Raw genomic sequence first — 144,179 nt, 5'->3', positions numbered from 1 at the left:
CCTTATTTTGTAAATATTGTAATTTGTAAATAAACTTTGATTAATTGTAAATATTTTACTTCCATAATTTGTAAATAACCAAAATTAGTTAAAAATATTTTGTTTCCTAATTTTGTGAATATTAATTGTAGATATTTTGTTTCCAAATATTTTGAATAAAGCATATTAATTTTAGATATTGTGAATAAGCATATTAATTATAGATATTGTGTATACTAATCATAAATATTTTGTTTCCTTATTTTTTGTTTCCAAATTTTTTTTTGAATAAACATATTAATTGCATATATTGTGTTTCCTTATCTTTTGAATATATGTATTAATGGTAGATATCTTGTTTCCATATCGTTTATAGCATGTGAATAAATGTGGGGATAGCGGGATTAGGTTAAAATTAAATTCACACACTCTCACGCTCTATACCCGAGCTTTCCTTACTAGGATTAGATAGGAGTGTAATAGCGTTTGTCCCCACGTGACAGGGCTTGTGGGGACCCGCGAACCACTCCGCTCAATTTAAACTTTGTCCAAACCCCTTTTGGGTGAGGATGGAGGGTAGATTGGGAACCTTTGTATATAGGGATTAGAGCTTACCCACACATACTTGTCTATAGTCTTCCCTAACTAGGATAGAGCCATGAAGAACCCTGTATATATATACCTGCCCTGGGTTGGGACAGGAGCCACATCCTACTCCACGTATAGTATGTTGTATATATGTTGTGAGGTACTTTGTATTATATCATTCATTTTGCATCCACTTTAGATATACATACTACTTAGCCAATATTCTGAAAAAAAAAAACCCAATAATGAGACCATGGCCCATCCTTTCAAAAAAAACGAAGCACTTGGCCCAAACATTTTAAAAATATGGGTCGGCCCAACCCTTTTCAAATAACTCGAGCCCAATTTTTTAAAAGCAAACTTGGGCCCGACTTTTTTCTAAGCAAAAACTTGGCCCATGCCTTATTTTCAAAAAAGGGTCAAACCTAGATTTCAAAAGAGGACTTCAACCCCATTGCCTAAAAATTCGGGCCAACATTTTTTCAAGTAATCCAAGCCCAATTCCTTTTCAACTAGCGCCTCAGCCCATCATGAAATATGGGTCGGCCCAACCCTTTTCAAATAAATCGGGCCTAATTCTTTAAAAACAAACCTATGCCCGACATTTTCCTAAGTAAAAACTTGGCCCAGACATGATTTCCAAAGAGGGTCAAACCCAGATTTCCAAAAATGGGCTTCAGCCCTATCACCTAAAAATTCGGGCCAACATTTTTTCAAGTAATCCAAACCCAATTCCTTTTTCAACTAGGGCCTTAGCCCATCAAGAAATAGGTCGAGGCCCATATTTTAAAATACTTGAGGTCCAAGTGCACACTAAAGTCCACAAGTCCACATTGAATGAATCCAATGGGTTGACTAGCCTGGGTCAACCCCAACCTCAGAACATAATTTGACTCTTTATAGAATCTGAGATACATGGACCATCATCAAGGAAATGAATGGGTAAGGGAGAAATTGAATTGAAATCGTGGCCCATCAATGGTCATGTTAATCTTGACCCGTTTCATTAGTGGGATTTTTCTAGAATTCTAGCTAAGTAGTAATTTAGCACATCATATTCATGCATTTCATTTCATACATAGTCATGCACGATAGGCTATATGCATGTTATTATATCTTTGTTTGTATATATAAGTGCACTAGTTGCATCCAAGCATAAACACCCATTGCATACCCTAATCACGCATCAAAACACTTTCACTCATGCAGTACATAATTGTGCATTCATGGTTCTAAAAAAGGAAATTTTTTGGTTTTCAGTTCCTACTCAAAGAGGTGGTTTAAGTAATATAAAGCAATAATTGAGACCACCACGCATCTGTACAATACCAGGCGAAGAGCGAGAGAAATGAGTGAACAATTGGAAAATAGAGTCCTGGGTCTAGAACAAGGACAAGAAGAGATAAATGACAAGATAAGTAAGGTTCTGGAGTTACTGATGAACAAGGGAAAGGCAGTGCATGTTGATCCCGAAGTAGATGTGGACCCCGCTCATCCCCCAGGATTCACCCCTGATCATGGACAAACATCAATTCCACCGTCTGGTGTCATGGGGGGTCCACCGCCAAATATGCCTCCTTTCATCCCTGCTATGCCAGCACAAGGGTTCCCAGTGGTAGGAACTTCACCGTTAGTACCGTCTGATATGGGAATAAGCAAATCTGAGGCTGAGCGTCGCTGTGACGTATTAGAAGATCGCTTAAAAGCAATGGAAGGTTCTAATACTTTCGATTCAGTTAATCCAAATGACCTTTGCTTGGTGCCTAAAGTCACCCTGCCACCAAAGTTCAAAATGCCAGACTTTGAAAAGTTTGACGGGACCCGGTGCCCTCGAACACATCTAGTGATGTACTGCCAAGCAATGGCCGCTTACTCGGACGATGAAAAACTAATGATGCATTGCTTTCAAAGCAGTTTGACTGGATCCGCTATCCGTTGGTACATTCAACAAGATAAGGCTCGGGTCCGCACTTGGAAGGACTTGGCTAGTGCCTTTATCACTCACTACCGCCATGTGACGGAAATGGCGCCTGATCGCATGACTCTACAAGAGATGGAGAAAAAACCCACCGAAACATTCAGAGAATATGCTTATAGGTGGAGGGATATGTCAATCCAAGTGGACCCCCCGGTGAGTGACCGAGAGGCCATCTCCTTGTTCGTGAGCACATTAAAAGACCCCTACCGTACGCACCTTCAGGGAGCAACTCCCCATGATTTTATGGACATTGTGGCTGCGGGAGGAAGAATTGAAGGTGATATCAAGGCAGGCCTAGTCAAGGATAGCGGCACAGAAACTGGTTTAGGCAAAAGGTGGACTAATAGGAAGAAGGAGGAAGAGGCACAAATGATACAGGGGCAGTTTAATTGGAAGAATCAGTACAACAGAGGTGGGAACCAATGGCCCAAAAGAAACTTTGGTTTTGAGCCCACGGTAAACCAAATGGCGCATACAGGAACAAGGCCCCAGATTGTTCACTTTGGTCCATCGAATCAACAAGCACAAGATAGGAATGTGACTAGAAACTTCCGAAAGGTGGACCCCATTCCCATGACATATGCTGAATTATTTCCGCAGCTGCGAGAAAGGGGGATGGTATCTGCAATCCCTGGGACACCTGTTGCGAACCCTCCTCCACAGTGGTATGATCCTGGGGTTCGTTGTGAGTACCATGCTAACTCTCCCGGCCATACTATTGACAGATGTTGGGCCTTCAAGCATAAGGTGCAATCATTAAGAGATGCTGGATGGTTAGCATTCGACGACAAGCAACCAGGAGTCCAGGGGAATCCTTTGCCCAAACACGAGGAAGGAAGTAGTTGACATATCAGGGAGCTTCCCAAAATCAATGGTTTCAGTCATTATCCGCCGAGGCTAAAGTGATGGAGTACCGAACTTTTGACTATCTAATCCTTTTCAATTGATGTTCTTTTGTTTTCCATTGTCATTTGCTTTTTGTAATCCGTGGACGCTTGTGTCTCGGAATAGTTTCTATATTCAATAAATATGCAGTTCGTTATCTCACTTTTATCATGAGTCCAATTGCCAAATTCTGTTTGCTTATGTTTCATGCCGGAATAGGGAAAGTAATATTGCCAGTGTTCATGAGCTAGAAAGAGATGTTAAAGGATGAAACAATCATTGAATTCAGAGGTTATGAAGAAGTTTTTTTACTTTCCAAGGAATTCAACAAGGTGGCTGCACTGTTTTTATCAATTAATCACTCATGTTTTGATCAAATGATGGATGGCCCTCTTTGGCCGACCAATTATCCCTAAAAAGAACCCAAACAATGATTTACCATTTATCAACCAAATTGAGCCTCAATGTTAAACCATCTTTTTCTTAAAAGTCAGATCACCAAAAATCCAACCTGGGTTTGGGTCCCTTAATGTTTGGAAAATCGTTTGAGACAATAGTCATTACCAAAATGATGGCAGGCCATTTTTCTGCTATGCAAAAGAAAGTAAAAGAAGAAATCCCTTGACAACCCTTTTGAGCCTGAAAAATTCATTCCTTGATTAACCCGTCAAAGGATCACACCCCACACTGGGGCAGTTTTTAAAAGATTGGTCCCAATTGAAGTTCAAATGAAAATGAAGTCAAGATTCCTCCATAAAAGAAAAAGTGAAAGTTGTAGTAAAAGAAGGAAAAAGAGATTAAAAGGGAAAGAAAAAAAAAAGCAGGAGGAATAAGAAATAAAATAAGGGACTTACTACATATGTGATCTTTGACCAGATTACCCTTAATGAAATTGGTGATTTTGAGCCTTATGTAACTCCTTTCTTCTTTAACCAATATCCTTGGCCTATATTACGGTCCAAATGAAAGTCCTGACCAGATTGGTATACATTGTTGTCTTAAATGATTTGTCAGACTCAATGCTGAGTCTGAACTACGTAATGACCTGATCCTGAAAAGGTACGTAGGCAGCTTGTTTAAATAACAAGTTCGGTCAACATCTTGCAAAAACGCCTTAACTCGAACTGGGGGCATAACACATTATTTGGGGTGGTATTTTTGAGCCTTAGTTTTCCTTTTATTCTGAAATCCTACATCCTTAAGCCTACGTTTCGTCCCGAGTCTTAAAGACCATCTTGAGATCAAAGCATGAGTTGATAAAACAGGGGCAGTTGAAGAGAAGGACAATCATCTAGGCTGGAAAATCAATGTTATACGACTTTTGAATACTGGTATAAAGTTTTCCCTATAATAGCATTGAAACATGGCAAAACATTTATTTTGGGCAGATGGCCTTTGATTTAGCAAGTTGACGTCATAGTTGCATAATCATTCCTCGTTCCTTAAAAAAAAAAAAAAGGAACCCTTCTTATTCTTTAGAGCATTAAAAGAGGATGGATAGTCAAAGAGTTTCAGAATCACCAAAGATTTCTATAAAGAAGATCCTTGTGGAGAAAGAGCAGCAAATGTTATGTCAAGTTCAAAAAGAATCCAACAATAGAGTCAAGATCAGTGGCGGATGAATTTAACTGGGGCAAATTCCGAGTTGAGTCTCAGTAGGTCCCATTCAAACACTTTCTTATCGAATTGGAATAGGAAATCAGAGTCAAGATCAGTTGTAGGTCCATTCAAATGGGGCAGATTTTGCGATTTTTGAGCTGAATCGATCACTTTCATGACTGGATGAATAAAGAAGATTAAGCCAAGATCAGTTACAGATCCATTCAAATATGGCGAGTTTCATGTGGAGACCAAAGATGAGGTCATTGATCACAAGCGCATTGGGAGAAAAGATTCATGCATTGTCAGGCATTACCCCGAATTTCACGCATTGTCATACATTTCATACATTACCTAAATTTCATACGTTGCCATGCATTCCATGCATTACCATACATCTCATGCATTGCCATATGTTTCATGCATCACCTAAATTTCATGCATTGCCTTGCATTCTATGCGTTACCATACATCTCATGCATTGTCATGCATTTCATGTATTACCATGCATCTCATGCATTGTCATGCATTTCACACATTGTCATGTATTTCATGCATCACCTAAATTTCATGCATTGCCATACATTCCATGCATTACCATACCTCTCATACATTGCCATGCAATTCATAAATTGCCTGCATTTCATGCATTGAAATTCATTGCATGCATTACCTACATTTCATGTATTACCATACATCTTATGCATTGCCATGCATTTTATGTATTACCATATATTTTATGCATCGCCTTGCATTTCACGCATTGCCATACATCTTATGCATTTCATATTTTAGCATCACAAAAATAAAAAAATAAAAATGCATACATATAATCACAAGTTAGCAACATGCATACCTATAGCTGCATATCATTGCATTTTAGCATCACAAGCAGTAATATAGCACCCTTCACACTTGTCTTGAGCTTTTGAATGATTATTTGACATCCTTGATGGAGAGATTCCTGTTGTGTTTAATTATAAGCTGTGGTAACCGACCCCAAGCGCACATTGATTTACTTGGAAAACTGGGGAAGGTTGAGCCCAGACACACATTGATTTATTTTGAACTAGGGCAATAGATCCCAAAGACAAAGGGGATTCATTCATTGACATTCGGACTTTACCCCAAGTGCATTTTCCAAATAGAGTAACAACTTTCCCGACTTTGCATTCACATCTTGTTACTAGTTGAGATGGCTGGATCATCATATCTCTGCGGCTCGGATTCTTACATTCGAAGCAAGCCATCGTTGTGTTCCATGGCTGGATCATCGTGTCCCTACGGCTCGAATTCTTACATTCGAAGCAAGCCATCATTGTCTCCTACGGCTGGATCATCGTGTCCCTACGGCTCGGATTCTTACATTCGAAGCAAGCCATCATTGTATCCCATGGCTGGACCATCGTGTCCCTACGGCTCGGATTCTTACATTCGAAGCAAGCCATCATTGTGTCCCATGGCTGGATCATCGTGTCCCTACGGCTCGGATTCTTACATTCGAAGCAAGCCATCATTGTGTCCCATGGCTGGATCATCGTGTCCCTACGGCTCGGATTCTTACATTCGAAGCAAGCCATCATTGTGTCCCATGGCTGGATCATCGTGTCCCTACGGCTCGGATTCTTACATTCGAAGCAAGCCATCATTGTGTCTTATGGCTGGATCATCGTGTCCCTACGGCTCGGATTCTTACATTCGAAGCAAGCCATCATTGTGTCCCATGGCTGGATCATCGTGTCCCTACGGCTCGGATTCTTACATTCGAAGCAAGCCATCATTGTGTCCCATGGCTGGATCATCGTGTCCCTACGGCTCGGATTCTTACATTCGAAGCAAGCCATCATTGTGTCCCATGGCTGGATCATCGTGTCCCTACGGCTCGGATTCTTACATTCGAAGCAAGCCATCATTGTGTCCCATGGCTGGATCATCGTGTCCCTACGGCTCGGATTCTTACATTCGAAGCAAGCCATCATTGTGTCCCATGGCTGGATCATCGTGTCCCTACGGCTCGGATTCTTACATTCGAAGCAAGCCATCATTGTGTCCCATGGCTGGATCATCGTGTCCCTACGGCTCGGATTCTTACATTCGAAGCAAGCCATCATTGTGTCCCATGGCTGGATCATCGTATCCCTACGGCTCGGATTCTTACATTCGCAGCAAGCCATCCCTGTGTACCTTAACCTGGATTCTTACATTCAGTGCAGATCGTCTCTGGTTGGCAGAAATAAACAACTCTTGATTAACCTGAAAAGCCATAGAGAGTTGAATGGCTTGGCTAAAATAGGTGTCTTTTATCTTTGCAGGCTTGTTGCTACAAAAACGCAGGAGAGTTCCTACCGTTACATTGAAGCAACTAAGCCAAGAAAGAGGGGCAGCTGTAGACACCCTATTTTTGCCCTAGCCAAATAAAACAAGGGGTCCCCTCTTATTTTCTTATTATTATTATTATTATTATTATTATTATTATTTTCCTATATTATTAGTACTTTACTATTATTTTGTTAGTATTTTTATTATCATTATTATTATTAGTATTTTTCATTTTTATTTATTATTACTAGTACGTTTATTTTATTTTAACTTTCCTATAATTACTTTTATTTTTCATTTATTTTATTATTTTTGATATATTATTTATTTATTTATTACTATTATTATTATTATTATTAGTATTATTATTATTATTTATTATTATTACTACTATTGTTTTTATTATTTTTGGTAATGTTATCATTATTATTATTATTATTATTTATTACTTTTAATAATAGTATTTTATTTTTATTAATATTATTGTTATTATTATTTTTATTCATCATTTTTATTTTTACTTTTATTTTTATTATTTTTATTTTTATTTTTATTTTTATTTTATTTTTATTTATTTTATTACTATAATTATTTATTATTTACTAGTAGTATTATTATCATTATTATTATTTATTACTATTATTACCTTATTGATGTTATTACTATAATTATTATTATTATTATTATTATTATTATTATTATTATTATTATTTCTATATGTATTATTACCATAAGAATAAGAGCAAAAAAAAAAGAGAAAAAGAAAAATAAAATCCAAAAAGGAAATATTTTTAGGGTTTTTCAAATTTTTTTTATAAGAAGAGGGAGCAAGCAAGAGCGCAAGGGGAGAGGCCAAAGACAAAAAAAAAAATACTCCTTCATTCTTCTTCTTCTTCATCTTCACCAGCTCCGGAGAGCCCCATCACTCTCGGCCTCCTATGCTCCAGCCAGCTACACACAACCTCACTCCAACCATCAGCCCCATCGCCGCTGCCACGCTCTTCCATCTCCGCCTCCCATCATCTTGACGCCTCCCCACCGGCAACCGCACCACCATCTCCGCACCATCATTGCAACACAGATCGTAACTCCGAATACGTGCCCCGACGACAGAGCCACCTTTCTCACGATCAGCCTCACTCCAACCGTCAGCCCCATCGCCGCCGCTGCGCTCTTCCATCTCCGCCTCCCGTCGCCGCAACGACCCACTGCTCCGACCACCGCTGCATCTCCGGCCACCTAGCCACGGCTCCTTGGGCTCCGACAACAAGACCCCGACCACCGTTCGCCTCCTCCAGGCTCAGCAACACCACCGTGACAACCCACCGACACGAGCAGCACCGGCGACCTTCCTCTGCAACACCATCTCCAGCCACCACGGACTTCTGCAACTGCTGCTGCTGCCCCTCTCCACACCAGCTTCTCATATCGTCGCATAGGTATGTATTGTTTCATGTTTATATATGTATACATATATATATATATATATATATGTATGAATGGTCTGTTAATATTATATAATTCATAGATATGTATGATTTATTACTTTAATATTATCATGTAAACAATGTATTATTTTAGTTTTTTTTTATTATTATTATTACAAATTATTTAGGCCGTTCATATTAGTGTGTTTATTGTTTAAATATTATTTAGAATTTTTGATTTATGTAGGATATTTATCCTGTCTATTGTTTATATGGTATTTGGGGATTTTGATTATTATTGTTTAGTATTTAGGAGTGTATTATTTGTGCAGTCCAGGTTTGTTCTTTTTATTATTTACATTATTTTCATTGTATTATCAGCAGTTATAGATATTATTGTTTGTATGTTACTATTATTATTGTTATGTGTAGCATTATTATTATTATTATTACACTTATTGGATGGTAGTTTTCTTTCTTTAATAATTGTTATTTATTGTTATGAATTACCCTTATTATGGTTATCTTGTAGATAATATATATATATATATATATATATATACCCATGTCCATATTTTTAATTGTTTTCATATTTAATACCCATGTCTATATACATATATATATATATATATTTTTATTGTAAATATTAATTGATTTGTTCCCATTTTTGTAGGGTTTCTTTTATTTGTAGAGGCAAGTAGTCTATTGCCTTGTGTCTAAATGTGGTAATATTCATTGGGTGTATATTAATATATTGTTTGTTGTAACATTTAATTAGCTATGTTATTGATTGTGGTATGTTATTTACTTTAGTATATATTGTGTATTTAGGGTTTAAACTATTACGTGTTGTATTTAGGGTTTTAATGGTATATTTAGGGTTTTGTTCATCATATGCTTTATTTAGGGTTCAATTGGTCTCTTATATTGTCATGATATATTAATGGTAAAGTTTCAAAATTATTTCCATAATTATTGTCGCGTGTGTTATTTGTTAATTCTAGGGTTTAAATTGCTTCACATAATATTTGCTTGTGTAATAATTTCCATTATTGTATATATTGCATGCATATTATAGGATTTAATTTGTTTTCACATTGTTATTGTATATTGATGGTAAGATTTCAGTTATTTCCATAACGATTATTGTATATATCGTATATTTATTTTAGGGATTAATTGTTTCCATAATGATTATTGTATATGTCGTATATTTATTTTAGGGATTAATTGTTTCCATATGTGCATACGTTGAGAGTTAAATTAGGGTTTTTATAAGTGAGTATTATTATATTTATAGGATGTTAATATCTTACTATATGCTAGTGTATTATTATTATTATTATTATTACGTATGATATATCATTATTATTATTATTATTATTATAAGTTTAGTATTACATTATTATTCTTATTATTATGTGTATATCATTACTATCTATTAGGTTGGTTTATTATTAGGATATGTTATTAGGTATTATAGTGATTTATCAGTATATAGTATACATGGCATATAGTTGTTGTTATTATTATTATTATGTACTGAATTACTAGGGTATTATTACTACCATTATATTATCGATGTGTTATTATTGTTAAGTTAGGATTATATTATTATTAAGGCAGTGTTATTATGATTATAAGTTATGAGCGCATGTTATATAATTGTTATTTATGTAGTAGTGTTGATATTTATTTTTATTATTTTATAGTATTATTTATTTTCGTGTGTATATTATCCCTATGATTTAATTGCGGGGGGTATGAGCCTTCGGGCTTCACGTACCCTAAGCTCTGAGGGAATATATATATATATATGTATATATTTATTTTTATTTTTTTTCATGTGTGTTTATTAATTCACAAAAAGGAATAATTTAAAGAATTATTAGATTAACTTAGGGATAATTTCAAATTAATTAGGTACCGTTCGTAAGAACGGGCGCGTAGGGGGTGCTCGTACCTTCCCCTCGCGTAACCGAACTCCCGGCCCCAACTCTGGTAATGTAGACCGATTCTACCCCTAACGGGGTAGTAATCATGTGTTCTAACCGCACTAAAGGTTAGTGGCGACTCCGACACTTTCTTCTTTTTAATTGAAAATTCAAATTGATTTTAATTTCGCCGCCCGGGGCACACGCGCTCCCGGGGACGTCGCGACAACCAGGTTTACCGCACCGATAACAGACCCCTAATCTGATTCAACACTCTCCCCCATGTAATTTGTTGCATTTTGGACAAGGGGTGCCTTGTGCATTGTTTGGGTTTCTCGCTGTTTACCCTCACCCCACATTGCTACTACTGCTATTGTTATTGTTGTTGTTGTTGTTGTTGCTCCTTTTCCCAGGTCCTTGATTTCTACCAGAGTGAAACCCTTGTGGCATGGGCCTCTTTCTCTGCTCAGATATCTCCGCACTCCTTTGTAGACTTTCTTCTGCCATCGTTGCTTTGTTTACCAACTTAGAGAAGTCTTCGAACTCGAATATTGTTACCATCTCATAAATCCTTGAGTTTAAGCCTTCTTCAAAATTTTGGGCCTTCTTTGATTCATCCAGAACCAAATATGGTGCAAACTGGGATAATTCAATGAATTTTGCTGCATATTGTTGTACGTTCATATATCCCTATTTTAACTCCAAAAACTCCCTCGCCTTTGCATCTTTGGTGGTTTTGGGGAAAATTTGTTCAAAGAATACTTCCTTAAAACGCTCCCACGTAAGGACGGTTGGATTTGGTCCTTCCTCTAGGAGTAACTTTTTCGAGTTCCACCAGCGTTTGGCCTCACCAATCATTTTATAAGTAGCATATTGCACCTTCTGTTCGTTCGTACAATGAAGGACTCGTAATATTTCTTCCATTGCTTGCATCCAATCTTCTGCAGCAATTGGATCAGCTTTTCCCTCAAAAGTCGGAGGGCTCATTCGATTGAACTGTTCAACCGTACAACCTTCATGGGTTGGTGGATCATTTTGATCCTTAGAGTTCCGCAGAAATTCCTTCATGACTTGTGCCACATCACGCAACACTGTAATAGCATTGATGTCTTCTCCATTGCAAGTACTTGTATTATTTTCGTTTCTATTCAAAACTAAATAAATAAATATTTTTAACACAAAAATTGTGTGACATGAGTTTATTTTTACGTTGCATGTATTTATGAAAATATGAGTAAATATGAGATTTTCATACTATTATTTTAAATTGCATAAATTATAATAAAATGATTTTAAAACCCCTTATGACAACAAAAGTTCAAAGTTACAGATGCTCGGTATCACAGCTTAAAGTTTAAACGGATTAGAGTGCACCCACACTGTTTACAGAGTGGTTATTTATGCCAGTGGATTTTTCCTGAGTGCACACCTGGTTTCGGACCAAGACTTAATAAGGAAAATCTTACTTAAAGTTTACGTACATTGATTTAGTTTGGTCGGCCAGCCAGCTAAGTCCAGTCTTCGGACCGCACAACCCAGTCATGGGGTAAACATGACTTACGGCAAATAGGCCTAAGGGTGGTTTTTACAATATATGTTTATACATATTTAATTACGTGTACAAAGTTACGGATAATTTGAAAGAAAAGTGTAAGTTTACATGGACATGATCATTCTGGTACTTAAATGACGATCTAAGGAAAATGTATAAGGAAAAGTATATGTATGTTTATCATTAAATATTTTTTTCAGTTTTAAAGTTAAAAGTTTAATTTAACTGTTATAATATATGATTATAAAATTGTACTGTTGTAATTGATGGTAAAAGTTTTATGTAGAAATTTTTAAATTTATATTTATTCTAGAAGCAGTTTTGAAGTTGTAGTATTAAATATTGTTTTACGAAATTTTTAAAAAGCTCATTTTGGCCACACACTAATAATAATCTTATTTACTTACTGAGCGTCGTCTCACTCCAATCATATTTTTATTTCAGATAACTCTGAAGAGCATGTCGGAAATCAAGCTTAGCAAGTATGCAGGTGGGGATAGAAAAATAAAGATTGTTTAGAAATATTAGTATGATGTCAGATATTTATGCTTGTATAATTTTTCTTCTTTTGAAAAAAATGATTGTAATATGGATAATTAGCGCTATGGTTTAATAATAATTGAGTTTATTTGCTTCCGCTGTAAATCAATAGTAAAAAGTAAATATCCCAGACCCTTCGGGATATTAAACCAGAGCGCTAATTATCCATATTACAATCATTTATTTCAAAAGAAGAAAAATTACACAAGTATAAATATCTAGCAACATACTAATATTTCTAAACAATCTTTATTTTTCTATCCCCACCCGCATACTTGCTAAGCCTGATTTCCGACATGTTTTTTAGAGTTATTTGAAATAAAAATATGATTGTAGTGAGACGACGCTCAGTAAGTAAATAAGATTATTATTAGTGTGTAGCCAAAATGAGCTTTTTAAAAATTTCGTAAAACAATGTTTAATACTACAACATCAAAACTGCTTTTAGAATAAATATAAATTTAAAAATTTAATGATAAACATACACATACTTTTCCTTATATGTTTTTCTTAGATTATCATTTAAACACTAGAATGATCATTTTCATGTAAACTTACATTTTTCCATCAAATCATCAATAACTTTGTACACGTAATTAAATATATATAAACATATATAGTAAAAACCACCCGAGCATCTCTAACTTTGAACTTTCATTGCCATAAGGTGTTTTAAAATTATCTTATTATAATTTATGCAATTTAAAATAATAGCATGAAAATCTCATATTTACTCATATTTTCATAAATACATGCAACGTAGAAATAAACTCATGCCACACAATTTTTGTGTTAAAAATATTTATTTATTTAGTTTTGAATAGAAAGAAATGTTGAAAATTACCCGAGTGGATTAGAATATTTCTTAACCCAAAAATAAATGCAAGAATATTAAAATTAAAACTGGTATAATTAAATATGCGTAAAAAATAAACTCATGGAAATTTTATGGAACTAACTAACATAATTGAAATTTACTTACAAAATAAACTCGGGTATAAATTTTAAATAAAAAAAAAACTAACATAATCAAATTTACTTACTTCTTCTTTTATTTTATGCTACGAACACTATAACTATCTCTAAGAAATGAGATCGGAAAGAGTGGGTGAGTGAGAACTTACTCAAAAATTCTCTCTCCACCACAAATTCTTTCACTCACTAATCCTTCTCTTCCTTGGAAAAATGATTGTGAAAAATGAAGATTGAGAGCTCCCTATTTATAGGAAAATTTTGGGGAAGAAATGGAATTTATAAAAGTGTGGGGAGATGGGTGAAATTATAATTTTTTTAAAATTAAAGAATGAGCAAGGGATGGGCAAGATATGAGTTGAGTATGGGATGGAGATGGAGACCATGTGGGAGTGCTTGCCACCATTTAAAAAAATTTCTAATTACTTACTTAATTAATTAATTAATTAGTTAATTAGTTATTTTATTATTATTTTTATCATTGTTATCATTATTATTATCATTGTTATTACTTTTAAACTATTTTTAGTATTTATTTATTTTATTTTTTATTTTTGAAAAAGAATAAATTTTGAATTTTGAAAACTCACGTGGACCCCGCATGGTCTTGTGGGCCCCACACAACTTCGAGATCCAAATGGATCCTACGTAACTCCAATAATCCTCATACAATTTTTTGAGCCCTATATAGCTTCGAGACTCATGTAAACCTCCACATAACTTCGGGACTCATGTGGGCCCCACACAGTCTTGTGGGCCCAGCATAGGATACTTATATTATTATTATTTTATCATATATTTCTGCAAATTATGTCAGTCAAAACATTATTTTATATACTTATTTACGTGTACAAACAGTGTCTATCATATTTATCCTATGAAATTCCATTTTGACCAAGCTGACCTCCAGGGAGTGACTGAGCCGCAATGGTCTCTGAGCACTCGCTAAGACAAGGTCTTTCTTAGGCATCAAGCATGGAATCAATGATCCTACAGAAAAACACTTCTGTATTGATATTAACTTAATGACCATTTTTATTATTTTATTATTATTGTGCTTTAATCGTATATATATTTTTGGGTCATCACAATATTTGTGATTATACCTTGCTGAGTGTTTGCTTGCACAAAATCACATCACTGAGCTTACAATTTCCTATACTGTTGATATGTGGTTGATTGATTACATTTGATACATATCTCCTTGACTGACAAACATAATCATTGTACCCAGTTTATTATTGTGAAATACTACTGTATTCCAGGCGTGGCCTGAGGGGGCGGTAATCCAGCCCGGTAAGGATTGTATGTAAAGGTTGAGGTTAGCCCTGTGCTAATTGACATGATTGTTTAAGTGCCACTCCACCCGTTAAGTGAGCTTATAGTGTAATCTTTGTGTTGGTGAGCCAAGGCAGGGATGTAGGCAGGATTGACTAAACCCCGATATCATATTTAGTGTCACTTTTACATTTCCTACATTATATTCTATTTTGTGTTTGATTTAATTTCCTTACTGAATATACTGCATATCTGATTGACACTAAATTGTATCTGGTTGAGAAATACTGAAATTGTGGTGCATGTACTAAAAATTGTTTAATATATCGTATCTACAATTTCGTATAACCTTGGACAGCTCCTAGGTTGCATTATACTGTTGCTAGATTAGCTTAACCTAGGAGGAAATTTTTAAATATTCAATTCACCCCCCCCCTCTTAGGATTGCACCAAAGCTAACAATTTGATCTTATAGCATTAAGTTCGAGCTTTTCAACAGACTTTGTCAAGCACTTGTTCTTGATCTGAATTACTTTGAGTCACTTGATCTTGAACACTTAAGTCTTGAATTATCATTTAACCAAATATGTTAAGTTCCTCTGATTTGTTATCATCAAAATAAGATTCTAAGCCTTGTTAGGCCAACATCGTCCTACCACCTTATTCGTTAGAAGAAAAGCATCTGATAAATTTTCATCAACCACTGTAAAACAAATGGGTTATGAACAGGATAGAGTACTTGGTTGGATCCCTAAAAACCGCCATCTTTCATGTGATGATGTGAATGTTCACATGGAGGAAGAGCGTGAATATGCACGTAGGGATGATCCACACCAAGAGGAGCCATCTGCTCAAGCTGGTACAACCAATACTCCTTCTGATTATGCCTCTATCCTAAGAACTCTCAATGATCTTCGTCGGTATATAGATTTTTGATTCGACATATTGCAAAAGGACTTCCACTCCAACTTCGTGACATTCCACTAGAGACTCAAAAGGATTGAAAACAAACAGAGTAGTCCTTCTTCTTCTAAAGGGAAAGCACCCATGGAATCAAGGTCAAGTGAAGTAGAGGATGATGACGACGACGATGATGATGAGGAGGAGGATGAGAGTTCATCCGATGGTGATCTTATTGATGAGGACTAGATAAGAGTACTTATGGGAGAGAGAGAGAGAGAGAGAGATCTTTGAACTTGATTGTACTTGTTTTTGTTTCTTGTTCGATTGAAAATAGCTTAATTATATATCTTTATTGATATCAATGTATATATGTTTCTTTGCAACCATTATGAGCTCTACGTTGAAATGATGACTGTGTATGCATGTTAACTACTGAATGTTGGTTATGATGTAATGTTAAATATTGGTAGACTTCGGCTGATTCATGTATGCTTATCACGTATCGCTAATGATCATATCTTTGCGAACTACATGCTAGTTGTTGGCAAACATATGTTTCCTGTAGTGACTGGGAGAATTTATAATATTTAAATAATAAAAGGAAGGGAGAAAAGGAAAATTAAAAGGGGGTAAACAAGTCAACGTCGATGAACACTTCGCGTTCATCGATGACACGATGTATTGGGCTCGTCGACGAGGGTACTCTTCGTCGACGAGAAAATACCGATAGGGGGGTTTTGGGCATCTCTAAATTTCATCGAAGAATTGCCCATTGACCTCGTCAACGAGGTGACGTGGCTCATTGACGAAGGTCAGTGTATAAATAGGCCAAATCTTCATTTTTGGTCGAAAACTCACCCACAACTCTCATTTTCTCCTCCTCTTCGGTTCTCCTTCCTTCTCTCTCAATTTTTGGGCCATATTTTTGCCGGTTCGGCGATCTGAAGCCACCACGACACTCCTAGGAGAGTTCTCTGCATATCTGCTAGAGTGGATCGTTGGTGGGGCTGAGTTGGAAACCATCCCAAATTTAGGGTAAGACTTTCTACTCAGTATTTGGCCTTACTATAGTTGTAGAAAATGCTATGTACGATGAAATACTGAAGTTTAGTTATGAGAAATATTGTTTTCAGGATGTTGAGCGGGGAACCTTGTGGGTGCAGGGCGGATTATTTTTGGGACTTTTCAGGAATCAGGTAAGGGAATAAACTAAGCCAGTAATTTTATGAAAATGTATGTATAAGCTTGCAATATTTGGTTTCAGGAAAATGAATATATATGTATATTTTATGTTGGGAAATACTGTGATAGATGGCGATTTGTTTAAATATACCTAATACCCATTTTGTGTGGCATGAGTAAGATTTATTGTGAAAATACTGTTTTCTAAGAAAATGTAGAGTTTTATAATGGTAAAACCGGCGTATGGGCCGAGAATATTGTTATATGATATGCTAGTGTACGAGCCGAGCTATTGATTTGATATGCCAGTGTACGGGCCGAGCTATTAAGGTAATTAAGCCAGCGTACGGTCTGAGTCTCTTATTTGTTATGTAATGCGGCGTACGGTCTGTGATTGATAAAATATTAAATGTCGGCGTACGGGCCAATGATTTTTCACTTTGATATGAAATGTGATATGATGATAGTGAATTGACAATTATTACTATAGAATAATGATGATCATGGTTTGGAATATGATATATAGTATCAGAACCTGGTTGGCTTGGTTTAGGCTTACACTAGACACGGTACCGTAGCTATGTGGTCACGTTTATCGTGATATTTGTGTTATTGCTGTCGTACGAGGCAACATGAGGATGGATAGTAGATGTGGTTATTGAAGTGTTGGTGCCCTGGTGTATAGACCAGTTTGGCAGACCCATCGTACTTACAGACATTTATTTTGACTTGACAGTGGTCGGCCAGCCATTGTCAGGTCCCGCATTCGAGCCACACAACCTAATCACGTGGGGGTAATACATGACATTAGCCAGCTAACCTACTAGGGTTGTTTTCGTATTATTATCATTATAAAAGATGGATTATGTTTATGGAAACTCAATATGTTCGGTTATGTTATGATTATACATGTTTTCCCAGAAACAATATTGACAGTTTTACTAAATATGTTTATGTATGCTCTTATGTATAACACGAAATACTCATGTTGCCACACACTGGTATTAGTTTATTTTCCCTTACTAAGAGGTGTCTCATCCCAAATTATTTGATTATTTCAAGAGCCCTAAATACGATAGCAGATAAAGCTCCACTAAGATAGATATTGTCGATCTACCCTTTTCTGAAGGGTAAGTCTTTTGGGTAGGGTCAAATGGATGTTGTGGGAAACGACCCTAGGACTGGTCTTTGGAAATTTTGGGAGTTGTATTATGGATATAGTAAACTCTGGTTTGTATTTAATGATATTCCAGGATATATATGATTTTATGTTTTTCTACTGCCTAGGCTTCAGCATCGTATTGTTGATATGTCCCTAGTACCCACGAGTACAAGTGGATTATGATCTGCAAAAATTTATTAATTTGAAAAAAAAATGATAAAATAGGTAGGTCGTTACAGTTTGGTATTAGAGCCTAGGTTGTTAGGTTCTTTAGACTTTAGAGTGCAGTGGAAACAATAACAGAGTATAGGAAAAAAATTTGAGGTTTTGTTCTATAGTCTTGAGACAGGATTTCCGTGGTAGTTTCTATGTTTTTCCTGGGGCGACGATTTTAGGAAAACCATAGTAAACTATTATCGGGTTGTGTTCCTAGAATGTAGAACTGGATTTAGGAATAGGATGGAGTTATTAAGATAAGGGACTATATAGGGTAAGTAAAATATGGGGAATAGGTATCTAAATCATGTTTATTGTTTTTCAGGATGGACCCTGAAGGAGGTAGTGCCCACGCGAGTGATAGTAATGGAGTAGGGCCCTCAACTGTAGGCAGGGCTAATTCTGATGCAGTTTTACGCAACATGGCTCAATAGGTTATGGCTGAGATCGCTAAGAGCTCTAGAGAGCAGGGAGGTCCATCTGCAAGGCATGGGTGCACTATCGAGAAGTTTTCGAAGATGAATCTTCCGGCCTTTTCAGGAGGAATCGATCCTGCAGCCGCTGAGAACTTGATGCAGGAGACTGAGAAATTCTTGGCTGTGTTGTAATGTACTGAAGAACAGAGGGTCCTCTTTGTCACCTATAGATTGACAGGAGAGGCTGAGAGGTGGTGGACTGCAGTGAAGCTTCTGGAGCAGCAGAGGACGACACTGATAGCTATGACTTGAGACTGGTTTAAAGAGTTATTCTTTGACAGGTATTTCCCAGCCACGATCAGGGAAGCTAAAGCGGAAGAGTTCCTGAATCTAAAACAGAGACAGCTACCGATACAGCAGTATACGGCGCGGTTTATAAAGTTCTCACGATTCGCTCCGTATATTGTTCCTGATGAGATTAAGAAGGCAAGACAGTTTGAGAGAGGCTTGAGGCGAGGTATATTCAAGCAGGTGGTAGTGCTAAAGATATAGGACTTTGTTGAGTTGGTTGATAGAGTAGCTTTGGCTGAGATTAGTGAGCGTATAGACGTAGAGGAGTGGGGACAGAAGAAGTGATCTGCGTCATCAGGCTTTCAACAGGGTCCTAGTTAAGGTCAGTGGAGGAGAGGAAACTATGGTAGAGGACAGAGGTAGGTGGTTGGGGGTCATGAGGTGCAGGCGGTGCAAAATCCTCCTGTCTGTCAGACTTATGGGAGGAGGCACTAAGGAGAGTGTCGACTGGGACGAGTGGTCTGCTATCGTTGCAGTAAACAGGGGCATTTCATGCGTGATTGCTCTACACCACCAGATGGTGCTCTAGCTCCCAGACCATACCAGGGGGGCTATCAGGCACCACGTGGGGGCCAGTAGAGGAACACGGCTCCAGCCAGAGTTTTTACTTTGACGCCGGGTGATGCTGAGATAGCTGGCGATGTAGTGATAGGTATGGTTAACATGTTTTCCTTTAAAGTTATTGCATTATTTGATTATGGGGCTACGCATTCGTTTGTATCCTTGGAGTGCATTAGATTATATGGGGCAGAAACACAATTATTAGATACGGGGTTGTTGGTATCTACACCGATCGGGTTAGCGGTGAGGTGTAGTATGGTGCTTCGAAACTATCCATTTGATATCTAGGGGAAAACTTTGTTTGCTGATTTAATAGTGCTGGACATGCATGGGTTTGATGTCATATTTGGTATGGATTGGCTAGTAGCTAATTTTTCCAGCATAGATTGTCATGCACGAGAAGTGATATTCAGACCTCTGGGGAAAGCGGAATTCAGGTTTGTAGGATCGCAAGTGCAATCCCCGCCTCAGCTAGTTTCAGCTATCTAGGCCAAGAGACTACTGCTGAGTGGTTGTCAAGGGTTTATGGCAGTTGTGAAGGAGATGTCGTAGAATGAATTGAAACTTGCTAGCATGCTAGTGGTAAAAGAGTTTACAGATGTTTTCCCAGATGAGTTACCAGGCTTGCCACCTGATCTTGAGGTAGATTTCCCTATTAATCTATGTTTAGGTACAGCACCGATTTCTAAAGTACCTTATCGGATGACACCAGTGGAATTGGCAGAATTGAAGGATCAGTTGTAAGATATGCTTGATAAAGGCTTTATACGACCCAGTGTATTCGTGGGGAGCTCTAGTTCTATTTGTAAATAAGAAAGATGGGTCGATGAGGATGTGTATAGATTATAGAGAGATTAATAAAGTGACGATCAAGAACAAATATCCTCTATCCCGTATAGACGATTCGTTTAACCAGCTCCAGGGTACACTGTGTATTTGAAGATTGACCTCGGATCTGGCTACCATCAGGTAAAAGTGAAAGCAAAAGATGTCTCGAAGACAGCCTTCAGGACCCAGTACGGGCATTACCATTTTGTCTGACCAATGCTCCTACTATATTTATGGATTTGATAAATAGGATTTTTCATCCATATTTAGATTAGTTTGTTGTTGTGTTTATTGATGATGTACTAGTATATTCGAGGAGCTATAAGGAGCATGAGACACACTTAAGGCAGGTTCTACAGATGCTACGGGAAAGAGGTTGTACGCTAAGTTCAGAAAATGTGACTTTTGGCTTAAGAAAGTTGTGTTTTTGGGGCATATTACTTCTAGAGATGGAATTTCTGTGGATCCCTGTAAAATTGAGACGGTAGTGAATTAGGCTAGACCAAGGAACGTCCAGGAGATCAGGAGTTTCTTAGGGCTAACTAGGTATTACCATCTTTTTGTTAAGGGATTCTTAGCACTATCAGGGCCTCTGACACGACTGACGAGGAAGAATGTCATATTTGAGTGGGACAACAGCTGTGAGCAGAGTTTTCAGGAATTGAAGCAGAAATTAGTCATAACACCAGTATTGATCATCTCGTCAGAGGGTGAGGGTTTTACTATCTACAGTGATGCATCCTTGAAGGGACTTGGTTGTGTATTGATGAAGCATGGCAGGGTGGTGGCATATGCTTCTAGACAGTTGAAGGAGTATGAGAAGAACTACCTTACCCATGATCTTGAATTGACTGCAGTTGTACATGCATTGAAGATTTGGAGGCATTACCTGTATAGAGAGCAGTGTGAGATCTTTTCCGACCACAAGAGCTTAAAGTACTTTTTCACTCAGAAGGAACTGAATATGAGGCAGAGAAGATGGTTGGAACTTATTAAATACTTTGACTACACTATCAATTATCACCCAGGGAAAGCAAACGTGGTAGTTGATGCGTTGAGCAAGAAGTCCAGGGAACCAGTGTTGGCGGCTATGGAGATCCAGTATCCGATCATGATGGATCTGGAGAGACTTGGCATTGAATTAGTTGAGAGTGGTTTTCAGGCTCACATTTCCAGTTTAGTAGTGCAACCTATCATGTAGGAAAGAATTAAAACTGTTCAGAAAGAAGACCCAGAATTAGCAGAGGTGATGGACAGAGTGCAAAGTGGTTAGGGGGAGGAATTCAGTGTTGCAGATGACGGAGCTTTGCGGTTCCATTCCAGATTATGTGTTCCTACCGATGAGGATATTAGGAGGACCATTCTAGAGGAGGCTCATAGATCTTTGTATACAGTTCATCCTGGTAGTACAAAGATGTACAGGGATGTGCGAGAGTCGTACTAGTGGAGTGGTATGAAGAGAGAGATCGTCGAATATGTAGCCTAGTGTTTGACGTGCCAACAGGTAAAAACTGAGCACCAGAGGCTGGCAGGGCAGTTGCAGCCATTATTTATCCCAGAGTGGAAGTGGGATCATATATCTATGGATTTTGTGACAGGACTGCCGATGGCGTTACATGGTCAGAATGCCATCTAGGTGATTGTTGATCGTTTGACTAAGACCGCCCACTTCTTGTCTATCAAGATCAACTACTCCCTCAATCGTTTGGTAGAGATCTTCAATCAGAAGACAGTTCATCCTTATGGGGTGCCAGTATCTATTGTGTCAAATCAAGACTCGCGTTTCACATCACGTTTTTGGAAGAGTCTACGGGAAGCACTAGGGTCTTAGTTGTCTTTTAGCATGACATTCCATCCTCAGTCAAATGGGTAGATTGAGAGGACGATACAGATATTAGAGGATATGCTCCGAGCGTGTGTATTAGATTTTGGGGGTGGTTGGACGCAGTTCATGTCGTTGGTGGAATTTGCGTGTAATAACAGTTATCATACCAGCATTGGCATGACACCATTTGAGGCTCTTTACAGTAGGAGATGTCGTTCTCCTTTATTTTTGGATGAAGTGGGTGAGCGGTGAGTTGTCGGACCAGAATTTGTTCAGCAGACATACGATAAGGTTTGACTCATCAAAGAGAGAATTAGTGCAGTTTAGAGCCGATAGAAAAGTTATACCAATAATCGTCGCATGAATTTGGAGTTCAATGTTGGTGATCATGTATTTTTTAAGGTAGCTCCGTTAAAAGGAGTTATGAGGTTTAGGAAGAAGGGAAAACTTAGCCCTAGGTTTATTGGTCCATTTGAGATTTTAGATAAAGTGGGGCCGGTGGCCTATACGCTAGCTTTGCCACCTACATTATCCAGGATGCACGACATATTCCACGTTGCCATATTGAGGAAGTACGCTCCAGACCCTTCTCATATTATTAGTTATGGAAAGTTGGAGCTTAGCGATTCGCTAGTTTATGAGGAGGTTCCGATACAGATTCTGGATAGGAAAGTGCAGGAGTTATGTAACAAAAACATTCCTCTGGTAAAAGTTTTGTAGAGGAATCATATAGTGGAAGAGGCTTCTTAGGAGTCCGAGGAGCAAATGAAGTAGAAGTATCCGCAATTATTTTAAGAAGCTTGAGCAGTTAGGTAATATTTCTTTTTGCAGGTACTTGTAATAGTGTAATTAGTAAGTGATATTTTAGTTTTGGGAGAATTTTATTTTGTTTATGTAATCTCCCAAGACTCGAAATGTAATCACGGTATTCCTCCGCCATAAGTGAGGGTAGGTAATAAAATAAGTAGACTCTTTTTCTTTTAAAGGATGAAGAGTTACGTGAATAGTAAATTTCGACGAAGAAATTTTATAAGGAGGGGAGAATGTAGTGACCTAGAGAATTTATAATATTTAAATAATAAAAGGAAGGGAGAAAAGGAAAATTAAAAGGGGGTAAACAGGTCTTCGTTGACAAATGCTTCGCATTCATCGACGACGCGATGTATTGGGTTCATCGACGAGGGTACTCTTTGTCGACGAGAAAATACCGAGAGGGGGTTTTGGGAATCTCTGAATTTCATCGATGAGTGAAGGGTTCGTCGACGAATTGCCTATTGACCTCGTCGACGAGGTGACGTGGCTCGTCGATGAAGGCCAGTGTATAAATAGGCCAAATCTTCATTTTTGGACAAAAACTCACGCACAACTCTCATTTTTCTCTTTCCTCTTCGATTCTCCTTCCTTCTCTCTCAATTTCTGGGCCGGATTTTTACCGGTTCGGCGATCTGAAGCCACCACGACACTCCTGGGAGAGTTCTCTGCATATCTACCGGAGTGGATCATCGGTGGGGTTGAGTTGGAAACCATCCCAAATTCAGGGTAAGACTTTCTACTCAGTATTTGACCTTACTATAGTTGTAGGAAATGTTATGTACGATGAAATACTAAAGTTAGTTATGGGAAATATTGTTTTCAAGGTGTTGAGCGGGGAACCCTGCGGGTGCAGGGTGGATTATTTTAGGGGCTTTTTAGGAATCAAGTAAGAGAATAAACTAAGCTAGTAATTTTATGAAAATGTATGTATAAGCTTGCAATATTTGGTTTCAGGAAAATGAATATATATATATATTTTATGTTGGGAAATACTATGATAGATGGCGATGTGTTTAAATATAGCTAATACCCATTTTGTGTGGCATCAGTAAGATTTATTGTGAAAATACTTTTTTCTGAGAAAATGTAGAGTTTTACAATAGTAAAACCGGCTTACAGGCCGAGAATATTTTTATATGATATGCTAGTGTACTGGCCGAGCTACTGATATGATATGCTAGCGTACGAGCCGAGTTATGGAGGTAATTGAGCTGGCATACGATCCGAGTCTCTTATTTGTTATGTAATGCGGCGTACGGGCCGTGATTGATAAAATATGAAATGTCGGCGTACGAGCCGATGATTTTTCACTTTGATATGAAATGTGATATGATGATAGTGAATTGACAATTATTACTATGGAATAATGATGTATCATGGTTTGGAATATGATATATAGTATCAGAACCTGGTTGGCTTGGTTTAGGCTTACACTAGACATGGTACCGTAGCTATGTGGTCACGTTTATCGTGATATTTGTGTTATCGCTGTCGTATGAGGCAGCATGAGGATGTATAGTCGATGTGGTTATTGAAGTGTTGGCGCCTTGGTGTACGGACCAGCATGGTAGACGCATTATACTTACAGACATTTATTTTGACTTGGCAGCGGTTGGCCAACCATTATTAGGTCCCACCTTCGGGCCATACAACCTAGTCACGTGAGGGTAATACATGACATTAGCCAGCTAACCTACCAGGGTTGTTTTTGTATTATTATCATTATAAAAGACAGATTATGTTTATGGAAACTCAGTATGTTCGGTTATGTTATGATTATACATGTTTTCCCAGAAACAATATTGACAGTTTTACTAAATATGTTTATGTATGCTCTTATGTATAACATGAAATACTCATGTTGCCACACACTGGTATTAGTTTATTTTCCCTTACTAAGAGGTGTCTCACCCCAAATTCTTTGATTATTTCAGGAGCCTCGAATAGGAGAGCAGATAAAGCTCCGCTGAGATAGATATCGCTAGTCTACCCTTTTCTAAAGGGTAAGTCTTTTGGGTAGGGTCAAATGGATGTTGTGGGAAATGACCCTAGAACTGGTCTTTGGAGATTTTGGGAGTTGTATTATGGATAAAGTAAACTCTGGTTTGTATTTAATGATATTCCAAGATATATATGATTTTTTGTTTTTCTGCTGCCTAGGCTTCCGCATCGTATTTTTGATATGTCCTTGGTACCCACGAGTACAAATGGATTATGATATGCAAGATTTATTAATTTGAAAAAAAATGATAAAATAGACAAGTCGTTACATTTGCTCTTGTTGTCCATTTGCATGGTTATACTATAATGCTAAATTTTTGTTGAGATTTTTTTGCTGATATCTAAAGGGGGACAATAGTAAGTAAAATGCAAAACGAAATTTCCAAATGATGCAAAATAATACTCTTGATTTCTATGTCAAAAAGAGGAGAAATTTTTTTAGCAAAGTGCAAAAATTATTATAAAATACCTTTTTGAATTCCAAGTAAAAAGGGAGAGATTTTTTTTTTTTTAAAAAGGGGAGAATTTAATCACAATTGAGCTTAAATGAATATTTTTTACATTGCTTATTCTTATGTTTATGCTTATTGTGAGGGGGAGCCTTATTAAGGCTACCTCATTTTACTCCTTGTTTGTCATTATTAAAAAAAGGGAGATTGCTGGCCTAACAAGGCTTAATCTCCTTTTGATAATTATAAACGAAGGCAGTTAATTGTGTTATCAAGTGTATTTACAGGTATAACAGTATAAAAACACAATGCAGGATGCATAATGGAAAGCCATGAAGAACACAAGTAAATAAAAGATTGTTATTGAAGAAAGGCTTGGATGAAAATCAAGCGTAAAAGACCTAAATAGTGTATCATGTGTATTGTAAAATAGGTCTCGTGTAAGTACTTCTCAATTGATTTTTTGTTATGAAACTCTTAGGTTAATTACTTGAACCTAGATACCTTTTAAAGACATGGAAAATATTTTTACAAAGTCCAAATATTAATTCAAAAGGTTAAAAATCATTTTTGGAATCAAAATATAAATAATATTGAATTTCAAGATGTTTAGGCGCCAAAGGCCAATGCTCAGTCAACGAAATGCAGGAGTCTGAACAAACTGGTCTAGCATTAGAGAGTTCAGGCAACCGAACCATAGGTTCAATCGACCGAATGGCTACTGCCATTGTAAAGCTCTAGACACAGTTGAATTTGGGCGACCAAACTTAGAGTTTAGTTGATCGAATGACTACTTCTAGTTTTGAAATTCATAAGTTAACTGGTTCGGGCGATTGAACTGTCAGTTCAGTCGACCGAAGCGTCGTGATAAGTTTCGCAAATGATCTAAAATCTTTTCGATTCTCAAATATATTGTTACCAAAACACGCATAAACGACTATAATTCAAACCTATATATAAATAGTCAACCCTATTCGTGTTAGGGTAAGAAGAACACATCAATTTACTTTGAAAAATCCTGCCTTGCTTCGTTCTTGCAAAAATTATTTTTCTGAGTTATTCTTTCAAGTTCAAAGCTTTTAAAAACCTAGAAAATTAAGCCAATATCTTTGAGCTTCTTAGCAAATATCTTTTGAGAGTGTATTATAGTGCTTATTGTGTATGAATCTGCTTTGGTTAAAGAGTTCTTATTGTACATAGAAGTTCTTGAATTCCTTCTGTAAATTGATGATTCAAGTGTTGAATCTTTGAACAAACGGAAGGATTGTTTTTTCTTGAGAGGTAACTCTACCTAAGTAAAGGAAAAAGGTGACTCTGCCTAGTGAAGAAGTGGGGTTCTTCGCCTAAGAAAAGGAGAGAAGTAACTCCACCTACGTAAAGGAGAGAGGCGACTCCACCCATTGAAGGAGAGTTTGTAAAAGGCATCTCCGCCTACTAAAAGAGAGAGGTTTCTTTGCCTATTAAAGGAGGTATAGTGAATCCTCATAGCGGATTGTTTGAGGTAAGGACATAGGCACGGTTGCCGAACCTTGTAAAAAATCAGGTGTCACTCTCAACCTTATCTCTTTTATATTTCTAAGCATATTTATCTTGAAATATATCTGCTGTAAATGCTGTGAATATTTTACTTGGATTTGTGAATGTTGTGAATGATTTGAATATTCTTATTGATTAGCATCTGCAGTAGTTACTAAAATTATATTGATTTAATTTGTTGGGAATGTTATTGTGATTGGAATATATTTGCCAGTAATGATATTGCGATTGGTATATCACTTATTCAAGACATAACATAAACTATCTCGTGGATTGAGAATATTTTGAGTGATATTAATTTGTTGTAAGAATTGTTAATATTGTGTAGTTTGGTTTAACATTGAAATCTTAGCTTATAAGTTAGAGTACTTATAAATTCATAACATGTAAAATTGATTAAGCTTATGTGCAATAAATTTTAAAATATCTAATTCACCCCCCTCTTGGGATCATACCTTGACTTTAAAAAATAATAGGCTAAAAACATCCTAACCTACCCAATCCTACCCTCATCATGATTCATACCTATACTTTGGTAAAAATTATTTGCTAAAGTTTACAGAATCTATAACCTATGCTTTGATACCACAATTGTCGCGCCCCAAAACTGTAGGTTCTAAGGTGCGACTTCCTATAATAATTGCACAGGTGACATAAGAAATAGTAATAGCGGAAATAAATAAAACCTCATAAACTTCTATACCAGAGTGCTAAATAACCACATTATAGGAGTATTTCCAACATCAAAATTAACATTCTTAAAAATTTCAAAACATAAAAGCATTTATATCAGTGTGTAGCTATGATGAGTTCTACTATACCATAATTCTGTAGCAGTTAACATTTAATATTTTAATTTCAAAATTGCATTTGCAAATTGTAAAACATTTAATACTGTTATCTATAAACTGTAACTGCTTTTTAAAACAGTGAACTGTAATTGTAATACTTATATATATATACTTTCTCTAATACTTGTTCTGTAAAACATCCCTTAGGCATGTAAACTGTGAGTCATGTTTACCCTCATGGTAGGGTTGTGCGGTCCGAAAATTGGACTTAACCAGTGGCCAACCAATCTAAGTCAAATTATAACTATAAGTAAGATTTTTCCTATTAAGTTCTCGTCCGAAACTAGGTGTGCAGTCGGGAGAATCCACTACTTTGAAAACCACTCCGTAGAAAAGTGTGGGTGCACTCTCTATAACTGTAAACTGTAAGCTACGATATCGAGTATCTGTAACTTTGTAATCTCTGAGCCATAAGGGTTTTAAAACATACAAATATATATATATCATGTAATAAAAATAACATCGTAAAAATTTCATCATTGCTCATTGTTTCATTAAATATGTAATGCAATTTAATAAAAATAAGCTCATGTTACACAGTTTTCATGCTGAAAACATTTATTTCCAATAGAACATCATAATGTTATAAACTACTCGAGAGAATTAAAATATTTTCTTTAAAAATAAACTTGGGTATATTTTATAAAAGGCTGACATAATCAAACCCATTACCTTCATCTCCTCTGGAATTGAAAATTTTAAGTAAATCCTTAACCTACCACAGGATAACCAAAAATCCATGATTTAGGAAATGACTTATAATTTCGTTTTGAACCCCCTCAATGGTGTAAATTTAAATTCGATCGTATTTAATAAACCACTATTCAGAAAGATATGAGACTTATCTCGAAATGATCTTCGTTTTATGCTTAGAATTTAGAGACAAATTTTGTATCCATACAATAACGTTTGGTCGCTAAACTTGATTTTTTTTTTTTTGAAATTGACTTTCAGTTATGCTAATTGAACTAGGCATCCCAAAATTCAACACTTAATTTGAAAAAAATAAAAAATCCATCTTATAAAACTTGAAAAATCATATAATTAAATATATTTGTTCCTATATATGTTATATATGAGTCTACTAAATTTCGTGGTTAGATTCAAAGTAGAAGTTATAAAATAAATTTGGAACTTAAGTGTGGTTATAACTCTAATAGCATATTGACAGCATATTGACTATAGTTTCGAAAAATAAAGAACTATATCAAATGGTTTCAAAAAATTCCGAAATTTAATTCTCAAGAATATTGATATATTAACTAGCAGCTCAAGTAATTTTAAAATTTTTGGGCATAACCACGACTACATAGAAATCCTCATCTTTTAGATATTCAATATTCTGACAAGGTTCAAAATATAAATCTTGAAAATCCTAAAGACCATATAAGGATACCTACAAAATTTAGAAATTGAACAATTAAGATAATGTTTATTCCATGATAAAAATCAAAGTAACCAAAATTTGATTTAAAAACATACCCTGATTTAACCCTTCACGCTACAATTTCTCAAAACCCAAAATTCTAATCTTCAAAATTTTGGACTTTTTATTTTCTCTCTTTCTCCCTCTTTTTTTCTCCTTCTCTTTCTCCTTCTGTACCTCTTGCAATTTCTACGTATAGCGCCCATCCCCCCTTCACATAAAATGTGCTAAGGTACATTAGTGAGGGGATGAGACACATTAAAGAGGGAACATGTGTAGAGACCTAGTGAATTATATTAATTAAATAATAGGAGGAGGAGAGAAAAAGAAATTGTAAATTTGGAATTGAATAGGGTCTCGTCGACGAACGCAACATGCTTGATGGGATCGTCGACGTGAACACGCATCTCGTCGACGAGAAGTTACTGAGGGGCTATTTTCAGTTCTAAATTTCGTCGATGAGGAATAAGCGTTCGTTGACAAACTCCCTTCGTGGCCTCGTCGACGAGGTGACGTGTCTCGTCGACGAGTGCAAGTGTATAAATAGCCTGAACTTTGTTTTCACCGCAGAATTCACGTGAAGAACTTCTCTCTCTCTCTCTCCTCTTCGGTTCTCCCTCCTTTTCTCTAAGATTTTGGGTCCGTTTTTTGTTGAATCGACGATCTGAAGTCGCCACGCTACTCCTACGGAAGTTCTTTTCAAGTCTACTAGAGTAGATCGTTGGTGAGGCTAACTTGGAATTCATTCTAGGTTCAGGGTAAGACTTTTTATTGAGTATTTGACATTCCTATAATTGTAGAAAAAAGTAGTATTTGGAGAAATATTGAAGTTTTGTTTATGGCAATGTTGTTTTCAAGGTGTTGAGCGGGGAACCCTGTGGGTGCAAGACTAGTCATTTTAGAGGTTTTCCAGTAGTCAGGTAAGGAAATAAACTAAAATAGTAATTTTTCATAAAAATTATTATTTAATAACAGATTAATTTTCAGAAAGCATGTATTATGTATGAGTATATTTGGGTAAATATATATTTGGGAAAATACTGTTGCTACACAGGAATATGTTTTTAGTGTAAAATGTCAGAAAATGCAATTTTAGAACAGATTTCATGTTTTTATTTAGTTTTTGTAGCATGAATATTATTTCACGTATATTGTATTATGTTAAGTCAGATTTATAAAAAAGACATGTTTACAATTATTTTCAGGAATAACATGGATAATACAGGAATTTATGGTTTCAAAATATATGATAAACAGTACATATGCTCAGTTCAGTATCTATGATATGTTCAGTGCAAGGCCATGATTGATAGTCGGCGTAAGGCCGCAATTATGTATGTTATCTAGCGCAAGGCCGTGATTATTTATGTTATGATAGAATTCAGAAAATGCTATCAATCTATTTATGTTAAAACAGTATATGATTATGTACTATATGTTATTAGAACACGAATGATAGTTTAAATCAGTTTTCATGAGCACGATACCGTAGCTATACAGTTCAATTTAGTTCAGACTTGTGCTAACCGCCCCTGCCAGTAGAGGGGGTGGGAGATGGATGGTCGATGTTGTTTTTAGTGTAAAGATGTAGACGTCCACCTAGTAGTCCGGACTAGGGTGTGGTGGGCCCATTGTACTTACAAACATTTTGACTCAGTAGTGGTCGGCTAGCCATTGTCGGGTCCCACCTTCGGGTTGCACAACCCGTCATAGGGGGTAATACATGACACCAGCTAGCTATTCATCCTAGGTATATTTTAGTACTACTAGTTATATCAGATGATTTTATGAACATTGAGATACAGTATGATTTAGTATAACTATGAAAATGTACGTTTATTCAATTATGATGTTATTAGTGTTTTTAGGCATGTAATATGTACTGTATATTTGTTTTAGCATGCAAATATTAATGTTGTCACACAACTGTATTTAGTTTATTTCCCTTACTGAGAGGCGTCTCGCCCAAGCTTTAAAACATTTTAGGAAACCCAGATAGACAGGCGGACTGAGCTCTGTGCCGTTAGGGACAATTTATACTACCCTGCTAGGAGGGTGAGTTTTGAACTAGGGCCAGTTGGTTTTTGATGTATGATCCTGGTTTTATCTTTTGGTGTCTTTGGGGATTGTATATACACTTTTACAAAAATATTTTGGATTTTGAATAGCTCTGGTTCTGTTATTACGGATGAATTTAATTTTTACCACTACTTAGGTGTCCGCTGTGTATGACAGGTGCGTCCCCATTATCCACGGGTTTGAGTCGACTTCACTATACCACTAATTATTGGTATCAGGGTATTTAATATAATTGATTATGTAGTAAATTAAGCAAGACGTTACACTTTGGTAGCAGAGCCTAGGTTGCTAGGTTCGGTAGACTCCAGAATGCAACAGAAACAATACCAAAGCTTAAGATAAAGGAATTTAAGGTCTCGTTATGTAGTTTAGATGCAATACTTCCGTGATGGTTTAGGTGTCTTTACTGGGGGTGACTATTTTAGGAAAGTCATAGTAAATTATTGTCAGGTTAGGTATTTAGGTTGCAGGATTGAACCTTGAATTAAGATCAGGGATAAGAAATTAGTTAAGGATATAATATACTAGTTAGATGATGTGTTATGGTAATAGGGTCCTAAGCTAAGTTTATTGTCTTTTCAGGATGGACCCTGGAGGTAGTAGCATCCATGCTAGTGGTAATGAGGCTGCTGAGCCCTCAGGTTCAGTTGGTGGCGACTCAGACGCAGTACTACGCAACGTGGCTCAACAAGTCATGGCTGAAATTGCCAGGAACTCCAAGGAGCAGGGAGGTCCATCTGTAGGGCACAATAGTTCGATCGAGAAGTTTATCAAGATGAATCCTCAGCTTTCTCAGGAGGAACAGATCCCGTGGTCGCCAAGAACTGGGTACAGGAAATTGAAAAGGTGCTGGCAGTGCTCCAATGTACAGAGGAACAAAGGGTGCTATTTGTTATGTATAAACTAACTAGAGAGGTCGAGAGATGGTGGATGACAATGAAATTCCAGGAGCAGCAGAGGACAGAGCCTATAGAGATGACATAGGAATGATTTAAGGAGATATTTTTCGACAGATACTTTCCAGCCTCGTCCAGAGAAGCCAATATAGAGGAGTTCCTGAATCTGAAGTAAGGACAGCAGACAGTATAGTAGTACGCGGCAAGGTTCATTGAGTTATCTCGTGTGACGACCTGCTTAATTTCCACATTTTTTTTCAATATATACAATAAATACAATTTCACAAGGCTCAACTTAATAGATCATAATCCACCTAGACCCGTGGGTACAGGGATACATCATAACACATACGGAAGCCTAAGCAGCAGGAAACATACAATCACAATATTATAAATACGAAAACATCCATCAGATTACATAAATACCAGAGTCACTATATCCACTGTATTTCAATATATACATCCCAAAACAAAATCTAGGGACATTTTCCACAAAATCCAACTGTCCCTACTAAAACTTACCCTTCAAAGAGGGCAGACAAACAATACTAGATCAGCAAGACTTTTCCCGCTCTACTATCTGGGGCTCCTGAAAAGTTTATAAAATTTTGGGGTGAGACACCTCTCAGTAAGGGAAATAAACTAATAGTAGTGTGTGGCAACATGAGTATTATGTGTTACACATATACCATACAGAACATATTCGGTAACTATTTTGTCAAATATGGGAAAACGTATATATCATCTAAACATGGCAGAACATAATGCATTTTCATAAACGTATTTCATCTCATATAATAATAATAATACAAAAACATTCCTGGTAGGTTAGCTCGCTGTTGTCATGTATTGCCCCTACATAACTAGGTTGTGTGGCCTGAAAGCGGGACCTGACAATGGTTGGCCGACCACTACCAAGTCAAAAGTAAAGTCTGTAAGTCTGATGGGTCTGCCTGACCTGGTTCGTACACCAGGGGCGCTCACACACTTCTTAAAAACCACATCGACCATCCAATCTCACACCACTCCGTATAGCGGCGTTAACACAGATATCATGATCATGATGACCATGGACACATAGCAACGGTACCGTGCAAGTGCTAGCCTAAACCAAGCCAACCAGGTTCTGATATCGTATAACATATACTGAAACTGTGATACATGGATATTTCATATCATTAAGTATCAAATCATTCATATCATTTTGCATATATACAAATATCATGAAAATCATCGGCCCGTACGCCGGTATTACACATTTTACCATAGCTTGGCCCGTACGCCAACAAATCATATCATAGAACAGCCCGTACGCTGGCAAATCACTTCCATAGCTTGGCCCGTATGCCAGCAAACATATCCATAGCTCAGCCCGTACGCTAGCAAATCATACATATAGCTCGGCTCGTACGCCGACAAATATATCAAAATCTTGACCCATACGCCGGTTTTCCATTATAAAAATCCATATCATAATCACATTTCCAAAAAACAGTATTTCATAACAATTTCTACTCATGTCACACTGAACAGGTTTTTTATATATTCAACATACCATCATTTTCAACAGTATTTTCTCAAATATAAATCATATAAATAGACATATTTACTTTCCTGAAATCAAATGCTATATATACATACATTTTCTTAAAAGAACTAGTTTAGTTTATCCCCTTACCTGATTCTTGAAATGCCCCTAAGAAAATCTGTCTCGCACCCACAGGTTTCCCAACTCAACACCCTGGAAATGAAAACTCCCAGTACTAAACTTCAGTATTTTCACGTGTATATCACTTCCTATAATTGTCAAATAACCAAATGTTGAGTAGAAAGCCTTACCCTGGATTTGGGATGGTTCCCACCTCAGCCCCACCGATGATTCGCTTCGGCAGACTTGCAGAGAACTTTCTTAGGAGCGTCGTGGTGGCTTCAGATCCTCAAACCAGTGAAAATCCGGCTCGAAATCGAAGAGGGAAGGGTGAAGAATCGAAGGATGAGAGAGAGAGGCCGAGTTTTTCATTATTTATAGGGCTGGATTCGTTGACGAGCCATGTCATCTCACTGACGAGTCCTTTAATAATTTCGTCAACGAAACCCACTCCTCGTCTACAAAATTCAGACTGCCCAAAACCTCTCTCGGTATTTTCTCGTCGACGAATCCTATCCTCGTCGACGAGCTCCTGTTATACCCTCGTCGACGAGTCCCCTGTATTCGTCGATGAAGTCAACTGCCTCCTTCTATTTTCAGCTTCCATTTCCTTTTCTTTTAATTATTTAAATACCATTATTCTTCAGGTCGTTACATCTTGCTTCGCCCCATACATTATTCTAGACGAGACGAAGAAGGTAAGATGGTTTGAAAAAGGCCTGAGGAGAGAATTATGTAAGTAAGTCTCGATACTGAAATTGTAAGATTTTGGCGAGCTGGTAGACAGAGCGGCTATGGCAGAAGCCAGAGAGCTGTTGTAGGCTGAAGGGCTGAAATAAAGAGAGAGATCCACGCCTTCTGGTTCCTAGTAGGGGTCCAATCGGGGTTTGTGGAAGAGAGGTGACTACTACAGGGATTAGAGGCAGGAGTCGTGGAGTCGTGGGTTTCAGGGCATGCAGTTTTTTCCAATTTGTCCAACTTATGGGAAGAGACACCCGGGAGAGTGTCGTGCCAGGCGAGGTATCTGCTACTGATGTGGGGAGTCAGGGCATATGATAAGGAATTGTTAGGCTCAAATTGGAGCTGCTCTCGCTCTTAGACCTGCTTCTGGAGGCTATCAGGTGCCTCGTGGAGGTCAGCAAAGGAATACGACTCCAGTAAGAGTTTACACCTTGACGCTTGGTGATGCTGAGACAGCTGGCGACGTGGTGATAGGTATGGTTAGCATGTTTTCATTTAAAGTTATTGTACTGTTTGATTCAGGAGCCATACACTCGTTCGTGTCTATGGAGTGTATTAAATTATGTGGGGCAAAAACACAGTTGTTAGACACCGAATTGTTAGTAACTACACCGACTTGGTCAGTAGTGAGGTGTAGTAGAGTGCTCCGAAGTTGTCTAGTTGATATCTAGGGGAAAGTTTTGTCTACTGATTTGATAATGTTGGACATGCACGAGTTTGATGTAATATTCGACATGGATTGGCTAGCGACTAATTTTGCCAGTATAGATTTCCGGTTGAAAGAAGTGATTTTCAGATCTCCGGGAAGATCAGAATTCAGGTTCATAGGGTCGCGAGTGCAATCCTGACCTCAATTAGTATCAGCCATTCAAGCGAGGAGACTGGTTCTAAGCGGTTGTCAGGGATTCGTAGCTTTTATTAAAGAAATGTCAGGAAATGAATTGAAACTTGTTAACACGTCAGTGGTGAAGGAGTTTTTAGATGTCTTTCTAGATGAGCTACCTGGTTTACCTCTTGATCACGAGGTGGATTTCCCTATCAATCTACTTCGAGGGACAACGTAGATCTCTAAATTTCTTTACAGAATGGTGCCAGCAGAATTGGGAGAGCTTAAAGATCAGTTGCAAGATTTGCTAGATAAGGGATTTATATGACCTAGTGTATCTCCATGGGGATCTCCAGTATTATTTGTAAAGAAGAAAGATAGGACCATGAGGATGTGTATAGATTACAGGGAAATTAATAAGGTAACAATCAATAACAAGTATCCTCTACGCCGTATAGATGATTTATTTGATCAACTTCAGGGTACATGAGTTTACTCCAAGATTGATCTCAGATCAGGTTATCATCAAGTAAAGGTAAGGGCAGAAGACGTATTGAAAACAACCTTTCAGACCATGTATGGGCATTATGAGTTTCTTGTTATGCCTTTTGGTCTGACGAATGCTCCTGTAATTTTCATGGATTTGATGAATAGAATCTTCCACCATAATCAATATGATTGATTATGTAGTAAATTAATAACAGAACCAGAGCTATTCATAATCAATATGATTAATTTTTACTGCTGCTTAGGTGTCCGCTATGTATGGTAAAAATCTTATTTAATGTGATTGATTATGTAGTAAATTAAGTAGGACGTTATAACATGTGTCACCCATCCCTCAACCAAGGGAACCCATATTAAGCTTGTATCAATTATCATATATATATATATATATAGATCATTACAGTGAAATAATGGAGCTTGGGTTGATAAGTATGTAGATGAGGGACATGCAAAGGTGATAAAGATTCATAAAGATGAAATAAAGACAATATGGGGTTGATAGACTTAGTACCAAAGAATCATACACTATTATGCTCGGACATTAATTGGGGTATGTTTTGTGGCTTGGGATTAGGCCCCACACCTTTGAAGCGCAGTGGGGCTACTAAGCAACTAATTTGTGAGCAAATGTGTATGTACAAAGATGGAGGCAAAGATGGTAGTGACAATCCAAAATGAGGTGGAGGCGCACATATAATAGAGAGAAGCTAATGTCGGGCCATAATTAACATAAAGGGAGTCTAAGGTGGTGGTCAAATTAGCTTGTAATGAACAAATAGAGGTTCAAATGCATGCTTTCATGAAGCAAATGTCATTAGGACGAATGTGTTGGGCTTTGTGGAGTCTAGTTTCATTTGATTCGGATGATGATGACCCGACTTGAATTAATGCTGCGTGGTTTTAAATAAGAGATTTCTATCCTAAGGTTTAATCTATGGAGCGAAGGCTTAGGCCGATAAAAATTTTTGGGCCCATTTTGTAGCCCATTTGGAATCCTGTGCGCAGCATATAAAACAATTGTTTTTTGGGTGATTAGGTTAGGTCGTCATTTTGAGAGTGAGAGAGAAAATTATTGTACGACGCACTCTTTGTATTTTTTTTCTTGATAATAGTGAAATCCTATAACTCTGTGGACATAGGCAAAATTGTTGAACCATGTAAATATTGTCTTGTGTGTGTAATTGTTTTCTTTGGCGTGGATTGTTTCTCTATTTTTGTTTCTCACAGGATCTGAGAATTTCATGTTAATTCCCAACAAAATGTCTAAAAGTGAATGTTTTGCCTTGCATTTTTAGTGATACACAATTTATTGGCAGTTCATTTCAATTAATAGAATGAATATATATTTCAATTAGCACTCACAAAGGAAGATTCAAAATTTAGCACAATAGTGCAATAATTAGGTATAGATGCGAATAACATCTACTATTTTGCATGAATTTCAACTCATGCAAAATAGGTGTTTCAAGTCATGTAAAATAGAGTTAAATAGTATAGTTATATAGAGGAATATCATAATTTTTTAAATACCTAGAATGTCTAGATTGAGTTTACCAGACATTTAAAATTTTCTATTATTAGTACTTAATTTACAAGCATACCCAATTCAAAATTTAAGGACTTCTACAAGATGAAATGGTAGAATAGTTTGATTTTATATCATTGTGAATTCATAGATGAAATGTGAAATTGTATATGAATTGTACCTAGATTATTACAAGTTTGCAAAATTTATGGGTTGTCTAAAAAATAGAGGAAATGCTGTCGAAATCTTGATAGCCCATAGCTAACTAAACAATTATAATTTTATTAATGAATGTTTTAATGTCTTTTGGTTGTTATAATTTCATTTTTCTTATGAATAACTCAATTAATATATATTTATAAATAAATTAATCACTTACAAAATTTTGATGCATTTTTTTTTTCGCATGCTTTTGGCAAGTAAGTGGATGTTGGAATATATGAAAGCTTTAGAATTACAACTTTTTGTTCATTTTATTTGTCTCATTTTATGACAAAATCCTATATTGGTTTACTTGAAGTGTGTAAACTTCTTTTAATTAGTATATGGAGTTGAACTTACATTATGTATAGCTTTTATTTTATTAATATATGTTTAATATTTATTACATTAATATTCTTTCATTCAATTCGTATTTACTCACATTGACTTCTTTAATACCTGAATATATATAAACAACAATATAAATAACATTAGATTGTGTAGCATCATAATTTTTTGTAATGGAGAAATAAAATGATTCTTTGCAAAAAGTTAATCCCTTTCTAAAAATTAATGATTCCCTTGCAAAATTGTGATATTAATTGTGTAATAAAAATTCATTTTATGTCTTTGCCGGTGACCATTATCCTTGCCAAATCTTCATTTAACGACAACCAATTCCTTGCAAAAGTTAATAGTAATTAGTTTATTAGTTGGGAATATTAGTAATTACTGTGATTTGTTACCTTTTGCGATGAAAATATCCTCACAGATTGTACGAGTTTTTGAATCGTTTTAACATTTTGTCACAAAAATAGATTTTTTTTTTTGGGATCATTGTTGGTTTCTTTACAAATACAATTAGCCACATTCTTTTTGTGACGAATTTAGGCCAAACCAAGTTTCACCGGACAAGAGATTTCGCCATAAAAGTTTGATTTTTATAAGGAAATTTGTTGCCACAAAATGTGTAATTTCTTGCAATGTTTACTTAATGAAAAAAATAATTCCATGACTTCTATTGAAAAATATATATTGCCATAACACAAATTTATTGTTTAGTAGGTCTTAAAAGGATAGAGGATTGGAATAAAACTTTAATTTATTTATTGAATGATTTTGAAGATCCAGCTTTTATAGGTTAGCAATTTAGGTGCAATAGTTTTTGATTCTAAAAAGATTTTTAGAAATTGTACTTGGACATGGAGAAAATAATTATAAGCTAGGAAGAACTTTACCCATGTATTATTCCTTTTTTTTTTGTTGTTTCTTAGAGATCTATGCATGTGCATTGTTTGGATCTTTGAATTAAAAGTCTTGATAAAGTTGTTGCAAATTACCAAATAGCGGTGAAAGAGGTTATATTTAATATAGGTGATAAGATAGGCTGGGCTTGAGATCTAATATGGAGATAATCAATTGTAAAGTTTGATCTCTCTATTTAATATTTATTTATTTAATTAATGTCCTTGAGTAATAATTAATAACTTTTTAAGGAACATATAAAAATAATTGTAAAAAATGAAAATAATTTAAAATTATTTGTATTTTAAAATTTTCTAGTATTGATCGATGAAAGTTTTGGTTTAAATTTTTAAAGCTTGAAACAAAAAACCCAACAAAAAAAATTAATTTAGGACTAGTTGATGAGCAAATAACTTATTGCCATTTGATATTCTACTTCAAAAAGTTCCAATATACTTAGACACCAATTGAATATTTTGAAGGTAGAGACTACAGTGATTAATTTTAAATGTAACATTATTATATTTGTGTCCTACTATTTATGAATTGTTTTATTTTTTTTACTTTAAAAATTAAGATAGATGCCTGCAAAAAAAAAAAAAAAAAAAAATTGTTGACACTTCTTATATTTCTTGCACATGAAACGATGAATTCATCTTTTTTTTTTTTTGGAATTTTCTTTTAGAAAATTAAGGACTAAAAGTAAAAATTATAGAGTAAAATTACTATTCGACATACTAAAAAAATAAAGATAATCTATAAAGTACTATTATTTTACGTTGAGAGCATGAATTTGTATGTATTTAAATAAATATAAATATAATTTTATATTATATCTTATTCAAATTCAATATAGATCTAAATCCATCTCTTCAAGCATATAAGGTAGCATTTTTAGAGTGTCGGTAGTAATTCTATCATTAATAAGAAAGAAAAGAATCTTATAGCAACATTTTTAAAGAGCTGAACACAGTTGATTAAAAGCTAAATGTGAAATTAATGCATAAAACAAAAACAATGCCTGAGAGGAGCAGCTCATAATTCAGAATCCATTATTTCTTAAACAGGGCATGGTTGTTGGTTAGGCGCATCAAAACCTAGGGGGTCCACACTTGCCCATTAATTCCAAACAAGTCTCATTCCTTCTCCGCGTACTCCATCTCTTTCCTCCATGATTCACTGCTAGTCAAACGAACCCATTTGCACTGCCATCAGTAAAACCCCGTAAACCCCAGCACACCCCCAAAAGGAAGAAATGAAAAAGAAAAATCACTGTAACTAGTATAATTATAATTATGGTAATATTATTAGCTAATCACTGGTCGTCACAGGCTTTGGCGGGACGTCATTTTTTCTATGGTCTCGCCGTATCAGAAACTGATATTTCATCTTACAATCACACCTCCACTTCACCTTATTAATGGCGATAACCCCACAATTACTGCCTCTTTACGCCACCATCGCCACCGCCACCGCCACCGCCACCGCCACTATCAGGTCCGAAAGCTCGAAACCCTCTACTGTCCCCTACTCTTCCCTCTCAAGATTTCCTCATTTCCCTTCCCTCCTAAGCACCTCTGCCCACATCCTCCTTTTGGTACCACATGCCCATTAATTATTTTTTGTTTCTTCTTTCTCTTTTTCTTTGTTTGGGTTAGTTTATTGCCTGCTCTTTCTTCCCATTTATTTATTTATTATTTTGGTTTGGCTTTGAATCTGAGGCTTGAACTTGAAAGTTTTCTATTGAACAGTGGTATCCCTGTTCAGTTCACTGCATTTTGGTGCTTTCTGCAGTAAAATTCGAGTTGGGTTTTGACGTTTTGTTGAATAAAAACAGTGCTTCACCTTTCATCATCTGCCTTTTGAAAACATTTTCCCACATTTGGCTATTCATTAGGTTTCAGATTCTCTTTCCCTTTTTTGTTTTTTCCGCCTGCTCCCCCGCTCCTCCTGTGTCAGCTCTGAGTTTGGGTTCGAGAAATCTCGTGGAGCCTTTTTGTCGGGTTCTATCACAGGTGCTGGGTTCAGTGGCATTGCCTCCGAACTGTTCTCGTTTTGAACGGAATCCAACCCCCCCACCCCCCAAGACTTGGATCCAGGGAGTTCGCAGTAGCATTTGAGATTGATCCTGTGGTTGACACGGTATTTAGCTTCTTTTCTAAACCATTTCTGTTTAGCTTTAGTTTGATAATATTTTGCTGGATTTAGTTTGTTTTCCAAAGCATTTCTGTTTATATTTTGTTTGTCACGTGAATTTGTTGAATTGAGTTTTTTTTTTTTTCCAAATGTAAATTTTGATGTTTTTATAGAGTGACATAAAGATCTATATTGTTTAATGTCCGCATTTAGGGAATGATGCTAGACCTGCCATAATCGGCTGATGTTTATGAATCAGTGTTAGCACCACTTCCATATGGTTTTGAATGCAAGTATGTCGTATCTGGCATCTATGCCAACATGCATGTATTTGCACTTTTTGATATATCGCTCTCTTTTTTGGTGTTTAGTAGTTTGTTTCTAATTTTATGTTCATTGTAATGTAGTGTTTCAAGGTTTTTCCAATAATGTAGCAAGTGCAGTCCTGTATTTTATACCCATAGTTAAAATTCAAGTCTTTAGTTTAGGGTTTCATCTGTTAGAGGGAATGCTGAAGAATGTAAAAAATAAAAAAATAAAAAAATTCTGCTTCTTGTGTTTTTGCTTCAGAATCTTTGCGCCCCCCAACCTAAAATGTGTTCTCATATTGTGTGTCATGATTTCTCTACCTGTTGAATGCTAGGATGGATTTGGCGTTCTGTGAACTATGATGTAATACTCTGTTTGATATCCAGCTTTTACCTTTTGGGTAATTGCATTAAGTATCCACCTCTGTCCCTCTAGTTGCAATTCAAAATATGCTTGGCCTGGCAGTCTTCTGTATGTTGTTTCACACTTTCCAGTTTGAGGGTTGAATATCCAAGAATTATAATATTTTTATTGGTTGATATATTTATGCCTGTAATTATCTAGTTTTGAGTGGAAAAACTTGTAACTCACTTGAAATTGTGATTATTAAGGCTTTACTGATGGGATGTACTCATGAGCACGGGCTGTTTTTCTTTCATCTCTTCCTGCCCAAAAGTTCTTGGTGTAAAATTTAGTGAACCTGTAAAGATCTTCATATATTGTCTGTTCGAGTTTGCCTTAATCATCATGGAAGAGTTTGGGGATATATTTTCTGCAGCATGAATATAATTGTCAATTGTGCTTTTTCTGCGATAGAACTCTGTGCATGATTCTTCTATTTATGAGTATTTAAAGTTTTATTACAAACCATTAGAAAATGGGGCCTGATTAGTGGTATGAGTGATGCCCTGTGATTGCCTTCAACACAATTTTTTTGGGTCTCTTTGTTGATTTATTCAATTTCTATGTTTAGAGAGCATAGCCAATCCCAGAGCTATTGAAAGCATTTATTAAATACACTATCTTTGCAAATTCACAGATATCACTGGACATGTATGCTTCGTGATCTTCCTGCTTGTTCGCTATTTTGGAACTTGTCATGTTTCTGTCCTAGTAAATGCATCAGTTGTCTGTAATTGGTCCTCAAGCAAAACTTATGTTCTATTGAATGGTTTACTGGACTTTCTTTTACATGATGCTGGTGATTCTTGAAATTTTGACTGGGATTTCTTTTACATGATGATTACTGAAACTCTTGCTGGGCTTTAAACTGGTTTCAAGAATTTTATAATGCTTTTATCTTTTTTCTTGAGCTGTTCTGGACAATTCCAGCAACTCTTTTTTGTTAGATTTATCTTCCATGAATTGCTGCTTGTCATTGCCATAGATGGGTTTCTGGGTTGATTTCTAATGAACAAGGAAGTGGACTCCTCCCATTGTCAGCAACCAGTTGATTGAAAATAAAGTAATGTCGAGGATTGCAAAATGGAAGCTTGAAAAGACCAAAGTAAAAGTGGTATTTCGGCTGCAATTCCACGCTACACATGTGAGCTTTCTCTTTCTCTTTCTCTTTCTCTCTGTTTTTTTTTTTTTTTTTTTAAAGGTGTTTTGGTAGGAAATTGCTGTTTTTAAAAAAAAAAAAAAATCCCTTTTTACAATCATGGGCATTTTATTTGTTTAATACAATATTTATTGTTGGTGGATGGATTGAATATGCTGTGTGTTTATGTGTGTCAACCATAACAGAAGTTGTTATGAGAGCAAAATTCTGTCGACACATAAGATGGGTTAAAATTTTATGTTCATATTCTATGAAGTGGCTTGTTATTTTTTATTTTTCCATTAGTTTTCTTTATTATTTTTCAGTTGTTTTTGGATGTTGGTTTTTGATTGGGAAAGAGGGGGGGGGGGGTATTATCATAATCATCAACATATTTGAAGTTTACACTTCATGCCAATTATTGTCAATTTCCAATTTAATCTAGCCTATATCTTGCATGATTAGAAAGAGTGTTTTCTCTTTACACCCGGCTGTTGTGATCTCTGCAAGGAGAAAGTGTAATATTTTTTCTGCATGATTCAGATTCCACAAACTGGATGGGATAAATTGTTTATATCCTTCATTCCTGCCGATTCTGGAAAGGCAACAGCAAAGACGACCAAAGCAAATGTGAGAAATGGTACCTGCAAATGGGCAGATCCAATTTATGAAACTACAAGACTTCTCCAGGATGCCAAAACTAAGAGTTATGATGAAAAGCTTTATAAAATTGTTGTGGCAATGGTAGGATTATTGTTTATGTTTGAGTCTCTCCATTTTTTTCATTGTAAATTAACTGTATTCATATCTTTGATTTCATTCTGGATTTTCTTCTTTAGTCCATTGGTGTCATCAACATTTCTTTCTGGCTATTTTAATCAAAACCGAGACTGACAGTGTGTCTTGTTTGAATCTTATTGGCATCAGGGTTCTTCGCGGTCTAGCTTGCTTGGTGAGGCTAACATTAACCTTGCTGATTATGCTGATGCATTAAAGCCTTTTTCTGTTGCTCTGCCTCTTCATGGAACTGACTCTGGAACTATTTTACATGTGAGAGTTCTCTACTTGAAAATTTGGATTTTCATGATCTTAGGCATTTCCTACTGTTAGATTACTGCTTGGTTGAAATTCTTGAGCAGTTAAGTAATGCTGTAGAATTATTTTAATATCTTCAACATCCCCTTGTGCACAAAAGCCCATTGGGCTTGGAAAGTGGGGGAAGCATAGGCAAAAACATTGTGTTGAAATTTTAATTTGAACTAGGAGAGTGGGTGTGATGAAGGTTGAACTTTTGACCTTTTGGGCAAAGATATCTGTTGCAATGTTGGGCTACCACTTGCCCTAAAACGTTCAGCTATTATGGTTTTAATATCAATATGTACAAAGTTAGTTGGCTGTACGTGGTTTATATAACAAGTAACAAGTCTTCAGTTTTTGTGCATAGTTTATTTTCACTTTTTTCTGATCATTTTGCTTTGCATGTTTACTAACATCCTTTCGGTACCTGTAGTTAAGGATTAATATATCATATAATTTCCTTATAACATATTGATGGGCCTTGTCATTCCATGCCAGGTCACTGTACAGCTGCTAACCTCTAAAACTGGTTTCAGGTATTCCGTCAATTTAGAATATATTATTTTGTCATTTCAACATATTTATTGTGAAGTTATATTTCCTTTCAGAGAGTTTGAGCAACAAAGAGAACTCAGAGAGAGGGGCCTAACAAATACTGATCAAAATAACCACTATGAATCCGCTGAAGGGAAGGTATCATCCTCTGAGGAGACTGTTAGTGATCAGTTGCACAAGGTTTGATCATTTGTTTTCTTTGCATATTTCCATGGTTTTATGTTGTTTGGTTTTCTTTGATCCCAATATGCTAATATACGGTCTCAATGAATTGATTAGTGAATAATTAAGGCCGCCTTTGGGCACATTTTTGCTTTTGAATTTTGCAAAAAAGAAAAATTGCACTTGAGGATTGGAAATTGATATTGTTTTTGAGATTTGAAGTTGAACAATAACAACTGATGCACTTCATTATGCCATTGTTTCTTCAAAGCAACAATTAAATGCATGAAGCAACAAGCACGGATAGATTATCTTGACGTCAGATGAACTTTGGCACTTGTTGTAATAATAGACCTTAGCTATGAATCTTATTTTGTTTTCAAAATTGTTGATTTGACCATATCTTAAACAATAGGAGACTTCTGTGATGATTTTCAATGAATTCCCTCATCTTGTATCAGTGAAGTGAAACTTCTGTTGTGCCAGGCACCCCACTTGTGCCAAACACCAATGCTATAACTATTTCTATTGAATAACAACAACAACAAAACCAAACCTTAATTCCCACTAGGTGGGTTTGGCTATATGAATCCTTTTTCACCAATTTATGCGATCATGGACCATTTTTTTTTGACAGATTCAGGGATATTAAATCCCTACTCACTATCTCCTCCCAAGTTATTTTAAGTCTACCCTGACCCCTTCTATTGCCCCCCCACAGTAATTCACTCTCTCTTCCTCACTGGTGCATTATGTGGCCTACGTTGCAAGTGTCCATACCATCTGAGTCGTCCCTCCCTTATTTTATTTTCTATAGGAGCTACACTTAACTTATTGCGAATATGTACATTCCTTAATTTATTTTTCAATGTTATATTACTTATCCATCTAAGCATTCTCATCTCGACGACTTTTACTTTTTGGATATTATGTTGCTTCGTCGCCCAACATTCCGATCCATATAGCATAGCTGGTCTTATAGATGTCTTATAGAACTTTCCTTTTAATTTTAGGGGTATCCTATGATCACAAAGCACACTTGAAGCACTTCTCCATTTTACCCAACCTGCTTTAACTCTATGCAGTACATCATCTTCAATTTCTCCTTCAGCTTGCATAATGGATCCTAGGTATCGAAATCTACAAGTGCTATTTATTTCTTCATCATCAAGTTTAACTTTGTCTCCAATATTCCTTTTATCATTACTAAAATTACATTTCATATATTCTGTCTTATTTCTGCTTATCCTAAAGCCTCTAGATTCCAAAGCTTCTCTCCGTAATTCTAACTTAACCTCTACTCCGTCCCTAGTTTCATCAATTAATACAATATCATCTACAAACAACATACACCATGGAACCTCCTTTTGAACACTCTTAGTCAGTTGGTCTATCACTAAAGTAAAAAATAATGACTCAAAGCAGATCCTTGATGTACACCTATGGTGATTGGAAATTCTCTAGTTTTTCCATCTATAGTCCTTACATTAGTCATTACTCGATCGTACATGTCCTTAATGACATCAGTATACCTACTACCTACACCTTTTTTCTAAAACCCACCATAAAACTTCCCTAGGTATCCTATCATATGCTTTCTCAAGGTCAATAAAAATCATATGCAAGTCCCTCTTCTTTTCCCTAAACTTTTCCATTAATCTTCTTAAAAGATATATAACTTCCGTGGTAGATCTCCCAGACATAAAACCAAATTGATTTTCTGAGACCTTCGTTTCTAACCTTAATCTTTGTTCAACTACCCTTTCCCCATAGTTTCATCGTATGACTCATAAGTTTAATTCCACGATAGTTATTACAATTTTGAATATCTCCTTTATTTTTGTATATAGGTATTAAAGTGCTTTTCCTCCATTCATTTGACATTTTCTTAGTTTTTATAATTGTATTAAATAAATTAGTTAAGCATATAATTCCGTTATCACCTAAGTATTTCCAAACTTCAATTTGGTCTCATAGCTTTCCCATTTTTCATCTTTTTTAGTGCAAACTTAACTTCATTAACTCTAATTTTGTGAATAAATCTCATATTTTTAGTCTTTTCCTCATTTGACAATTCTAAGTTTAAGCCTTCTATTTGGTTTTCATTAAACAACTTACTAAAGTAACTTTGCCATCTTTCTTTAATGTCTTCGCCCTTAACCAAGACAATATCATCCTCACTTTTTATACATTTTACATTTCCTAAGTCCTTACTCTTCCTTTCTCTAGCTTTAGTAAGTTTAAAAATATCTCTTTCCCCTTCTTTTGTATCTAATCTATCATACAAACTATTAAATGATCTGTATTTAGCTTCACTAACGATATTTTTTGTATCTTTTCTCGTTTCCTTATACTTTTCAAAGTTATCTCCGTTACTACATTTTTGTCACGTTTTATATCAAATTTTTTTTGTCTTTATGACTTTTTGTACATCTTTATCCCACCACCAACTTTCTTTCCTATTCGTGAATCTTCCCCTTGATTCACCTAAAATCTCTTTTGCTATCTTTTTAATAGAGCTAGCTAATTTACTCCAAAGAGTATTTGTATCTATCCCATCCTCTATAGTCCAATCCCCATCTTTGATCATTTTATCTTTAAATTTTATTATATTTTTACCTTTTAGGTCCACTACCTTGTTCTCTTACACTTGTTTATTTTATCTTTTCTTCCATTTTTTAATACATATATCTAACACTAAAACTATGTTGTGTGTTAGGCTTTCGCTTGGAATAACTTTACAATCCTTGTATGATAACCGATCTACCCTCCTAGTTAAAAAAAAATCTATTTGACTTCTATTTTGTCCACTTTTAAAGGTTATTAAGTGTTCTTCTCTCCTTTTAAATCAAATATTCATTATACTAAGATCATATGACATAGCGAAGTCTAAGATCATCTCCCCAAGCTCATTTTTGTCGCCATATCTACATCCTCTATGTATCCTCTCATAATTTTCATTATCCCTTCCAACGTGTCCATTCAAATCTCCTCCTATAAATATTTTCTCAGTCTCTGGTATGCCTTGTATAATCTTGTCCATATCTTCCCAAAATTGTTTCTTTTGATTTTCTGCTAAGCCGCCATGAGGAGCATAAGCACTAACGATATTTATTATCTCTTGTCCTAATACCATTTTGATTTTTATAATTTTATCCCCTACTTTATTTACATCAACAACGCTATCTTTTAAGTTTTTGTCTATGATAATTCTTACTCCATTCTTATGTTTTTCTTTTCCAGTGTACCAAAGTTTAAATCCTGATTTATTAATTTCTCTAACTTTCTCCCCCACCTACTTAGTTTCTTGAAGGCAAATTATATTAATTCTTCTTGTGATCATTGTGTCCACAATTTCTATGCTTTTACCCGTAAGTGTCCCTATATTCCAAGTTGCTAATCTAATCATAGTTTCCTGAACTAACGTCTTTTAACTGCCCACGTCTAGAATGATGCAGGAACCCTCGCATATTTGACACCATACCCGGGCACCGACACGTCGCGTCGCTTCGGGGCGATGACCTAGCCCACCCTCACCCACTTTTCGCTACACCTGGATGGTATAAGGGCAACACGTCGCTTGTAGGGGATGTCCCAACAAATATTCGGTAAGGATTCATATCATAGTGATCTGACAAATTTTACGCCGGTTGTCAGCAACCTAACACAATAATTTATGAGGTTTGGTACAAAATTACCTACGTCCTCAGGTGCCGATGATCAATCCACTACTTCCAGAAAAATTACAACTTGGGCAAATTTCAAATTACCAATAGTAATTAGAAAAACCATAGAGTACAAATACTATTTGTAACTCTACAAATTTGAGGTGTGATTACAAATGGTAAGGGAAACTCTTTATATAGCTTTAACCTAAAGCTTAATAAACATTTCCCACCACTGTGGGACAAAAACCAACAAATTTCCACCTTGATGATAAATTTAACAAAATTTTCAGTCACCAACACTCTCTGGAGTTCTACATCATTGGTGCCTTCTAAAAATATTCAGAGTTGCAGAATTTTAATCAAATTCAAACAATGTTTGAACTTGATTATTGTCACAATCTTGGTCAACATATCTTCGGGATTCTTAGCTATAACAATTTTTTGAAGAAGTATTTTGCCTTCATCAATTATATCCTGCATAAAGTGAAAATGAACGTTGATGTGCTTCGTTCGTGTATGGTAGACTTGGTTCTTTGCCAAATGAATAGCACTCTAGCTATCACAGAACACAGTAATGTGCTTTTGAACAACTTTCAAATTTTCAAGTAAACCCTGCAATAAAATAACTTTCTTAACAACCTCCAAAGTTGCCATGTACTCTGCTTTTGTCGTAAACAAAGCAATAGTAGACTGTAAGGTAGACTTCCAACTCAGTAGATCATTAGCAAATGTAAATACATATCTAGTAGTTGATCGACGTTTATCCAGATCACCTGCAAAATCAGAATCCACATATCTAAGAACACGTTGATCAATAGTATTATTTTTCTCAAATACTATACCATTATCAATAGTATGCATAATGTATTGTAAAATCCATTTCACAGCTTGCCAATGCCCTTTACCTGGATCATGCATATACCTGCTCACCATACTAACAACTTGTGAAATATCAAGTCTTGTACAAATCATTGCATACATTAGACTACCAACTGCACTTGCATATGGAACTTGTGACATATACTTATGTTCCTCATCTGAATTAAGAGATAAAGATGCATTAAGTTTGAAGTGAGGAGAGGCGGAGTGCTAACTGCTTTTGACTGCTCAGACATGCCAAAACTTTGTACTACCTTTTCAAATACATGTTTTTGAGTCAAACTCTTCCTCTCATTTTGTCTCTGCATATCTTTATGCCAAGTATCTTCTTTTGTTTTACCAAGATCTTTCATCTCAAACTCTTGATTTAACTGACTTTTCAGTTTGTTGATTTCTTCCCTATTCTTTGAAGCTATCAACATATCATCAATATACAAGAGTAAATATATAAAAGATCCATTTTGTAGTCTACGAAAATAGACATAATGATCGTGTTTATTTCTAATGTACTTGTGGCCAATCAAAAACTGATGAAATCGTTTGTACCACTGTCTTGGAGACTATTTTAAACCATACAACGATTTTCCCAGTTTGCATACCCAATTTTCTTTTTTAGCAACCTTAAATCCATTTAGATGAGTCATATAGATTTCTTTTTCCCAATCACCATGTAAAAATGTAGTTTTTACATCAAGCTGAACTAGTTAAAGATCAAATTGTGCTATCAAAGCCAATAAAATTCAAATGGAAGAATGTTTAAGAATTGGAGAAAATACCTCATTATAATCAATACCTTCATCTGTGCGTAGCCCTTAGCTACCAATCTAGCTTTGAAGCGAACATTATTTGCATATGAAAATCCTTCTTTCTTTGCATAAACTCATTTGCAACCAATTGCTTTTTTACCCTTGGGCAGTTGGGCTAGCTTTCAAGTCTGATTCTTATGAAGAGACTGCATTTCTTCATTCATCGCTTTTTTTCATTTGTCTGATTTAGAGTTCCTCATTACTTATTTGATAGTGCAAGGAACATCATCATCTACAACTGGAAGCGCATAGGCCACCATGTCAGTATACCGAGTAGGTTTTCGAATTTCTCTTCTTGGCCTATGAGAAACAATTGATTCTTGTTGCTGTGAAGATTCTCGGATTGAAATCTCCTCTTTTTGTACATTGTTCCCCACCATAACTGGAGAGTTGCATCGTGTAGCCTCATTTCTCATTGGATTTCCCAAAATTGTCTCAACCTCCACCTGTTGTTGAGTAATACTGGTATTTTCTTCAACTGGTAACTCCTTACGTATTATTTTTTTTTGTCATCGTAAGTTCATCGAAAGTCACATCCCTGCTTAAAATCATTTTTTTTCTTCTCTAGACACCAAAGACGGTATCTTTGACTCCTGCACTAATCCCGAGAATACTGCTTTCTTGGCTTTAGGATCCAACTTAGATTCTTTAACATGATAATAAACAACAATACCAAATACATGTAAAGAATCATAATCATTTGCAAGTTCTCCAGACCATACCTCATAGGGTGTTTTTCCCCCAATAGCAGATGATGGTAGACGGTTGATGAGATGACACGCATACCTAACAGTCTTAGCCCAAAACCTTTTGTCCAACCTATAATTAGAAAACATACATCGAACTTTCGCCCTGCAAAGTTTGATTCATGCGCTTTGCCATTCCATTATGTTGTGGTGTATTTCTAACTGTAAAGTGTCGAGCAATACCTTCATCTTGACAGACCTTCACAAACGGATCACTCGTGTATTCACCACCATTATCTAATCTATGTCGTTTAATCTTTCTGTTAGTTTGAGTTTCGACCAATTTTTTCCACTTAAGGAAAATATCACACACTTCATTTTTATTCTTTATAGCATACACCCAAGCTTTTCTAGAAAAATCATCAACAAAAGTAACAAAATAATGCATACCACCCAATGAAGTAGTTTTGGTAGGCCCCCATACATCCGTGTGAATGTAGTCTAAAATACCTCCAGTCTAGTGGGTTGTAATGCCAAATTTCACTTTTGCCTGTTTTCCCAGAATACAATGTTTTCAAAACTCAAGCTTACCTACCTTTGCACCCTTCAATAAACTTTGCTTAACCAATTGTTGCAAATATTTTTCACCCGCACGTGCCAATCGCATATGCCATAACCTGGTTGTATCTGAACCTGCATCTTTCTTAGAAATAACAGCTGCTGAGCCAATAACTGTACTACCTTGAAAATAATATAAGTTATTTTTCCTAATACCTTTCATCACCACAAACGCACTTGATTTAACCTTTAAGGTTACATCGTTCAAAGTAATAGTGGATCTTTTAGATTCTAAGGCACCTAATGAGATCAGATTTTTCTTTAAGCTTGGAACATATCTAACATCGGTCAAAATTTTAATGGTTCCATCTTGACATTTCAACTGTATTGAACTTATTCCAGTAGTTTTACACGTATTATCATTTCCTATAAAAACAACCCCACCATCTAATTTTTTAAAATTAGAAAACCATTCCCTATTGGGAAACATGTGATAGGAACAACCAGAATCCAAAATCCTCTCACCACAGTAATGTGTCGAAGGTGTTCCAATAAGAGAAAAACTGACCCGCTTCCATCACGCGTGGCTATATTGGCATTAGAATGTGTTTTGCCCTTATTCTTTTGATGCAATTTAGGGCAATCTTTCATCCAATTTCATTTCTCATGACAAAAGGCACATTTATCTTTAGCAGGTCTCCCTCGAGATTTATTCCTTCTTCCAGGTTTACGACTCTGAAAACATCCCCTTATTGTCAGTGTTTCTGCTATTGTTTTCTTATGGACCCTCTGATCCTTTTTTCTACATTCAGTACTAATTAATGCAGTACAAACATCATTAAAAGTAACTTTATCCTTCCCATATAATAAAGTGGTGGTGAGATGCTCATAATCATCAAGGAGAGAATTCAGTAACAATAAGGCCTTGTCCTCATCTTTGACCTTTTCATCCAAATTCAACAAATCTGCCAAAATTTTATTGAAAGCATTTATGTGGTCATTTATAGAAATTCCTGGTTGATATTGGAAGCAAAAAAATTTCTCTTTCAAATAGAGCCGATTTTTTTAAATGCTTGGTCATAAATGTATCTTCCAATGTCTTCCACAATTTCTTTGCAGATGTGTCCCTTATAACACAATATTTCTAATTTTTAGCGAGACACAAGCGAATTGTACCACATTCCTGACGATTAATATTTTCCCAATCTTTGTCGCCTATGTCCTCTGATTTATCATCCAGAGTAATATCTTATTCTTGCTGGTACAAGATGTCCATCACTTCACATTGCCACATACTAAAATTATTGGTACCATTAGATTTTTCCACCTCAAATCGAGCATTAGCTATCGTCTTTGAAGATGATGACAAAGCTGTTGGGGTTGTAATTTTTGCCATATTCCAAAACTATACCTCCAATAGCAAACCAACAGAACATTAGACCTAGGATGAATAATACTGTACTTATCCCAATTGTGTTTACTCTGTATATCCTATGAAATTCCACTTTGACCAGACCAACCTCCAGGGAGCGACTGGGCCACAATGGTTTCTGAGCATTCGCTTAGACAAGGTCTTTCTTAGACATAAAAAATGGAATCAAAGATCCTAACAGAGAAGAACCTACATATCGACACTATTCAACTTTACTTTGATACCAATTGTTGTGCCAGACACCCCACTTGTGCCAAACATCAATACTACAACTATTGCTATTGAATATATAATCAAAACTAAAGTAATGCAGAAACTAATAATAAAAGACAGCAATAAAGAATAACACAAGAATTTATGAGGTTCGGTACAAAATTACCTACGTCCTTGGGCACTGACGATCAATTTACTACTTCCAGAAAAATTACAACTTGGAAAAATTTCAAATTACCAATAATAATTAGAAATACCCTAGAGTACAAATACTATTTGCAACTCTACAAATTTGAGGCGTGATTACAAATGGTAAGGGAGGCTCTTTATAGCTTTAACCTAAAGTTCAATAAACATTTCCCACCAATGTGGGACAAAAACCAACAACTTCATTTTAAGAGAAGCCAAAGATAGACAGTTTACAATTCACTGGGTTTCCATTGCCTTGAAAAATTTGCTTTGCAATCCATGTTGCAACTTGCAAGAATTTTGGGGCATGTGTTAAAGCTTGATATACGTTGTTAGCCCACAACCTAAGAGCTTAAGATAAAAATGCTCATCTAACATAATATCAGAGCTGGTTAGCTAGAGGTCCTTGTTCTAGTCTCTTTGCCTGCGTTTAAATTATTGTATTCCTTGTTATTTATTGTGTTTTTATCTATCCACATGCACATGTAGGGGAGTGTTCCCAATTGACCTAATTCCACTGGGAGAGAAGGTTGTGTTTGTTTCAATGACTAAGGTTTAGAGGAGTGACTGCATTGAATATAGTGGATTGGATTGATTATGATAGTTATCTTGTCCCATGTTTGGATTGCCTTCTATAAAGGACAAGCTATTCATTCAAAAGACAGCTATCCTTGATGAAATATAGCAAAAAAAAAAAAAAAAAAAAAGAAAAAGAAAAAATGCGGCTTTTCAGTCCTCTATATTGCTTAGCCACGGCTAGCCTATATAGAGGGACTGACCAGCCTTATACCATGTCAATGAGCTTAGACTCTCCCTCTTGGCTAGTCCTATCCTAGACCTTTGTTGCACGGTTGCACCAAACATAGGCCAAGGGTGCTTAGTGTAGCCTAGCCTAACCAACCCTAAAAAGCAAATGCACCTTGAAATCCTAAACATTAGTAACTCAATAATTTATAACAAATACACTTATTAAGGAAAAATTTCTAAACATATCTGACCAGAAATAATGGAGAAGGCCTATTTGTTAGAATGACCCCCACCAATCTCTCTCTCTCTCTCCCCCTCTCCTTCTCCCTCCCTCCAGTATTTGATTTGCTTTGATAGGCTACACCAAAAGGCCCTAGATTCTCGTCAAAGGATCTACCTTAGTGTTGGGAAAGTAACAAGACAACTAGCACAGTGGATAAATCTTTCCCAAAAATTAAATCTGTGACGAGCAAAAATAACCAACCAACAATAATAATAAATCACACACCACAATAGGAACACCACGATTTTTAACGTGGAAAACCCCCTCCAATGTGAAGGGTAAAAACCATCAGGCCTATGAGACCCAATAAAATTTCTACTATAATAGAGGCAAAAATTACAGCAGTACAATCACAAAAAATGCTCACAAACTTAGAGCAAAAAGGATTCCCAAAAGAATCACGATAAAATAAGAATGAGCGGAAAGAAGTCACCTAAACGCAATTACTGTCAGTACTACAAAATCAGGTCCTCCAAAGCTCTGAAACAGATCTCCACCGTCTAGATCGAAGGTTGACAAATCCCGAACTTGCTCTCCAAATTTTAGCAAAATTGAATCACAAAAGACCTTCTGATTGTCAAGTTGATAAAGATGGCCGTGAGTGTTCTTCCCACACGCAGCAGCAACAGCTGCTGTTTTTTTTTTCTCTCTCTCTCTCTTTGGTGCGGCGTAGCACACACTGCCGCCTCCTCCTTTTAGTTGCCCTAATGGGCTTCAAGCACATGGGCCTCTCCTTTTTTATTTTTTTTACTTATGTGGGCTAGACCCAACAAATCTCCCCCTCTAGCCCATAAAAGGAAGGAGACATTCATTAAGATTATCAAACAATTTTGATACCAGCTGCCTCGGCGCACAACTCAAGCTTCACACAAGGCACCACCTTTGTCATCATATCAGCAGCATTCTTATTAGTGTGGATCTTCTCAAGTTGAAGCAACTTAGAATCCAAAACATCTTTAATCCAATGATATCTCACATCAATATGCTTTGATTTACCATGAAAGGTTGAATTCTTACTGAGATGAATAGCACTTTGGTTATCACAAAATAACACATACCTCTTCTGAGTGAATCCAAGTTCACAAACCAATTTCTTCATCCACAATAACTCTTTACATGCTTCAGTAGCTGCAATGAACTTAGCTTCTGTAGTGGACAAAGCAACACATATTTGCAACCTGGATTGCCAAGACACAACTCCCCCTGCAAAAGTAATCAAATAACCTGAAGTAGATTTCCTCGAGTTCGAATCTCCAGCCATGTCTGAATCTGTATAGCTAACCAAAACAAGTTTTTCAGAACCAAAACATAGTTTCAAATTAGCTGTACCACGGAGATGTTTCATAATCCATTTCACAGCATTCCAATGCTCTCTACCTGGATTAGAGAGAAATATACTAACTACACCAATTGCATGAGTTAAATCTGGCCTTGTGCAAACCATGACATACATTAAGCTACCAGCTGTAGATGCATATGGAACACTTTCCATGTCTCTCTTTTCTTCATCATTAGAAGGAGATTGTTTACTACTTAACTCGAAATGTGTAGCAAGAGGAGTACTTACCATTTGGGCTTTCTCCATATGAAACCGTTGAAGTACCTTCTCAATATACTTTTCCTGAGATAGCCATAACTTCTTAGCACTTCTGTCACGTGAGATTCTGATGCCAAGAATCTTTTCGCTGGTCCCAAGTCTTTCATGGCAAAAAACTTACTCAACTTGTGCTTTAACCTGTCAATTCTAGAAGCATCGTGACCAATAATGAACATGTCATCAACAGAAAGCAACAAAATAATGAAATCATCATTAGAGAATTTTTGAACAAATACACAATGGTCTGAAGTCGTCTTCCTATTCCCTTGTTGAACCATGACAGACTCGTACTTCTTATATCACTGTCTAGGAGCTTGTTTCAGGCCATACAAGCTCTTCTTCAATCTGCAAACATAATTCTCCTTACCTTTCACCACAAAACCCTCAGGCTGGTTCATATAAATTTCTTCCTCGAGATGGCCATGAAGGAAAGCAGTTTTCACATACATCTGCTCAACCTCTAAACCAAGACTAGCAGCCAAGCCCAAAACAACGCGGATTGACGACATTTTCACTACCGGTGAGAAAATCTCCCCAAAATCAATCCCCTTTTTCCGACTGAAGTCTTTGACAACTAATCTAGTTTTGTACTGTGGGAGTGAAGAGTTCTCTTCTCGTTTTAATCTACGGACCCACCGATTTTTCAAAGCTCTCTTACCTTTAGGTCATTTTACTAGCTCAAAAGTGTGATTGTCATGCAGAGATTTCATTTCATCTTCCATTGCACTAAACCATTGTTGCTTCTATTCACTTTCAATGGCTTCTTCATAACACTCTAGTTCTCCCTCATCAGTTAGATGAACATACTCATTTATGGGATATCTCGTGGTGGGTTGTCGGTCTCTGGTAGACCTCCTGAGTGAAGCTATAGGTGGTTCAATAGTTGAAGTACCTTCCTTATCAACAGTTTCATGATCTTTCACCACATGATCATTCTGAACATCTGCCTTTGTATCATACTGATTGCCAATCTCAACTATATTAGGAAAATTTTCAGAAGGAATCGGATCCAAGTCAACTGAGCCATCAATATCCTAAAATTGAGAATTTTTTGTCTTGCCAATGTCTTCAATGGTTTGATCCTCCATGAAGACTACATCACGACTTCTCACAAGTTTCTTTTCCATTGGATCATAAAACCTGTAGCCAAACTCATCCTGACCATACCCAATAAAAATGCACTACCTTGCCTTGACATCTAACTTGGACCTTTCATCTTTAGGCACATGAGCAAAGACTTTGTAGCCAAACACACGTAGATGGTCATAGGAAACATCCTTCCTATACCAGATTCTGTTAGGGACATCAGTCTGCAGTGCAACAATGGGAGACAAGTTAATTACATAAGCAACAGTTTATAATGCCTCACCCCAAAATGATCCAGGTAGTTTTGCTTCTGAAAGCAAACATCTGACTTTTTCTACCAGTGTTCTGTTCATCCTTTCTGCCAAACCATTCAACTGAGGAGTCTTAGGAGGCGTCTTCTTATGTCGGATGCCCCGATGTCTACAGTACACATCAAATGGACCACAATACTCACCACCATTATCAGTGCGAATACATTTTATCTTCTTTCCTATTTCTCTCTCAACTAAAGCCTAAAAATCTTTAAACATATCAAGCACCTGATCTTTGGATTTCAAAGCATAAACTCAAAGCTTTCTTGAATGATCATCAATAAAAGTAACAAAATAAAGTGCACCACGAAGTGTCCTTACCTTCATTGGGCCACAAATATCTGAATGAATCAACTCAAGTAACTTTGTTTTTCTGGAAGGAGGATGACTTTTAAATGAAACCCTTTTCTGCTTCTCAGCTAAACAATGAACACATCTTTTTAGTTTTGCACCATTTAAGCCTGACAGTAAATTCTTATTGGCCAAGCAATCGAGTCCTTTCTCACTTATGTGATTGAGTTGCTTTTGCCATAACTCTGATGTGATATCGCTATCAACTGCATTCATATAATTCAAGCAAATAGAAGCATTTATAAAATATAAATTAGAAAATTTGTTACTTCGAGCCGCAATAAAATTTATTCTAGTAAGTCTCCATTGTCCATTACCAAAGAAGTTGCAATATCCATCATCATCAAGTGTTCCAACAGAGATCAAATGCAGATGAACACTAGGAGCATGCTTGACATTATTGAGTATTAATTCTATTCCATTGTTGGTCTTTAAGCAAACAGTTCCAGTGCCATCTATCAGTACCACAACATCGTTTCCCATCTTCAAAACTCCAAAGTCACTAAAAGTATATGAACTGAAGAAATCCTTCCTTGATGTCATGTGAAAAGAGGAACCACTATCAACCACCCAACTAATTTCATTACAGACAACACTAATTACATTGTCGTCATAAGCAAGAACCAAATCATCTCCAACAGTAGTGGCAACACGATCATTATTATCTTGATTATTCTTTTCTTGCTTGTCACTGTTACTTTTATTTTCTCTCTTCCACTTGTAACAATATTTCTTGATATGACCATTTTTACCACAATAATGATACTCAAGATTTTTAAATCTTGACCTTGACTTGCTTCTACTTTTACTTCTACCCTTTTTATTTTTGTATCGGCTTCTCCCCTTATCTTCTGTAACAAGTACCTGAGTATTATCTGTACCCATTTCTTTCCTTCTAATCTCTTCATTAAACAAGCTATTTTTAACAAACGAGAGGGTCAACACACCATTTGGGGCTGAGTTGCTAAGAGATACTACAAGAGTCTCCCAACTATCTAGCAAAGAACTTAATAGCAACAAAGCTTGTAGTTCATCTAAAATTATCTTTATTGTGGTTAATTGGTTTACCAAATTCTGGAAATCGTTCAAATGCTCAGTAACAGATTTTTCTTCTCTAAGCTTCAAATTTTCAAGCTTTCTAATTGCAAATGCTTTGTTGTGAGCAATCTTTCTCTCATAAAGACTCTCCAACTTCTTCCAAAGTATTTGAACATCCGTCTCTTGAGCCACATGATGAAAAACACTATTATCCCTCACTGTTTGTTTTTGCCAACTACTTTCCTATGCATTTTCTTCCAGTCAGCTTCAGTTTGTTTTTCCGGCTTATCGCTGCCCAACTCAATTAGATCAAATAAATCCTTACAATAAAGAATATCCTCCATCTTTGGTTTCCAAATTGAATAATTTGAAGCTATGAGCTTGCACATAATACCTACGTTTTCTTCCATATTTTATATGAACCAAGTTCTGTTACCACTTGTTGGGAAAGTAATGAGACAACTAGCACAGTGGATATATCTTTCCCGAAAATTAAATCTATGATGAGCAAAAATAACCAACTAACAATAATAATAAATCACACACCACAATAGGAACACCACGATTTTAACGTGGAAAAATCCCTCCAATGTGAAGGGTAAAAACCGCGGGGCCTATGAGACCCAATAAAATTTCCACTATAATAGAGGCAAAAATTACAGTAGTACAATCACCAAAATTGCTCACAAACTTAGAGCAAAAAGGATTCCCAAAAGAATCACAATAAAATAAGAATGAGCGGAAAGAAGTCACCCGAACGCAGTTACTGTTAGTACTACAAAATCAGGTCCTCCAAAGCTCTGAAATAGATCTCCTGAAAGAAGAAGCAATTGAATAATTTCTTCATTGATTTGCTCATATGTACATCTCAATATATAATACGATTACCTATTCTAAACAAGGAAACAATTTTGTTACTGAATAATATCAAATCCCCCATATCAACCTACTTCCCTAATTTGTATATTATTTACAATGATACTCGGGATTGAGATTTTAACACTCCCCCTCAAGTTGGATCATAAATATTAATCATCTCCTACTTGCTAATAAGATCATCAAAGCTTTGTCGTTCCAACCCTTTAATGAGAATATCTGCAGTTTGTTCCTTGGTTGGTACATAAGTCATACATATAATTCCTTCTTCAATTTTCTCTTTTATGAAGTGTCTGTCTACTTCCACATGTTTAGTCCTGTCGTGTTGAACTGGATTGAGAGAAATGTTGATAGTTGCCTTATTGTCACTGTAGAGTTTGATAGGAAAGTTCACTGGGACCTGTAATTCCTCCAAGAGTTTTCGTAGCCACAATCCTTCACATATCCCTTGAGCGACTGCCCTGAATTCAGCTTCAGCACTATTACGAGCCACCACATTCTATTTTTTGCTTCTCCAAGTTACTAGATTTTCCCAGACAAATGTACGATAACCTGTGGTGGATCTTCTATCTTCCATTGATCCTGCTCAATCTGCATCTGTAAAGATCTCTACTTCCTTGCTTTCACATTTCTTAAAGAAGAGTCCTGTTCCCGGGGATCCCTTGAGATAACTAAGGATCTTGTATACAACATCTAAGTGAACTTCTTTTGGTGAATGCATGTGTTGACTTACTACACTGACTGCAAATGCAATATTTGGTCTAGTATGTGATTGGTAGATTAGCTTGCCAACCAATCTCTGATACCTCTCCTTTTCTACTGGTTTTCCACAATCTTCAACCCTCTTTACTGTTTCCATCAAGGTTTCACTGGGTTTGCATCCTAGCATGCCAGTTTCAACTAGGAGGTCAGTAACATACTTTCGTTGAGAAACACTAATTCCCTTTTTTGTTCTTGCCACTTCCATGCCCAAGAAATACCGCATCTGTCCCAAGTCTTTAACTTCAAATTCAGCAGCTAGAACCTTCTTCAATCTCTCCATTTCTACAGTATCATCACTAGTAAGGATTATATCATCAACATACACTATTAGAATTGTTCTCTTACCTCCTTCAGACTGTTGGAAGAATAGTGTATGGTTTGATTGTCCTTGTCGATAACCTTGATTCTTTAGTACCTTTGTGAATCTGTCGAACCACGCTCTAAGAGATTGTTTGAGACCATATAAGGATTTCTTGAGTTTACACACTCTGTTTTCCTCACCTATTTCATTGAATCCTGGTGGTATAGTCATGTATACTTCCTCTTCTAATTCTCCATTTAAGAAAGCATTTTTAATATCAAGTTGTTGTAGTGGCCAATCTAAATTGGCTGCCAAGGACAAGAGAACCCGAACTGTATTTAAGTTTGCCACTAGTGCAAATGTTTCAGTATAGTCAATGCCGTAAGTCTGAGTAAAACCTTTTGCAACAAGTTTGGATTTATATCTTTCAACTGTTCCATCAGATTTATATTTCACTGTGAATACCCATTTACAATCCACTGGCTTCTTCCCTTTTGGTAGATTTGTCAACTTCCAAGTTCCATTTTTTTCTAGGGCTCACATTTCTTCCATAACTACCTCTCTCCATTTCGGTATTTCTAGAGCTTCCTGAATGTTCTTTAGCACTTTCATCCTGTCAGGGTTAGAGACAAACGCATGATATCCTGTAGACAAACTTTTATAAGACATGTATTTAGACCAAGGGTATTGGGTACATGACCTGGTTTGTTTTCTGATTGCAATAGGTAAATTGATATCATCGGGTGCAGGGTTATTAGAGGAAGACTCAATTACCAGATCGGGATTGGGCATGGGCACATGGTTATTCGGAGCCATCACCGGTTCCAACGCTCTTGGTGCCTCAGGTATGAGATTCTCTCTTTCCTTTGTTTTCGGCTTTCTTGAGTAAACAAGTATGTTTGCGTTGTTTTGCTCTCCTGTATCTCCCCTTGAGGGTAAGTGTTTTGTTGTATTTGGCAAGTCAGGAAGTAATGCAATGGAAGGCTCGATAGATGGGATAGACGGGTCAGGGAATGGAGAGAATGACGCAGATTCAGTAGCAAAGAGGTCAAAGAACCGATCTTCACTCCATTTCTCCCCCTGAAGAGAGGGCTTTGGGAAATAAGGAGTGGTTTCAAAGAAAGTGACATCAAGACTAACGAACAGTCGTTTTGAGACCGGATCATAGCATTTGTAGCCTTTCTGGGTTGGTAAATAACCAAGGAAGACACATTTAACAGCACGAAGATCCAATTTATCGCGATGGTGTGCATGAACATGAACAACAGCAGTACAACCAAAGAATTTCAGCGGGAGATTGGAGGGGAGTCGAGAGGTAGGAAAGTGTTCCTGGAATTTCTGAAGAGGGGTGACAAATGAAGTGCTCGACTTGGCATTCGATTAATGAGATGTGTGGCTGTCAAGATGACATCGCCCCAAAAATAATGTTTCATGTTGGTAGTAAACATTAATGCCCAGGTTACTTCAAGTATATGTCTATTTTTTCGTTCAGCAACCCCATTTTGTTAAGGGGTATCCACACAAGAACTTTGTTAAACAATCCCATTATCTTGAAGATAAGCTCCCAGGATAGTATTAAAATATTTTGTACCATTATCAGTACGTAAAATCTGAATATGAGTCTGGAACTGTGCATGAATCATGGAATGGAAACTAATGAAAATGGAGCGGACTTCAGTTTTGTCTTTCAGTAAGTAGACCCGACAAAGACGAGTATGGTCATCAATAAAGGTAACAAACCATTTTTTATTGGTGCGATTGAGGGAACGTGAGGGACCCCATACATCACTGTGAAACATAGTAAATGAGCGAGATGGTTTGTATATGGATGATGGGAAAGAAGTACGACGATGTTTGGCAAGCTCACACACTTCACATTGAAATTCAGAAGCCATTTTATTTGAACAAATAGATGGAAACAAACGTTTTAAATATTGAAAACTAGGATGACCCATCCTTGAATGCCATAACAAAAGTTCACTATTTCTAGAAGTAGATGCGGAATCACAAATTGCAGTATTATATAGTTCACTCAAACTTGCCTCCGCAAAGTAGTAGAGTCCCTCATATGCTTTAGTAGTGCCAATCGTCTTCCCCGATGATAGGTCTTGAAAAACACAATGAGAGGAAACAAATTTAGCAGAACAATTTGAGTCTTTTGTTAACTGACTGATGGATAACAGGTTGCAAGATAACTTGGGAACATGTAGGACAGATTGTAAAGTTAGAGAATAAGATATGCGAATACTTCCTTTTCCAGCAATTGGTGAGAGAGAGCCATCTGCAATTTTTACCCTCAAATTCCCGGCATATGGAGAGTAGGATGAAAAACATTGATAAGACCTAGTCATATGATCGGATGCACCTGAATCAATTATCCATGGAGATTTGTAACAGGATGTAGTAGTTAAAGCTGACAAATAATTACGTCGGTGAGCTAGGGAACCAGAGGAAGACTGACGCGATGTTTGAATGGACGAAATCATCTTATATAACTGATCCAATTGTTCAGGATTGAATGCACTACTGGGAGAGGTATTGGTGTTTTCTCCTTGTAATCTTTCAGTTGATCCGTTAGTGCTGGCCTGGTACCCACGATTTTTTTGGTATTGTCTCGGCTTCCAATCTGCCGGTTTTCCATGAATCTCCCAGCAGGTATTTTTTAAATGACTTGTTTTTCGGCAATGTTCGCACCACAATTTACCTTTTTATGGTCGTTGACTAGGTCCCCTTGGACCTTTTGATACAAGGGCTGAAACATCTGGCCCAGTGTGTCCAGCGAGCCCATCTAATTTTTGGGTGGATACGGGTACGGTGAGGTCCAGCCCAGCACATTCATTTTGAGGCCTCAACATCACACGCCTCCTGTTCTCCTCCCTCCTGACTTTTGTGAAGACCTCTCGGGTTGAAGGAAGAGGTCGCCGGCCAAGGATCCTTCCCCTCACGTCCTCGAGCTCTCGATTCAGGCCGACAAGGAACTCGAAGACCCTCTCATTTTCGAGCCTCCTTCGGTATCGTGTGCTGTCGCCGGAGCACTCCCACTCCTCGTCGATGCTCAAATCGAGCTCCTGCCAGAGATGGGTCATCTCCATGAAATACTCGGTAACGCCTCTTTCACCTTGCCTCATCTGCCACAATCGGGTCTTGATGTCGAAGATTTGCGAGTAGTTTTCAACGTCGGAGTATGTCTCACGTACGGCTTCCCAGACTTCCTTCGCCGTTGGCAAGAACAAGTAGACTTTTCCAATTGATGGCTGCATCGAGTTGACGAGCCAAGCTGTGACCATGGAGTTTTTGGACCTCCATCTTTGCAAAGCTACAGCGTCGGTAGGGTCTGGCTTCCTCCTTTCACCGGTAAGATAACCTAGCTTCCCTTTTCCCTCAATCACCAATTTCATGGATTGAGCTCATTCAGGAAAATTTTTTCCGTTTAATTTTTCCAATGAGAGTGGAAAGGCTGTGTTATCCAGCCCATTCAAACCCCCAACGGATGTGGCCTCTGAGTCACCGTTGATATTTGCAGAAGAGGTAGAGCCTCTGCTGTTGGCGGTGCTGTTAGCCATCGTTTAGCTACGGTTGAGAAAACCTAGCTCTGATACCATGAAAGAAGAAGCAATTGAATAATTTCTTCATTGATTTGCTCATATGTACATCCTAATATATAATACGATTACCTATTCTAAACAAGGAAACAATTTCCTTACTGAATAATATCAAATCCCCCATATCAACCTACTTCCCTAATTTGTGTATTATTTACAATGATACTCGGGATTGGGATTTTAACATCTCCACTGTCCAGATCGAAGGTCAACAAATCCCGAACGTGCTCCCCAAATTTTAGCAAAATTGAATCACAAAAGACCTTCTGATCGTCGTGTTGATGAAGATGGCCATGAGTGTTCTTTCCCACACACAGCAGCAACGGCTATGTTTTTTTTTTTCCCTCTCTAGTGCGGCGCAGCACACACTGCTGCCTCCTCCTTTTAGTTGCCCTAATGAGGTTCAAGCACATGGGCCTCTTTTTTTTTTTGTTATTTACTTATGTGGGCTGGACCCAACACTTAGCAGGGGATACATCATGGGTTTTTATGAATGTGTCCAAATTGTATAAAGTTACGGACTTCCTGGAAAACTGGTTTAGGGTTTTCCAGTCTTTGAATTTATCAATGTAATTTTGCCTTTTTTTTTTTATTGGAGAATATTAATTTCTAAGTTTCTATTGTGTAATACTGTTCATATTTTTGAGTGGAAATTTTTTCGCACTGTCTAAATTGTACAAGATGACATATTTAGTGTTCTTAATTGTCATCTAATCAAGTGATACTTTATATTGTTTGTTTTCTTTCCTCAATATAGGTCAATGCAAGAGTTAGATTCAGACCAGGATCTAAAGAACTTCCTGCACTCGAAGAAGAGGCAGGCCTGACTGAGTCCACTGACTCTGCTGTTGGATTTGATGGCTCATCCAATACTTCAGAAAGTTTATATGCTGAAAAGCACGAGATATCCAGTGCACATAATATTGACAGCCTTCAGAATACAGTCTCTGGTGATTTAGGTGGACATTCCCTTAATCAAAGTCCTCAAACAGAGAAAGGTGATCTGTCTGATCATCAGCTTCATGGCTGGGGTTCAGACTATTCCATGGATAATGACTTGGCAAGTGCTTATGAAGAGAACATTAGACTTAAAAGTAGCTTGGAAGTGGCTGAGTCATCTATTTCTGAGCTTAAGCTGGAAGTGGACTCCTTACAAAGTCATACCAATGAAATGGGGATTGAGACACAAAAGTTTGCAGAACAAATGGCTGCTGAGGTTGCTTCAGGAGAAGAACTTGCAAAAGAGGTTTCTTTGCTGAAATCAGAGTATTCAAAGTTCAAAGATGACATTGAGCTGCTTAAGCATTCTAAATTAAGCCCTCTACTTTCTAGCAGCGAAACTATTTCAGCATACCAGGATCACTTATTTCAAGATTTACAATTCAGAGGGCTAAAGGGGCTTCTGATTATTGAGGATAAGTTAAAAGAGCTTCAAGACAAGGCTGGATTTCATCAAGGGGACTTTGGGTTTCTTCATCCAGACTTTGAGGCACTATTTGGTGTTCTGCAGGATCTCAAACAAGGAACTGGACAGACGCTTTCTCTGCTGAAGACGTCACAGTCAGAAAAAGCAAATGGAAAGGAGATCAGCGAAACAGGTTTACATAAAAATGAAAAATTTTTATCAGGAGCTGGATTTGGTACAGACTTGTATGAGCCAGAAGGCATGCTTCATTGCTTTAGCATCCCTGGCCTGGTTTCTCATGAACCTGGTTCCAGAGATGCCAGTGATGCAATGAAGGGCAAAATCTTTGAACTTGTAAGGGAGTTAGATGAGTCCAAAGCTGAAAAGGAAAGCCTGGCTAGAAAAATGGACCAGATGGAGTGCTACTATGAGGCTCTTGTTCAAGAGCTTGAGGAAAATCAGAAGCAAATGCTGGCAGAGTTGCAGAATCTCAGAAATGAGCATTCCACTTGCCTTTACACAATTTCATCTACTAAGGATCAGATGGAAACCATGCACCAAGAAATGAGTGAACATATCTTAAGATATGCTGAGGATAGGCAAGAATTGGAATCTCTCAACAAGGAGCTTGAAACAAGAGCTGTTGCTTCTGAAGCAACACTCAAAAGGGCACGCTTGAATTACTCAATAGCAGTGGATCAGTTACAGAAGGACCTTGAGCTGCTTTCTTTCCAGGTTTTGTCTATGTTTGAGACTAATGAGAGCCTCATTAGACAGACTCACGCAGAAGCTTTACAACCATGCTTTCAAGGGTGCCCAAACATGGCACAGAATCGTAAGATGGATTTAAAGGATTCTGACACTGCTGCACTCTTGAAGTGTCAGAATCAAAATGCAGTGGCAAGGAAACAATCTTTAGGAAGTGATATGCTTTTAGAGGACTTGAAAATGTCCATCCACTTGCAGGAAGAGCTTTACCGGAAAGTTGAAGAAGAATTGTGCGAAATGCATGTGGTGAATGTGCACTTGGATGTGTTCTCAAAGACTCTACAAGGAACTCTGGTTGAAGCTGCAGGTGATATTAGATGTATGAAAGAAAAACTGGATGAACTTACGCAAAAACTGGAGCTCTCATACAAATCTGAGGAGTTGTTGATGCTAAGGCTGCAGAATGCCATGGATGACATTCACTCCTTGAATGAACACCAGGCCAATTGTATTGCTAGGTCCAATGATATAGCTCTCCAAAATCAAAAATTGGAAGCAAAACTAGGAAATGTCACAAGGGAAAATTGTCTTCTTAGACAGAAAATTACAGAATCGGAAGCCTTGATGCAGGCTTGTGCTGCTGACAAAACAGAGTTGGAAAATTTATTGAAACAAGAAAGTCTAAGAAATGGCACTTTTCAAAATGAAATTTCCTCTTTGGAGGAAGAATTGGACACTGTAAAAACTGAATTTGATGACATGGCTTCTGCGAAAGAAAATCTGCAAAAGATTCTCAACTTTTTGCAAGATAAGTTGGAAAATCTCTTGGAATCTTATGACGAAAGGCCAAACAAAGAATCTCTCTGGAGTAAATCCGTGTCTCAGAACTTGGAGTTAATGGACTTCATGGCTGTTGTCTCGCAGTTAGAGGAGCTTCAACAAAGCACCAGAGGAAATATTCTTCAGCTCTTGGATGAGAAGAAAGATCTGGAGATGGAGAGAGACATTGCTCAAGCATCCCTAAGCACTGGAAAATCAGAAATTCTGATCATTAGGCAGACATTTGAGCATGATATGCAGGAGATGATGAATAAATTAAATGCATCCAATGCTCTTGTGCAAAAGTTGCAGTTGGAACTAGAGGCTATGGCTAACAGACTCGAGGTTAGATCTGAAGCTGAAGAAAAATATGTGCATCAGAACACACAGCTTTTCTCTGATCTTGCTTATTTTAAATTTCAGCTGGAACAGGTTACCTCTAAGAACAAAGACCTTGCTCAAGAAATCTCAGCTCTGGAGACTGTAACTGAGGAACTTGGTAGGAGTAAGTTGACAATAGCAGAATTTACACAAGAAAACCAAGTTCTGATGGCATCTTTACAGGATAAAACTGAGGAATCTGTCAAGCTGGCATTGGAAGTTAATAATTTAAAAGAAAGTTTGAGATGTCTGCAGGATGATTTGCATGTTGAGAGAGAAAACAGAGGTAATCTAGAGGGTTTAGTTACAGAATTTACTCACAAGTTGAGTGAGAAACATGATCAGTTGCTCCATTTTGACCAACAGAAAACTGAATTGGTCCGTTTCAAACAAATGGCATCAGATTTAGAAATAGAGAAATCGAGATTCTGTGACCTTTTGAAGCACTATGAGGATCGCCTGCAACAGGTTCATGAAGAATCTTCTTCTATTACTGGTCTGGAAAGTCAGTTATCTGATATGCATGAACTTTTTATAGCTGCTGATGTTCAAATCATCTTCACCATGCTTCAGTATGAGGCCCAGTTTGAGGAGCTTGTTCAGAAATTTCAGTCTTCAAATAGGAACCTCAGGGAGCTTCACAAGCAGCATATTGATGTACAAAATAGACTAAATCTCTGTCTTGTTAGTGAAGAGAGGTACGTTGAAGAAAATACAAGATTGTCTTTGACTCTTGAATCCCTGAGCTCTGATTTAGATGCCTTTTTTACACAGAACAGAGTCCTTCTGGATACGAACAGCCTCATGAAGGCTGAACTTGAGGAGTACAAGAATCAAGCTTCAGCTATGGAGGTCAGATTTTTGGAGGATAAAAATTTACATGCTATTGAGCTTGAGCAACTGAATCACATGCTAAAAAGTTTTCAGGAAGAGATTGACAATCTGACAATCTCCAACGTTGAACTGGAAACTAAAGGTATAGTTCTTGAAGCCAAACTGGATGAACAGCGTGCTCAGTTAACCTCGCAAGAAGAATGTGACAATAAGTTAGTGATGCTGCAGAATCAGTGCAACGAGCTTACCCGCAGGCTCTCCGAACAGATTTTGAAGACGGAAGAGTTTAAGAATTTGTCCATCCATTTAAAGGGGCTTAAGGACAAGTCTGATGCTGAGTGCCTTCAGGCTCGTGAGAGAAGGGAACCTGAAGGTCCATCAGTTGCAATGCAAGACTCCTTAAGAATTGCCTTCATTAAAGAACAGTATGAAACAAAGCTCCAAGAACTGAGACACCAACTTTCTATTTCCAAAAAGCATGGTGAGGAGATGCTGTGGAAATTACAAGATGCCATTAATGAACTTGAGAGCAGAAAGAAATCAGAGGCTTCTCACTTGAAGAAGAATGAAGATCTATCACTAAAGATCTTAGAATTAGAGGCTGAGTTACAGTCAGTGCTTTCTGAGAAGCGTGAAAAAATCAAAGCTTTTGACCAGATAAAGGCTGAATTAGAATGCTTATTGATAAGTCTGGAATGCTGTAAGGAAGAAAAACAGAAGGTTGAAGCTTCTCTGCAAGAATGCAATGATGAAAAGTCTAAAATTACAGTTGAACTTAATTTGATGAAAAAACTGCTGGACCATTCCATGTCTTCTGTGAACGTTCAGAAGGAAGGAAATGATGGATCACAAGAAGTGCAGCTCATGTCTGGTGAACTGTTTACAGGAAAGGGTTATCAGAAAAATCCAGTTGTAAGTACACCTAGCCATGGAATAATAACTATGAATGTGGATTCTGGGAATTGTTTAAAAGGAAGCCCATCTAAGTGCTTGGATCAAGACAGATCAATGAACTGTGAAGAGGTAGATGAGTGCTCAACCGCCAATAGTGAAGATGTACATCCAAACAAGTTCGACAGTATGCAGCCTGTGCAGGTATACTTACCTTTTGTTGGGATTTTTCTTCATCGTCTTCTTCTTTGAGTTGGGTTAATTGATATTGTCTTCCAGTTGGGTTAATTGATATTGTAGGAGTGCATACATGTAGGAAATATGGTGGTGCATAGCATAGTGAAATTCATATGAGCTTAATTACACTGTTATATTGGTTATCTGGAAATGAAAATCTAATATTTGGTATTCCTAGAATACATATTGTATTTTGATAGCTTAAAAAAATAATTAGGGCGCGCTTGTCTATGTATATGCCTGTTTAATTTGTGAGCGTGTAAAACATTCTCATTTCCCTTCCCTAGTTTATTTGGGAATGGGTGGAATTGCTTTTCTGCAGAACGGAGTGGATATCTCTGTGGTATCACCCACCACAATCGCTAGCATGAGCACCACTAATAAACCTGTTTCGTTTGTGGGCATGTGAAACATTCCCACTCCCCTCCACAAGTTTATTTGGGCATGGTTGTGGAATTGCAGTTCTGCAGAATGGAGTGGATATCTCTGTGGTGCCACCCACAATGATCACTAGCATGAGCAACACTAATAGCAGCCTTCGTCACTGCTACCATTTGTTCAACGCTGCCACCAGACCACCATTACTAAATAGCTGCTGCTGTGGCCATGGCTGCCATGACTGCCATATCATCTCTGCTGCCAACATTACTAGTATGAATAAATCCCCACCAGTACTGAACTACAGTCAAGTCAATCACCAAATACCACCCTAACAGCCTCCATGTTGTGATATGGAAGGGATAAATATGAAGCACAGCGGAATAAATAGAACAAGTAAATGAAACACAATCAGAAAATGATAAATAGCAAGAACAACAACAAGATTTACGTGGTTCGGCAAAGCCTACATTCATGGAAGCAATGGCACACGAATTTCACTATGGAAATCTCAAAGTACACAATATACTTCTCAAAATGATCACACACACTCAATACATGCCCATAATGACATATATAACAGTGTTTCAGAAGTTTTCCTCCGATTACCCAACCACCCCAACATTCAAATTCAAAATTTAAAAAACTGCTCGTAGCCCAGAACTTCTCGTCGATGATAATAGGGGATTCGTCGACGAGATCAAGAAGAACACTCGTCAACGAGAATAGGGCATTCGTCGATGAGCCCATTTTCTGCTCTCGGTATCTCAGGATCTCTGAATTTTTCTTTCTCTGGATCTCATCGACGAGTACAGGACACTCGTCGACAAGTCTTTTGCTGCCACTTAGGAACACTTCAAAAATTCACGTTTTTCTTCCTTTGTTTGTGAATCCCACTAAGTATAAGAGCCACACACAAATATAACAATCTCCACCTTGACGATTATACGTCTCTAGGAGAATCCTGAAAAACATATCTAATTGCTCTACCTTGAATTTGAACCGCTCGGTTGGGTTTATTTCCCTACTATCAATTGGAGACATGGAGTAAGTCCAAGTAATACTTGAACTTCTCAGAAGTAACTGATTTAGTCAGAATATCCGCTGTATTTTCAAACGTGTGAACTTTCTTTAACACAAGCTCATCCGAAGCAATCAATTCCCGAATTCTGTGGAATCTCACATCAATGTGCTTGGTTCTAGCATGGTATATCTAATTCTTCGCCAAATAAATGACACTTTGACTATCACAATGCAGCACCACTCCATCTTGTTGTAACCCCAGCTCTTTGACTAAACCAGTAAGCCATAAGGCTTCCTTTGTAGCTTCAGCAGCTGCCATATATTCCGCCTTAGTCGTGGATAATGCTACCAGAGACCGTACTATGGTTCTCCAACATACCGGTCCTCCTACAAGGGTAAACACATATCCCGTTGTAGACCTTCTGTCTTCCATATCTCCAGCATAATCAGCATATACAAATCCCATAACTAAAGGACAACCCTGTTGCTTTCCGAACATGATGCCATATCCTAATGTACTTCGTAAGTATCCGAGTATCTATTTGACGACCTCCCAATACTGCCTTCTTGGATTAGAGAGAAACTTACTTACCACACTCACCGCATGAGCCAAATTTGGCCTCGTACACACCATGGCATACGTTAAACTCCCCACAGCACTAGCATAGGGGACCTTTGTCATGTCCCAGATTTCCTCATCCGCACTTGGGCAACCTGCAGTAGACAACTTAAAATGATTCGCTAAAGGTGTACACACCGGTCTTGCATCAGCCATGCTAAACCTCTCTAACACCTTCTGTACATAACCGCCTTGATATGGCCATAATCTCCCTGCAGTTCTGTCACGGCGAATCTCCATCCCAAGTATTTTCTTGACCGAGCGAAGATCCTTCATGTCAAATTCCTTATACAATAGGTCCTTTAATTGATTCACCTCAGTTAAATCTTTTGTAGTTATCAACATATCATCGACGTACAATAACAAGAAAATAAGAGAATCATCCTCAAGCTTGTTCACATATACGCAACAGTCATACTCACACCTTTTGTAGCCAATCTTGATCATGTAAGAATCAAACCATTTATACCATTGCCTTGGAGACTGTTTCAGCCCATAAAGAGATTTCTTCAACATGCAAACTAAATTTTCTTTTCCCGGTTCAATGGATCGCTCTGGATGTACCATGTAGATTTGTTCCTCCAAGTCACTGTGAAGAAACGCCGTCTTCACATCCATTTGTTCCAAATGAAAATCATAATGGGCTACCAACCCCACCACAATTTTGATAGAAGTATGTCGGACTAGTGGAGGAAAAATCTCATCATAATCTATTCCCTTCTTCCGTGAGTATCCTTTTGCTACTAATCGCGCCTTGAATTTCTCTCCTTCCTTTTCTGGAATTGCCTCATTCTTCCTATATACCCATTTGCAACCTATCGATGTCTTCCCATCTGGAAGCTCCACCAAATCCCAAGTTTGGTTCTTATCTAGTGATTCCATCTCCTCAATCATCGCATCCATCCACCTATCTTTCTCTTGGCCATGCACTGCCTCTTGAAATGTAGTTGGATCGTTGCAACTAGTAACGAAAGCATAAGATACTAACTCTTCAAATCCATACCTTGGTAGAGACTTGATAGTGCGTATGGATCTCCATATAGGAATATCGTTGACTTGTTGGTTTCCCGAGCTAGAGCTCCCTGCAACCATAGGACCATGATGATCATTGTTGTTGCTCTGAGTTTCCAACTCCACTTGTACAACATGTTCATCACTGCTTCAGCTTTCTGGCTCATGTTTCTGTTCATCACACTCTTGAGTATGCTTCACCATGGCCTTCTCATCAAAGACTACATCCCTACTGATCACCACCTTGTTTGCCACTGGGTCCCATAGCTTATACCCCATCACACCCTCTAGATATCCCAAAAAAATGCAACGATGAGACTTTGGGTTAAGCTTAGACCTCTCTTCACTAGATACGTGAACATAGGCTGGACACCCGAATTCCTTCAATCCGGAGTAGTCTACTGCATTTCCCGTCCAAACTTCTTCTACCACTCTACTCTCTAGTGACGCCCTTGGTGATCGGTTTATCAGAAAACAAGCCATACTCACTGTCTCAACCCAGAAGTTCTTCGGTAGTCCTGCATTTAATCTGAGACACCGAGCTCTTTCAGAAAGAGTCTGATTCATCCGGTTTGCCACACCATTTTGCTGAGGTGCCTGACGAACTGTAAAGTGTCTCTTGATGCCCTGCTCTACACAAAACTTCATAAATCGAGAATCAGTGTACTCGATCCCATTATCCGACCTTAAGTATTTGATTCTCCTTCCTGTCAAGTTTTCCACTTCAGCCTTCCAAATCTTAAACTTGGCAAACTTATCTGATTTGTGACGTATGAAGTAAACGCAGACCTTCCGTGAGTAATCATCAATGAAACTCACATATTACACATGTCCACCATTTGATGCAACTCTAACCAAGTCCCAAACATCTGAATGCACATAATCAAGAATACCCTTTGTCTTGTATATAGCTGATTTGAACCTTGCCTTGTTCTATTTTCCAAGAACACAAATCTTGCAAAATTCTAGTTGGCATGATTTTAAGCCCTTCAACAATTTCCTCTTGTGTAGTTCTTTCATGCCGTGTTCCCCCATATGCCCAAGGCGCATATGCCACAAGATGGTCTCATCTGATTCAGCATCTATGGCTGCAACTCGACCTACAATGGTAGTTCCCAGCAATGTGTAGTTATTCCCATCTAGTTTCTGCCATTTCATTACGGTCAGATTACCTTTCCATTTCATCAAAACAACACCTTTGGACTTGTAATTAAAGACATTACATGTAACGACCCGGCTCTTTATACGAACCTAGATTGCTACCACACATACAAAATACCTGTACCTGATAAACATACATAAACAACCCGTCCTAAACAGGGACATACGGGTGTATCTCATACATAACTGTAATTCAAATGTTGCGGAAAAACATAAACATCCATAGGGATTCTATTATACATATACTAGAGTTCTAGCTGTATCTTTAATACATAGGATCCATACTTAAAACATAAGCTATATTACATCCCCAAAAGAAACAAACTAGGTTAACAACCCAGTACTAGTACAAAAACTTACTCCTATCAATCAGATTCTAAGCTCCAAAATCTCACTAGAAGACTAGGATCGATCCCCTGAAGGACCTGAAACAAAGGTTGTAAGATTGGGGTGAGACACTTCTCAGTAAGGTGGAAGATATTACAACAGCACGTGATTACATGAGTTTATTCCAGTTAGAACAGTTGCACAATTCCACATTCACATTGCTGCACCATAGGAGATATACAAATATAATTCAGCATCGTTACAAGCGAGAGTTCCCGAGGTTAGGGTAGAGTACATGCCCATACACCATACGATCCCTCCACACGGTACTCAACCCTGTGACCTTGCCCATTTTAGTTTTTAAATCATGTATATGAATATTTAGAAAAACGACTAGTTTTGAAATGTCATAATATGCCTATTTACCCCGTGGTACGGGTTGTGCACTAATAACTCTGACATGCCCTGTTCGTGTAGGCACTGTCAAGCATTTATTATATAGTCCGACTGCCCCACCTGGTCCATTATTTCACCAGTGCTCCCAATACTCTTGCAAGCCGACTATCTCTGTACCCACACTGATTCACATATGTGGTTGCACTTTACTTTACTAGCAATGGAACTGCACCTTTAGAAACTGGAGTATCTTTCAACTCCTTTAATCTGAAGTATCTTTCAACTCCTTTAGTAACAAGTTGTGGTCCCATTTATCATATATACAATTTACAATGAAAACATAATAACTTGTGCATTTCCAGTATTTTCACAATCTCATTAATGAACTAAACAAGCATTCTTTCTTTCTTTCAAACTAAGGTATCAACCGGCACACGTACTCTCGGTTTACCCTTTTTCACATATAAAGCTCGGTATTTAACCGACACCTATTTTCCACAGTTTCAGATAGTATAATGGAACCGTAGTTCCTATAGTTCATAACTGTATATACCAATGCATTATACGTCCATTTAACAACATATATCACGTTTGTTTCGTCAAAATTGCTTTAAGGAGCAATCGATTCAAAAAGTCATTTAAATGAAAAATGAGGGTTCAAGCATCTCCTACTAGTAGTTTAAAGCAACTAGGTAAGTTTTTAAAACGTTTGGAGATCATATGCAAAATCCCTAAATTTACCAAAATCATAAAAATAATTAAACCGACACTTTTAGCCAGTCGAATTTTGCAAACGAACAGTCATAATATACATAATATTATAGACTACAATTTTACCGGTTTACTTTTCAAAATAATCTGATGTAAATAAATCCCCTTACCTTAAACTTGAAACCGAAATACGAACGAATTGATCCAAAACGACGACTCGGGGTCCCCAAAACCTAAAAACCGAAGAACAATACTTCAATATAATTTCCTATACTACCGATCTACCGAAACGAAACCAAATTCAGACCCTTACCTCGATTTTAGGGAAAATCCCGAAATTCCACAAACGAAGATCCGTTCCACAATAAACGTAGAGATTCTCCTCTTGATCCACGTGGTAACGATGGATTGTAGATTTCGGCAACAGACGTCTTGAAATCCTAGAGAGAGAGAGGGTTGGTTCAAGTTCTAGAGAGAGAGAGAGAGAGAGAATGAGAGTTTATAAAATAAAGCCTAACTTAGCCTTTAAGTAATCAAAATAAATATCTCATCCAAGATATTTATATATAAATATCTCAAAATATTTCCTTTCAAAATATCTTGCCCAATATATCTCTTTATTTATTTATTTATTTTTTGGGTCGGGTTACTACAATCTCTCCTCTCCTTATAAGAATTTCGTCCGCGAAATTCTCCAACCGATACCAAGCATACTTTACCTTACGTTGGAGACCTACAAAAGAGTGGACAGCCACCCACAAAGCAGCTCCGATTTGAATTTATTATCTACCCCCGCTTATGGCGGAGGAATACCGTGGTTACAATGCAATGCTTCAGAAGATTACACACACACACACACACAAACAAAACTCTCCCGAAGACCATACCACCTATACTACTATACATAACTACGTACCATCAGAAAATAACTGCGGGTACTTCTGGCGTATCTCTGACCCTAACTTACTTGAAGCTTCCTCCACTGCATGGTTACGCCAAAATACATTCACTAGCGGTATTTCCCTAGTCTGTAACTGCTGAACTTTCCAATCTAATATCAGTACTGGTACCTCCTCATATGATAAAGTATCATTGATCTCTAGAGGTTCATAACTCAGCACGTGCGAAGGATCCGACACGTACTTGCTCAGAACCGAGACGTGAAACACGTCATGGAATCTAGATAGTGCTGGAGGTAAAGCCACTCGATAAGCAACTGAACCTATCCTTTCCAGGATTTCAAAAGGCCCGATATACCGGGGACTTAATTTCCCCTTCTTCCCAAACCTCATCACCCCTTTCATTGGAGCGATCTTCAGAAACGCCATATCACCTACCTTGAACTCCAGCTCTCGTCGACGAGTATCAGCACAACTCTTTTGCAGACTTTGAGCTGTCCTGATTCTTTCCCTGATCAATTCGACCTTTGTAGAGGCCTGCTGAATTAGTTCCGGACCCAGTATCTGTCGCTCGCCTACCTGATCCCAGTACAACGGAGATCAACACCGACGACCATACAATGCCTCATAAAGTGCCATCTCTATGCTGGCCTAGTAATAGTTGTTATACGCGAACTCGACAAGCGGTAGATACCGTATCCAACTATTACCGAAATCCAATACACAAGCCGGCAACATGTCCTCTAGCGTCTGAATAGTCCTCTCAGACTGTCCATCCGTCTGCAAGTGAAAAGATATACTGAATGTGAGCTACGATCACAAGGCATCCTGTAGACTCTTCCAGAAACGAGACGTAAAACGTGGATCTTGGTCTGAAACAATAGAAATAGGGACATCAAGGAGTTGTACTACCTCCTACACATAAAGCTCAGCCAACCTATTCAGAGAATAGCTGACTCTGATTGGAATGAAGTGTGTAGTCTTTGTTAGTCGGTCCACTACAACCCATATAACATTTTGACCATGCACCACCGCAGGTAACCCAGTTACGAAATCCATCGAAATGTGTTCCCATTTCCACTTGGGGATGTCAAGTGGCTGAAATGGTCCTGCGGATCTTTGATGCTCTGCTTTGACCTGCTGACATGTTAAGACACTGTTCTACAAAACGGGCGATCTCTCTTTTCATGTTGGATCACCAGAAAGATTTCCTCAGGTTTCGGTACATTTTCGTACTTCCAAGATGTACGGTATAAAGCAAACGGTGTGCCTCCTCCAGAATGACCTGTTTAATCTCAACGTCATTTGGTACACATACCTTGTTATAGAATCTCAACATCCCATCACCTAAGATACTGAAATCTGGCTTTAAACCATTATGGACCCCTTCCATAACCTCAACAAGCTCAGAATCCTGCTTCTGCGCTGCACGGATCCTCTCCTATAAGGTCGGCTGTACCACCAAGTTAGCAAGAACAACCCGATGATTTCCTTCCACTACTTCCAAGCCCAACCTTTTCAGGTCCATACAAATCTAGTGCCGAACTTCCACTGCAGAGACCGACGCATCCACAGACTTCCGACTCAGAGCATCAGCTACCACGTTTGCTTTACCCGGGTGATAGCTAATGATACAATCGTTGTCCTTTATCAATTCTAACCATCTATGCTGCCTCATGTTCAGCTCCTTTTGGGTGAAAATGTACTTCAGACTTTTATGATCGGTAAAAATCTCCACCTTTCACCATACAAGTAATGCCTCCAGATTTCAATGCAAACACTACTGCAGCTAGTTCCATATCATGTGTTGGGTAGTTCTTCTCATACTCTTTAAGTTGGCGAGAAGCATAAGCAACCACCCTTCCCTATTGCATTAGAACACAACCGAGACTTTTCTTAGAGGCGTCACTGTAGATAACAAATCCACCATCCCCAGACGGAATGGTAAGAATTGGAGCAGTAACCAGTCGCCGTTTCAGCTCCTAGAAACTAAGCTTGCACTCGTTAGTCCAATAATACCTCACGTTCTTCCTCGTGAGTCGCGTCAAAAGACTACAAACCAACAGTAGTAACCTGCAAGATCTACAAAGCTTCTGACCTCCTAAACATTCCTCGGTCTCGCCCAGTTCACTACTGCCTCTATCTTATTCGGATCTACTGAGACTCCTTTTTGGACACTACATGCCCTAGAAATGCAATCTGTTCCAGTCAGAACTCGCATTTCTTCAATTTAGTAAATAACTTCTTCTCCCTAAGTATATGCAGTACCAGCCTCAAATGAACTTCATGCTTTGCAACGCTCCTAGAATACACTAGGATGTCATCAATAAATACCACTACGAATTGGTCTAAGTATTCGTGAAAGACCTTGTTCATCAGATCCATAAATGCTGCAGGTGCATTAGTCAAACCGAAAGGCATAACCATAAATTTGTAATAGCCGTACTGAGTTCGGAAGGCTGTCTTTGGAACATCCTCCGCCTTCACCTTCAGCTAGTGATACCCAGATCGTAGATCGATTTTGGAGAAGATCTGCGTGCCCTGTAGCTGGTCTAACAGATCATCGATCCTAAGTAATGGGTATTTGTTCTTTATCGTTACCTTATTAAGTTCCTTGTAGTCGATGCATATCTTCATCTACCCGTCCTTTTTCTTCACAAATAGCACAAGTGCTCCCCAAGGAGAAACACTCGGTTGAATGTACCCCTTGTCTAGCAGCTCCTGTGCCAAACTCATGAACGCCTCCATCTTTGCATTCCTAACTATGGCTGGGAAGTACTGTCCAAAGAACAACTCTCTAAAACGGGCCCACGATATCGCCACTGGAATGGGTCGATGCTCCTCAAGCATTCTCACAGACTTCCACCATCTTTCTGCTTCGCTTGACAACTTACAAGTTGCAAAGACCACTTTCTACTTTTTAGTGCAGTTCAAGACGTTCAGTATCTTCTCAATCTCATCGATCCAATTTTCAGCTTGAACTGAGTCTGCACTTCCCATGAAAACAGGAGGCTTCAGCCGGGTGAACTGATCAATAGAACAACCCAGCTTAGCCGCAAGACAATCGTGCCCCCTATTCGTCCGAACCACCTCAGCCATTAGTTGTTGAGCGAAGTCCCGCAGAACATTCGTGGAGCCATTGCCAGCCTTAGGGCCAGCTCCCTCACTGCTAATGCCTCCAACATTGGCAGTATTTTCCCTAGATTCCATCCTGAAAAGCAATTGAGAAACTCATCTTAGTACTTTAATACTCTACATATCGGTTACTATCACAATACTAATAGACTCGTGTTTCCAATTCTACCTTCCCACTCTAACTCAAATTCCGCCCCTCTACTCGGAAACAAAACCGTCAATAGATTGCCGTAGTTTTCTGAACCCTTCGAAAGATCCAAAAAATCACAGAAGTCTGTCAATGTATTCATGTCTTCAAGTATAATAAGAAAACTCAAGGTCTTATCCATCTTCTTTTCTCTGGTATATTCTAGACTACAGAAACTAGCAAATCCTAAGTTCTGCACATATCCCTAACCAGGTAGTATGAATCAAATCACACTTCCGACTGGTTAAGGCTCTGATACCAACTGTAATGACCTGACCCTTTATACGGACCCAGATTGCTACCACACATACAAAATACCTGTACCTGATAAACATACATAAACAACCCGCCCTAAACAGGGACATATGGGTGTATCTCATACATAACTGTAATTCAAATGTTGCGGAAAAACATAAACATCCATAGGGATCCTATTAGACATATACTAGAGTTCTAACTGTATCTTTAATACATAGGATCCATACTTAAAACATAAACTGTATTACATCCCCAAAAGAAACTAACTAGGCTAACAACCCAGTACTAGTACAAAAATTTACTCCTATCAATTAGATTCTAAACTCCAAAGTCTCACTAGAAGACTAGGATCGATGCCCTGAAGGACTTGAAACAAAGTTTGTAAGATTGGGGTGAGACACTTCTCAGTAAGGTGGAAGATATTACAACAGCATGTGATTACATGAGTTTATTCCAGTTAAAACAGTTGTACAATTCCACATTCATATTACTGCACCATAGGAGATATACAAATATAATTCAGCATCGTTACAAGCGAGAGTTCTCGAGGTTAGGGTAGGGTACAGGCCCATACACTGTACGATCCCTCCACACGGTACTCAACCCTGTGACCTTGCCCATTTTAGTTTTTAAATCATGTATATGAATATTTAGAACAACGACTAGCTTTGAAATGTCATAATATGCCTATTTACCCCGTGGCATGGGTTGTGCACTGATAACTCTGCCATGCCCTGTTCGTGCAGGCACTGTCAAGCATCTATTATATAGTCCGACTGCCCCACTTGGTCCATTATTTCACCAGTGCTCCCAATACTCCTGCAAGCTGACTATCTCTGTACCCATACTGATTCACATGTGTGATTGCATTGTACTTTACTAGCAACGGAACCGTGCCTTTAGAAACTGGAGTATCTTTCAACCCCTTTTATTTGAAGTATCTTTCAACTCCTTTAGTAATAAGCTGTGGTCCCATTTATCATATATACAATTTACAATGAAAACATAATAACTTGTGCATTTCCAGTATTTTCACAATCTCATTGATGAACCAAACGAACATTCTTTCTTTCTTTCAAACTGAGGTATCAATCGGCACACATGCTCTCGGTTGACCCCTTTTCACATATAAAGCTCGGTATTTAATCGACACCTGTTTTCCACAATTTCAGATAGTATAATGGAACCTTAGTTCCTATAGTCCATAACTGTATATACCAATGCATTATAAGTCCATTTAACAATATATATCACGTTCATTTCGTCAAAAGTTGCTTTAAGGAGCAATCGATTCAAAAAGTCATTTAAATGAAAAATGAGGGTTCAAGCATCTCCTACTAGTAGTTTAAAGCAACTAGGTAAGTTTTTAAAACGTTTGGAGATCATATGCAAAATCTCTAAATTTACCAAAATCGTAAAAATAATTAAACTGACACTTTTACTCGGTAGACTATAATTTAACCGGTTTACGTTTCAAAATAAGCTGATGTAAACAAATCCCCTTACCTTAAACCTGAAACTGAAATACGAACGAATTGATCCAAAACGACGACTCGGGGTCCCCAAAACCTAAAAATTGAAGAACAATACTTCAATATAATTTCCTATAATATCGATCTACCGAACCGAAATCGAATTCAGATCCTTACTTCGATTTTAGGGAAAATCCCGAAATTCCACAAACGAAGATCCGTTCCACAATAAACATAGAGATTCTCCTCTTGATCCACGTGGTAATGACGAATTGTGGATTCTGGCAACGGACGGTTCGAAATCCTAGAGAGAGAGAGGGTTGGTTCGAGTGTGAGGGGGAGAGAGAGAGAGAGAGAGAGAGAGAGAATGAGAGTTTATAAAATAAAACCTAACTTAGCCTTTAAGTAATCAAAATAAATATCTCCTCCAAGATATTTATATATAAATATCTCAAAATATCTCCTTTCAAAATATTTTCTCCAAAATATCTCCTCCAAAATATCTCTTTATTTATTTATTTATTTATTTTTGGGTCAGGTTACTACATTACAATCCAAAGTTCTAAGTGATATCAAACTCTTCCTCAACTCTGGTGTATGTCTTACACTACACAACGTTTTTACAACACTATCAAACATTTTTATCTTTACATTTCTTATGCGAATGATTTTGCAAGAAGCATCAGTATCCATAAGAATTGATCCAGAATTCACTAACCTGTAAGTGCTGAACCACCCCTTGTTCGGAGTCATGTGATAAGAACATGCCGAGTCAAGTATCCAAGAGTTTGTTAGATTATCTGATCCTGCTAAAACTGATTAAACATCACCCTCACTACACGCTGAACCTCCTTCTTGAACAACATTCACAGATTTTGAAGTACCCTTATGTTTTTCAGATTTTCTCTTCTTCCAATCCGGACACTTCGGTTTCACATGCTCCTTTTTACCGCATTTATAACACCGGATTTCTTTCTTCTTCTTGGATTGATTTTGGGATTTCTGACTTGATCCATATTTAGATTTTCCTTTTCCTCGCTCGTTATTACCCTTTACCACAAGTCCTTCTCCTTCATCACATATTTTCAATCTTTGATGAAAATTTAACAAAACATTTGTTACCTCTTTAAAATTAAGAGTTACTTTTCCCCACGTAAGAGTGGTCACAAGATTTTCATAGGTATGAGTCGAGGGCAAAGAGTTTAACAACATCAAAGCTTTGTCATCCTCATTAAACTTAACATCAACTCTCATCAAATCACTAATAATTTAATTGAAAGCATTAATGTGTTGATCTAAGTTTGATCCTTCAACCATCTTAAGTCAATACAAACGTTGCTTAAGAAAAAGTTTATTATTAAGAGATTTGGACATGTACCGGCTCTCTAACTTTCGCCATATAGCCACTGGAATATCCTTCTCCATCACCCGATAGAGAACTTCGTTGGCCAAACACAAGTGTATTGTAGAAGCGGCCTTTGGTTGCAATTCTCGCCATGTTGCCTCATCCATTCCATCCGGTTGAACACCAAGTAAAGCCTTTCCCATTCCTTGTTGTACAAGAATATCTTTCACTCTCCTCTGCCATAAATCAAAGTTCCCGGTTCCATCAAATTTGATGATGTCAAATCTTGCAGAAGACGATCCCGATGCCATAACAACAATCGCTCTGATACCAATTTGTTGTGATATTGATGGAATAAATATGAAGCACAACGGAATAAATACAACAAGTGAAACACAACCAGAAAATGATAAATAGCAAGAACAACAACAAGATTTATGTGGTTCTGCAAAGCTTACATCCACCGAAGCAATGACACACGAATTTTACTATGAAAATCTCAAAGTACACAATACACTTCTCAAAATGATCACACACACTCAATACATGCCCAGAATGACATATATAGCAGTGTTTCGGAGGTTTCCCTCCGATTACCCAACCATCCTAATGTTCAAATTCAAAATTCAAAAAACTGCTCGTAGGCCAGAACTTCTCGTTAACGAGAACAGGGGATTCGTTGATGAGATCAAGAAGAACACTCGTTGATGAGAACAGGGCATCCGTCGACGAGCCCATTTTCTGCTATGGTATCTCAGGATCTCTGAATTTTTCTTACTCTTTGGATCTCCTTGTCGACGAGTACAGGACACTCGTTGACGAGTCTTCTGTTGCCACTTAGGGACACTTCAAAAACTCATGTTTTTCTTCCTTTCTTTGTGAATCTCACTAAGTATAAGAGCCACACACAAATGTAACACTCCATCCACCAACATTGCCAGGACAAGCCTACAACCACTGTGCACCCATCATTGCACTATTGTAATTGCTTTACTCCTGTCCCCAGCGCTCCACCAGCAACACCACCTCCACTGGCATAGTGTCACTAGTCTACCACTACCATGTGGCCCCAACTTCCACGCCATTGCCACCACATCATTGCTAACAAATGGAGTGATGTTGCTGGACGGATTGGATCAAGGGAAGGATGCAGTAATAAGAGAAAAGAATGTGAAATTAGAAGAGTAAAAATGTAGAAAAAACTCAGTTAGGGCCAAATGCTCATATTTTAATCTGCCCCTTATTGTCACCCATCAAACCTTTAGGCTTCCTCTTAACACTAAATGAGTAAACAATCTATAGGAATTAACATCAGAATCTAACTAATGAAACATAATATCAAATCTGAAAGAATAAAAGGAACACATAAATGTAGACTCTTTAAATCTTAAAGACCCTAGATAATCTACTAGATTATTAGTTTATGAAATCCTACTATACAAGTGCTGCAAAAATAGGATAAGTCCTAAGAATAATGAACTACAAGATTGTCAAACTTCCTAGAAAGCTAAGCATTTCTGTTTCAGGCCTTGAAGCTCATTGCATCAAACGACCATTGTGTTTTAGGGCATTCCTTTGTGTTCCATCTATGAAAGGGACATGATACTACTCTCAGTCCTTATTTTTCAGTCTAATTATGTTCTTCATATTGATTCCTTCACACGTGTATCAAACGGTGAAGGGTTGTGGAACCAATGGACCCACCATTGGTTTTGGTTGTCCTAATAGAAACTTTTAGGTGAATTTGTTTACTTGTTGTGTTGGAAGCATTTTTCTTTCCACATTTTCCCTAATTTATACTATTCTGTTTTCTGTTTGTTAAAGATATTGTGGTAACTTTATCACCCTCCCCCACCTTTCTCTCTCTCTTTGTGGCAGACTATGGTTATATCTTGTTGGTCAGTATTGGTCTTTTGGCCCTACACATGCTTAATTCTGTCTTCAGTATAGACTTTGGTGTTGAATTTTCTTATGCTACACTAATTTAGTGGCCATGAATTTCAAATGGAAAAAGGAAATTGTGGGGCATTTGGTTTTCCATCCAAATTTACTAAGTGTAGAGGCATCTGAGTTTTGTTTATGTTATGCTGGAATGTGTATACATAATAGAATTTGATAGAAATAGAGTATCAAACTTGGAAAATTTTGAAAGTAAGGATTAGGGCACACAGTAAATATATTTAGCGAACAGAGAAGATTAAACATTTTGCTTTGTGTATTCTTTGTGATTTGTTATAGTTTGTAAGTAGTTCCAACATTTCTAAAGAGATCCTTGTTAGGTTCTTTGCTTCTCCAACAATTGGAACACTTCACACATGGGTAGATTTCATAGGAGTTTAAAACCTTCTTTTCGGTGTTGTCCATGTGAACATCACGTTGGCACTGTAGACACAGTGAATGTCACGAGATAGCTGTTTGCTTATAATATTTCAAAAATACAATTTATAGTAAACATTTAGAAAAAGAAGGGAGGAAGAGGTGGGATAGTTGCATGCGTGCATGTACATGTATTATGAAAAGTTGTCCTACTGTCATTTGCAGTCTGCATGACTGCATCACAGCCATGTGCACAAGATTATTGACATTGTTCATTTAATCAAAACAAACCTATTAGGGTTATGTATAGCTTCATGAAATGTCGCCTAGGGGAGGGGGATGGTATCCAAGATAGTGTTGAAGTAATAAACTTGTTTTTGATCAGTCGCACAACATTGGATTTTGCAACTTTAATGAATTTATATCTTTTTTACACTTGTTTGATAGATCCATACCCAGATTAATGCAGGAATTAAGGTGAACATTATTCAAGAGTTGCGGTTTCTCTTCAGTTACTTAGCTGCGGGTGGTTCTCCACAAAATCAGGAGATAAATTGAAATGTCATTGTGGAAATCTTCAATTGTGATTGTGGGAGTTTTCTTGAGTAGTTAATACTCCTTGGTGTATAAATAGGTGTGTGTGTTGTGAATGTAATGTACATCAGAAAAATAGAGTTGAGAGAAGAGAGTGGGAAGTCGGAGAGAGCTGTGAGAGTTAAGAGAGTTTTGAGTGAGTATTTTATCTCCTCCTCCTCCTCCTTCTCTGTATTTTTCGGAAAATACTAGCTATCTCTCCTGTGGACGTAGGCAGAATTTGGCCGAACCACGCATATCTTGGTGTTGTTTTTGTGTGTGTTTTATCTTTGTTTTGTTCAAGTTTCCCAACAAGTGGTATCAGAGCCGTGTTGGAAAGTGTCCGAAAAGTTTTTCCAAAACCTCGATTTGATCGTATCATCGTGTAGTTCGCAACGAGACGGTCGCAACAATGAAAACGGCGTAAAAATCGGACTCTGAACGAAGTCACACTAGCCGTCGCAAGATTCAGGTTCTTAGTTTTTCAGTTTGAACGTATTCCTGCAATTCTATTTTGGCTGAAGGTTGAAGAAGGTGCCACATCACCCCAGCCACATCATTGGCCACGTACCACAGAGGCCCACTGCCATGCCATCGCGGGTCCCACTGACATGTCATCACGGGCCCTACTACCACGTCATCGCTTTTGGTGTGATATATTGTGCTAGTTACGTGTCTAAGGAAAAAATCTGTCTAGCAAAGTGGGACTTAAGCGGTCCATTGTAACCCCCTACTTCCTTGGGAATTTACTTTGTGTAACTTAGTATAATCATCACTAGGTCTCATTGCCACATCATCAACACCAACTCAGCAAACGGGGTCATAAAGGCTAGGGAATATTCCGTGAGTCGGGGAATATTTCGTGACTGAGTCAACTCACTCTAGAACGGGGTTTTTGGGCCGAGTCAGCCCATTTCAGGTCTGTTTTTGACAAGTTCAAGCTTGTTTCTAAGGTTTTGGGCTGTTCCAGACACAATCGTGTAGTCGGTCTTGTGTGATTTCGCTCCGATTATATCGTTTGAGGAAGTGAGAACCAAAAACTCAAGTCTATTCTATGGAGGATTCAGGCGCGACATCAAATTATACTCTTTGGAGACCGAGGATGGAGGATTTCTTGAATTGCAAGGATCTGGTAGATCCATTAGAAAATGAAGGTAAGAGACCCAGCTCAATTTCTGTTCAAGATTGGAGTAAAATGAATAGGAAAATTGTTGGTTTTATTAGACAATGGATAGATCACAGTGCATTCCATCATGTTGCCTAGGAGACTGAAGCTTATACCCTCTGTAAAAAGTTGGAGGATATGTATCAGGCTAAGACGACTAGAAATAAAGTCCTCCTTATGAGATGATTAACAAGCATGAAATTGAAAAGCAGAACCTCCATAGCTGAGCTCACTAGTGAATTTCAAAACTTGCTGAACCAGCTCGTCAACGTAGAGTTGAAGCTTGATGATGAAGTTCAAGCCTTATTACTGCTTAGTTCTTTGCTAGACAATTGGGAGACATTGGTTGTATTCCTAGGGAATTCAGCTCCTGGAGGCAATCTTACCTTGTCATTGCTTAAGGATGCTTTACTCAGTGAAGAAGCCAGACAAAAGGAAGCAGGCATGGATCAAACACATGCCCTTGTCACCGAAAACAGAGGAAGACCTTAAGCAAATGCGAGAGGTAGGAGTAGAGGCAAAAGTAGAGGACGGTCTCAGATACGTGATGGCAAAAATCAACAAGGTAAATATGTTTGTTTTTATTGTGGATTGTAGGACATGTTAAAAGGAATTCCCGCAAATTTCAAAGAGATCAAGGTCAAAGCAGCAGCCAACCGAAGAAGGAAGGGGGTGAATCTCTGGTCACCCATATGGGGGACGTGTCACTTCTCTCAGCTGATGAAGAGACGTGCCTTCATGTAGCAAGTCAAGATACTAAATGGGTGGTAGACACAACAGCTTCATACCACGCCACTCCTCATGCTATTTTCTTCGCTGCAACTGAAGACGGGGCATCACCGAATCTGTGGCACAAGAGACTCAGACACATGGGAGAGAAAGGTTCGTTCACATTGGCAAGGAAGGCACTCATCAATGTGTCAAAAGGTACACCATTAAACCCTTGTGATCATTGTTTATTTGGAAAACAACATAGAGTCTCGTTTAATTCCTCTACAAAGAGAAGATCAGAGTTGTTGAGCCAAGAAAGCAATATTCTTGGGGATAAGTGCAGGAGTCAAAGGATACCATCTTTGGTGTTTAGAGACGAAAAAAATGATTTTAAGCAGGGATGTGACTTTTGATGAACTTGCGATGATGAAGAAAACAATACGCAAGGAGTCATAAGTTGAAGAAAAGACCAGTGGTACTCAACAACAGGTGGAGGTTGAGACAATTTTGGGAAACCTAGTGAGAAATGAGACTACACAAGGTAACTCTCTAGTTACGGTGGGGAATAGTTTACAAGAAGAGGAGATTTCAATTCGAGAATCTTCACAGCAACAAGAATCAATTGTTTCTCACAGGCCAAGATGAGAAATTCGAAAACTTGCTCGGTATACTGATATGGTGGCCTATGCACTTTCAGTTGTGGATGATAATGTTCCTTACACTTTCAAAGAAGCAATGAGGAACTCTGAATCAGACAAGTGGAAAAGAGCGATGGATGAAGAAATGCAGTCTCTTCATCAGAATCAGACTTGGGAGCTAGCCCAGCTGCCCCAAGGGTAAGAAAGCAATTGGTTGCAAATGGGTTTATGTAAAGAAAGAAGAATTTCCAGATGCAAATAATGTTCGCTTCAAAGCTAGATTGGTAGTTAAAGGCCACGCACAGAAGGAAGTCATTGATCATAATGAAGTATTTTCTCCAGTTGTTAAACATTCTTCCATTCAAATTTTGTTGGCTTTGGTAGCACAATTTGATCTTGAACTAGTTCAGCTCGATGTAAAAACTGCATTTTTACTTGGTGATTTGGAAGAGGAAATCTATATGACTCAGTCAGATGGATTTCAGGTTGCTAGAAAGGAAAATTAGGTATGTAAACTGGGTAAATCGGTGTATGGTTTAAAACAGTCTCCAAGACAGTGGTACAAACAATTTCATCAATTTATGATGAGTTAGAAGTACATCAGAAATAAACATGATCATTGTGTTTATTTTCGCAGACTACAAAATGGATCTTTTATATATTTACTCTTGTATGTTGATGATATATTGATAGCTTCAAAGAATAGGGAAGAAATCAACAAGTTGAAAAGTCAGTTAAATCAAGAGTTTGAGATGAAAGATCTTGGTGAAGCAAAGAAGATACTTGGCATGGAGATTTGCAGAGACAGAATGAGAGGAAGAGTTAGTTTGTCACAGAAACAATATTTGAAGAAGGTAGTACAGAGTTTTGGCATGTTTGAGCAGTCAAAACCAGCAAGCACTCCTCTTGCTCCTCATTTCAAACTTAGTGCGGCTTTATCTCCTAAATCAGATGAGGAACGTAAGTATATGTCTTAGGTTCCTTATGCAAGTGCTGTTAGTAGTCTGATGTATGCAATGAGTTGCACTAGACTTGATATTTCACAAGCTGTTAGTATGGTGAGCAGGTATATGCATGATCCGGGTAAAGGACATTGACAAGCTGTGAAATGGATTTTGAGATATATTATGAATACAATTTATGTTGGTATAGTATTTGAGAAAAATAATACTATTGATCAACGTGTTGTTGGATATGTGGATTCTGATTTTGCAGGTGATTTGGATAAACGTCGATCAACTACTGGATATGTTTTTACATTTGCTAATGGTCCGGTGAGTTGGAGGTCTAGAAGCAAAGTACATGGTAGCTTCAGAGGCTGCTAAGGAATCTATTTAGTTGCAGAGTTTACTTGAAAATTTGGAAGTTGTTCAGAAGCACATTGTTGTGTTCTGTGATAGCCAAAGTGCTATTCATTTGGCAAAGAACCAAGTCTATCATGCACGAACGAAACACATCGACGTTTGGTTTCATTTTATGCTGGATATTATTGATGGAGGCAAGATACTTCTTCAGAAGATTACTACAACTGAAAATCCCGCAGATATGTTGACAAAGATTATGACAACAATCAAGTTCAAACATTGTTTGGACTTGATCAATATCCTGCAAATCTGAATATTTTTTGAAGGCGCCGATGATGTGGAACTCTAGAAAATGTTGGTGACTGAAAATTTGTTGAATTTATCATCAAGGTGGAAATTTGTTGTTTTTTGTCCCACATTGGTAGAATAGTTCCACATTAGTATAAAAAGTTGTTTTGAATTTTTTGTATTATTTGTCCTACATTGGAGGTAAGTCTTTTTTGGACTTGAGGTTGGAGCTATATAAAGAGCTCAAGTCTTCATTTCAAAAACACACCTCAATGTTGTACTTTGTCAAGAAGTAGTGGATTGATCGTCGGCGTCTGAGGACGTAGGTAATTTAATACCGAACCTCGTTAATTTCTTGTATTATTAGTTTATGCATTGCTTTAGTTTCTTATATATTCAATAGTAGTAGTTATAGTATTGGTGTTTGGCCCAAGTGGGGTGCCCGACATAACACATAGTGGAAAATGAACCAGAAGAATCCCCAATCCAAATCCTCGAATTAGCATCCTTTTGAGGAATAAAAGAATTCAGCATATTCATCCACGCCATGTTCTCAGACTCTCTCATTGAGATTCCTAAAGAAATGAAAATCCCAAGAAAGATATTCCCTCTCTAAAGAACAAAAAGGATTGGTCCAAGCATTATGCAAGAGACAATCTAGAAAGTTGAGGGAACAAAATATTCCAAAGGCGCCTCACTCACCCAAACATCTTCCCAAAAACAAATATGATTCTTGTTTCCAATATGACCACGGGTAAGGGGAAAGAAAAACTGAGCCACTTGAGAAATAATTTCCAAGGACTAGCATTAGAAACCATGCCACTACCTCTAGTACCCCATTCATTCCTATGCATACCATACTTGCTTTATATAACCATATACCATAAAGAGTCAACCTCCAGAGGGAATCTCCCATGCCATTTACCTACTAAAAAGATGTTTTAGACACCAAGTTCCCAAGGCCTAAACCCCCTTTGGACTTGGGTCTTTTCATCTTATCTTAACTAACTAAATGATCTATCTTCTCATCCCTAACACCTGACCACAAAAAATCTCTCATAATTTTATCCAAGGTTAGGGGCACCCTTGTTGGAATTCTAAAAGCACAGAAAAAATATATGGGAATGTTTGAAAGACTAGCACTAATAAGAGTCATCTGCTAAAGATAAGTAAGTCCTCTTCCAACCTTCCAATCTACTACCCACTCTCTCCACCACTGATTCCCAAAAAGTAAAGGAGTTAGGATTGCCACTAGTGGAAGCCCCAAGTAAGTTAAAGGCCAATCCAAAATATTACAATGTGCTAAATTAGAAAAAGTCTCTAAATCATGCTCACCCAAATTGATACCCGCAACCCCACTCTTAGACATATTGATCTTTAATTTCGAAATTTTCTCAAAAATTTTTAACGACATTAAAACCTTTTGGAATTTCACAATATTGTCCTCGAGAAACAAAAGGGTATCATCTGCAAATTGGACGTAAGAAACAACAATCTCCTCCCTACCAACCTTAAGCCCTTGGATCACATCAAGACCTTGATCATGAAATCAATCTCCTATCTCAACTTGTATGAAGCCTTAAACCAATCTCTCGGCTTGCCTACCCGTTGTGGCGAAACTCTTGAAAAAACTCCATAATGTCATCTTTAATTACCTCCCAACTCTTGAAAAAAGGCCATGGTGAAACCATCCAGACTTGTAGCCTTATCGCTATGGTCCTCACTAATAAGATTCCAATTAAACCCCTTTAGAATCACTCTATGCTCAAAAGTCTCGCATGAAAATATCATGGAAGAAACCCAAAATATTGTGGCTAGAGCTAATTCTCTCGAAACTGGAATCAGGAGAAGACTCAGGCAGAGTCCTACTCGCAGGTCGCCAGTGCATGGGGCGCATTGGTTGCTGGCGGGAGGACTCCAGTGATGAAATGTCAGTCGAGTGTAGATCTTGTGATGGGGATTACAGTGGTGATGGTGGTGTGGTGGGAAAAGTACAGGATGTTGGGCATTTTGAAGGTTTGACATCTAGGCAACCTTATGTCGGTGCGTGGGATCACGTGTGGGCAGCGATGAGAGTTTTCTGGTAGCTCTTTTGGTGGTGTCCATTTTATATGTTGGTGTGGGTGGTTTCATGAAAATCTCTGAAGGTAAGGGTGTTCAAAGAATGAGGACACGACTGGAATTTTACGAAAATTTCAGAACTGCTTTTCCTTTTATTTATTTTTTAAGAATCTCCCTACAACTTCTGAATTCGTAGAACAATTTGATGTTAAAAAAGCAGTAGAATTCTGAAATCAAAGAGAGAGAGAGAGAATAATGAGATAGTGTAGAATGAAGAAGAGAAGAATAAGAGAGAGAGAGAGAGAGAGCAGAGACAGAACAGAAGATTCAGAAACAGAACAGGGGAAGAAAAAGAATTAGAGATGGAACATAGAAGAAGAGAAGGAGAAGAGCAAAGATGAAGATCGGGGGAAGAAGAGAAGGGAAAGAGAATTAAGGGGAAGAGTGAGGGGAGAAAGGATGGGTTGAAATGGAGGAATGGAGATCATGGTTGGGCTTTGATACCGAATGATGCATGGCCAGCATCAATGGTCAGCAGCCAGGGGAGAAATAAGAAGAAATTGACGAGAGAGGGGAAGGGAGGAGAGAGGAGATACAAGGGAGAACTCACATTCACTTCTCAAATTCAAATTCAACAATAACTGTCTGCCAAATGGTTTTCACACACTTTGTAATAAAGCCTCTAAGACATGAAATTGCAAATATAACCCTCACATTACATGGAGCTACAAATAAACCCCTAAATCACTCAAATATTACAACCACCACCAAATACACATGATCATAAACTAATTAATACTGAGCACATAATAAACTACTAACTAAACCCAACAATCATTCCAATTCTTCTTAAATATTCTCCAACAAGGATCTTCCCAAGGCCTTGCTTCATGTCCTACATCACGTTCACACTTTCATCGGCAGTGGGGATGTGGTGGCGGTGTCTATGGCTGGGGTTGTTGGGTGGCAGTGGTTTAGGAGGAGGTGTTCATGGATGTGTAAGCCAGGAGGTTAGGAGGGTAGGGACTAACTGACTAAGTGCAACGAAATTTTCCATCAGAGGGTAATATTGTCAATTTTATTGTATGTAGATATGGCAAATTATTTTTTGATATGTTTTACCCCTGCGTCAGCTTTTCTTAACAGTTGACTGATGGACACATAAGCAGCAGCAATTAAAGGTGAGGTATCTCAAATTAAGGGGACATGTTTGTAATTAAGATGCAATTTTAAAGGGACTCTTTTGTAGCCTGCTCTGCAGGGCTTTGGGAATGATGTTTGCAACCTTACCTCGACATTTGGAGAGTCTGTCTGTTTATGTGAACTAAACATAAAACCTTCAATCTTGTGTGTTTCACCCTTATTCTGCAAATCAGGAAATTAGGCTGACCACCGAGACAGAATGGATCTGTCTTTGGAAATCTTTCTTGAGAATTGTTTGCCAGGATGGCTCTCTCAGTTGTCCAATTATTTGTATTTGTGGTGCATGCTTCTTAGTTTTGATGGTGCATGCTTCTTAGTTTTGATGAACTTTTGTTGTCGTAGACTCGTAGGAGGTTATCCACCTTGAATGTAGTTTGCTGTTGAAGCCGTACTCTTTTTTCCCCATATTTTCCATTTAAAACATATATGATATACCCTGTATTTTTTAAGCTTGAAGAAGATTTCAGCTAGAACATCACTGAGCACTAGGATTTCTGAGTCACTGAAGAACAGAATATGAGTTGGCTAATTATGGCAGTGCTATGTAAAAGTTATGAGAAAAAATATGTAAACAGCTGTGTACCCATTTATTCAGACTTTTTTCTTTATGCACATATACTTATGCTTAAGCATATTATTATGTTTCATTTCTATTTGAGATGTCATACTACAGCACCATGGTGAATGACAGGCCTCTTTCTTTCTTATATCCTCTCTTACCTTTTGGTCCCATAACCAAAGCATCAAACAAACCCTGTTTAAGTCCTTATGTTTCTTTAAAGAGTTTTGAGTGTTAGTAACCACTGATAGTACTTTCAATCACGAAATAATTCAGGAAATGTAATCAAATAATCATTTGTTGACAAATTGGATCATATGCATATCTGTGTTTCTGTTACTCTTCTGTTTCTCTTTTTCCACCTTTATAATAATATGAACATGTTGAACATGGTACCCGAAAGTATTGCCTACCTTAGCAACCCCTCCCCATCTTCCCCCCAAGAGTGACCTAATTATATCCTTTTTGAGACAAAATATAGTTGAATGCACGAGTGAATGCTTGGAGGAACTTCTTACTATGTATAAGAATATGAATATGAATATGATACGCTAATAAGTTATTGGTATGAGCTAATAATTTTTTATAACTTATATAAAAAATTAATTTTTTGTAGTAAAGGGCTTTCTTAGTGGCTTCAAATGGTATTGAAATTCATATTTTTCATCTAAATGGAGCTATTGGTTATTTTAATTCTGTAACCTTTATCAATTATGTGCCTTTTTCATTTAAGAAATTGAATATGTTAGCTTTAGGAATTTGATATGAATGATGATTGAGCAGAATTCTGCAATACCAAAGAGTGTGCATGGAATTCCAATGCATGCATTCGCAGATCAAGGGAATTTGCTGGTTGGTGAAGGAACACAATTAGCTGTTATGGATGATCATTTCAAAGCTCAGAGTTTAAAGTCATGCATGGACCACCTACATAAAGAGGTACTATCCTGTACCATGAGTGCATTTGAGAATTTTCTATAGATTGTTGGATGGCTCCTACGTACAATCATTCCAAAGATGGATGTTCAAAATTTCATGTTCTGCTTTGTTTTTTTGTTTTTGGTTTTTTTTTTTTATTTATTTAATTTAATTTAATTTTTTAACTATGTCACAGTTTTGGAAGGCATGGGAATATCAATTTTGACCAACTTCAAATTTTGATGTAAAAATTTGATTAGGATAATTTCTTATGGCAGCTTGAACTAAATCCTTGTTTTGCAGTTGGAACGGATGATACATGACAACTCTCTCTTTGCACAAGATAATAATTTTGATCCAAATTTTAAAGGTTTACAAAGAGAGTTGATACAGTTACATAAGGTAAATTTATCTATATCCTTGACATCTACAGTGCTTTAGTGCCTCTCTTTTAAATTTTCATTTTTGATTTATTTAGGCAAATGAAAAATTGGGAATTATATTCCCTTTGTTTAAAGAATTTCCAGTCAGTGGAAATGCGTTGGAAAGGGTGATTGCTTTAGAAATTGAGCTTGCTGAAGCATTGCAATCAAAGAAGAAATCAAGCATCCATTTTCAGAGGTATATCTATTGCCTATTTACTTCTCAATTGAAGTGTGGAATTTGTTAAAAAAATTTCTTACTCTTGGAAAGCTTAAATATGCTTGTTGATTACCCTGTTTGGCTTAAGCTGCAACTTATTTACAAGGCTCTAATCTAAGGTTGAGGGTCATTAAGCTTTGGCCCCATGACTTGTTTCTAGTGGACCTTCTCAATGCTAAAAGGCTACACCTTGCATTGTGAGGTGTGAATTTCATGTTTGGAAGCATTTCCTTGTGTTCAAGAGCTGTGGAGATATGCTAGACAAGATATACTCAAATCTCGTTTCATTTTTTTTTTAACATGAAAGGATCATATGCATGTAATTTCTTTCATATGCACTGTTAACAAGCATTATCTTAACCTAAAAAGGCACCTTTTATATTAAGAAGTGAATGTAGTTATCATGACCTCAACCATTTCCCTTTTTTCCATGCATTCCCTAACCTTTCATCATATTACTTTGTTAAAATCCCAAGTACCATTGTAAATAATAAACAAATTAGGAAAGTGGGTAAATGTGGGGGATTTGATATTATTCGGTAAGGGGATTGTTTCCTTGTTTAGAATAGGTGATTGTATTATATAAGATTGGGATGTACATATGAAAAAATTAATTCAATGTAATTCAAGGCTTCCGCTTACATGGTATCAGTGCTAGGGTTTCTTAACCTTAGCTAACAATGGCCAGCAGCACTAGCAAAGGGGCAACCTCATCTAGAAAATTTGACAGGGATTCCGAGGTTATGTCCGCTGGGGATTTGAATGGGAGACAATACAACCTTTCCAACCTCAGTGGAGAAATTGAACGGGAACAACTTTCAAGAATGGGCTCAATCCATAAAGTTGGTGATTGAAGGAAAAGGGAAACTAGGTTACCTTATTGGAGAAAGGAGGAAACCCGACCCTACTGATGTTGTCGCCTTGCAAAAATGGAGATCCGAAAACTCCATGGTCACGACTTGGCTCGTTAACTCGATGAAGCCAGTGATTGGTAAAATATACTTGTTCTTACCCACGGCGAAGGATGTCTGGGACGCCGTTTGCGAAACCTACTTCGATGTTGAGAGCTATTCACAAATCTTTGACATCAAATCTCGGTTGTGGCAGATGAGGCAAGGTGATAGGGAAGTCACGGAGTATTTCTGGAAGGAGCTCAATCTGAGCATTGACGAGGAGTGAGAGTGTTCCGATGATAGCACACGATACCGAATGAGGCTAAAAAACGAAAGGGTCTTTGAGTTTCTTGCCGGCCTCAATCAAAATCTGGACGACATGAGGGGACGCATCCTTGGCCGGCGACCTCTTCCTTCAACCCGAGAGATCTTCGCAGAAGTTAGGAGAGAGGAGAGTAGGAGGCGTGTGATGCTGAGGTCCCAAGGTGAACGGGTCGGGCTGGACCTGTTCGTATCCGCCCCAAACTCAAATGGGAACACTAATGGGTTTGATGTCTCGACCCTTGTATCGAAAGGCCCACGGGCATCCAGTCAAATGACCACAAAAAGGTAAATTATGGTGTGAACATTGCTGCAAAACAAGCTATTCAAAAGATACCTGCTGGGAGATTCATGGAAAATTGGCAGATTGGAAGCTGAGACAATACCAAAAAAATCATGGGTACCAGGCAAGCATTGATGGGTCAACTGAAAAATTACAAGGAGAAAAAACCAATAATACCTCCCCAAGTAGTGCATTCAGTCCTGAGCAGTTAGATCAGCTGTATAAAATGATTTCGTCAATTCAACATCGGGTCTGTCTTCCTTTGGTTCCTTGGCTCATCGAGGTAATTATTTGTCAGCCTTAAATACTACATCCTGTTACAAATCTCTATGGATAATTGACTCGAGTGCATCTGATCATATTACTGGTTCTTATCAATTGTTTTCATCCTACTCACCATATGTTGGGAATTTGAAAGTAAAAATTGCAGATGACTCCCTCTCACCAGTTGTTGGTAAAGGAAGTATTCGCATATCTGACTTTGTAACTTTAAAATCTGTCCTACATGTTCCCAAGTTATCTTGCAACCTGTTATCCATCAGCCAGTTAACGAAAGACTCAAATTGTTCTGCTAAATTTGTTTCATCTCATTGTGTTTTTCAGGATCTGTCATCGGGGAAGACGATTGGCACTGCTAAGGCATATGAGGGACTCTACTACTTTGAGGAGGCAAGCTTGAGTGAACCATGTGATACTGCAATTTGTGATTTAGCATCTATTTCTAGAGATAGTGAACTTTTGTTATGGCATTCAAGGATGGGTCATCCCAATTTCCAATATTTAAAACGTTTGTTCCCTTCTATTTGTTCAAATATAATGTCTTTTGAGTTTCAATGTGAAGTGTGTGAGCTTGCAAAACACCGCCGTACTTCTTTCCCATCATCCATATACAAACTATCTTGCCCATTTACTATGATTCACAGTGATTTGTGGAGTCCCTCACGTTCCCTCAATCGCACCAATACAAAATGGTTCGTTACTTTTATTGATGACCATACTCGTCTTTGTTGGGTTTACTGATTGAAATACAAAACTGAAGTTCGCTCCATTTTCATCAGTTTTCATTCCATGATTCATACACAGTTCCAGACTCATATTCAAATTTTATGTACTGATAATAGTACGGAATATTTTAATACTATTCTGGGAACTTATCTTCAAGAAAATGGAATTGTTCATCCGAGTTATTGTGTGGATACCCCTCAACAAAATGGGGTTGCTGAACGAAAAAATAGACATATACTTGAAGTAGCCCGAGCATTAATGTTCACTACCAACATGAAAAACTATTTTTGGGGAGATACCATCTTAACAGCTACACATCTCATTAATCGAATGCCGAGTTGAGTACTTTCCTTTGCCACCCCTCTTCAGAAATTCTAGGAACACTTTCCTACCTCTCGACTCCCCTCCGGTCTCCCGCTGAAAATCTTTGGTTGTACTACTTTTATTCATGTTCATGCACACCACCGGGATAAATTGGATCCCCGTGCCGTTAAATGTGTCTTCCTTGGTTATTCCCCTACCCAGAAAGGCTACAAATGCTATGATCTTGTCTCAAAAAGGTTGTTTGTTAGTCTTGATATTACTTTCTTTGAAACCACTCCTTATTTCCCAAAACCCTCTCTTCAGGGGGAGAAATGGAGGGAAGATCGGTTCTTTGACTTCTTTACTACTGAATCCGCGTCATCTGAACCCGTACCACCTATTAAGTCTTTCATTGCTTCATTCCCTGATCCATCTATCGAGCCTTCCAGTGCATCACTTCCTGACCTGCCAAACACAACAGAACACTTAACCTCAGGGGGAGATACAGGAAAGAAAAACAACGCATACATACTTGTTTACTCAAGAAAGCTGAACACAAAGAATAGGGAGAATTTCATACCTAAGGCACCAAGAGCATTGGAACCGATGATGGCTCCGAATAACCATGAGTCCACGCCCAATCCTGATCTGGTAATTGAGCTTTCTTCTTATAATCCTGTACCTGATGATATCAATTTACCTATTGCAATCAGAAAACAAGGCAGGTCATGTACTTAATACCCCTGGTCTAAATACATGTCTTATAAAAGTTTGTCTACAGGATATCGTGCTTTTGTCTCTAACCTTGACAGGATAAGAATTCCAAAGAACATTCAGGAAGCTCTAGAAATACCTAAATGGAGAGAGGCAGTCATGGAGGAAATGCGGGCCCCAGAAAAAAATGGAACTTGGGAGTTGATAAATTTGCTGAGAGGGAAGAAGCGAGTGGGTTGTAAATGGGTCTTCACAGTGAAATATAAATCTAATGGGACAGTTGAAAGATATAAAGCCAAACTTGTTGCAAAAGGATTTACACAAACTTACGGCATTGACTATACGAAGACATTTGCACCAGTGGCAAACTTAAATACAGTTTGGGTCCTCTTGTCCTTGGCAGCCAACCTAGATTGGCCACTACAACAACTTGATATTAAGAATGCATTTTTAAATGGCGAGTTAGAAGAAGAAGTATACATGACTATACCACCAAGATTCAGTGGGAAAGGAGAAGAAAACAAAGTGTGTAAACTCAAGAAGTCCTTGTATGGACTCTAAACAATCTCCTAGATCATGGTTCGACAGATTTGCAAAAGTAATAAAGAATCAAGGTTATCAACAAGGGCAATCAGATTACACCCTGTTCTTCCAACAGTCTGAAAGAGGTAAGAGAACAATTCTAATAGTATATGTTGATGATATAATCCTTACTGGTGACGATACAGTAGAGATGGAGAGATTGAAGAAAGTTCTAGCTGCTAAATTTGAAGTTAAAGACTTGGGACAAATGCGGTATTTTTTGGGCATGGAAGTTGCGAGAACGAGAAAGGGAATTAGTGTTTTTCAGCGAAAGTATGTTACTGATCTCCTAATTGAAACTGGCATGCTTGGATGCAAACCTAACGAAACCTCGATTGAAGCAGTAAAGAGGGTTGAAGATTGTGGAATACCAGTTGAAAAGGAAAGGTATCAGAGATTGGTTGGTAAGCTAATTTACCTATCACATACTAGACCAGATATTGCATTTGCAGTCAGTGTAGTAAGCCAACACATGCATTCACCAAAAGAAGCCCACTTAGATGTCATATACAAGATCCTTCGATATCTCAAGGGATCCTCGGGAAGAGGACTCTTCTTCAAGAAATGTGAAAGCAAGGAAGTAGAGATCTTTACAGATGCAGATTGGGCAAGATCAGTGGAAGATAGAAGGTCCACCATTGGTTATTGCACATTCATCTGGGGAAATCTGGTAACACAAAAAAACAGAATGTAGTGGCTCGTAGTAGTGCTGAAGCTGAATTCAGGGCAGTTGCTCAAGGGATATGTGAAGGACTGTGGTTACAGAAACTCTTGGAAGAATTACAGGTTCCGGTGAAATTTCCTATCAAACTCTATTGTGACAATAAGGCAGCTATCAGCATCTCTCTCAATCCAGTTCAACATGATAAGACTAAGCATGTGGAAGTGGACAGACACTTTATCAAAGAGAAAATTGAAGAAGGAATTATCTATATGACTTATGTACTTACCAAGGAACAAACTGCAGATATCTTCACTAAAGGGTTGGGACGACAGAACTTTGATGATCTCATTTGCAGGTTGGAGATAATTAATATTTATGATCCAACTTGAGGGGGACTGTTAAAATCCCTAGTATCATTGTAAATAATAAACAAATTAGGAAAGTGGGTAAATGTGGGTGATTTGATATTATTCGGTGAGGGGATTGTTTCCTTGTTTAGAATAGGTGATTGTATTATATAAGATTGGGATGCACATATGAAAAAATTAATTCAATGTAATTCAAGGCTTCTGCTTACATACTTCTATGTTATGCATATGTTATGCATTCACTGTTTCTTGTGGACAGGACCAAATCTTTACAGTCAAGCTTGCTTCTGTTTTTACCTATTGATGCTACCCCTGGCTTTAAGTTCCTCTGTGTGTATGTGTATGTGTGTGTGTGTGACAGTGTCATTAATTTATCATTCTTACATAAATTTATAAAGTCATGAAATGAGCCCCGATGGCCGGGGCTTTCACAATTTATGTCAAGAGGTTCTATTGATTCTTGTCATGCCTGCTTTCTATAATACTGCAAATTTGCTTCGGTTTGATGTTACCGTATGAAAGCTCCGTGGGAGTACCTCCCTAGTCCCTACACTATATACGTTTCCTGGTCATTCCATCACGCGTTCACAACCCAATTTTTCAATGAGTTCTTGATGGAGCAATTCCTTCTCTATTGCATTTTCCTGCTTCTTCCCCCAATCGTGATTTGTTGACCATGACAACAAAAATATTTTCATTGCAGATATCTGAAACAATTGCAATGAGTTAATTTTTCTTGTTACGTCAATTTAATGGGGTCTCCTACTTTTCTTGATTGCTAACATTTCATATCTTCATTACCTGCTTGTCATGCCACTGCATTAATAGTATAAAAGAAACTTACAAACCCAAGAACAATTTTCTAACAAGTAAAGTTTAAATATCTATACTTTTGGGGGAAGGGGTGAATTAAGATTATATTTTAAGAATTTTTTTTTTCAGAAGCTAGAGGTATTTTTTTCTTTTCTTTTGGCAGTCGGTTGGGCGTTGGGAAGATTAAGGAAATGAATGTTTTTATAAATGTGTGTTTCCATACCTTGCTACCTATGGGCATACCTATAGATAGTGCACTAAGATTCCGTGCTGCTTGCATTTGTGTGCTCTGGGGTGGGCTTTAGGGTAATGGAGGCGTGTTGTGTTAGTTTAGTGGGGCAGTTAGCACTTTGCACATTTGCAATGTATCTTGCAAGTGCAAGTACCTTTTTTCTATCTTGGCCATGATTTTATTAGGCTTGTTTATCAACATTATTATGGGCCATCCAGAATTTGGATGTGGCAGTTTGTGCTTGGCAGTTACAAGGAGAATTTATATTTAAATATGTGAGAAATATTTCAATAGGAAAATAATTGTTAAATCTAAAATTTCTAGAGGCAATTATTCGATCAAATGGTGTTTTTATTTCAGTTTAGACACAAGCAGGATAACCTGAAAATGCATCTTCTTTCCTTCCATTCTTTCTCCAAACAGTCTATGGAAATGTGTATTATGCTAATATTAATTTCCTATATCTTGAAAGGCTTATTATTGAAATTGGGTATTCAGATTGTTTTTAGACGTGCAATCCACAAATAATCAACAATGCTGGCTGGATCCATTGTATCATAGGACAATGTCTTTCTGCATACCTTAGTAGCATTTAATTTTTGTGATATTGGAAAATGAGAGAGTCATTGACAGAACTCAAAATTAGAATCAAATGGAAGGATGACAAAATCTGCTACTGTCACATCAATGCTTTGTGGGACGATTCATTTAATGGATTCTGTTAAAGCTTGATATACATTGTTGGTCCATAAACTAACAGCTTAAGCTTTTAGGTAAAGTTGTATTCTAGGTAAAGTTGTATTCTAATATGGTATCAGAGCTGGTTACCTAGACGTCTTGAGTTCAAGCCTTATTGCCCTCATTGGTTGTGTGGTGTTTAAAAAATTGTTGTTACTATCATGCGTTTTTCTCCACGTGCTGTTGGGCTGCATGTGTGGGGAAATGTTAAAGCTTGACATGCATCGTTGGTCCACAACCTAACAAGTTAAGATTTTAAGTAAAATGGTATTCTAACAGATTCCATAGCATGAAGATGGAAAAAGGAACTTTGGATTCACTCAGTATATGGTACCTGACTGAAGATGAGACAAGTAAGAAATTGCTGTATTCACAATTCATGAATTATAAGATGAAAGATGACAACTGCATAACTGAGCAATTTAATGAACTTCAAAGCATCTTAAGACAAATGAAATAATAAATTATACACATGGATGAATTGATTGTTGTGCCATTTATAGTCGGCAAACTTCTTCTGCATGGAAAAAGAAGAGTCTTAAACACAAGAAAGAGGAATTAACTCTTAAAAAGATATGGTGTCTCATTTTCTTAATTAGGTAGAGTGAGAGATGTAAAAAAAAGAGGGCTGACAAACTATGCAATTCAGGCAATGTGATCATACTTAAAGTTGCATATGATGGAGAAAGGGAGGGAGTCCAAGCATCCTTAGAAATTTGGACAAAATAAGGGAAAAGGAAAGAGGCAAAGCTCCAAAGACAAAGCAAAAAGAAAAAAATTTCATGCTTTTATTGCAAAGAAAGGTGCTACAACGAACAGAGAAGGAAGGCGTCTTAAAAACTAATAGAACTACACAAAAGAAGTATAATATTGTAGTTTTTGAAGTAAATAGGCTTTAGGGTAGATGATGGTTCTTGGTGGATAGACTAGAGTGCAACATTGCATGTGTGTTAAGTGCAGAAATCTGTTCTCACCTATGATATTATTAAATATGGAAATTTCATGTACATGGAAAGCTTGTCAACTGTAGCAGTCAATGTTAATTGAAAAATGGACTTCGGTTTATTCTAGAAAAATTCTCTTGTTGGTATATACCATGAGCCAAATTTTTGGGAAAGCCTAATTCCTTTTAGTCTTTTGAGTAAGTGTGGTTTCAAACTTGTATTTTAGAGGGATAAATTTATTTGGTCCAAAAAGGGTAATTTGTTTAGCCAAAAAAGTATGTGTATGAGAGGATTATCTATTCATATGGTTGATTCATCTTATCTTTATGACATAATAGATGAAGACATTTTAATACAAAGAATGAATTACATGGTTAAATCATATAATGCCGAAATGGGATTGTGATATAGTAGATACATTTAAAGTATGCACCCATACTAAACAACCAAAAAGCAATTTCCTGAAGTAAATAGAATATCCTCTCTATTACGACTCATAGTGATGTGATGTTGAAATATTTTCTAAAATATATGATTTTATGGGTTTTCAAAGTGTTCCTTTGATGAATTTTCTAAAGTATTCATGAGGAGTATTTAATGTTATGTGGATTTGTCCCACATTGAAAAAGTGGTGGCGTGACCAAGTGGTGCGACTTGTTCAATGGTACCATCGACTGAACATGTTATCTTGAGAGTCTCGACTAGGGGCTTGATCAGGGCGCGACTAGGCTTGACCAGGCGCTTGACCAGGTTGACGCCGGGTGCGACCATGTTGAATCTACTTCGCCATATGAACAGATGCAACCTTTAGGAAAATGCTTGATTTTGTCTATATAAAGGTAGAGTTAACTCCACGAAAAATATAGAAAATTCATCTTTCTCTCCTTCTCTTTCTTACAAAAAGTTTCCTCAAATTATATCTTTTTCAAATTTGGATTCTATTATCTGCAGAAATAGAATTCCAAAAATTTGTTCTGATTACTCTAAGAGTGTTTGTGATTAGTTTTCATTTGTATATAATGCAAACTAATATCAGATTATAATCTGGGATTCATTGTATCTTGAAAATGTATTTGTTGACTCAATATACACCAATATTGTGGGGGCAAATAACGTTTTAAGGAAAACGACATTGTAACATGTCTTGAAGCAATTTCTTTTCTATAGCATTTCCTTATCTTTTTCCTACATGTGTAATCTGCATAGCACTCGAAGAGCAGGAAAGAAACAGTTGGTAACTTTTATTTGTGACTTTTCTCTATATTGTTATGTTTACTTGTCAAATAGTAAATATGGAGTGTTAGATAAATTTAAAGTATAAAAATGAAGTACAAAACTTTTGTACTAAAAAGATTTGTTTGATTGTCAATTCACCTAGAAGCTTAGGGCATGTTTGGTATCCTTTCTATTTCTCCATGATCGCATAAATTGGCGGAAAATGATTCATATAGTCGACCCCACTTAGTGGGACTAAGGCTTGGTTTTATTGTTATTGTTGTTGTTGTATTTCTCCACAATGAAGAAACATATTATAAAAACGCAGTTGTTTATGTTGTCAACTTTCTGTTTCTATTTTGCTAGTTTTCAGTTGTTAGCCAAAAAATTGAAAATCAAATTTTATAGTTTTCAGTTGTTGGAAACCTATTGCCATAAATTATAATATTCAAAAATAGTTTTTTTGGATTAAATTATTCATTCTATTCAATTTAAAATTAAAATCAAAATTAAATTATCATATGAATTTAAATATAATTAAAAGAAATATATATATATATATATATATATATAAACTTCAAAAAATAATAATAAAGCCAATTACAAAATTATTTTACTATTTTTCAATTGTCATGTCCAATAAAATTTTTATTGTAAGGTAAAATATGAAAGTAGAACAACTAAATAAAGTAATTATAATAAATTATATTTTTGTTAAAGTAAGTTTTTAATGTGTATTATTTGTAATTTTATTATTTTAATCACATTTTTTATAATATTATTTGATTTAAAGATGAAAATGAGCATTTTTTAATTTAGTTTTTAATTTGTATTATTTTTATAAATGTTAATGAAACAGGTTATTGGTTTCTTGTTTTTACTTTCTATTTCTGATTTTTGGTTTCGTTTCTGGTTTTTATTTCTCTAATTTTTGAAAATGATACCAAACGGTTCCTTAAGTTGTTTGGCTGTGAACCAACAATGCATATCAAGTCTTAACACTCTCCCGTGCATACTACCCATTTGCACCTGGAGACAAACAAACAATTAGTAACACTTGTTATTCGATACAACATGATTTTTAGACAAACTTACAATAATGCGAGCAATAAACTCAGGACCTCTTGGCAACCATGGGTCTGATACCATGCTTTTGCAAGATTAGATGCCTTAGATTTGATGAAGGACGCGGATGGCATTTTCTAGTGATTCTATATGCAATTAAGCATAGTCCACAGTGCAACAAAATGGAGTGGCTGAAGAGCAAAAGAGACATTAACAGAAATGGTAAATGCTATATTATGTAAAAAAAATAAGTGATTATAATTAATCTAATTTTTGAAAGAAACCGTTAAAAGAGCCGTGTGATAAAAATATGAAATCTTCTTAACTTAGTAAAAGATGAAAGACAAAATCTTTGATCTAGGCACTGTTATTTACTTAGTTGATGCCCAACAGATTCTTTATCCACTAAAACTCAGTTTCATTCACAAGCTTTTGATGAAGCTATGAATTTTGTATATGCAACATTTTGGAAAGAGGTTGATGAAATGAACTGCTTACTTTGTAATGATAGTAGATTAGCCCTTGGGTCTAAACCAATAGGTTGTAGATGGATATTTAAAAAATAAAAATAAAGGTGGATGATAATTGATAAATTCAAAGCTAGGTTGGGAGGTAATGATTCACACAAAAAGAAGGCATTGATTATTTTGACCCTCATGCTCTTGTTAGCATAATTTCTACACTATTAGAGTATTGATTGTACTAGCTTCAATTTTTTTAATTTTGTTATTCATTAAATGACTGCTATGACAAAATTTCTAAGTGGAGAATTAGACGAGGACGAATAGATGAAACAACTTGAATGCTTTGTTATGCCTTGACGAAAACATAAAATGTGTAAATTATTTAGGCCCTTATATGATCCAAAACAATAGCCTGAAAATTTTGATGAAGTGATTACTTCTAATGACTTTAGAATTAGTGAATTAGATAAATTGTATGTAACAAGTTTACTAATGATAAGAGGGGTCTAATAATAGAAATGTGATAATATGTTTGTGTTGGCGATCATTGATGTTTGGTATAGGCTTTGAATATGTAAGAAATGTTAAGAAATTATTGTCTTCTAGTTTTGGTATGAAACATAATGGTGGTAATGACTTGATTCTTTCTTATACTCATTATTTAGAAAAGATGCTCAAAAAGTTTATCATTTTGATTCCAATCCTACTAGTATTAGAGTATAAAAAAATAATGGGCCAAATGGAGCTGGCTAGAGTTATTGGATGTCTTATTTATGCCATCTCTAGTACTAGGCCTCATATTTCATTTTTAGTTGGTTAACTTAGATGGCATTTGAGTCATCTAGATAACTACATTACCTAAAAGCTTAAGTTGTTAAGCTGTGGGCCAACAATGTATATCATGCATTAACAATATGCATTGGTGTACTATGAATAGGATATTAAATAATGACTTATGGTTTATGCTTTTGTGGCGATGCTTTGGTTTTAGAAGGATTCATAGATGCTAGTTGGGTGACAAGTCAAAAGATTTTTTTGGGTTACTTGGAAGCCTCTGTTGGGCCAAGACTACAAAGTGGGAGGTAGCCTATGTTTCGTCACGTAACCCTTTTCACCCTCCCATTATTCAAACCTGAGACCTGACATTGAAGTCTCGAACTTTAATCACTAAGATGTTCCCTAGGGGATGGTGATAGATCAAGAGAATAATACATGACAAGTGATTGGATTTTCACCCTTGCTGGAGTGTCATATCTTAGGGCTCTAAGAAACAAACTTGTAAAAACTCAACTTTGATACCAGAGTTTGTGGCTTTAGCTTCTCGTAGTAAAGACAGAGAATGATTTACAAATTCCTCTACGCCATTATCAATTCATTGTGATAGTGAAGCTACTCCATCTAGAGTTTATACGAAATTCTTTAATATAAAGTCTGGAAATTTTGGACTAAGATTTAGTTATGTTAGGCAATAATTCAATGATTGAGTAATAGCAGGATTTGTAAAACTGTGTCAAAGTGTAGTGGATCTTCTTACAAAAGGACTGTTGAGAATTCCACTTGTGAGTTTGTTCCGCATTGGAAAAATTGAGTGGATGATGGGTGCTTATATACATGGCTGGGCCTAAAACCCAATAGGCTTAAGCTTTTGGGTCAAGTTGGTGTTCACCAATGTATATCAAGCCTACCCATGGACTCCTTTGGTGTTAACAAGTGGTATCAGAGCCGATGACTTGTAACTTTGGGTGAGCGACATCCTAAAAGTCAAGACGTGAAACTAATTCTCCTGACGTGCTAATAGTTGGAGGACCAAGTGTGTGGCCAAGGCCAATAAGAATCATCTAGGCTTGGGATAGATCCGAATAAGGTCAAGACGTGGGAATTAGGATTGGTTCGGAGACACATGGAATACAATCTGAGGCACGTAAGGCGTCATTGGTAAGACCTACTCGAGCAACTGTTGGGGAATTGAGCTTACTCCCATAAGGGAGATGGTTTCCATTCAAGGGGGAGCAGTTGAAACTCACAAGTGAGGGGGGGATTGTTGAGAATTCTACTTGTGAGTTTGTCCCACATTGGAAAAATTGAGTGGATGATGGGTGCTTATATACATGGTTGGGCCCAAGACCCAATAGGCTTAAGCTTTTGGGTCAAAATTATTTGATAATCTTAATGAATGTTTCCTTCCTCTTATGGGCTGGAGGGGCAGATTTGTTGGGTCCAACCCACATAAATAAAAAAAAATGTGGGCTAAAGCCCATTAGGGCAAAGTTAAAAAAGGGTGCGGCAGTGTGGATCCGCCCACATGGGCTTCCTTTTTTCTTTTTAATATTTATTTATGTGGGATGGACCCAACAAACCTCCCCTTCCAGCCCCCATAAGAGGAAGGAGACATTCATTAAGATTATCAAACAATTTTGATACCGGCTGCCTCGACACACAACTCAAGCTTCGCACGAGGCACCACCTTTGTCATCATATCAGTAGGATTCTTATCAGTGTGGATCTTTTCAAGTTCAAGCAACTTAGAATCCAAAACATCTCGAATCCAATGATATCTCATATCAATATGCTTTGATTTAACATGAAAGGTTAAATTCTTACTGAGATGAATAGCACTTTGGTTATCACAAAATAACACATACCCCTTCTGAGTTAATCCAAGTTCACAAACCAATTTTTTCATCTACAATAACTCTTTACATGCCTCAGTAGCTGCAATGAACTCAGCTTCTGTAGTGGACAAAGCAACACATTTCTGTAACTTGGATTGCTAAGATAAAACTCCCCCTGCAAAGGTAATCAAATAACCTAAAGTAGATTTTCTCGAGTCTGAATCTCCAGCCATGTTTGAATCTGTATAGCTAACCAGAACAGGTTTTTCAGAGCCAAAATAGAGTTTCAAATAAGCTGTATCACGGAGATAGCTCATAATCCATTTCATAGCATTCCAATGCACTCTACCTAGATTAGAGAGAAATCTACTAACTACACCAACTGCATGAGCTAAATCCGGCCTTGTGCAAACCATGACATACATTAAGGTACCAACTGCAGATGCATATGGAACACTTTCCATGTCTCTCTTTTCTTCATCATTAGAAGGAGATTGTTTACTACTTTTAACTTGAAATGTATAGCAAGAGGAGTACTTACCACTTTGGCTTTCTCCGTAAACCGTTGAAGTATCTTCTCAATATACTTTTCCTGAGATAGTCATAACTTCTTAGCACTTCTGTCACGTGAGATTCTCATGCCAAGAATCTGTTTCGCTGGTCCCAAGTCTTTCATGGCAAATACTTGCTTAACGCATGCTTTAACTTGTCAATTCTAGAAGCATTGTGACCAATAATGAGCATGTCATCAACGTAAAGCAACAAAATAATGAAATCATCATTAGAGAATTTTTGAACAAATACATAACTATCCAAAGTCATCTTCCTATAGCCTTGTTGGACCATGACTGACTCGAACTTCTTATACCACTGCCTAGGAGCTTGTTTCAGGCCATACAAGCTCTTCTTCAATCTACAACTATCTGTGCGCGAAATAATGTGTGTGGCTGTGTGTGTGTGTGGCCGTGTGTGAGGCATCAACTAGACGATCAAAAGGTATTTTGTGATCCGATTTTTCTAAAATTTGGCAAGCACGTTCAAGATTCGTTGTCCTTCGATCTGGACGGTGGAGATCTGTTTCGGAGTTTTGAAGGACCTGATTTTGCAGTATTGACAGTTACTGCGTTCGGGTGACTTCTTTTCGCTCATTCTTTTTTTATCGCGATTCCTTTGGGAATCCTTTTTTGCTCTAAGTTGTCGAGCATTTTGGTGATTGTACTGCTGTGATTTTTCGCATCTATTATAATGGAAATTTTATTGGGTCTCATAGGCCGCGTGGTTTTTACCCTTTCACATTGGAGGGATTTTCCACGTTAAAATTGTGGTGTGTGATTTATTATTATTGTTGGTTGGTTATTTTTGCTCGTTACATATTTAATTTTTGGGAAAGATTTATCCACTGTGCTAGTTGTCTTGTTACTTTCCCAACAAGGACTTGTAAAGGATCTAGTCTTGAAGAGTGTAGAAGGAATTTCTTAAGCCCACGTTTTCTAATCACTAGAGATGGAAACTCAACCCAAGCTTGCAACATTAAGGTCTTGAGTTCAATGAGCAGAATACATTAAATAAAGTGTTGAAATCCCAAGTATCCATGGGAATATGGTGTAAATTAGGAAAGTAGGTAAATGTAGAAGATTGTATATTATTCTGTAGGGAGATTGTTTCCTTGTTTAGAATATTTGATTGTATTATATATTGTAAGATTAGGATGTACATAATTCAGAATTCAAGAAATACAGAAATTCCATTCTGTTTTCATGGTATCAGAGTTAGGGTTTCTAAACCTTAGTTAGCAATGGCAAACGGTGTTGTCAACAGCACAGCTCCGTCCTCTGATCGATTCCTTGATGTCCGCTCTCTATCCCACCCGAAAACTGCAGTCGATGGCCGCGGTGGCGACGAGCTTGACGTAGATGACATCTTCTGGACTGGCGATGCCGACATGAATCAGGCATATTGCCGATGTCATCGCGAGATCTCGTAGGCGGAGAAATTTGGCATCCTGGCCGCATTGCTTGACGATGAGTCAAGGGTGAAGGCCACATCTCCCAGATCTACGCCATCAAAGCGCCTTCGCAACAAGATTGCTGACTTCTCCACTCACCCATGAAGCAGATCCAGAAGGGTCCCGTTTGGGGTATTTCTCTGAAGCTGCAAGAGGAAGAGCGCGAGAGGCGCATGGACTTCGTACCTGACATCTCCGCCATCAAGACTGACGAGATTAAAGTCGACAAGGAGACCACCGACATGCTCGCCGCACTCAGCATGACTGATCTTCCTAGAGTTAGGGAGGACGAGTCGGTGGCTGCACCGGTGCCGACTCCTTCGTTCGGCTGTTGGGCTAGTGGACCCGGTAGGAGCATCAATCGTCGCACGGATCAAATCCCCCTCGAACCTCACAGAGACATCTCAATTCATGAACCAATCGAACCGATGTGCTTAAAAAGACTAGGGAGTGATTTCTCCGACCAGTTAGCGTCGCCTGCGCGTCTCATTCGCGGTCACCGACGACGATGGAGCGCGAGTAGGATGAGAAGAGGAAGAAATGCATTGCGTGGTCGAGAGGAGGATTGGGATTGATAAGAACATGTTGAGGCGGACCAGACCTTGTTATTACGAAGCTTGTTCTTCAAATACTTCTTCGGATTTTTTAGCCCAAAGTGGTAATTTTTTGCAAGCTTTGAATATAACCTCTAAATCCAAAACTCCTTGGATTATTGATTCTGGCGCTTCTGACCAAAAAAGGGTATCAGTGTCTCTCAGCGAAAGTATATCACTGATCTCCTATCTGAAACTGGCATGCTTGGATGCAAACCTAGTGAAACCCCGATTGAAACAATATAAGAGGGTCGAAGACTACGGAATACTAGTTGAAAAGGAGAGGTATCAGAGATTGGTTGGTAAGTTAATTTACCTATCACATACCAGACCCGATATTGCATTTGCGGTAAGTGTGGTAAGCCAACACATGCATTCACCAAAAAATGCTCACCTAGATGCTTTGTACAAGATCCTCAAGTACCTTAAGGGCTCTACGGGCAAAGGACTCTTCTTCAAGAAATGTGAAAGTAAGGAAGTAGAAATTTTTACAGATGCAGATTGGGCAGGATCAGTGGAAGATAGAAGGTCTACCACCGGATATTACACCTTCGTATAGGGAAATTTGGTAACTTGGAGAAGCAAAAGACAAAAGTAGTGGCTCGAAGTAGTGCTGAAGCTGAATTCAGGGCAGTTGCACAAGGAATTTGTGAAGGACTGTGGTTACGGAAACTCTTGGAAGAGCTACAGATTCCCGTGAAATTTCCTATCAAACTCTATTGTGACAACAAAGCAACCATCAATATCTCTCTCAATCCAGTTCAACATGACAAGACTAAACATGTGGAAGTGGACCAACATTTTATCAAAGAGAAGGTTGAAGAAGGAACCATTTGTATGACTTATGTACCTACTAAGGAACAAACTGCAGATATATTTACTAAAGGGTTAATACGACAGAACTTTGATGATTTTATTAGCAAGTGGGAGATGATTAATATCTATAATCCAACTTGAGGGGGAGTGTTGAAATCCTGAGTATCCGTGGGAATATGGAGAAAATAAGGAAAGTGGGTAAATGTAGAAGATTGTATATTATTCTGTAGGGAGATTGTTTCCTTGTTTAGAATATTTGATTATATTATATATTGTAAGATTAGGATGTACATAATTCAGAATCAATAAATACAAAAATTCCATTCTGTTTTCATAAAGTCATTGAAACACTTAATTGGGTTGATAGGGCATGGTATTGGTAGGGATAAGATTGAGTTGTATGCTCTTAATAGACGTAAAAGTGGTTGGATTACAAGATCATTAAGATTAGTTTGCCTATATTTGTGTCAAAGATGGTGTTGCCTTCTATGAATAACTCTAGATCACTCATGAAACAGGATGAGACACAAGGCCTATCTGCATGTTGGCTTGTAAGAAAATTTTAATAAGATAGGAAATTTGTATGTGAAATTAGTTCTGGTTAGTAATTCAAAAATTCGTTCAATGATGTGATTAACTTTTTGATTTTACTCGGTGGTTCAATTCATAAGACACCGTTAGAGAACTCATCCTCAAAACCTAGGTGTTGAGGAGAGAGAGTTAAGATGATCTTATACTGGTTTTGGAACTGCTCACAGAGACGATGTGAGACTGGACGGACATTAATACTCCCCCTCGAGTTCATGGGGAAAATGAGGCGACGAGAGTCCATGGGGGAAATGAGGCAAGCGGAAGTCCAGCCCACGGAGGAGCTAAGCAACCCAAGGCCCAGTTCTGATACCATGTTAGAGAACTGATTCTCAAAACCTAGGTATTAAGGAGAGAGAGAGTTAAGAGGATCTTATATTGGTTTTAAAACTTCTTACAGAGACGATGTGGGACTGGACAGACATTAATAGACACCATTACCTTTGCACAATATTTCACAAGTCTTTCCAACATTTTTCACACATTTTGAAAATTGATGGGAAACTTTTGAATTTTTTTTTAAATTTATAGGTTCTTTACATCAAGATTTTCGGACCACTCAACACATCTTTGAGAGAGATTTATTTAAAAAAAAAAAAAAGAGGAAAAAAAGGTTGTCCCTCATTGGAAAGTACAGAAAAATTAGAGCCAAGTAATTTTACTTTGAGGACGTTATTTTTTTTTTTGGGGGGGGCGAGAGGGGGTGGTGGGGTGGGGGATTAAGAGTTATATTGACAATTTTTGAAAATTAGGTGGCCTAAGTGTAATATTCAAATGCTGGGAGCAGGGGACGTAAAGTTGTGAAGTTGCTTTTGATTGCCACACCCTGCTCTCACCCCTGCTGCTAACTCGAAGATTGATCCTGCCAGTGTGACACTAATTGACCGCTGTAAGAATAGGTCATATTGTCAGATGCATAGACTGATACTGTAAAGCATGCCTCATTCTCCATCATTTTTTGATCTTGTGTTATCTTTATTATTTATTTTTATTTTTATTTTTATTTTTTATTTTTTTCGGTTGTGTGATAGTATCCTTTAGTGGAAATTATTTCCCTGAAAAGACTCACACTAGCTTATTTTACCAGTACGTAGACTGAGACCTTGTTTTGGTTGTAGGATGTGTAATGGGCTAGTGCTCATTTTCCCCACTCCCCTTTCTTCATTTTAATTTCACGGCAATGTAGCTGCTACTTTGGTGGCTTGCAATGGTTCCATGATGAGACTAGGGGCAGTCCAGTGCACAAAACCCTGCATACGTGGGGTCTGGGGAAGGGATAGACCATGATTGGTTCAATTGTAGGCAGCCTTACCTTACATTTTTGCAAAAGGCTGTTTTCACACGTTGAATCTGTGACTAGGACGCCCCTCAAACAAGTATTTTAAGATTTGCATGGCTAAATGGTAGCTCTTTTAGAATCAACAAAAGAAACGTTGAAGAAATTTAACTTTCCCTTTTCCTCCCATGGTTTAGTTCTTTCCTCAAGCAGCATAGTGATGAGGGGGCAATATTCCAGAGCTTCAGAGACATCAATGAGCTGATAAAGGACATGTTGGAACTGAGGGGACGGAATGCAGCAGTGGAGAGCGAGCTAAAAGAGATGCATGCCCGTTATTCTCAACTGAGCCTCCAGTTCGCAGAGGTTGAAGGAGAGAGAGAGAAACTTATGATGACACTCAAGAATATCCGGGCTTCTAAGAAGCCCTTGCATTTTAATCACGCAGCGGCTGCCCTTGGGGACCATTCCTCCTAGCCACAGAGATGGACCACAACTAATTTCTTGTGAAGGGTTCCAGAAATAACTCTGGCTTCAGGTATTGACACCTCCTTTGCGGCTGGCATTTACCCTGTATAATTAGGTGGATAACTGTGCTGACTCCAATGATTGAACTCTACAAGCTTGGCAGGAGAAGTCTTAGAGCTAAGAGAATCTTAGGTTGTGTTTGAAAGCATAATTTTTGGGCTTTGGATTTTAAATTTGTGTAAATTTGAAAAGAACCCATGTCGTATTGTACTGCATTTTGACAAAACTTACATAAAATTCAAATCCAAAGTCTGAAGTTAGGCTTCCAACATGGGGTTAAGTGTAAATAAAAGATTCACCAGGTTGCCATTTCTAATGTCATAAAGATATATCTAATGTCATAAAGATATAGTAGATTCCTGTGATATGTCAAACAAATTTTTTTTCCTCGTTACTCGCCCTCTCTGGAAACTGGTGTAATTCTTTGTGCTGTATAGTAAATCAAAATTCTTCTTTTGCTACCTATATCTTTGCAAGAAGCGTCATCAGCTGGACCATCATCCTCTATTTAATTTCGTCCCTGCAGTTGCATTTGGAGGCTGGAAAGGATGCAGAATTCCTTTTGGAAATTAAGGCACTTATTTTTAGAGCACTTGCATATTCTGAACAATGTTTCTAGTTTATATTGTTTAGTCTCCAAGAAAAAATAAATTAATTCAACGGCCACGAGTAATGACGTTGCAATCGTTCTACAAAATTGTGTGGTTATGGGTTGGGAAAAGCATTCGACTCTGGATTTCGTAGCTATGATTTTGAAGATTCATGAAGCATCAATTTTTTGATTTGGCATTGTCTGCACTCAATTTTATCTGGATTGACTGTGCCCTAGAATGCCTTCTGATCTTTCTTATTTCCCTTTTGTGTAAGCAATCAGTGGGTCCAATTCATTTTAAATCTCTAATTAAAGTCTCCTTTATCATATCATTCTCTTTTTATGCCAAAATTTTCACCCACCTCGTTCCATTCACCTTTGACTCAGATTTGATAAAAAGGGAAAACACACAAACCTCCCTTGAAGATTGGCCAAAGAACAGGACCTCAACTGACACTGAGATTCAAAAATCTTAAAAATATTCCTTGAGATTTCATAAATTCTACAGATCTCATTTATGGTCTGTTTGGATCATGGATTTTAGATGGGAAAATAAAAGAAAATGAGGAAATTTAGTTTTCATTATATTTTTTCTCTATGCCAAGTACTGCTAAAAATGAGCTTTAGCAGAGCATTAGGTCTAATATGATTAAAAATTAAATATTAATGATACATAAAATCAAATTTTGTTACTTGATACATATATTTTTTAAATTTCCTTATGTTATTTGATGAAAACATGTAAAAGTAATTCGTTCATACTTTTCTCTCATTTTCCTAATATTTTTCAAGTTTCCAATAAGATTTTAATGTTTGCCAAAAAAATACAAACATATTTTTATATTTGATAAAAAAAAGAAAAGTCTCTTAAGTATAATGTCTCTAAACGCAAATGTCATGGTTGTATGTTGAATTTTTGAAATTTTAGGAGAGATTAGTAGGATTTTTGAAATTTTAAGAGAAGTCGTCTTTTTCTCAAAATTTGGGAGGTTGGTGTCTTTTGATAATAAAAGTTATTAAAATAGTCAAAATTTTCTTACATTTGGGAGCAAGTTGAAATTTTGGATTAAATTTTTGAAAACTTGGGCAAGCTAATGCATTAAACTATATTAAACATCTTTCAAATTTATACAAATTCAAATCGAAACCTCTTAATTCATGTTCCAAAATACAATGTGAGGGTTTTTTTTTTTATTTTTTTCAAAAAAAAAAAAAAATTCAAGACAATAAGAAATGTTTAATTGAAGTTTCTTTAGATTCTGTTTGAAGTAAGATTTTGTTTGAGGGAGGAAAAGAAGGAAAAATAGGAGGAAAATTAATTTTCATTGTATTTTTTCTCTATATCAAATATTTAAAAAATATTCTTATATGACCGGACACCAAGAAAAATCAAATATTTATGATGCATAAATTTTATTAATTTGTTAGATATATATATATTTTTTTCTTTCCTAACTTTCCTTTATAAACACATGAAAAAGTAGAATCCTTCATTCTTTATTTTTTAAACATTTTTTTAAAAAATTTCACATGAATCTTAATGTTAAAAGAAAATTTTAATGTATCTTTGGAAGAAAAAAAAAATGCGCTTGTTCAATTTCATTTGTCGCAACGTCCCGAAAGAAGGTTCGAAATGGCGAGGAATAATAATAATAATAATAATATTAATAGTTCAATAGAGTTACCACTAATCTATTATTTATCTAGGTGTGGTTAGTTTACCTAATTATTAGTTGATTGGTTCCTAGACTAATCCTAAGTCAATGAACCAGTAGTCTCAGTCTGTTTTTATTAAAATTGGAATTGAGAATTTTTATGTGAAAAAAAGATACTCCTACACACTCGTTTGACGAACGTTACCTAATTAACCATGAATTATCCCTAAACTGAATATAATGGTCTTTAATTAACTCCTTAAAAAATAAAATAAAAATTAAATTTTTTTAAAAAAAAATATAAAATAAGATGCGCTTTAGAAATGTCTAATAAGACCTCCAAAGGAGAGGATCTTCTTAGATAAACCCCATTGAAAACTTATATATGTGAGGTCTAAAATACCTCTTTATCATTTGTTTCATTATTGGGATGCACACAAATAAATATATATATACAGATAATAAATTCATAAAATTTGTTAAAAAAAAAAGAGTATTTAAAACATTCACATATGTTTTCAAAAAAATTTTTAGAATTTTTTGAAAATGTTCTAACATTGTTTTTGCTATTTTCTATGACTTTTAAAGACTTTGTCCTTCATTTTTTATATTTTTACTTTTCTAGTTTTTGTTATTCGAGTCAAAATAACTCAAATAATTTTTTTTTTCTAATTTTTTACTATTTTTTTTTCAAATTTTTTAAAAATTAAAAGTCAATTAAAAATTAATTTTAAAATTAAATAAATGAATCAGTGATTTAGGTGGTCAAACCGGTTCAACCAGTTTGAACCGGATCAACAGATCAAGCTAGGTTGACTTGGGTCAAATTGGTTTTTACCTAATTGGGGAAAAGTGGTCATGTGTCAGCTAGTAGTGGTGACACGTGGCACTTCTTATTATATATTTTTATTATTTAGTTATTATTATTATTTTAAATTTTTTGTAGTAGGGTAACATCATCTGCCACGTGGCAAGTCCTTGTTGATCCTGAGAGTTTGACATGTCAGCAATCTGTTCGTCCAAAGAAAACACACATTGGATGGTTGGGGATCGAGTCATGTCACTTCTCAAACAGGCTACCCTGGATGCGCCACGTGTTCCCATCCGTATGGTGACACATGTCCCACTTGTATATGTAAAAACCCCATATTTCTCTCTCTTTCTCTTTTCTTTTTTTCTTTCTCTCCGCTTCTGTTCTTTCTTTGGCTTTCTTCTCTCTCACTCTCACACCACTCTTTTGTCTCTCTCCTCTCTTTCTCCGCACTCTCTCGTTCTCTTTTCTTTCTTCACACTTCCTCACAAATGTCTCTTTTTCTCTATCCCTCTCTCTCTCTCTCTCTCTCTCTCTCTCTCTCTCTCTCTCTCTACAATTTCTTTCTTCCTTTCTTTCGCAAAAATCTCTCTCTCCTTTTTCCTCTCTGCTTTTGCATTTAGTCTCTGTCTATTTCTCAACTATCCCTACATGGACACTATCTTCTTTGATCGCCTCTGCCACGCACAGTGGAGCCAAGGTAAGATCATCCCCCTTTTTGATTTTTGTTTTCTTTTTCTTAGATCTCTTTCTAACCTCTCCCTTCTTTTGCAGGTGGAACAAGACTCATGAGTGCAAAGAGCTTCAAGCTTTTTGCCTCCCTCTTCATATCAAGGCTCGAATTTTACCAAAGGTAGGAGACATTTTTTATTTTATTTTCGATCTGCTTTCATTCTATTTAAAAAAAAAAAAATTGCATGAAATTTCTAGAGATTTTCTTGCGAATCAAACAAGGGATTGGGGGTTGATTGACTTGGGTTCTAACCTAGGTTAGATTTTGGCTCAAGTCGGGCTAAGGATAGGGTTTAGTGAAGGGTTGAGTTAGTTTTGGCTAGTTGGGCTCAGGTGAGTTGGGCCTAGGGTAATTTGGGACTAGGGATTTGAAGCGTTAGTTAAGAGGTCATGAGACTTGGGCTTGGGCTAGCCCAATTGGGTTGTGAACATATGGGGTCTAAGAGCTAAGCCTAGGCCTAGCGATCTCAAGTAGTTTTAGAATTGGGCTGGTTTAGCTAGGCTTTAGGTTGAGTTTAGTCAAGTTAAGCTAGATGGGTTTTGGGTTAGGCTAAGTTAGGTTTAGGCTAAATGTTGGTTTAAGCTAACCAAAGTCAACAATGACTTCGGTCCAAAAGTTTTCAAACTCGAGTCTCGAGTTGGGTATTTGGATTAGTTGACTTGGACCTAGGTCAATTTGAACCCAAATTTCGGATCCGAGTCTATATATTCAAATCGAAATTTGGATCTAAGCTCTCAGGTTTGGGATTGGGTTTTTTTGTAGAATTTCATTCAAAGTTTCGAAAGGGATCATTTTGGACTTGCAACCAAAATGAACACTCAAACCAACTTGAACCATTTTCTTTTTGCTAGCAAGCTTCTGCTACTTTTGCAATTTGATCTCTTCAATCTTTAGCCCTCTTTAATTTCTTCAATCTTCCGTTACTCAGCCTTTTCTTCACAATTTTTCCTCAAAATTTTCAATGAGTATTTCCACTCCTTCACTGTGTTTTCTCTATCTGTGCCTATATTTGTCCCTTCTGAAACCTACAATAGGCTTTGGGGATCAATTCCATTAATTTTGATTTTAATCAAAAAAAATTTAACTGATCAATCACAATTAAATTAAATTGATCAATTTATGCTTGCATTAAACTATGATTTCACCAACATGTTACTTACGTAAATTCCCACATGTCTGATTTCCAATTTTTTTCCTTTTAGTGCCTGTAGGTTTAAAGATGAAGATGTTGGCCCACTTGTTTTTTATTTCATTTTTTCCTTTTATTTTTTTTATTTTCAATGTAAAAATTTAATTTTCCTTGTATTTTCATTTTTCTTGTATTTTCTTGCATTAATAAATTTTTGCAATTTGTGTTATATAAGCCCCGAACAAAATGGGATGTCAACGGCTACCCCTCTTTATAGATTTGTTACTTAGGATGAAAGGAAGGCATGTCTCTTAGCATCCTATAGTAACAAATCTACAAAGACAAGATATACAAATTTTGATCGAGTCTTATATAACAAAACCCTAACAAAAGAAAAATGTAAGGATTTACAAAGATGCATGAAATCCAGGTCAACTCAACAAACTTACATAGTAAGGTGTAAATTGTCCTAATTTATGAAAAGATCACTACCATGGGTTTAGGATCTATGCCACATACCAATAAGGTAGATAAATCATTACAATTTTGAAAACGACTACTCAAATTTGGGAAATAACACAACACGCCTCTGAGACAGCTGAAACAACTTGGAAGTGATTGCTTAGATTTGGAAACTACTACTATATGCCTCTGAGATAGCCAATACAACTTGGAAGCAACTACTTGGATTTTAGAACTAATGTCACATGCCTCTGAGATAGCTAAAACAACTTGGAAGGGACTACTTAGATTTGGTAACTACTGCTACATACCTCTAAGATAGCCAAAACAACTTGGAAGCGACTACTCGAAATTGGGAACTAGTACCACATGACTCTGAGATAGCCATGTTGGCATAACTAGGATTTTCAATCTTATTTTGATGATAACAAATGAAGATGTTTTAACATATGTTGTTGAGCAACTTTATTTCAGGATTACATAACTTTACACTCATGTTTGTCATGGAAGCAAGTTGGAAATCAAAGTCAAATCAAGTGAAAGCTTCTTCGAGTATTGAAGCAATAAAATACAAATGAAAAAGCTTAAAGGCTAAGTGGGACTCGAAGTCAAGATGAACATCAAAAGACTTGAAGACTTAGTACTTAAGAAGTCATATTCAGTAAAGTCATTTGTAAGTACTTCAAATCAAATATAATTTAGAAATATGAAGCTCATTAGGGTGCAAAGACTTAGAGACCAGTTTTTGAAAATCCTGGAAAATGATTTTTTAAAGTTACATTTGAGCCTTTTAAATTAAAGGGGTTTACAAATCAAAATTGGAAGTTTTTGGAAAAAGAATGGTCGGTCAGCCGAATGACCAGAACACTTTGGAATGGCTCAGTTGACTGACCATTATGAACCAGGATTAGTCAGCCGACTGACAAGAATGCAATAGTTAAATAAATTGCTCAACTGACTGACTAAATGAACTAGTCTTACTCAATCGACTGACAATGTTAAGCCGACTGATACATTTTGAACGTAGTTCAGTTAGCCGACCAACAATTTACTGAATTTAATTTCTAGTAGATAGAAGGGTCTAAGCCACCTATCTTGCCGAGTGACCCTGTGAAATATACTACCCAGTCATCTGTCTAGCCGACTAACTCCACGGGATTTAAAATTTTTAAACTTCAACAGGAAAATTTTAAAAATTAGTTTTTCAATTATGAACGTTATAAAAACTTGGTGGACACTCCAAGTAACTTGGGGAACAAGGAAACTAATCCTAAAATGCCTATAAATACTTCCTTAATCCCAAGAATTTAATTACCAAGTAATCACACGACACTCTTGCATTCAAGCTTTCAATCTCTCTTAAAGTTCTCTATTCCTTACACTCCATCTAGGAGATAACTTCTGAAATTGCTGGTGAATCATCAACCTATGGTTTTAACACTGATTTTTTCAATCACTTAACGAACCCTTGGTGATCTCTATACTTGAGCTTCATACGTTCTTTATTATTATTTGATTGAAGTATATTCTATGCTCTAACTTGTACAAATCTGCTCTGCTTTGAGAGTTTCATTGTACTTATGTGGCTTTCTCATTGTATTTTGATGGTTCAAAACTGATTTGGATCGTTGTACCAAGCGTGGGTTGATCACTTGGAGAGGTTTCTCTTCCTGAAAAAGAGGGAATATTGTAAAAGGCTTGCTCCGCCCAGAAAGGAGCATACATAGTGGAATCCTTTGGTGGAATTGAACAAAGGCGAGGACGTAGGTTGGGGATAAGCCGAACCTCGTAAAACTTGGTGTTCTTCTCATCCCTACTCTTTTTATTTTCTGCACTATATATATTCTTGTGTATGCTACGTGTAGGTTGCGGAGCTTAAAAAAAAAATTCAAAGAAGACTCTTGATTTTAGAAAGTACGTTTCAATTAACCGTTTGCGAAAACCCACAAGGGAGTACGTTGGTTAATTTGTGGAAATATTAATTAAGAGAAATGCAATAAAATTCAATCCAAAGCAGGGCTTGCAAATAAATACAGGGCTGCTACCAAAAGCTGAAAGCATCAAATTCTTAAATGATTGATTGATTTTCATATTGGGGTTGATTGGATTGCTTTTTAACTTTCAGTACTTTGTGGTATGATTTCATTTTGATCATAAATTGATTGATTTACTTACATTCTTGTTGCATTAAAACAAGTAAGAAGTTGAAAAGAATTTAAAATTTTTAATTAACCCAATTCACCCCCTTCTTGGGAACACTATTCTAATTTCAATTGGTATCAGAGCATAGTTATAGTAAATCTTAACAAGAAGTTATATAAAAATCAAAATGGCACACATAGGAATAGCTCCCTTCAGAGAGGGTCAATCCTCAACCCGACTACCAATATTTTGTGGAATGAATTACACCTTTTGAAAACAGCGTATGAGAATATATCTTTAGACTATGGATTGGAAAGCTTAGGAGTTTGTAACGGATGGTGACTTAATACCTTTCAAACTAGTAGACGAAAAACAAGTTCCTAAAGAGAAAAAGGACATGACCGACTTAGATCACAAAATGTTGCAAGTTAATTCAAGTGCTATAAATGCTTTATATTGTGCTCTAGATATTAAAGAACTCAATAGAGTCATGGCTTGCAAAACAGTCAAAGAAATTTGGGATAAACTAGAGGTAACCTATGAAGGAACAGTCGATGTTAGAGACAATATGATTCATATTCTGACTAGTGAATATGAAGTTTTCAAAATGAATTCAAATGAATCTATTACTAATATGTATATAAGGTTCACTCACATAATCAATTCTCTCAATGCCTCAGAAAAAACCTACACTACCTATGAGATGATTCGAAAATACTTAGAGGTCTACTACCCATATGGGAACCAAAGGCCACAACAATAACGAAAGGTAGAAACCTTAAAACCACATCACTAGATGAACTTATATGTTTACCTTAAAGGAAAGAAATCCTGAACCTAAACACAAGAAATCTATCACTTTAAAAACAGCTAACGAAAGCTCAAGTGATGACAATAGTGAATCAAGTGATCTAGACCAAGATGAATTAGCATTCATTACCAAAAGACTTGACAAGTTCTATAGAAGAAACAAAAAGTTCCCTAGAAAATTTAGTAAAACAAAATTTGTAAAAGGAGAAACAAGTAAGAAAGAAAACAAAAATAAAAATGATCCACCTATATGTTATCATTGCAAAAAGCTAGGTCATATCAAATTGGACCCCCTCAACTCAAGAAGGAAAAGAAGACAGCCATGAAGGCAACATTGGATGACACAAGTTCAAGAGAAATGGAAAATGAGTCAAGCGGGCAAGAGATGACTAACATGTGCTTCATGGCACATGATGAAGAGGTAAATTCTTACTACTCCTCATCAGAAGAATCTAGTAGTGAATCGTGTGATGAATCTTGTGATAGCATGCCCTCCTACAAAGAACTTCAAGTCGAGTTGTTTTCTCTACATAAAAGATTTATCAAAGTTTCTAAAAGAAATATAACTTTGAAAGCACAAAATGAAAATATAATAAAACAACTTGAATCCTCTAAATCTATTGAAAAAGAGAAAGATTCTCAAATTGAAAATCTAAAAGAGAAAATAAATGATATGTCACAAGAAATAGTAAAAATACAAGTAGATGATCAACGTAAGAAGAATTCAGAAATAATTGATCTTAAGAAGACACTTGAGGATAAAGAGAAAATTATCTACAACTTTACAAAAGGAAAAGAAAACTTTGAGAAAATGATTGGACAACAAAGAATGCATGGAAATAGAGAAGGAATAAGTTATAATGGAATAACAAATAAAAGAAAGAAGAAGTTGTTCATGGGGTACTTTGTGAAAGAAGCTAAACACTATGCTAGTACTTCTTCAACTAATGTACATGAACATACCACTTGCTACATGTGCAAGAACAAAGGACATATCATGTTTAACTGCCCTCTTAAAAAGAGGTATGTTAAAGTTAAAAATGAATGGAAAGAAAACAATGGAGCTAGAAATAATTTAAAGAAAATTAAAAAAGTTTGGATTCCAAAAGTAACATCTTAAAATCTTTCATTGTAGGTATGCTTTAGGACAACGCCATCAAAGGAAAAGTGGTACTTGGACAGTGGGTGTTCAAGACACATGACCGAAGATAAAACCAAGTTCACCTCATTAACTCAAAAAGATGGGGGATACGTAACCTTCAGTGACAATGCCAAAGGTAAAATTGTTGGAATTAACAAAGTAGGTAAAGAGCCCTCACTTACAATTGATGATGTGTTGTTAGTAGATGGTTTGAAGGATAATCTATTAAGTATTAGTCAACTTAGTGTCAAAGGTTTTGAAATTATCTTTAAGAAAGAAAAATGCATAATTCAAAATCCTAAGAATAATGAAATTCTATTCACAGCTCATAGAATGAACAATGTGTATCGCATAAATCTTGATAATTTAATATCTCAAGATGTAACTTTCTTGGCTACATTAAATGAAAATAGTTGGTTTTGACATAGAAGATTAGGACATGCTAGCATGAATCTTCTACCTAAATTGTCTATGAAGAATCTAGTAAAAGGCTTACCAAATACTAAATTTATAAAAGATAAAATTTGTGATGCTTGCCAATTAGGAAAACAAGACAAGCTTTAAAAAGAAGAAATACATATTAACTAGTAGGCCCTTAGAAGTCATGCACTTAGACTTGTTTGGACCTACTAGAACTCAAAGCTTAGGTAGAAAACAATATGCTTTTGTGATTGTTGACGATTATTCTGGATACACATGGGTATTGTTTTTAGCCAATAAAGATAAAACTTGTGATATGTTAATAACTCTATGCAAGAAACTTCAAAATGAGAAATGTTATAATGTTACCAACTATAGGAGTGACCAAGGTAGAAAATTCAAAAATAAAGATGTTGAACAATTTTGTAGTGATCATGGTATAAATCATAATTTTTCAACTCCTAGAATTCTACAACAAAATGGACTTGTTGAAAGGAAAAATAGAACCTTCAAGAAATGGCTAGAACGATGCTAAATGAAAATAATTTACCTAAGTATTTTTAGGTTGATATTGTAAATACAGCTTGTTATGTAATAAATAGGGTATCTATTAGATCAAATCTAAACAAGACACCATATGAATTATGGAAAGGGAGAAGACCTAACATAGCTTACTTCCATGTATTTGGGTGTAAATGTTTTGTTCTAAATAACAAAGATGACTTAGGGAAATTTGATGTCAAATTAGATGGAGGAATTTTTTTAGGATATTCTACAAATAGTAAAACTTATAAGATCTATAATAAAAGAACACTTACTATCATTGAATAAACGCATGTAACTTTTGATGAATCAAATCCCTTTGCAAATGATATCAAGAATAATGAAAAAGAAGATATCACACAAAAGGTAGAAAATATTGAAATTAAAGAAGAAATAAAAGAAAACAATGAAGAAACTTCACAAGAAAAACCCACAGAAAATCAAGAATTGCCAAAAGAATGGAAATATGTTAAAAATCATTCAAAAGATCAAATTATTGGAGAACCAACAAAAGGAGTAACCACTAGATAATCAATGAAGAACATATGCAACCATTATGCATTTCTATCTCAAGATGAACCAAAAAAATATAGAAGAAGCATTAAATGATGATTCATGGATTATGACTACACAAGAAGAGCTCAATCAATTTGAAATAAGTCAAGTATGACAATTAGTGCCTAAACCTAAAGATCATTCAATCATAGGAACTAAATGAGTCTTTAGAAATAAGAAAGATGAAAATGAGATAGTGGTTAGAAACAAGGTTAGGCTAGTAGCTCAAGGACACAATCAAGAAGAAGTTATTGACTATGATGAAACCTTTGCCCCCGTAGTAAGAATGGCAGCAATTAGAATGCTCCTAGCCTATGCAGCCCATAAGGAATTCAAGCTATATCAAATGGATGTAAAAAGTTCTTTCTTAAATGGGTATATAAATGAAGAGGCTTATGTAAATCAACCACCAGATTTTGAAAATCTAAAACATCCTGATCACGTATTTAGATTATCTAAAGCCTTGTATGGTTTAAAACAAGCTCCTAGAGCTTGTTATGAGAGACTAAGTAAATTTTTACTCAAAAATGATTTTTCAAGAGGAATGGTAGACAACACACTTTTTATAAAAACCAAAAACATAATAGTGTAAATATATGTTGATGATGTCATATTTGGTGCCACAAATGAAGAACTATGTAAAGATTTTGCCACATGTATGCAAAAAAGAGTTTGAAATGAGTATGATGGGAGAGTTGAATTATTTCCTTGGGTTACAAATCAAACAAGCCAAAAGTGGAACTTTTATAAATCAAACTAAATATATTAAAGATATGCTTAAAAAGTTTGATATGGAAGAAAGTAAACCCATAGGAACCCCTATGAGTACCTCAACAAACCTTGATAAAGATGAAAAGGGAAAACCAGTAGACACAAAACATTATCGAGGAATGATAGGTAGTTTACTATATTTAATAGCTAGTAGACCCAATATTATGTTTAGTGTATGCATGTGCGCTAGATATCAATCAGCACCTAAACAATCTCATCAAGTTGCAACCAAAAGAATTCTAAGATACTTGATAGGAACCCTTGATCTAGGCTTGCAGTATCCAAAGGACACTGATTTTGAAATGATAAGCTATTTAGATGCGGATTATGACGGATGAAAAATTGATAGAAAGAGTACAAGTGGCACATGTCACTTCTTAGGAAGATCATTAGTATCTTGGTTCTCAAATAAACAAAACTCCAAGGCCTTGTCAATGCTGAGGCTGAATATGTAGCAGCCGGGAGTTGTTGTGCGCAAATACTATACATGAAACAACAATTAAAATACTTTAATCTAGATTATCAAACAATACCAATTAAGTGTGACAACACAAGTGCGATAAACATATCTAAAAATCCTATTTCACACTCAAGAACCAAGCACATTGACATAAGACATCATTTTCTAAGAGATCATGTTTAAAAAGAAGACATAACTCTTGAATTTATCAATACAAATGATCAATGGGCTGATATCTTCACTAAACCTCTCTCAAAAGATAGATTCATAAACTTGGAAGATAGCTTGGCCTATTATACAGTAAAGAAATTAAGTAAAAAGTCAAAATTTAAGAAAGATTAAATAGTTAGCCAACTGATCACAGGCCCAGCTGACTGACTAAACAAATGAATAAGAAGAGCGTTATAGTTAGCCGCCTGACCTAAGACCCAGCCGACTAACTGAGCTATGGTTTTTGAAATAGAAAGCAATCAGCCAACTAACCCTGCAGTCAGCCGACTGACTAATGGAAAAAACCCTAGACTCATTTATAAAAACCCGAGTCATTCGAGTGGTTAGCCAACTAACCTAGGGTTTCTACTCACTTGTGCTCTCTTTCTCTTCCTTTCCTCAGTTCCTCCACCGCCAAAACTCACCAAAATATTTTCTTCCATTTCCAAAATCTAACACTATCACCTCCGTTTTTCATAAAACAACTCCACAATGCCGAGGATCAAGTATGTAGGAAGTAAGAAACCTTCCACCTCATCTCAACCCAGTGAAGATCCTTCGATCGAACAATGGCTCGTAGCCTCACACGCCAAGAGCTTCTATCGCAATCATCTAAGTATAGCGGTCCCAATCCTAGGTAAAATCTTTGATGCTTCATTTTTCCAATCTGATTTCCCACAAATAATTTCCTTATTTGAAACCCTAAGATGGAAAATTTTCGTTCTCTATTAAGCTAAGGGACACTTCCCAAACCTTGTCAAAATTTTCTACGCAAATCTTGTTAAGGAAGAACACGGAGTTTCTACCAAAGTGATAGGAAAATCTATCTCTCTCACTCCCAAATCCCTTGCAAAAATTTTTAAAATCACCAATGGAGATTTTGAATGTCCTACTTTTGGTACTTCTTGGATTCTAGAACAAGACTTCACTCCAGAAGAAATCCTTCCTTTGATATTAGATATCGAGCTCGTTTCTTTTGACAATCCTTTGCTATATAAACATTTGAATCTTCAAGCTCAAATTTTGCAAAAAATCATCACATATAATATACTCCCTCAAGATGGATCCCATGCATATATCTCCTCTGTAGAATGCTTTGTCCTCTAGTGCTTGCTCAAGGGCAAGAAACTAGACTTACTGAGTCTTATACTTAAATGGACGATATCGCGTGTAGAGGCATGGTGAGTTACCCTTCCTTATGGAGGAATCCTAAATATGCTTTTTGCAAAACTTCAAATATCCTCATTTTCTGATTTCTTTGTCAAACGCACCCATTATAACATTTTCAATTCCACAACTCTCAAATTAATGGGGTAGAAAAAGTATGAGGATGGATGGATTCTAAAGGGAGGTGGAGGACAAGTATGTCAATCTCCTGTTACCATTCATCCTACATGGTTTAATCCATTCTACAAGCAATTCACCAACTTTAGACAAAACATGCAAACAAGGCTCCAATCCCTTCAAACCAACTTTTCTTCTCTTCAAGCTAATTACTCCTCACTTAATGACCGTTTGAGTCGCATCGTGAAACACTTAGCCAGATCCTCTCAACCACTAATCCTATGGATATCAATTTCGCTCCTACTAGTGATGATGGAAGTGATGATCAGGACTCCAAAAATGGAAGTGGTGATGCTGATAAGGAAGACACGAAAGAAGAGCATGGTTCTAAAGAAGAAGAAGAAGAAGAAGAAGAAGAAGGGAATGCCGTCGAAGAAGAACATCATTCTGAAAACTGATGTTGTTTCTTAAAAATTTGAAATTTTTAACTTTTTGATTGTATTTTGGCATATTGTATGACAAAACACTTAGCTTGGTTGCTTTACTTATTTCTTATGACTTGTTTCTTTCCCCTTGTTTTTGAATGATGTTCAAAGGGGGAGGGATTGAGAAAAACAAAGATGTTATATTTATGATGTGTATGGAATATTTATGATGAACGTGTTGAACAATGATGAGCCTTATTTGACTTTGAGCATATTGTTATCTTTGACTTTGAGCATATTGAACATTTCCACACGCTATACATATTTGATCTCACATGTTAAAGAATGTTTATAGTAAGGGGGAGTTCGTTTTATCCTCATCTTTGCTCCTTATTTGTCATCATAAAAAATGGGGAGATTGTTGGCCTAACTAGGCTTTTCAATCTTATTTTGATGATAAAAAATGAGGATGTTTTAACATGTGTTGTTAAGTGACTTTATTTTAGGATTAAGTGAAAGCTTCTCTGAGTATTGAAGCAATAAAAGACTAATGAAAAAACTTAAAGGCTAAGTGGGACTCGAAGTCAAGATGAACATCAAGAGACTTGAAGACTTAGTACTTAAGAAGTCATATTCAGTAAAGTCGTTTGTAAGTACATCAAATCAAACATAATTTAGAAATATGAAGCTCATTAGGGTGCAAAGACTTAGAGACCAATTTTTGAAAACCTTGGAAAATGATTTTGTAAAGTTACATTTGAGTCTTTTAAATTAAAAAGGTTTACAAATCAAAATTGGAAGTTTTTGGAAAAAGAGTGGCCGATCAGCTGACTGACCAGAACACTCCGAAATGGTTCAGTTGACTGACACAGCAATATGTTGAAAACCTGCCCAGCCGACTGACCATTATTCACTAGGATCAGTCAGTCGACTGAAAAAAATGCAACAGTTAAATAAACTGCTCAGCCGACTGACCAAATGAACTAGCCTTACTCAATCGACCAACAATGTCCAGCCGACTGACACTTTTTGAATGTGGTTCAGTCGACAGACTAACAATTTAGTGAATTTAATTTCTGGTAGACAAAAGGGTCTCAGCCTCCTGTTCTACCGACTGACCTTGTGAACTATACTACCCAGTCGCCTGTCCAGCCGACCGACTCCACAGGATTTTAAATTTTTAAATTTCAAAGGGAAAATTTTAAAAATCAGTTTTTCAATTATGAATGTTATAAAAACTTGGTAGACAGTCCAAGTAACTTGGGGAACAAGGAAACTAATCCTAAAATGCCTATAAATACTTCCTTAGTCCCAAGAATTTAATTATCAAGTAATCACACAACACTCTTGCATTCAAGCTTTCAATCTCTCTTAAAGTTCTCTATTGCTCACACTTCATCTAGGAGATAACTTCTGAAATTGCTGGTGAATCATCAACCTACGGTTCTAACACTGAGTTTTCTCAATCACTCAACGAACCCTTGGTGATCTCTATACTTGAGCTTCATACGTTCATTATTATTATTTGATTGAAGTATATTTTGTGCTCTAACTTGTACAAATCTGCTATGTTTTGAGAGTTTCATTGTACTCAGATTCTTGTAGCCTTCTCGTTGTATTTTGACGGTTCAAAGTTGATTTGGATCATTGTACCAAGCCTGGGTTGCTCACTTGGAGAGGTTTCTCTTCCTGAAAAAGAGAGAATATTGTAAAAGGCTTGCTCCGCCCAGAAAGGAGCATACATAGTGGAATCCTTTGGTGGAATTGACCAAAGGCGAGGACATAGGATGGGGATAAGCCGAACCTCATAAAACTTGATGTTCTGCTCATCCCTACTCTTTTTATTTTCGGCACTATATATATTCTTGTGTATGTTAAGTGTAGGTTGCAAGACTTAAAAACAAAATTCAAAGAAGACTCTTGATTTTAGAAAGTACGTTTCAATTAACCGTTTGTGGAAACCCACAAAGGAGTACGTTGGTTAATTTTTGAAAATCTTAATTAAGAGAAACGCAATAAAATTCAATCCAAAGCAGGGCTTGCAAATAAATACAGGGCTACTACCAAAAGCTGAAAGCATCAAATTCTTGAATGATTGATTGATTTTCATATTGTGGTTGATTGGATTGCTTTCTATCTTTCAGTACTTTGTGGTGTGATTTGGTTGTGATAATAAATTGATTGATTTACTTACATTCTTGTTGTTGCATTAAAACAAGTAAGAAGTTGAAAAGGATTTAAATTCTTTAATTAATACAATTCACCCTCCCTCTTGGGAACACTATTCTAATTTTAAGCAAAAATAACTTGGAAGTGACTACTCAAATTTTGGAACTGTTACCACATGCCTTTGAGATTATCAAAATAACTTGGCAGCGACTACTTGGATTTAGGAATTAATGCCATATGCTTTCAAGATAGCCAAAATAACTTGAAAGCGACTACTTAATTTTGGGAACTATTGTCACATGCCTCTGAGATAGTCAAGATAACTTGGAAGCAACTACTTGGATTTTGGAGTTAATGCCACAAATATCTGAAGTAGACAAAACAAATTGGATGTTACTACTCGGATTCGAGAACTAATGTCTCAAATATTCGAAGTAGACAAAACAACTTAGAAGGGACTACTCGAATTTGGGAACTAATGTCCCAAATATCCAAAGTAGATAGAACAATTTGGATGTGAATGCTTGAATTTGGGAACTAATGCCCAAATATCTGTAGTAGATATAACAACTTGGAAGTGACTACTTCGATTTGAGAACTAATGCTCAAATATCCGAAGTAGACAGAACAATTTGAAAGTGACTACTTGCATTTATGAACTAATGTCCCAAATATTCGAAGTAGACAAAATAATTTGGGAGTGAGTACTCGAATTTGGGAACTAATGACCAAATATCTGAAGTAGATAGAATAATTTGGAAGTGACTACTTGGATTAGGGAACTAATGTCTCATGTACCCAAAGTAGGAAAAATAATTTGGAGATGGCTACTTGGATTTGGGAACTAATGTAATGCCCCAAACCCATAAACCCAGGTCTGGCGCATTATACTTGGTAATATCTTGATAGATCCATAAGCCATAACATACACAACGGAAAACATACATCATAATGTCCATATAACATAATACCAAAGTTTATTAATTCTAACTACCAATCATAATAAATTAATCATCCACCTGTATTCAAATATATACATGTCTCCAAAACATTATCCACAAATACCAATATGTTTCACAACCATCCATATCTTATAAAACTTAAAACATAACTCATAAAATATAAAATATACATATCATAATTAACATAAAAATATACCATTTTCTCTTTCTATTTACCAAAAATGCTGTAAAATCTCGAGCTCTCTAGCTCGATCTCGAGGAACTCCTGAAAAGGATAATTTCATATTCGGGTGAGACACATCTCAGTAAGGGAAGAAACAATATATTAAACTCAGCGTGTGGCCATCATGAGATTATACATATCATTTAATAATATTTGCAAATTATTAACATAATACTGAAAGTTATTTTCCGAACCTAACAATCACATGCAAAGATTTACCCACGAGATTACCCGAGGATAGGGGTGATTACCCGCCTATACAAGTAGTACCTTTCTGCTCTGATACCTAGACAACCCAAAGGTCGCAGTTAAAGCATACCAGGGCACTCACCTTACTCAGTAAGCCCTCAAGTGATAAATTAATCTCGTACTCATGCATTCAACAATAGTTTACCGGTAAAGGCTCTAAAGATAGGGAATTCTACTCGCCCATACAAGTAGGTTCCCTCTGCCCTAGCGCATTATGCAGCTACTGCCACATCTGAAGCTACTAGTGCACTCGCCTTACTCAGCAAGTCCTCAGGCGAAGAGCATGTCTTGCCCAATCGTAACATGTTCTACGTACATAGATACTTCTAACATCATAATACATCGTTATTTCCATCGTTATTCAATCATTCACATTTTTTCATGTTCATAACTTAACATTTCCTTGTGTTTCACTTTAAGTGATTCTTTCCCATTTGTATTATTAACCTTTCACATTTTATTTCATTGCATTGTCATTCCTTATCATTTCATTTCATAACATTTTCATTTCATTCCTTTGTACAACAGCCGCTCTTTAGCCGTCATTTGTTAGTCCACATAGAAATGCGCTAGAATCTAACACAGCTCCTTTTAACTGTCATCAGTTAGTCCACATAGAAATGAGCTAGATCTGCTAACCCGGCCTTCAGCTGTCGTACCTTTACGTGGTTGCATTTAACATACACAGACAACATTGTCCATATCATATTTTATTCTCATTGCTTTACTTACTTAACCTGCATCTCGTACATTTAACATATATTTGCACAGAATCTCATGCCACACAGTTTAGTAGTAAAATTCATACATTGCCTGTAAAATAATCCAACCAACATTTAAAATTTATATGCTCAAAATACATTTCATTTCTTATTTAATTCATTAGAAAATTCTTTCCACTTTCATTCGTTCACTTTCACATATACATAATTATATTGACAATCCTAAGCTTAGAAAACATAAATTTCATGGCTGACATTTTAAACCCACATAAAAACATATATACATAAATAACACATGATTCATGAAAAAAAAACCTGATTGAATATATTAATTTCCCCTTTACCTGGTTTCTTGAACTACCCCAACAAGGACCCCAAAAAGATGCCTGCGCCACTCACTCAGACCCTGAATCAAAAATTCTGAACTCCAATAAATTATTTCTGAATAAAATATTATTTTAATACTTCATTGGGCCATAAATTCTAAATAATACATATACCCTTAAATTTAGTCAAATTGCCAAATTTCCCAAATCTCACTCTCTCTTTGGAGTAGGGCCTAAAAAATCTCAATTGAAAAATTACCTACGCCAAAATGATGATATTGACGACTAGGACCCAGTGGTGGTGTCTGATCGTCGATTTAACAGTAGATTTAAAGCAAAATTGAAAAAATGGAGAAAAATTACTTTTTCCCAGGAGCAGTGCCTAAATCATTCCCACGACAAATCCACTTCAGTAGAAATGTTGGTGGTGGAGTTAGGAATCCAATGATATCTTCCGTTTTTCAATCGGCGCTCATTAGATAGATGAAATTGAGGAGAGAGTGACGGAGACAAAAGGAAATGACAGAAAGTGGGAGAGAGAACAGAGAGCACGCAGAGACGGCATGGATTGGATTTGAAATTGAAATCCAATCCATCCTATTATATTTAATATATATTATTTTAATATTATATATATATTTATATATCTTTATTTCAATTTTTATTTTACTATTACTTTTTATTTATTTATTTATTTAATTCAATAATGTTGAATTAATTAATTAATAATTAGTTTTATTTTTTTCATGATATTTCTTTTTATTTGTTTATTTAATTAATTAGTTTAATAATGTTTAATTAATTAACTAATCAATAATTACTCTTAATTTTATTTTTTTAATTAATTAATTTTTTTAATATATATAATTTTTCCGGGTTATTACAACTAATGTCCCCATTTATCCAAAGTAGGCAAAATAATTTGGAAGTGGCTACCTGGATTTGGGAACTAATATCGTAAGTGTCCAAAGTAAAACACAAATCATTCCAATTTGTAGAAAACAATGAATTGAATGGATGAGAAGTGGAATGAACACTATTTACAAAATTTATGCAGGAAATTTGTATGATATGAACATAATGATGCATGATATAAGGACACATATTAACTCTACTCATGCAATGATTTTACAAAATGCAGGCAGATTGCTTTCTATCACTATTAATGCATACAATGCATGAAAATGCACAACTTTCCTCCTCAAGTATGCCTGTGAACCAATGTAATCAACAGAAGAGATTTTGAAACCCATCTTTGCCATATCTCAGTTTTTCTTATCATTTTTCAGATTCCAATCCTTGGAGAAGAAAGTTCATGCTTTGTTAATGATACCCCTATTAACAATTTTCAAAAAAATTATAATCTTGAGCAAAAAATACCACTCGCATTGTGAGTACCCCTAAATATTTTTCCTACCAAAACTTGGCACGACATTTTCCCCAAGCCACTTGTAATCAAACTACTCAACTTGACATATATATCTCAAGAATGTTGATTAACCAATGCTTCACTGAATTTTCATGATGATGACACCGTCTCAAGGATTGTGCTAATGTTTAAATTATTTTGAAGTTGTATACAATCAAATAACATTATCTCATTAATGAAATGCTCAAACCTGTCTCTTTAACTGGTTCCATGCTTGTTTAATAGGAAGTGTCTTTACCAGCACTCTAACGTCTATGTAACCTTAATATTAACTTAGAGAATCAAATCAACGAGCAAACACCTTTTTTTGTTTTACCCTATAATCCCTTTCTTTATAGGAAAAAGTAAAATTGATATTGCCCATTCACTACATCCACTTCTTCACTATCTCACTATAAATTTGATGCCAACTTTCAATAGCACCTTCTTGATTTTTGTTCCATAACTCATTTCATCCTTTCGTTCTTGAATTACAATTAGTGTCTTATTGGGTATTTTGATCAGTGCTCCAATCTCAAGGTGGACTTTAAGACACAGGACGAAATGTAGGTTAAAGATACAAGTTTCTAAAAGAATAGAGAAAATAAGGCCAAAAAACCTCTTCCCCAAAATGACATTTATGCCCCTAGTGGTGCAAAAAGTTGACTGAACTTGTTCCTTAAACAAGCTGCCTACGTACCTTAATAGGATCAGGTCATAATATAGTTTTAACTCTATCGAGTTTGACAATTCATTTAAGGTACTAGCACATACCAATTAGTCCAGGACTCTCCATTTGGACTGTAATGTAGGCTGAAGGTGTGGGTTAAGGAAGGAAAAGATTTAACAAGGCTCAAAGTAATGAATTTTGTCTGGGTAGCATTTGTCAAGGATTGCCTATGAAGTATGACCCTATTCATTTTTCCTTAATTTTCCTTCTTTTACTATATATTTTGCTTTTCCTTTTGTGAGAGGATCTTGGTTCCCTTTTTTATTTGGGATTCACTTGGGTTTCTATATTAATTTTCTTAAAATTGCCCCAATGTGGGGGGTGATCTTTGACGGTATATTCAAGAAATAAATTTTTCAAGCTTAATAGGACTAGCAAGGGATTTTTTTTTTTTTGGGTAGTAGAAAAATGACTTGTCATCATTTTGGCAGTAACCATCGCCTCAAATGAATTTTTAGACACAAGGGGACCCAAACCTAGGTTAATTTTTGATAAACTAACTTTGAAAAAAAAAGTTGGTTTGAAAATAAGGCTCAAATGGGTTACCAAGTAGCAAGTCAATGCATTGCTTGGTTCTTTTAGGTATACTGGTCGGTCAAAGATGGATACACATTATTTGATCAGAACACAATCATTTCACCCATAAGACACTAACCACAATTAGGAATAAAAAATCAAGGAACTATACTTATTGATCTCATAAAAAAGGAATACATGTCACCAAGCAAATATATATATATATATATTCTACAACGTATGATTTAATGATGGGTAGTACGTCATATCCATCTATATCGGCTAAAAGTAGAGCTCCATCTACACATTCTATGAACGGTACCTAATTAACAAAGAATTATCCCTAAATGAGTCTAATGGTCTCTACTTAACTCTTTAAATAAACAAATAAATATTTAAAATCTAAAAATAAAATGCAAAATAAGGTGCGATTTAAGAATTTCTAATAAGATCTTCAAAGGAGGGGATCTTATTAGCTAAACCTTCTTTTAGAACTAATATAAGTGAGGTCTAAAATACGTCTTTACCCATTGTTTAATCATTGAGACGCACACACACAAAACTATAATATATATATATATATATATATATATATATATATATATATATATATATAATAAATTCATCAAATTTGATAAAAAAGAGTCTTGAAAACATACCCATATTTTTCCAATTTTTTTTTATAGTAATTTTAGAAGATTTTTCAACATTTTTTTGCACTTTTCTAGGATTTTTAAAGACTTTTTCCTTCATTTTTTATAAATTTATTTTTCCATTTTTTTATCCAAGTGAAAATAACTCAAATAATTTTTGTTTATTTTCTAATATTTTAATATTTTTGATGATTTTTTTTTCTATTTTTTACTATTTTTTCCATTTTTTTAAAAAATTTTAAATTAATTAAACATTAATTTTAAAACTAAATAAATGAACCAGTGGTTTAGACGATAAGATTGGTTCAACCAATCTGAATTGAATCAATGGGTTAATCCAGGTTGACCCGAGTCAAACTGGGTTTGACCTAGTTGGGGAAGAGAGGCCACGTGTCAATAGGCAGTGGCAACACGTTGCACTGCTTTATTATTATTTATTTTAATTTTTTTGTAGCAGGATGACGTTATCCTGCCACGTGACAAGTCTTGGTTGATCGCAAGAGTTTTGACACGGATCACTAACGTGACAATGATCCATCCATCGAAAGAAAACACACATTGGACAACCAGGGTTGAGTCACGTCGCTTCTTAAACATGCAGTCCTAGACGCGCCATGTGTATGTACAAAACCCCACTTTTTTCTCCCTCTCTTTTATTTTCTTCTTTCCCTCCACTTATGTTCTTTCTCTTTCTTTCTCTCTTTCTCTCTTTATCTCTCTCTCTCTGCACTCTCTCGTTCTCTTCTCTTTCTTTGCACTTCCTCACAAACACCTCTCTCTCTCTCTCTCTCTCTCTCTCTCTCTCTCTCTCTCTCTCTCTCTCTCTCTCTCTCTCTCTCTCTCTCTCTCTCTCTCTCTCTGTTTTCTTCTATGCTTCCCCATTTAGTATCTTTGTCTATTTCTCAACTACCGACATGTATGGCCATTGTCTCCTCCGGTGGCCTTTGCCATGCATAGTGGAGCTAGGGTAAGATCTCCCCCCCTTCTTTTGATTTTTTTTTTTCTCTTTCTCTTTTCTTCTCGAGTTTATCTCTAACCTCTCTCTCATTTTCTTTTGTAGGTGGAACAAGACTCATAAGATCAAAGAGCTTCAAGCTCTTTGCCTCACTATTAAGATCATGGCTCGGATTTTACCAAAGGTGAGAGTCCTTTTATTTTCAATCTCTTTTCATTCTGATTTGTTTTTCTTTTTTAAAATTTGCATAAAATTTCTATAGGTTTTCTTGCATTTCAAGCTCTTTGCCTCACTATTCAGATTATGGCTCGGATTTTACCAAAGGTGAGAGTCCTTCTTTTATTTTCAATCTCTTTTCATTTTGATTTGTTTTTCTTTTTAAAATTTGCATAAAATTTCTATAGGTTTTCTTGCATTTTCTTGGGAGCCAAATAAGGGATTGGGGGTTTATTGACCTGGGTTCTAACCTACGTTAGGTTCCAACTCAGGTTCAGGTTAAGTTTAGGGTTTAGTGAATGTTAGAGTTAATTTGGGTCAGCCATGTTAGGTTAGTTAGGCTTAAGTGAGTTGGGCCTAAGGTAATTGGGACTAGGGATTTGAAGCCTTGGTTAAGGGGTCATAGGACTTGGGCTCAGGCTAGCCCAATTGAGTTGTGAGCATATAGGGTCTAGAACTTAGGCTAGCTTGTTTGGCAAGAGGGGTTTTGGGCTAAGCCTAGGTTGAAGGGAAGGTAATTTTAGAATTGGGTTGGTTCAGTTAGGCTTTGGTTGAGTTTAGTTAAGTTAATCTAGATGGGCTTTGTGCTAGGCTAAGATAGGTCTGGGCTAAGTGTTGGTTTATGCTGACCCAATTCAACATTAGCTTGGGTCCAAAAGTTTGGGGGTTAGAATAAGGTCTCGGGTTGGGTATTCGAATCAGTTGACTTAGACCTGGGTCAATTTGACCTAGGTTTTTGGATTTGGGCTTCTCAAATCTCAGTCTAGGTTTTCGAATCCAAATTTGGATGTAAGCTCTCGGGTCTGGGATTGGGGTTTTTACTGAATTTCATTCAAAATTTTGAATGATTATTTTGAACTTGCAACCTTAAAAGAAATTAACACTAACCTTTTTTGTTTCTTTGCTTCTAGATCCCTCAATCCAGCCTGAACCATTTTCTCTTTGCTACCAAGCTTTTGCTGCTTCTGCAATTTGAGCCCTTCAGTCTTCAATCATTTTCAATTTATTCAATCTTTCAGCTAGTTAGCCTTTTCTTCACAATTTTTTCTCAAAATTTTCGATAAGTAATTCCACTCCTTCGCCATGTTTTCTCTGTATCAGTGTCTGTCTATCCTTTCTAAAAGCCACTATTTATAGGCTTGGGGGATTAATTCAAACAATTCTGATTTGATCAATCAAAATTAAATTGAATTGACTAATTTATGTTTGCAATAAACTATGATTTCACCAACATATTACTTATGTAAATTTCCACATGTTTGATTTCAATTTTTTTCCTATTTGTGCTTGTAGGTTTAAAGATGAAGATGCTAGTCCACTCTTTTTTTTTAATTTCATTTTTTCCGTTTTTTTTTTTTATTTTCAATATAAAATTTATTTTTCCCTATATTTTCATTTTTCTGTATTTCCTTGCACTAATAAATATTTACCTATTTGTGTTATATAAGCTACCGACAAAATGGGGTGTTTACACCATTTATAGGTTATTTTCTTACAAAAAATATTTTCCTTTGTTATGTTATCTTCTCTTTTTTAGTTTGTGTCAGTCATATGAGTCCATTAGTCTTTCTTGAATTTTAATTAGCACTTCACATTTTCTCTTTTCCCACCTCATATGTACACACATACACATTTGCAAATTAAATGTGCTTAAAGTTAAAATTATTACTATGCAATTATACAATTCGAGTAGTCCAATTATACAAAGAGTACCCAATACAAAAATATTCGTAGAAATTGAAAAGACACAAAATGCACAAGTTGGAGCAATAATGCTTGCCACCGGCAGTGCCACGTGGCTCTCTCTCTCTCTCTCTCTCTCTCTCTCTCTCTCTCTCTCTCTCTCTCCTCTCTATCTCTCTCTCTCTCTCTCTCTCTCTCTCTCTCTCTGTGGGTATCCAATTCAAGATACCAAGCAAGATTGCCTTTAGTTTTAATCCAAATACCATTCCACACACATACAATGCAACGTTCATCTTTCCTCTCAACCTCCTAATCACCCACCATAAATAAAAATTCAAATCATGAGAATATCCAAAATGCGCGGGAAATTCATACTTCATTTTTACATCTAGAAGACAGTGGGGGATAAGGTGAATTAATAAATCGAGGCAAGATGAGCTCAATTGCAAGTAGTGATCTCATTTCAAAGGAAGCAAGAAAGTAGATAAACAAGCTTTTTTTAAAAAACTATTTATGGAGGCAGTTATTCTTAATTTTCTCTTTAATTAAAATTTATTTGATCTCAATTCTAATTGTTCATTACATTTCTCAATTGGTGAATACAAGCATGCATGGGTAGAGATTTGAATATCCAATTCAAGTATATGTGTGTCTTTGTGTGTATGAGAGAGAGAGAGAGAGATAGAGAAGAGAGAGAGAGAGAGAGAGAGAGAGAGAGAGAGAGAGAGAGAGAAGAAGAGATCGATACCTTTTTATTTTTCTTCTGAGGAGTGGAGAAGATACTCGAAGGAGGTGCGGATGCAGACGGGAGAGAGGAGAGAGAGAGAGAGAGAGATGGAGAGCAATCATAAATATAAAAAAGAAAAAAAAATGTAGAGAGAGAGAGAGAGAGAGAGAGAGAGGAGAGAGAGAGAGAGAGAGAGAGAGAGAGAGCATGGTTAAATGGCAATCCATAAAAAAGAAAAAATGTAGGTTCAAAAGGATCACCACACCACAACTAGTGAAGAGAAAAGGATATTGCGAGAAATAAAATAAAAGAAAAGTGAACAACAACAACACAAAGTTTGCATGCACGGACCATCAGATAATATTAAAACTATAACACTATGTTTGGAGGTCACTTTGAATTTGCATTTGTATTGGATTTGAATTAGATGTAATATAAAATTGAATTAAAATTTTTTCAAACCCAACTAAATTCAAATCCAAGGTCTGAAATCTAAATAAAGAAAAATACAATAAGTGAGTGTTACTCCTTTCCTTAAAATTATCAAAATTCACCATTCTTTCCTAACCCAAGAAAAGAAACTTATGTAGGAGGAAGAATCCAAGGTGACCCCCTTTCACAAATCCATTCTATCTTGAGCTTGACACTCACACTCTACCCCTATGGCAATGACCCCCACTCCTTAGATTAACCCAATATGCATATAATGTGCAATCACCTTGCAAATAATAAGCTACCATTATCAAGAAAATTGTCCCCAAAGTTAAGACATGACTTAAAAAATATAATCTTTTTATATTTGGGAAGTTAGTTCATGCACATCAAACAAGGAGTTTCCAATGAAGAAACCACCAAATTATCTGGTCAATAATGCATCTCTTAGAAAAATATGCATCCACTATCCAAGACTAATTAATTAGCCTTGAAAACAAGTTTGGCATGACAATAAAATATTTATGCCTCATGTAAGGATCAACTTCTAACACCTTTAATTTCTTCGTTTCATTTATTTTTATTTTTATTTTTATTTTTAAATCATTCATATAAGTTGGAATCCACCGCATGAGTAGGACCAACCTAACAAATATTGCCCTTACACACATGTGATGCCATCATTGGGTTCATATCCTCCATCTTGATAAAATCTCTACTCTTTTGCTATCAAATCACCAAATTTACCTTTACTAGAAACATGGAGAATTTTCATGTGACCAGCCCTTCTCTATTGGAAATACCATAACTCTTCCCCCAAAGTGAACTTTTGGTATGTTGGCTCCACCACCTTTTGCTTCCTTAGAAAGAACATTATTTTTTCCATGCACTTGAACCACTGTCATTTTTCATTAATGTGATACTGGTTAAATTGTACAAATTTCCTTCTTGAGATCCTTTCATTACTACAAGTGTACCCTTTGATATTTTTATATAACCATTTTGACTGGAGAAATTTTACCCTCTCGAATATAATTTCGTATATGAAGTCAAGTTTTCTTTCAACTCTAGTACTTGTATAATATTTTCAAAATTTCTCACGATAATATCATGCATACATTTATATCTGGACACAACCAACTCCCTCCACTTTAGATTTTGAGTTGTTTCCTATTGTCACATAACTATCCTCACATATATCATAAAAATAAAACCATAATCTATGTGAGCACATTTGATGAGTTGCATTAGTATCAAGAATCCATTTTTCATGCGTATGAACTTTTCTACTTGATTTGCCTCACCTCCATGTTTGTTGTCTTGGTTCTTTCTATTCCAACATTGCTTCTTGATGCGACCTTTCTTTCCACAATGTCAACAAACAAGTCTACCATTCCAAGTTTTTGAATGGCTCCTTGATAATGTCCCTTGTTCACTGAACCATCCTTTAATAACAAGAGCTTTATTTTCACCCAACTCAGAGCATTCTTGGATCAAATTCCTTTTAAGTTCATAAGCTAACAACGTGGTCATCACATCGTCTAATTTGAGATATTTATTGGAGTGATTAAAGTTTGTAACAAGACCATTAACTATCTAGTAACATACAAAGCAAAGTCACCACATTGTCTTCATCTCTTTAAACATTATACGAATGCTCTCTAATTGACTTAGAATTTCATGGAAAGAATTCAAGTTATCCACGGCTTTTTATGGCCACAAGGACTACCCACACTACAATTTGTAAAGAGACAACAAAATTGCATGAAAGAAAAGTAAACAACCATAACACAAGAAATTTACGTGGTTCAACACTAAGCCTATATTCACAAGCAATCCCACAAGATTAATTTCTATCAAGGTTTAAATAAAATATAACAAGAGAGTGTCACCACTCTCCCTGCAACTTTGAAAACCCACAATCCTTTCCCAACCCATGAAAAGAAATTTATGTAGGAGGAAGACCCAAGGGTGAGCCCCTTTTGCAAATTCACTCTCTCTTAAACTTCATACGCACACTCTACCCCCATAACAATGAAACCCTACTCCTTATATAAACCCAGCATGCATATAATGTTCAACCACCCAATAAATAACCATACTATAATGGTCGAGACAATTATCCTCAAAATTAAGACATGCCTTTGAAAATATACTTTTGCATGTTTAGGAAGTCAAGTCATACACATAAAACAAAGAGTTTTCAAGGAAAAAATCACTAAGTTTTAAAGTCAATAGTGCATGTCTTGAAAGAATATTATATACTATTCAATACTAATTAATTAGCCTTGAAAATATGATCAGCATGACAATCAACATTTTATACCTCATGCAAGGATTAACATCTGAACACCTTTAATTTCATTATTTTATTTTATTTATCATTTGTATAAGTTAGGACCACCACACGAGCACAACCAACCCAAAGATTGCATGGTTAGAAGATCTATGATGGCAGAGAGTAGACTTGGAAGATGGTGTACAGAGAGAGAGAGAGAGAGAATGTTCACACAACTTGTTATAGTGATTAGAAAGGGCTAGGATCTACATTTGTGATGGCGATAGAAGAGTGCAAGTACTTTGATTCCTTTGCATGTATAAGAGAAGAAGAGAAAGGGGTAGAGTAAAAGATTTGACCTTTTTCACTCCATGTCTAACTCCTATATTGCATATGGTTAGTTTGACTGGTGACAATTAATTGAATTGTTGTTACATTGACAATTGTCACATGTAATGACCCCAAAAATGTATATACGATTAAAGCATAATAATAATAATAAATAAATCAAAATGGTCATTAAGTTAATATTAATACGAAGGTGTTTCTATGTTAGGATCCTTGATTCCATGATTGATATCTACGAAAGACTTTGTCTAAGCGAGTGCTCAGAGACCATTGCGGTTTAGTTGCGCCATGGAGGTCGGCGTGGTCAAAATGAAATTTCATAGGATAAATAGAGTAGGTCCAGAGGATGTAATGATTTCAAAAAAACGATATTAAATAATTAATTAAAAACTAATTAAATGGGAGGGTCGGCAAACACTCCTATTTTCCCCACATGTATCCCCATCCCCATCCCATACCCCCTATCCCAAACTCATCTCATGCCCTTTCCTTTATTTTTAAAAAATTATAGTTTCACCTCTCTCTCCCCACACTTTTATAAATTTAATTTTCTTCACCAAAATTTTCCTATAGGATGCTCTCAACCTTTATTTTTTACAAAAATTTTCCAAAGGAAGAGAAGAATTAGTGAGTGAAAGAATTAGTAGTGGAGGGAGAATTTTTTTAAATTCTCACTCACCCACTCTTTTCGATCTCATTTTCAGAGATATTCGTTGTGACCGTCTCACAAGGTTAAGTAAGGGTAAGTAAATTTTGATTATGTTAGTTATTTTTATAAAATTTTTTTGAATTTATTTTTACTCATATTTAATTATACTAGTTTTATATTTAATATACTTGCATTTATTTTTGAGTTAAGAAATGTTCTAAACCCCTCGGGTATTTTACAACATTAATTTTTATTCAAGAAAATATTTTTAACATGAAAATCGTGTAGCATGAGTTTATTTCTACGTTATATATTTCATGAAAATATGAGTAAAGATGATATGAGTTTATTTTTAAGTTACTTATTTCATGAAAATATGAGTAAAAATGAGATCTTCATGATATTATTTTAATTGCATAAATTATAGAGACCATACATGTTCTTTTGTATTTGGTTTTCAAAATATTTTGGTTCTTGTTCAAATAATGAAACTGAATTGAGAGCTGTGTTGGAAGGAATAAAGATTTGCAAACAGTTGGGTCATACCTGTATCGATATTGAATGTGATTCGAATATTGTAGTTAATTGGATTAGAGTCAGGAAGTGCTCATTGTGGTATTTGTGGGATTTTTGGGAGCAGCTTATTGGTTTATTGGAGGGAGTGGATTTTTCGATAAATCATTCGTATAGAGAAGGGAACAAAGTAGCAGATGCCTTGGCTCGACAAGGTGCTATGGGGAGGAATAGTTTGTTTACAAATAGTAGTCAACTCCCTAAAGTTAGCAATGGT

At 36.6% G+C, this 144,179-nt stretch overlaps 1 protein-coding gene across 6 annotated transcripts; it reads left to right on the top strand.

The window, feature by feature from the left end:
• The first annotated feature begins 40,559 nt into the window (after window positions 1–40,559).
• On the top strand, window positions 40,560–114,463 carry LOC131162298 (uncharacterized). 6 transcript variants are annotated; one of them, XM_058118617.1, is made up of 13 exons: window positions 40,574–41,381; window positions 43,072–43,230; window positions 43,768–43,968; window positions 44,152–44,274; window positions 44,800–44,837; window positions 44,910–45,036; window positions 65,161–67,680; window positions 67,759–68,414; window positions 68,496–69,645; window positions 94,202–94,357; window positions 94,640–94,738; window positions 94,815–94,957; window positions 113,670–114,463. In XM_058118617.1, exons 2-13 carry the CDS (start codon window positions 43,153–43,155, stop codon window positions 113,947–113,949), a joined length of 5,571 nt encoding a protein of 1,856 aa, XP_057974600.1. In that variant the 5' UTR covers window positions 40,574–41,381; window positions 43,072–43,152; the 3' UTR covers window positions 113,950–114,463. The 6 variants fall into 6 exon arrangements, with proteins under 6 accessions (XP_057974596.1, XP_057974600.1, XP_057974598.1 ...); XM_058118615.1 differs by having other exon boundaries at window positions 67,759–69,645; XM_058118616.1 differs by having other exon boundaries at window positions 65,161–68,414.
• The last annotated feature ends 29,716 nt before the right edge of the window (window positions 114,464–144,179 follow it).

The sequence above is a fragment of the Malania oleifera genome, chromosome 8, assembly GCF_029873635.1.
Source record: "Malania oleifera isolate guangnan ecotype guangnan chromosome 8, ASM2987363v1, whole genome shotgun sequence".
Taxonomy (NCBI): domain Eukaryota; kingdom Viridiplantae; phylum Streptophyta; class Magnoliopsida; order Santalales; family Ximeniaceae; genus Malania; species Malania oleifera.
Note: the sequence above shows the minus strand (reverse complement) of the source record. Positions and strands in the feature narration are given on the sequence as shown.

What these genes read in the sequence shown, in the direction of transcription:
- LOC131162298 (XM_058118613.1), top strand. Translation starts at nt 43,153, where the DNA reads ATGTCGAGGATTGCAAAATGGAAGCTTGAAAAGACCAAAGTAAAAGTG. An exon ending in TGCAATTCCACGCTACACAT is followed by an intron (nt 43,231 to 43,767) that starts GTGAGCTTTCTC and finishes TGCATGATTCAG; the next exon opens with ATTCCACAAACTGGATGGGA. An exon ending in ACCTCTAAAACTGGTTTCAG is followed by an intron (nt 44,838 to 44,909) that starts GTATTCCGTCAA and finishes ATTTCCTTTCAG; the next exon opens with AGAGTTTGAGCAACAAAGAG.